This window comes from Pseudophryne corroboree, chromosome 4 (genome assembly GCF_028390025.1).
Source record: "Pseudophryne corroboree isolate aPseCor3 chromosome 4, aPseCor3.hap2, whole genome shotgun sequence".
In the NCBI taxonomy this organism is placed as follows: Eukaryota; Metazoa; Chordata; class Amphibia; order Anura; family Myobatrachidae; genus Pseudophryne; species Pseudophryne corroboree.
The window spans coordinates 66,454,403-66,598,581 of NC_086447.1; the positions used below are offsets into that span (position 1 = coordinate 66,454,403).

At 45.8% G+C, this 144,179-nt stretch overlaps 1 protein-coding gene across 1 annotated transcript; it reads right to left on the reverse strand.

Moving 5' to 3' along the window:
- Positions 1 to 3,226: 3,226 nt before the first annotated feature.
- Positions 3,227 to 103,125, reverse strand: LOC134908896 (cytochrome P450 2K4-like). Its single transcript, XM_063915122.1, has 9 exons — positions 102,909 to 103,125; positions 41,663 to 41,825; positions 35,137 to 35,286; positions 27,739 to 27,899; positions 22,536 to 22,709; positions 20,373 to 20,514; positions 16,636 to 16,820; positions 11,037 to 11,178; positions 3,227 to 5,829 (listed from the first exon to the last, which is right to left on the reverse strand). Exons 1-9 carry the CDS (start codon positions 103,083 to 103,085, stop codon positions 5,648 to 5,650), a joined length of 1,476 nt encoding a protein of 491 aa, XP_063771192.1. The 5' UTR covers positions 103,086 to 103,125; the 3' UTR covers positions 3,227 to 5,647.
- Between the last annotated feature and the right edge of the window lie 41,054 nt (positions 103,126 to 144,179).

Below are 144,179 nucleotides of genomic sequence, written 5' to 3' on the forward strand. Positions count from 1 at the left end.
CGGCTACAAAAAAATTTGTAGTTTCAGAGTAGCTCAAAACCTACTCAGCGCTTGCGATCACTTCAGACTATTCAGTTCCGGATTTGACGTCACAAACACACCCTGCCACGCCTGCGTTTTTCCTGGCATGCCTGCGTTTTTCCGCACACTCCCTGAAAACGGTCAGTTGCCACCCAGAAACGCCCCCTTCATGTCAATGACTCTGCGGCAACCAGTGCAACTGATATGCATCGCTAGATCCTGTGCAAAACTTCATCGTTCTTTGTACCCGTACGTCGCGCGTGCACATTGCGCCGCATACGCTTGCACAGAACTGCCGATTTTTAGCCTGATTGCTGCGCTGCAAACAAATTCAGCTAGCGATCAACTCAGAATGACCCCCTTCATACAGGCAGCTCACACCACAGCGCCAATACCTTATACATACAGCATGGGGTATATCTGTTGCAACAAGAGCGTAAGTTTCATGTATGATGTCCGTCTATTACTTGCTCTGTCTTTGCAAAAAATAAATAAAATGAAAGCACAAAATAAATGTTCAAAGGGGTCCATGTCCCTTGCCCTCAAATGATCATCATCCTACCAATGCTTCCACCTTTTGTATATTTAAAAATTTCCGAATTTCATAAAAATAAAAATAAAAATGAACTACAATTTTCTAGAGCCTGATTTGCTTTACCCCTAGTAGGTTTTTAAAAGAGGACAAAGTATTAGATAATCACATTTATTTAGTGTATGATATTGACTTACATACACATGTAACGTTAGTTACCATTTATAAGATAAGCTATTTTATTTAGTGGCCATCAATGGACATTGAAATATTGGTTAGATGTCCAGAATCACCATAAACATTATAGTATCTAAAAATTACACATCTTACAAAGCTGAAGGAAACATATTTATGTTTTGTAACTAACATTACATGATAGTTATAGTGATGTTCACTTTTAAAAGTCAGCTTCAAACACCTACAGGCAGAATCGCACCATGTTTATACCCCATAACAGGGCAGCCAGGTGACCTTTATGTAACCCTGTCTCCAGGGCCTTCACTGAGCACATGCAGGAGAGCCTGGCAACTTTCCTCAGCAGCCAGTTTCACAGATCCCCAGGAAAATCACCCTCAGAACTGCCACAGTGACAGAATCCTGGCTACATTGAGTCCGCGCTAAGGCCCACGGAAGTCCTGGGCAGTGAGTACCCCGGAAGATCCATGGTAAGGACCCCTACTGGAAGTCCTGGAGAGTGCAGGCAGTAAAAGTAAAGCTCATCTATTGCATAGACTGCTTAACTTAAACCGGTGCACTACAAATACTACAATGTCCTGCATGTGCTGAACTGTCTTCAGAGTGGTTTTCTTTTTTGCATAAACCTAAGCTGGTGCACCACAAGTACCAAAGTAACTTGCTTGTGCCAAACCCTTTTTACTAAAGTGGATTAATTACTTATACTGTTTTTATGGCTATACTACTACTCATTCATTCTAATTAATTGAGATTCTGTTCTCGAAGAACTGTTGTCGGTCATTGTGTCTGAGGGGAGAATTTACTTAATGGCCTGCTTCTCTGATCATACCCCAAACCTGGTCATTGTAAGTACCCCACATGCAATCTCAGGTTCCGGCACCTACTTAGGGGCATTACACTACAATTCAGTTTTGCGTAATCCTCCTTACCTCTCTGGCATATGTCGAGGATAGAGGAAACCGTAGCAGTGCACAAGAATCCATCCTTACCTGATAAGGTGCGAGTGAACCACAATACACTCTTACAACATCTATCGGAACCACAATACGCAAATAAAGGCCTTTGTATGCACCTTTCTTTGTCACTGCGTGTGGTATATGGCATATTGGCAATTCTCCATTTTTCGGGAGTAACTTTTCCTTTCATAGTAAGAGGTGATGTTTTCTTATAGATTGTCAGACACTGTTTATATTTGTAGTGCTCCTTCTTACACCGTCGTCTTACCCATTCACCTCCTTTAATAGTAGATGGTGAAGTACCGTGACTGCTAGGACTAGTACTTGGTTGCTACTGCTCGTCTAAAGATGGATTCATGATCGATTTACACCAGAACAGGAGTAACGCTGCTGTACTTCAACTTGTAACTGGCAGCACACCAAGTGGAAATGAGAAATGAGGAACTGTTGACTTTAACATGCAGTTTTATAGGGTGCAGCTGATGAGGACACAACACCTAGTAAGTACAGAGATATATGCTGCCTCTAGCACACACTTTTAAATATCTTAATTGAATTAATACTTGAGAATTATTTATTAACGCAGAAAAACATTCTTCTTTGTGGTGCAGCACAGTCAGACACAGCACAGTATTATTTGGTGGTCTATTCATAAAGCAAAGAAAAGCCCTGTTGCTTTTCTCCACTTTGGGTTATTCACGGAGTAGGTTACCATAGAGAATTTCCTGACTTCTCCAACTGCACCTCCGTTCCGTGCCTGAATCTCATCACCATACTTTAGTATGGTGAGTGCGATTCATGAAAGGACTGAAAGCCCAGCTACTGACCACAGCCACACCCCTTTCCAAGCACTCTCCTGCGTGAGATGGTGTCTCTAATGTTGAGGGAGGGACTTATTATCAATCTAAAACACGCAAGATTCTACATTTCTGGGAAAATTATGTTTTGCCTCATTTTGGGAACCAACCCTGGTGGGAAGACCTGAGCCTGCACTTGGTTCTACTTGGAACCCAAGATTCAGTTTTGTCAGATTCTCCATATTCCAAACCACTCATCTCTAAAAATACCTACATGTTTTATGAAATTGTAGATTTAACTGAGAATTTTTATCTTTTTCCTAATAATTTCCTATAGTCCAGCAAATAGAACCACATGGTCCCATTTCTTGGACCTCCTTTTCTGGAGGTGCTCAACATGAATAATCATTGGGAGAGTCCTAAGCTGGCTTCATAATAATGTTATTGTAGTACAACAAATGACAATTTTACAACGGGCACAATATTACATTTTTTTTTTAAAGTATTGCCCTGTTAGAATCGTCAGGTGCAGCACCAGAAGGAGAGACTATAAACCTCACCTTGCGCTCCTAGACCTGACAACACATTGGTTCCTGGTACTGTCCTTGTTGGTGGGCTTTATTATACCAGTCGTGTATGTAAAGTCCAAGAGGTCCTTTCATACTCCATATTCAGCAAACAAAAATGATAAACTGCACACGTCCTGAATACATAGATACAGCATGTAGAAGTCAATCTTTATTAACACACACTGCTCACCGGAAACGATCACCATAATTTATATTCATTTATCATATTTTATTTTTATGTATTTGACACTATTTATTTTTTTATTATTTATATTAATTTTATTTACTTTTTATACATATATTGATTCTTTTATATCCATTTATATACATTTATATTCATTACACAAAAAACATAGTTATACTGATCTTCTCATAGAGACAGGAACACACCTGTGTGTACATAGCACCTTAGTTAATGTTGAGTCACAAGTACACATAAGCCTTAGGAAAAATATAGCATAACAACATACAGATGGTAATACAGTATCTCCCTACACATGATGCCACTGATAACTCAGAATGCAATGCAGGCAAAATGTCAACAGTTATGATGTTGACATTGTTGAAATGTCAACATGCAACATGACCACATCTCCAGAATGTCGACATGTGGAATGTCAACATTTTGCAAGGATCAGAGGGTTAGGCTGCGGCAGCAGAGGTAAGGGCTACGGGATCGGAGGGTCAGAATGGTAGATCCCAGCGCAAAACCTCTAGTAGTGGTAAAGTAAAAAATGCAAGGTATATACGCTTAATAACAATTGGCAGGAATTTATTAATATATAATAGAAATAATAAAATTAGTAAATAGGTATCTAAGGTAAAAAAACACCTAATACCGGTATACTAACAGAAACAACAAAAACAAAATCAGAAAGTGAAAAATAACAATATCCCCTGAAGAAGCTGGAAGATGAAACGCATTGGTGAGAGGAGCTTGGGAGTCCAGGAACTAGACATTTCTGGAGACCTCAGTTTTGCAGTCAAAATGGTCAACTTTATGCCCCCCCCAGGTTTTGGACCCTTTTACTTCAGCAGCACCTGCTTGGACACCAATTACTACTGTTACTACTTGCAGTAATATTTGTGGAGATACTCATGCTACTATGGACCCACTTTTTAGACAGTCTTTGAGACTGAACATTGCCATTGACATTATTGTATTAGATTGTTTTTTTTTTACAGGAGATACTACCGCTGTATTATTTTTTATATTTTCTTATTTTGATTATTTTTTTCTATTTATATTTCAATTCCTGATTTCTGTTTTATAAATTTTATAACTTACTTTTTGATTTTGTTTTTGTGGTGTCTCACAGTATACCGGTATTAGGCGTTTTATTATCTTAGATACCTATTTACTGCTTTTGTTACAGTATTATTATATGTTAATACATTCTTGCCAATTGTTATTAAACTGATCTAACTTCCCTTTTTAACTTTACCACTACTTAAGGTTTTGCTCTGGGATCTACCATTCTAATACTACTACTTTAGGTTCTGGGACTGGAGGATCTCTTGATTCCATCAGCTGAACACTTCTTTTAGTTATCACTGATTCCTCAACTAGCTGAGTCCTTTTTTTATTTTTCCGACGGGATCGGAGGGTTATGCTCTGGAAGGCAGGGCTAGAAGGGGTGGGTTGTGGTTAGGCCAGAGGTTCCCAAACTGTGTGCCGTGGCTCCCTGGGGTGCCTCGGGACACTTGCAGGGGTGCCCTGGGTTGGTGGTCCAGGACCAATTCAAATTATTCATGGTCAATATAATAGGCAAAACCAGTGCTGGTGGCTGCCAGTAATAAATTATGTGGCCAAACAGAAGCAAATCCTGTCCCTCACCACACAACTGACCCTAAGGATGACCTATAAACGCCATCTACTTAATGTAATATTTCTTTCTAAATTTCTCAATAAGAAATTTTTGGCCTAGGGGTGCCGTGAAAAAAATTCTGATATTCTAGGGCGCCGTGATTCAAAAAAGTTTGGAAACCACTGGGTTAGGCTGTGGTAGGGGAGGTGGTTAGCATTAGGCCGTGGCAGCAGAGGGACATGGCTAGGCTACAGGAGAGGAGGGTTAGGCAATGGGAAAGATGGGTTAGGGTTAGGCGCTGGGGAGAGGGTTATGGGTTAGAGATCCTCACTGCCAGAAGCAATGTAGGATCATCCAGAAGCTCTCATGCGCTGACAGCTAGACCTGGAAGACACCGCTGGACCACCAGGAATGTTGTGTCCACATTCAGATCATGTCAACATTTTAACTGTGTCAACATGATGAATGCGAAGCATACCAACATTATGACCATTTCAAAATGATCATACTGTCTAAATATATTGAACTCCACAGAATACAGAATTACTAATATTAGTACTATTAGAAGTATGTTATGAAACTGACTCAGTCAGGCATTGCATAGAGGATGGGGTGTGATTCTCTCGGAGATTAATAGAATTATTATACAACTAATGATGTAATAGTGAAGTGTCAGTGATCAGTGATGTCACTGTACTGTAACTTTTTATATCTGATGTCATGGAACATTTGACTTGATCTTAGTATTTGTCGGACTTGTAAATGTATTTCAGTAGCGAGGCACAGCGCATATCATCTGCTTCTTCGGTACTTTTGTAAATCCATCTCCAGGGGTCAGATCAACAGGACTGGCGCCAGGTGGTAAGCGGAATGTGAATTTCTGTAACAGGCTTGTAAAGAACATAAAGAGCTCCATCCTTGCGAGAGTCTCTCCAGCACAGGCTCTGCGGCCTAAAACACAGAAGACAAATAGCGATAGTTGTAATAAGGGGTGATTTAGGAACAGGGCCCCCGGAACCCATCTCCACCTGAACACAGCATAGCATTCTGCAGTCAACCTCCGAAAACTTTCAGTTTGGATAAAGGTCCCTTTACTAGTGTACGGGGACTGTGGACAACATCTGGGCTTCATGGTAAGTCGGAGATATTCATCTGCCTGAATCCTGTATGTATAGTGAATAGAATATTCCAACAACAGAAGGCAAAAAGATATATTTATTTTACCTAGGATGATTGGACCCGACAGTGCTTTATGTATCATAAGTGGTTTAGTGTTTGTGCTCTATTTCATAGTAGATCCCACCGATAGATAACACAATGCTTCAGTGAATACCACATTCCTATAGTATCTCCTATATAATAGCCCAGATCTGTGACTTTGTGACTCATTTGCTAACGCTGAGCGGAGTCACAACACTGGGCGGAGTTAGTCAAATGAGTCACAGATCTGGCCAAATCTATAGGAGACTAGGAGCAGAAGCAGATAGTATGGGCATGGCACAGGCAGGGGTGCATACCTCCCAGCTTTCTTCAGGAGCTTTCTTTAGGCAGAAGGAGGGACACACACACGCGGCAAAAAGGGGGCGTGACCAACGAAAAGGGGGCGTGGCTTCACGGGAGGGCACCCATTTTCGTCAGTGAGGGGGCATGCCCAGCGCTCTGTGAGCTGCTGGCATGCCCCCAGGGGCTGATTATGAGTCCGGGGGGCCCAGGGCACTTGAGACAGAGGAGCCCTATCTCATTTCTGTACATGCTGTGGGGTTGGGGGCGTGGACTAATTGCGGGACGCGAGGCCACGCCCCCTTATGCAAATTCCGGGATTTTTTTTTTAAATGGAATTTTGGCGCCCCTCAGCTAGGGCTAAATCCAGAGGAGGTGGTCGTTCCCCCCTAGACACCCGCACAGGCAGTAGAAAGCAGGGAGACTGCTGCCTCCCTGCAACACCACAGACCTGCCAATACGCAGCAGCGTGTGCTGACTGTAGCACAATGCTGTTGCTGGCAGGACGGGGAAGCTTCAGAGCTGGGACAGAGCTACTCCAGCCGGGGGGCCCCCTAAAACTGTGGGGCCAACGGTATGTACCCCCTGCCCCCCCCCTAATCCGGCTCTGCTGCTGGAACCCCCCCTTAATCTTTACCCCCTGATGCCCCCTCTCCCTCTGTCTCCTCTATTCACCGCTGCTCCAGGAGCTTTCCAACTGCCCCCCCCCCCACCGCGGGACACTGCGACCCACGGGTGGGACAGCGGGACAGACCCCAAAAAATGGGGGTGTATGAGGGGGTATGCCGTACAGACAGACGGGCACCGGCTCACTGTGTGCTTGACCCCTCACATCAGCATACTCAGCAGGGTCTCTCTGGCGCGGAGGAACGTCACTTTCTGGCACACTCCGCGCTTTTTAGCTGCAGTTTTGTGGGGCACCTGCCGCTGTGCAGGTTCCATACTGCCTCTGTTATCTCCAGTCCCGGCAACCCCACCGCTAGTTGCAGCGCTGCCACCCGCAGTGAGGTGCGCCCAGCTCCTTCACACACTTTAGCCGGCGGGTAGCGCTGCAGAAGTCCGAGCAGCTTGCAGGCTCTGACCCCCTCCTCCCTCCAGCCGCAGCATCTCCTGGGAGCTAACCAGTCACTCCCAGTCTCCCCTTACCACAGTGCCCAGCAGCCGCGAGGTCCGCGCCGCGTGCATGCTATGACCCCCTCCTCCCTCCAGCCGCAGCGTCTCCTGGGGGCTAACCAGTCACTCCCAGTCTCCCCTTACCACAGAGCCTGGCAGCTGCGCGAGGTCTGCGGTGTGTGACTGAGGAGGGGGGGAGGGATGCGGACGGGCAGAGGAAGCAGGACTCCAACCTAAGAGAGTCAGCCATGCCAAGTCTCCACCAGCAGCAGATCCCAACAGGTTGGAGAGGAACAGCAGCAGCCAGCAGCAGTGACTCCGGTAAGACACATCTGTCTGTCACCACTGTTTTGGCCCTAATACCAATCTCTCCCGTGCTCTGTGTTCTGTCATGTCCCTGTCACCCCTGGCCTTGCCCTGTCACCCTTATCCTGGCCCTTTCACCCTTATCCTGGCCCTGTCACCCTTATGCTGGCCCTGTCACCCTTATGCTGGCCCTGTTACCCCTATCCTGGCCCTGTCAACCCTATACTGGCCCTGTCACCCCTGCCCTGGTCCTGCCGCCCCTACCCTGGCCCTGTCACCCCTGTTCTGGTCTTGCCGCTCCTACCCTGGCCCTGTCACCCCTATCCTGTCCCTGTCATTTCTGTCCTGGCCCCGTCGCCCCTGTCCTGGCCCCGTCACCCCTGTCCTGGCCCTGTCACCCCTGTTCTGACCCTGTCACCCCTGTCCTGGCCCCGTCACCCCTGTTCTGACCCTGTCACCCCTGTCCTGGCCCTGTTACTGCATACCCTCCAACTACCTTTTTGGCAGGTACAGTACCCACAGCGCCTCCGGACCCCTCCCCAATGCACCACACCTCCGCACCTTCCCCTTCACCACATGCGGCACTCCACCCCTCCCCCACACGCTGTGCCTCCAGACCCCCTACACCACCCGTGGCTCCCACTCCTCCGCCACTTCACCACCCACAGCACCTCCAGACCCCCTCCACCATCCACCCCCCATATATGTCTCCCCCACACCTACCCCCCTCCACCAGCAGCATCTGCAGACACCGTCCTCCATCCGCGGTCCCCCTTTCACCCCCTTCCCACCCATGGCACCCCCGCACCTGCCCCTCCACCACCTGCAGCACCTCCGGACCTCATTCCCCATCCGCGCACCACCCGTACCTGCCTCTCCCCTACCCACGATGCCTCCGGACCCCCTACCCCACCCCCGGCACCGCCGCCCCTTCCAATCCCCCAGCACCTCCGGAACCCTTCACCCATCCGCAACATCCCTGCACCTGCCCCTCTCCCACCCGTGGCACCCCTGCCACTCCCCCAACTGCAGTGCCTCCGGACCCCTCCCCCATCTGCAGCCCCCACTCCTCTGCCCCTCCCCCACCCGCAGCACCTCCTATCCCTTCCCCATCCGCCCCCCCCCGCTTCCGCCACCCCTCCAGCATCTACTGACACCCTCCCCCATCCGCAGTCCCCCCCGCACCCACTACATTCTGTACATCGTGCCCTGCAGGTGCTGTTCACGCCGTCGCAAGGGGCTGCGCCTCCTTCACCATCGCACGCCCTTTCATTGGGCAACATTTAACCATTAACAAAGGAATGCAGGTAATACTCCATATAATACAAATATTGAACCCCAGAAAGGCATGCAAGGGTTAAGGGGGCGTAGCCCCTTGCGACGGTGTGAAGAGCGCCCGTAGGGCGCGATGAAGCACCTAGTATTAGATTATTTGCAATAAAAATATTCAAACAAAACATGTAACATGTGTAGAACAGTCCTGATGACCCTTAACTCTGTGGGCAACATTTAAGAATGAACCACTGAAGAATGGTGGACCATTGATGGTTATGGATTTGCAATTATGGCATCTGTTCTCTAAGCAGTGCTTACCACTCTATGGGGGGTATTCAATTCTTGTCGGAAACTGCCGTCTTATCGGAAAGACGGCAGTTTCTGACAGGTTTCAGTCAGAAGAGGTTCTGACATGTTCAATGCCGGCTGTTTTTTTCCAACAAGTCGGGAATTCCCAAATTTGTCGGAATACACGTGGATTGTCGGAATACACGTGTTCTGTTGGAAGCGCGGTCAAACCTGACAGGTTTTAGCCCAGTTTCCCACAATGTCAATCCGACTTTAAAAAAAAGTTGGATTGGCAATGTCGGGAACGGGCAAAAGCTGTCGGGTTTCACCACGGCATTGAATACTGACCTGTCGGATCCTTTCTATCGGAAAAGATCCGACAGGAATTGAATACACCCCTAAGTGTCAGTAACACACCATCTATCAATGGTATTAGCGGCACAATCCCCATTGCGGGCAGTGGTGACCCAGAAAAAGCCTTTCTGGCTTTTCTAGAAGTACAATACGCATGCGCAGATGTCCAACGTGTATTATCCATCAACCCATTATCATCAGCAGTAGGCTGCCGGTGACATAGGAGAGGACACCATTGGAATTGGGGCACTGTGGTACTTCACAAAACAGATACGTTTTGGTAAATACTTGCCACACATTCATCAGTATGACTGCGATACAGGCAGGGCCGGTTTTACGCATACGCTGGGTAGGGCGCAGCATAGAGAAGGGCGCCCTGACTTAGCTGCAGCAGTGACATGCGTGAAACCTGGCACTGGTAATCAGTCCTGTGCAGTGCCTGCCCGGAGACTCACCGAGCAGGCAGTGGTGAGGCGCCACTTCGCCATGTACGCCAGCGCACCCCACTACAATACTGTGAAGAAATGCCAAAGAAACTACTGTTCCCAGAAGCCCTTGCTGCCGGACAGCAAGGGCTGCTGGGAGTGGTAGTTTACTTTGAAATTCTTCACAGTACTGTGGTCTGTGCGGTGCAGAGTGGCACGGCACTGAGGCTCTAACAACATGCCGGGGGATGTACCCTGGGCAGAGAGTGCAACCCGGGCAGTGCTGGAAACTATGGAGCCTGGGACGGAGGTGGCAGAAGAGCCACAGCAAAGAGGTGAGATCCTGCCCGCTATCCCTATCCCTTCCACTGTGCACTGTGCGCGTTGGGGACATGGGTAGTGGGCTGTTAGGCTCCCCTGTTGGTACTGTTACCCATTGGCAGGCTAGCTAGGTAGCGTCTAGATCCCATTCATGCAGAGGACCTTTCTCTTATCACAACCCCTACACTAAAGCCTGCTAAAGCATAAGGTAATACTTTTTTTTTTAATGTGTAAGGGGCACTAGAATAGTGGGCATAATGTGTACGGGGCACTAGAACAGTGGGCATAACATATAAGGGGCACTACACCTGGGCTTACCCCATGAGACCACTCCCCCTTCATTTATTCAGCACGCACAAATGTACTATGTGGGGAGGGGGGGGGGCTCATCAGAAATGCTTTAGTGTGGCATTCTATTACTTACAGTACAGTGCAACAGCTAATATACAGCCTTATGCCTCAGTACCGCTAATCTGGTAATCTGTCCATGCCACCAGGAGACACAACATACTGTGGTGCCAGTGTTGTAGTAACAGTTATATAATACATCACAAAGGCCGGGCACACAGTACATACCTGCAGAGAATGGCATAAACGCATCTTTCTTGATAAAATTTCCTTTGTCGTCAAGAAAATGATTTGGGTAAAACTCATGAGGTTTCTCAAATTGGGTCTTGTCTTTCAGCACAGATGTGAGAAGTGGGATTACGAAGGTTCCCTAGGATGAGAGACACTTGTATATAAAGGCTGCACATCTGGGGGAGTCAGAGATCAGCCAGTAACTATCCTGAAAGCTTCTCGTTATTAGCTGGACTATTTCCTGCAAGTCACATGACAGATGATATTATTGTGTATTTATATAGCACCACCATATTACACAGCGCTGTACAGAGACTGACTAATCAGTCACATCAGTCCCTGCTCCACTGGTGCTTACAGCTTATATTACCTACTACATAAACATACATATATGTGGGTAGAATATAAAAAATCTACACAGATAGTGTCCTGGAATTGAATCCATCACCACCCTGGCTTTGGTTATGGCATAATAAGTTGACAGTCAAAAGGTTAAAAGTGTCTAAGGCAACACAAAATGGTCAACTGGCACAAGGTCAAAGTGTGAAAAAGGCCGACACAATGAAGAGGTCAACACAGAAATGGTCAACACATGAAAAGTTCGACATGAGTTTTTCATGCTTTTTTGGTGTCAAATTTTAGCTTCCAACATGTGGAACCCCAATTAGTATACTACATCCCCTCATATGGCTCGCTTCACTCGCCATGCTTCGGGCAAGGTGCCTTGCTCCACCATCGCTTGCTCGGCACAGGTTACTGTTCCCAACTGTAGTCCACATTGATGGTAAAGTATGAAAAAGTTGAAAAAATTAAAAATAAAAATCCAAAAAGCTCATGTCGACCATTTGACCTTGCTGACCTTTTGGCCATGTTCACCATCTGCATGTCCACAATTTGGTGTCAAGATATTGGCTGTCGACCTTTTGCTTGTCAACCTATCATACGGATACCATTGTCCTTAATAAACTCAGGGGCACTATCATTTCTAAGAGGAGAGCGAGGGACCCACAAAGTACTGGCTATGCCCCTGGGCACTGCGGAACCTTTGTAGCACCATATAAATAAAGGATAATAATAATAATAACAATAATAATAATAATGATGATAATATTAGTCTGCTTATATTATTCTGATATATTTTATGCGTCTCAGTCAAGACCGTGCCAACTATAAAAACAAAATGCACATTTTCAAGTTCAAATATTATTATAGAAACCTGTTTGTAGAATACAACTTTTTTTCTCTTTTTGGAAAGGTGAATTGATGCACAAAAAAATGAATTTATTAAAGCATATAACTTTGACCGAACATGTAGAGATAGATTTTTGGCGCTTGTTTACTCGAGAATTTTTAATACAAATTTTGACAACAGATAATCAGTTTTAATGTTTTTCACAAAAATAATTGTGAGAATTTTTTTGAAATGTGCACAGTTTTGCCAACTCTTACGGAACCTCACTGTCTAAATTTTTTTTTTATTCCGACAACCTGGTCAATTTTCTACAAAACTGAAAGCCCCAATATCTGAGCTATACGCTAAACGTTTTTTTTCTTTCATTTTTTTAAGTAAGTTATTTTATGCCACACCACTCTACACTGAATTTACATTTGTCTTCCACACGGAGGATGACGTACTATAGTCACAAAAAAACATGGGAAATTTGTTCAGATTATCGAGAATTCCCACACACTGACTACACGAAACCTGGAGATTGAAGACAAGATATTCTGTCTTGACTGATCGATCTGATAAGAGTGGTTAACAAAAAAAAATGTCTTAGTCTTTGTCACAAGGATGAATATAGGTGAATCCGTCAGAATTTTCTGTGATGAATTTAAACATTGTTTTAGAATGTTCTTATCTATTACGTAACGATTTTGAATGACATCCGATTGAAGTTACCAATATTTTTTATAAAAAATATGTACATAATAAACTATTAACTCACTTAAAGTGTAAAAGTATTGGATTTTGTGTTGTATTTTGCCTCAGGAGCATCCCTTTTAAGGGAATGTTTTTTTATTAAAAAATTGCAACCACATATTTAGATTTTTACAATTTCAAATAAATAATAAGGTAACAACATATTTCATATATAGTTCTGAACAAAGAAATAAACCAAACCAAAACTTTTACATATACCACATAATCATACACTTATAATCAAGCAGGAAAATAACGAAATCAACCTCTATATTCCCTCCCTTTCCACCCAAAACCTTCCCTCCTGAATCCTCCTCGATTCTAAATTCTAAGCAAACTTTATTTTAAACCTCCTTTCTCCTGTCCCTTTCCGTCTCCAGGAGCACATACATAACTCCAAACTCACACTCAGTCATTCACCCTCCACCATCATACATTCATACCCTTTCAGCCCCCTTTTATCCACCCATACATCCCCCCTCACTCTCCTCTAAAACCAAGACTACCAACAGTAAACAAAGAAAGAATAGAGCATGTGTATAGCCCATCCAATACATGCAAACCCTTTCCACAAAAATACAGTTGTACAATATCTAAAACAGATTTGAAAGTGCAAAAACAGTATCAGCCAATAGACCGGAAAGAGGGAAGTCATATACCACCCACTAAAGGGGCTTCAACTGGCGCCACAAGCACGATTGGTCCAATCGACAATGTCTAGCCCCCCCTCTCCAGCTCCATCATCCTCCTCACCTCGTGCACAATTAAAGCTACCACCTACTGACAGAAGTTTGACCCTCAGAGATACTTGACTCCATGCATTCCATACGTGATACCTAACTGCTAACTAACTAGAAAAATATTGCTCAACTCAAAAGCCTCATACCTTTTGAATGTCCCATAGACCCATTCCGGGTAACTTGGCCCCGATAGCCAAGGAATACCTAAGGTTCTTGAAACTTCCTTATGAATTTCTATGTTAAAGGGACACCGCAGAAAAAATGGGTCCATGGTCTCTTCTTCTTCCAGACATTACTCACGCATGTACACTCATGATCCTTGGGACTTCTAATTCTAACCTCCCCACTAACATAGAGCTTACCTTGAAAGGAGAGCCAGGCAATGTCCCTAAATTTTGATGGAATTCTTTTAAAATTGATTAGAGAGATTCCCTCTGAACCAACATCCCCTGGACAATCCCTCAAGGCCAGTGGAACATGAAAATGGTATGCAAGATCTTCTTTTCCAAATCTCTCCTCCCAACGTTTCTTAGCTCTCCCACTCCCAAGCCCCACTGCCCTATTACTTTCAGGCACTGAATCACGTAGATTGGGAGGTATCCTTTCCTTGACCAAATTTTTTTCAAATGATGACCATCTAGCCATGCTCCACAGAAAGGGGACCCCCATTTCCTGAAAGCAGCTACCCACCAAGGGAGGTCTCTAAAAGGAGACCTCCAAAATGTATTTACAAAAAAGTTGTTATGAAGAAGACCACATGATTTGTCATCCCTCAGTTTGTAGGTTATGCCTCTCTTTATTATGTTCCTCTTGTTCCCCCATCCCTTTTAAGGGTCCAACAATAGTCAGCAAGCATTGGACTCCACTTCCCCTGATATTGCTTTTCCATTACAGAAATATCTGGTGGAACCGTTTGCCATGTTCATCGCTGATTGCTGCAAGATTGCTGGGAAGAAATCCAGGTGTGCATCCAAGAATGACTTTTCAAAGACATGTTACATCCCATAGTCTTGTAAGATTTTGAAAGGTTGTCCACAATTTCTTTGTAGTTGTCTGCTTTATGTTCCCCTAAGAAGTTCTGGCAAATACCTTTGAAATTTTCATATTTTTCACTTGATTCAACTGTCCATCGAAGCTCTCATCTTTAAACCGTTCTCTTATTTGAGGTCCTACAAAATTCCCCTCTTTGATATTTGCGTCACTGATCCTCTGGAATTTTTTTTCTTAAGTATGTACTGTAATTCCAAGTCCACTTTGATCCATTGCTTTAATAAAGAGAGTGAATTGCTGACAGCATACTGATTGGTAGATGGCTGGAGCTATTCACCAATCAGAGCGCATCATTCTCTGTCTGCGTTCCAGCCTGCAGCCAGAGAGTGACTTGCTGTCAGCGTGCTGATTGGTGGATTGCTGGAGCTATCCACAAATCAGAGTGCTGACAGCGATCCACTGTATGGAAGCATGTGTAGAGAAGCTGCGGGACTGCAGGAAGGGTAAGTTATGAATTAAAAAATATATATATTCCTGTGACTGGGTGTGTAGTGGCCTCAGTACATTGCTTTGCCTGGGACCTACAATGCTGTTAAGATGGCCCTGATTCTTCATACCGCACTTGTTTTTTTTTACCAGTACAGAACAATTAAAGAAAGCAATGACATTTTAGTGAAGAGAAAAACCTCCCTAAACAGTCTAGAACTGGGTTATATATATCGTAATGTGTATTCTTAAAGAGGGTATAACTTTACATCTATGGGTGATATATAGATTCTAAGATAATTTTTGAAATTAGTGTAGATGATACATATATAATACCACCTGAGCTGCCCTCTGAACAAATCTTTGTTTACCAGTGTAATCAAAGGAACGTGTTTGTTACCATGAATTCCCTGATTTATTGGCGAAATGCAGAAATGATCACTCATACTCATTATACAACAAAACAGACCGAGCACCTGATTATTGCTCCAATAATTGTACAGTGTGGACCTAGTTTAACAGCAACGCACTGCCACTGGCAGTTTAATCTTAATAAGCATAAGAAATCTACATTCCATAAACTATACTGACAATAATAACTTCTATATTATGACAGTTAATAGAAAAGCAATACTAGACTTGCCACACAATGAAAAATTATTAATAGATTTAGTTATTTCTATGTAGTTTCAAGTGTTACATAAAAATAAATGAATAATACTCTACAATTTATCATTTTCTTTTGTTTATGTATTTCTGGTTATTTTAGAATTTTCCTTTTCTGGAACACATTTTCCTTAAAATTTAAATTTTTATTATATATCAGGAAATTTCCCCTTAAATAAATTGTTTAAATTATTTAACCATTTCTCACTGAAATCAGATTTGCCATTAGTAACAATAAGCTGTAGAATTTGGAAAATAAAGTTTTCCTCACATTATTAGCTATCAATGAAATGCACTAAAGGTCCCCATACATTGGTCCGATTTGGCCTGTTTTCATCCGATTCCGACGGATCGGTCCAACAGATCGGATGAAAAGTGGCCAAATCGTCTGTGTTTTGACACGAGGTCGGATCCGATGCCCGTTCCCGTGCGCATCGGCTCGGAGTTGAAGATCGGACGTGCTGCACGTCCTATCACCGACTTGGGGTGGGCTTCGGCAGCGGGGAACGGGATCGCATGCGACATGTCACATGCAAAAGGGCCGCAAGCAATATATTGCATGCGATCCTGCCACCACGGAACCTCCCAGGCGGTTCAGGAGGCATCAGCTGTGATTTCTCCCATAGGAGAAATCGCACCTGATCGCACCTGTGTATGGCGGCTTTAAGATAAATAATTTGGGTAATTGAACAGTGCAACAGTTTTGACGTAAAAGGCTGTTACGTTAAATAAAATAATAGCTCTGCAGATGATGCAAACGTTAACATTACAGATCATATAAAATACTCACTTTTGGAATAAAATATCCCTTATAGGTTATATCTCTAGTTGTTTCACGAGCCACACCTTGAGGGAGAATGTCAGAATACCTCTGGATCTCGTGTACGACTGCATTGGTAAAGGGCATTTGTACCCGGTGACTGTACAATGGTTGTGCGGATCCAACAACTCTGGAGATCTCTTCTTGGACCTTTTCTGATTAGGATAAATGATAAACAGACATGTTTGAAATAATGTGTATTTTTGATATTGTCATAACCAATGATCACTGACATGTTCCTGGGAAAGTAATGTCTTCATGTGCGTGGTGAGAGCGAGGGTATGCGGTTAGCATACCGATAGATGGGATCCCGGCTGTCACAATACCGACGCCGGGATCCCGACAGGACCACCATAAGGCCTTCGGTATACCGGCGAGTTAGGTGTTTCCCTCTTTATGGGTGTCCACGACACCCATAGAGGGAGAACAGAACCTGTGGCGAGCATAGCTCGCCACCGAGCCCATAGCGTGGCAAGTGCAGCAAGCCCACAGGGGGCTTCTTTGCGCTCGCACCCCTGCTGGCATTCCACCGCTTAGGATGCCGATGTTGGGATCCAGACGTTCGGCATCACGGCCGGCAGATCTCATACCGATCCCGGGTAGAGTGTTTGCAGGATCTGAGATTTTTCCCTAGGGAAGAATAATATTTCTAGCCCAGTCGAAGAGACTCTGAGAGAGATAACTGAGAGTGTAATCAAAGGTTCTGACTGACCTTTATCTGTTCGTAAGATTTTGAGAGAGTCAAAAGTCAAGAGAGGTCAGCTTGTGTCACAGTGTATGTTAGCACTGCTGGGGCTGAGTATGCCAGATGAAGAGATAGGCCACCAGAAGTAAAAACAGACCAACCTAAGGATAAGATGGAGTGAAGAGTTGGAGCAGTTGAGTAGAGTGTTGCGAGCCTGAGTGCTTGCTCAGACAGGTTTGGTGACTGCATTCAGTTGAACCTTTAGTGTGATTGTTAACAACGCTATGAGAGGAACAGCAACTGTAAAGTAACTGTAAAGTCTGTGTGTGAAACATGACAGGACTCCAGAGTACTGCAAAAGTGTGTCTTTACTCTCTGAATGCATAAGGAACAAGACCACAGTACACTTCTGGGTGGCATGATGCAACTTCAGCACAGTTGGTGTATTGGTTAACATTACTGCCTCACAGCATGGAAGTGTTGGCTTTGATTTCCACCACAACATGTGTGGAGTTTTGGTTATTCTCCCCATGTTTTTTGCATGGGATTCCTCTTAGTGCTCCAGTTTCCTCCCACAATCCATGTATACAGCTATGTTAGTTGGCTTCCAACAAAAATTAACCCTAGTCTGAATGCAGATTAACCAGATTAACAATGGGGTGGATGGAGCCGCAGCTCCAGGCCTCCCATGAAAATAGGCATACTGCATGTGCTGCATGTTATGCCTCTAGACTGCAAATATAGCAGGACCTTAATTTGGCACTGTGTAAATGTGTGTATCTGTACATATACATGTTCTATATAGTGTATCTTGGGCCATATGTATCAACTCTTGGAGAGAGATAAAGTACCGACCAATCAGCTCATAACTGTCATTTTACAGGCTGTGTTTGAAAAATGACAGTTGGGAGCTGATTCATTGTTATTTTAGCTCTCTCCACTTTATTTTTCTCCAAACTTTGATACTTTTCTTGAACTGACACGTGTTTGTGCTGCCGCACTGTCTCTTATTTAAGCCAGCTAGATCACTGAAGCATTTGGACAATATTGGTGAAAATAATGACAGCTGGGAGTGGTCGTTAGAAATGTCACTAGTGTATAAATGAATGGTAATTGTATTAATACTTATGTAGGAATAGAAATAGATCCAAATTCCATGATTTTATTTCTTTTTGGCCATTTTTAATGACATCCAAACCCAAAAGAAGAGGGAAAATGCTAAGATATGAGGAAGGGGCGTGCAATAAGTTTCTGGATGCGCAGTGCATACAGTAGGTAGAGTAGACACAATCTGACTGTAATCTCTGACATATAGGGGTCTATTTACTAAGCCTTGGATGGAGATGAAGTTGCTGGAGATAAAGTACCAGCCAATCGGCTCCTAACTGTCATTTTTCAAACACAGCCTTTGGCATGGCAGGTAGGAGCTGATTGGCTGGTATTTTATCTCCAGCAACTTTATCTCCATCCAAGGCTTAGTAAATAGACTACTAAAGTTCTTGTGAAATGTCGCAACACAAACTGTATATAAGCAGCTCTGCACACAGAAGAAGTCAGCATGTTCACTTCCTTCATGAACTCATTATGGAGATCAACAGAGGCCACTGTAAAGTCATGATCTTCTACCACTACAAGTGGTCTATGACAACAGGAGAGTATTGACCGACTGTAAACTGCTTATGGGGAGGAAGTACAGTACAGAACCACTGTGTTTGAGAATTTCGGCATGGGAGACGGTCCCTGGAAGACGAGGAACGATGCGGGCGACCTGTGTGCTGCCATGCGACCCATAGTGAGGTGGATGTCATGGTGATCATGGCCAAGTTAGAGAAGGAAATAGGCATCTCATTGGGATCCATCCACTTGATACTCTACGAATAGCTTGGCCCATTAGCTGACTCGAGAGCAGAAGGAGGCTTGGGGTGACTTGGTGCTGGCCAGGTTTGATGGCGATCACTCAAATTCTTTCTGGGAGATCATCAGTGGTGATGAATTCTGGATCTACAGTTTCATCACAGAGGCCAAGCAACAGTCGGCCAGTGGACCCCAGTTGGAGGTGCACAGACACAGAAGTTTCCGACGTGAGCGCAGCATGGCCAAGCAGATGGTGGCTGTTTTTTTGGCCAAGACTGGTCTTGTAGCTACCATACCACTCGTGCACCAGTGCACCGTCACTGGGGACTGTTACGCCAGCCAAGGTCTGTCGCAAGTGCTAAAAGCCATTTCAAGGCAATACTTCTTAATAATTTTTTGGTGCCTTTCTCCACCACAACTGTGCTCCTACCCACAAGTTCAGAAAAGTGGTGGATTTTCTGACCCATGAATGCATTCGGGAGCTTGGCCATCCCCCCTACAGACCTGGTCCCTTGCGACTTCTTCTTGTTTCCACAAATCAAGTGCAAGATGCATGGAATTTGTATTGAGTCACCAGAAGCTGCAGTGGAGACCTTCAGCCAGCATGTAGAAGACATACCTTCTTCAGACTGGTCCAGCTGCTTCACCAAGTGGTTTGAGTGCATGCAACTTTACATACAGATGAAGCCTTCCTTATCTTGGCTCCCCGAGGTGCAGGCGTGCACTCTCGGCGTGACTAGGCGATCTGTCCACCTAGTCATGCCATGAGTGCACAACCTGCTCCCATTGTAAGCGTCTCTGTCCGGGCGAGCGCGCCCATCCAGACGGAGACGCTCACAGTGACTAGATGCGCCCAGGTGGGCACGCCTAGTCACAAATGGAGCCTGAATAACGGAGGCTCTATCTGTAGACACCTCTGGTGAATACTTTGAAAAAAATGTAATGTAAATAAAATATTTTTTGTGCAACCAGAAACTTATTGCACGCCCCTCGTATATCTTGTGTTTGCAGTGAATGAGATATGCATTGATTCTCAGACTGGCCAAAGCATTACCCAAAAATAATGTAATAATCATGTGCATGCAAATCTTACTTCATATAGCGCATGCAAAGATCGTGGCTAGAAAATATCTTTAATTGTGTTAAGGGTAATAATGAATTGCTGTACCTTGGATTTGTGGATATTTTACCATCAGCATCAGACCCCAGGAAAGAGTAGTCGATGTTGTCTCCATTCCTGCAGCAAACAGTGATCTCATCAGTCTTGTTAGATTGTCATCATGGAAATATCTCTGTGATTTCTCTGCCTCCTGCAAATTACAGTCATAGCACAGGGTGAGCTCTTAGTACCTAATAGCAATATAGCGCATGCAGTGCAATGGAGCTAATTTTTTTTGAAAGCGTCATAAAAAAGGAAAAAACAATACTGCAATCAATGGTGGGGAGGGGTACGTCGCACAATAATGTATGTTCGCTAGGTGGTTTCACAAGCTGCTGACATAATGAAATCTGTTACCATGGTCAGACTGGCACACTGAGGCAAGGGGGAAATGCCCAATGGGCCCCACTAGCATTTTGTACAATGGTATGTTAGACAATCGGTCCGTGTGTTAGACCTTCGGTGTGTGTGTGACCCTCATTGTGTGTGTAACCCTCAATGTGTGTGTGACTCCCTGTGTGCGTGTGACCACCAGATGTGTGTGTGTGTGTGTGTGAGACCTCCGGTGTGTATGACCCTCATTGTGTGTGTAACCTGCATCCTGGTGTGTGACTCACGGGGTGTGTGTGACCCCCCAGTGTGTGTGACTCCTGTTGTTTGTATGACTGTAGGTGTGTGTGACCCCTGGTGTGTGTGACTCCCGATGTGTGTGACCCCCTGTTGTGGGAGAGATGCGATCGATTTGCGATTGCATTCACAGTGAGGATTCAGTCACAAAGTGATTGACAGGAAGTGACCGTTTGTGTGTGGTCCTTTATGTGTAAGGGGTACTACTAATATGGGCACTTCTGTAGGCTGCAGAAGCTGGGTAGGCTTTGTATATTATATATAAGATGTGCATATTTATCAAAGTGTGATCAAATTGAAGCATAACTGCAGAGTTATACCGGAATTAACCCGAAGTAAAACTGAAGGCGACCACTCTATAGAAATCGGAAAACTGAAGGACTACTTAAAAAAAATAAAAAAATACTTCACTTTCTCTTCACATTGAGTGAGAGTCCCTGTGTGCGTGTGACCGCTGGTGTGTGTACATCCTGGTGTGTGACATCCGGTGTGTGTGTGAGACTCCCAGTATGCATGACTACTGTTGTGTGTATGACTGTAGATGTGTATGTGACCCCTGGTGTGTGTGACTCCTGGTGTTGGTGACCCCCAGTGTTGGAGAGATGCCATCAGTCAATGTAAGAGTGTGTGTGTGTCCAAGTCTACAGTGTGGAGCATGCGGCAGCTGGGCACAGGATCAGCTTTTTCTCCCCTGCAGGATTTTGTCCGCAAAAAATGTTGTGGCTTTTTTTTTTTAAATGAATACCACTGACACCGCAAGTGTGCAAACCTGCAGCAATGAAAAAATTGGTCATTATGTCCACAAAATTTTTGCAGAAAAATTCCTTTGCACAGTTAAATATACAGGGGGTAATTCCAAGTTGATCGCAGCAGGATTTTTGTTAGCAATTGGGCAAAACCATGTGCACTGCAGGGGAGGCAAAAATAACATGTGCAGAGAGAGTTAGATTTGGGTGGGGTGTGTTCAATCTGCAATCTAATTTGCAGTGTAAAAATAAAGCAGCCAGTATTTACCCTGCACAGAAATAAAATAACCCACCCAAATCTAACTCTCTCTGCATATGTTATATCTGCCCCCCCCCTGCAGTGCACATGGTTTTGCCCAATTGCTATCAAAAATCATGCTGCGATCAACTTGGAATTACCCCCACAGTACCACTAATTTATCAATTCTCCACAGCATAACAACAATGTTGTATTAACAGAGCAAAACCCCCCAAAAATAAAATAACGAAGTCGCATTGACATGGTGATTGTGTTTAGATGAAATGCGTTGAGTTGAAGTTTATGCCTGGGCAACTGGATGTTTTGAGTGGTTTTGTATATGAAAATGTAATCTACTATATCTCAGTTGGACATTGAAAGTAGCTTCAGTTTGGAAGACGCCCCAGATTTTATTCATATAAACTTAATCATCACTTATTTTTGGTACAGGTCCACATGAACGTGAAGTTGTTTCTCGGTTATAAGTTTATATATGTAAAGACACATTGTTTGGAGTACAAAAAAAAAAAAAAAAAAAAAAAGCAATGAGTGTTTCCCTACATCTTTTTGTCGTACGAAGAATACATCAATAAAACTTCTCTGATCATTCTCGTCCAAGTCATTTAGATGCTTCAAAAAAGTTTTTCTTATAAATGCCAGAAACTCATCCACATTTCTTCGAATAGTTTTATGACTGCCGGGGAGGAATCTCAGGAATGGAAACATATTATATATCTGTAAAAACAAAGTACAGACAGCATTAGAATACTCATTTAGCCAGGGTCGCGCAACATGCTCAGTGAAGTCTGCAAGGCAGGGAGGCACTAGGCTGGAGAGGCATTCTCCCCACTCTGCTACCCTGCTGGTGTCCACTGTTGCTGCTGGCTGCCTCTGTACCTATCGAACTGTATGACCGGCAGAGGTGTCGGCAGGGTGAAGAGTGGCTCCCCCTCTCTGCCTCCTACTTGCTGGCAGGTCCCATGGTCTCCTCAGTGGCCCTCACCCACCCCTCTGCCAGGCCAGCTAGGATTGGAGCTCGGCTACCATCGCCAGCGCCTGGGGTGGCGCACAACCAGGACAGGCGCACGGCAGTGGGAAGCGGCTGCTAGAGAGAGGGAGACACCGAAGAGTGCTGGGATCAGCCCGTTACTCCACTCTTTCATGCATGTATTTTCTGACTGATGGATCCCACTCAGCGCCTACCCCCAGCCAGCAGCAACCATGCCCAGTAGAAGAGCAGAGCAACCACCGTCAGTGATTCCATACCTGGTGGCGCTGAACACAGGTGAGCACGGTGGGGAGTGGCAAGCAGGGCTTTGTCTTGGCATGCTCCTGTGTGCATATGTGCCTGGGTCCCCAACTCATTGAACACTCTCCCCTCGGGGCCCTAGCCAACTTCCCATATCCCTCTCTCTGACCTCTCCCCTCTATTGTCCCCAATCCCACTGAGTAATATCACACGCTGTCCCGGTTTTTACCGTTTAACCTCATTTATATGCTCTGCCTTATTTGTAAACTTGCCTGTATTTGTATACTGTAGCTCTGATCATCTGGCTCCTTCTCCCCCTCTCCTTGTACTTTAGTTCCCTGCATATGTGTGTACTTCCCTCCTGTGCTCTTTGTTTCCCTTCTGCTTCTGACCCATGGGGAAGAGTGTTCTCTGTGCTGTAGGTGCAGGCTTTGAGGTTACCGTCATATAGCCTTAATAGGAGGATACTCTCCTCAGTTCAGTGTAACATGCAAGAAGATAAACTTTAACTCACCCAGCAGACATTAGGCCTAATTAAGAGTTATACGCTATGCCAATCTTTCATAATTGAGCTATTATCGTCAGACTGCTCATGCACTGTGATCGCAATGCACATTCGCAATGTACCTTTGCGATTGCATACATAATGAGGATTCAGTCGCAAAGTGATTGACAGGAAGTGACCGTTTGGGGGTGGAAACATGGTGTTAGCGGGGAGGGGTTGTAAAAATTACAGCGTGCCATTGTCGTTTATGGGGTGTGTACAGTATGTGATGTCAGCTGTGAGCTCCTGTGTACAAAAACATAGATCCTGAGTGCCTTCTGCCACGTCTAGGTCTGCATAGCCATAGACCTACTTGAGCAGTCGATGTTTAATGTTTTTTCCTACAGGCTACTTATGTGTATGCAAATTGCAAATGGTCTGATGTATGCTAGTCTTTACAAAAAGCCTACAGATCAAAATACGGTACTCAGACACGACAGCTTTCATCCCGCAGCCACCATCACAGGACTACCATACTCGCAATTCTTGATAGTATGTAGGACCTGTGATGAAGAACAGGTACTGATTCAACAATTAGACAAAATGAAATTGAGATTAAGTGAGAGAGGCTACCCACAGCAATTGTTACGGACAGCCCGGAAAAAAGCATTAGGTCATAAACGGGAGGATTTGCTTAGGTCCCGCACTGGCAAGGACATGACTAACGTAATCCCATGGGTCAGCGAGTTTGACGTGAAAAGCGAATCCATGAAAAAAATCATGAGATCTTTGTGGCCGATTGTCTCCACAGACCCTGAGTTGCAAATGTTTAAACACAAATGAATTTTACCAAGCTATGCGAGGGGGAGAAGCCTTAAGTGCATTTTAGTAAAAACTGATATGGCCAAGTTCAAAGACAACCCCAAAAATTTAATGACAAGAAAGAACGGTTGCTTTAAGTGCACCGGGTGTACAACGTGTTCACACATGTCACCCGCTGATTTCATCTCACATCCCTATTCGGGTAAGAAATTCCCCATCAGATGGCCCCTCACGTGCACTACAAAATTTGTGGTCTATGTGATAATTTGGCCCTGTGGTAGGCTCTATGTGGGAAAGACAGAGTGCCAATTTAAAACCAGGATGGCCCAACATAGGCAGACCATCAGAAGCGCACTTCTGACGGGAAGTGGCGATCAGCCGGTGGCCCGCCATTTCCTGGTAGCCAAACACACCATGGCCACTTTAAAACATCGAATCATAGACCATGTCCCGGAATCAGGGAGGGGGGGCAACAGGGGAAAACAACTGTTACAGCTGGAGTCCAGATGGATTCACAAACTGAACACCCTTAGACCAGGTGGGTTCAATGATTACTTGGGACTGATAAATTTCCTATAATGACCCTCTATATATAGAGGATGGTAAGGAAACGGTTTGGAAATATCGCCAGGATTAAGGGAGCAATTGTTCAAACCCTGTATAGAATAGATAATTAAGTTATAGAGTAAAAAGGTGGCTGGGCATGTTCAGGATATAAAAGGTTGGTATAAGAACCCAATCCAAAGCACAACTAAATAGATAGATCATGCTCAAAGTGACAGAATTAATAAAAAGCTATGAGTGAGCACTGAGTCAGGTCATAGTTGTATAATCTTATGGAGGTGGCAGGACCAGACTTTTCATCGGGCATGGTAGAGCACGGGGAGATCACTAGGTAGAAGCAGCTAAGAGCTTATGGTCACAGAAATAATATTAACAACACACTTCGGAACTCCTGTATAGATTCCGATTTTATAGTAAAGGAGTAAGCAAATATTTTAGGATTGTTCATTTTTATGTATAAGTTTTATATTTGATAGTCACATACTGAAATGTTTCAGGTTGTCCACTTTAAATAAGTGTGTTAGAGATTGAATCTGCTATGTTGATTACACTGTTTGTTTTGCACATGACATTGGTTTTTTTTCATGCTAATCCGCAGTCTGATTGTTTACAGCCAGTTCTAACAGTGTCATGATTGGCGTAGCGCACCTCATGTTGCCTACTTACCTTTCCCTGCAAAGGGCACCCAGGCTATTGTGAAATGTTAGTGGATGTGCCAGGCACACATGTATACTGTATATATAACTGATGTGTGTATAAAAAAAGATACATATATGTATGTCACAACTACATAACACACACATTGCACACAAACACACACACACATACATAACATACTACTGTACGTACGTACGTACGTACGTACGTACGTACGTACGTACGTACGTACATACATACATACATACAAACAATACATACATATCTGCATTCTACACCACACATATATTTTATGGTACAAACAAACATACTGTGTACAAATATACCAGGGACCCAGAGGAGGAGACTGATGGCGGCCACGACACTGAAGTGCATACTGATTGTGAGGGAAGGAGCCGCTTTGATGGAGACAAATCATGAACTGCAACTGCATGCTGCAAAGACTGAGCCCTGCTATCAGAGCTCCCAGCAGCTGTGGTCGCGATGGCGATCATGGTACGTGTTCAGACGGAGACACTGCTGTCTCCGTCTCAGAAAACAGGTTTCCAGCTGCCCAGGAGAGGGAGAGGGTTAGAGTAATATGGAAAGAGACACACTGATAGATAGAGAACAATAGTGTCATTTGGAGAGAGACAAAGTCAGGGGAGAGAGACAGAGAGATAGTTAAGGGAAGAGAGATAGAGTTAGAGGGAGAGAGACAAAGTCAGAGGGAGTAAGACAGTGAGGCAGAGTCATGTGAGAGAGATAGTCAGGGGGAGAGTCAGGAGAGAAACTAAATCAGGGCGAGAGAGACACTGAGATAGAGAGTCAGGGGAGATAGATAGTCAGGAGTAGAAAGATACAGTAGAGTCAGATGGAGAGAGATAGAGTCAGGGAAGAGTGATAGAGGCAGGGGGAGAGACAAAATCAGAAGGAGAGACACAGAGTCAGGGGAGAGAAACAGAGACAGGGGAGAGCAATAGAGTCGGAGAGAGAGACAAAATTAGAGTGCGAAAGACAATAAGAGACAGAGTCAAGGGAGAGAGAGTCAGGAGGAGAGAGATACAGTAGAGTCAAAGGGAGAGAGACAAAGTTAGAGGGAGAGAGACACTGAGAGACAGAGTCAGGAGAGAAACAGATCAGAGTTGGCTGGTTGGAACAATATCATTCAATGTACAGTATGGACAGCTTTAGCAATGATTTCAAAGAAAGTCTCTTCCTCCACACCCCCTCCCTTATCACAGCCAGCAGTGGCTCTGTGTGCCCCTCCCCCACCATAAGCAGAGTGAAAGTAATCACAATACCCTGTTTGCCATTCCTGAAAAACATAAATTTCCTTTGAACAAAGCAGCTAATATTTAAACTCAATTTTTAAGAATTAAAATGTATATAAAAGAAAGTTGCTTTCCTGGGGTTCGAACCTGAGTACTTGGTTTATTTAATCAAAGCATTAGTCCACTAGACTACCTTGGTGTCTAGTAACCATTCTTCATTTGTCTTCTTTCTGTACTTGGAAAAAAATCTGTTCTACAACAATTGTAGGTAGAAAGCTATGTTACTTTATGTACTTGCCACCCATTGGTGAAACTATGAATTGTCATGGCACAACATCATAGCACAACAACAACACAGGGAATTTATGTCCTGCTAAATTGAGTGCCATGGCACTGTTTCAGAAAGGTAATGGTGGACACATCTGTATAAGGGGCACTACTACTGTGGGCATTATGTGTATAAGCGCATGTACTGTAATGCCGATATCCAAGCAGTTGGCCGATGTAAGTAATGTGCATGCCTCCAAGTAGCACTGCACATGCTTCCTGATGGTGAATACACTAAGACGCAGAATGAAGTCAGACACAATGAGTGTGGACGTTCCTAGGGGGTAACAGGGGGGTTAGGCTATATATGGCCATGTTTTCTGTAAGGCCATTTTTCTCACTGTCCCATGTATGCAGAGCACTGAGGTTCCTTCCTATTAATAATAATAATAATAATAATAATATTACCAAAACCATCGGAGCTCCTAAAAGTCGAACATTCTCATTTGCCAGACGTAATAGTCTCTGAAATTGTGGATCTTCGTAGTTCATACGATATCCCAGTAATATCGCCACAATGATATTGGCCACGGCACCATTCAGAATCATTAGGTCACTAAATTGCTTTCCTAATTGGAACATTAATGAACAAAAATAAAAACAATTACACAAAGCATGCATACAGTGTAACACGTCAGATGACAGAAGAGGACCGTGATCCATTATGAATAATTATCATTTAGGATCTATTTCCCAGTTGTAAATAAGCAGTGGGCATTGCATAGCTGACATCATTCTGGACACTCCCAGAACAGTGTGCTACTGCACCTAAGCAGATTTAGTCATTCAACCACTTATGCCTGTTTCCAACAGCCTACGCCGGCATTGGCAGAACAGGGCCAAATAAGCTGGAAATTACAAAACTCCTTTGCTAGATGTTTGGGCTAGTGCAGTGTAATGGATGTAATGCATTTGTTTGGAAAGAGGCATTGCGGAGACTCAGCTGCTGTCCAATCTGTGAGCAATTTTCTCTGCTGAAGGAGGAGATAGCAAAACTGCATGCTGAGATATAGAAACATAGAAACATAGAATTTGTCGGCAGATAAGAACCACTTGGCCCATCTAGTCTGCCCCTTATTTTTTTTTTTTATATTATTTTTTATCACTAACCTTATTTGATCCTTATTTATTTGTAAGGATATCCTTATGTCTATCCCATGCATGTTTAAATTGCTCTACTGTCTTAGCCGCTACCACCTCTGATGGGAGGCTATTCCACTTGTCCACTACCCTTTCTGTGAAATAATTTTTCCGCAAATTTCCCCTGAACCTCCCCCCCTCCAGTCTCAGTGCATGTCCTCGTGTCCTATTGCTTCTCTTCATTTGGAGAATGTTTCCCTCCTGGACTTTGTTAAAACCCTTCATATATTTGAAAGTTTCTATCATGTCTCCCCTTTCCCTTCTCTGCTCCAAACTATACATATTGAGATTTCTTAGTCTTTCTGGGTATGTTTTGTGATGTAGGCCATGCACCATTTTAGTTGCCCTCCTTTGTACAGTTTCTAATGTATTAATATCCTTTAGAAGATATGGCCTCCAGAACTGAATACAGTATTCTAGATGAGGCCGTACCAATGACCTATACAGTGGCATTATTACTTCTTTCTTTCTGCTGCTGATTCCTCTCCCAATGCAGCCAAGCATCTGACTAGCCTTCCTCATTGCCTTGTTACATTGCTTACCTGCTTTTAAGTCATCTGAAATAGTGACTCCTAGATCCCTTTCCTCCTCAGTAGTTTCCAGTATAGTGTCATTAATACTGTATTTAGCTTTAGGATTTTTGAGACCCAAGTGCATGATTTTGCATTTTTTGGCATTAAACTGTAATTGCCAGACTCTTGACCATTCCTCTAGTCTACCTAGATCCTCAATCATTTGTTTTACCCCACCTGGTGTGTCTACCCTGTTGCATACCTTTGTGTCATCTGCAAAAAGGCATACTTTCCCTTTAATGCCATTTGCAATGTCACCAATAAAGATATTAAAAAGCACTGGTCCAAGTACAGATCCCTGGGGTACTCCACTGGTAACATTTCCCTCCTGTGAATGCACTCCATTTACCACAACTCTCTGTTTTCTATCCTTCAACCAAGATCTTATCCATTCAATAATCCTAATATCCAATCCCAAACTTTCAAGTTTATTTAGCAGTCTGCGATGTGGAACTGTGTCAAAAGCCTTACTAAAGTCTAGATAAGCTATATCCATGGCTCCACCTTTATCCATCACTTTAGTCACACAATCAAAAAAGTCAATAAGATTTGTTTGACATGATCTCCCCCCAGTGAATCCATGCTGTTTGGGATCCTGTAAATTGCCGGATTTGAGATAATCTACAACTCTTTCTTTTAAGAGTGTTTCCATCAATTTCCCTACTACTGATGTAAGACTCACTGGTCTGTAGTTGTTTGCCTCTTCCTTGCTTCCACTTTTGTGCAGTGGGACTACGTTTGCTCTTTTCCAGTCCCCTGGAATTTCTCCTGTAGCTATGTACTGCCTCAGAGTGCCACCAGAAGACATTCTGCCTGGACTACTGTGGACTCTCAAGGGCAGAGATTTCCAGAGGGACACAGATACCTCCCGCAAGCTGACACTGCAAAACTCATATGCTACTCTTGCAGGGCTGGAAGATACAACTAATAGAGGCACTACAGAACAGGTAGATATGGGGAATTCTACTAACTATAGGAACAGAAAAAGGAACAGGAAAATTGCATCTCCAAAAAGAACTGCACTTCTCTTGGGAGATTCCATTAGTAGAGGAATACATCTGGGAAATGCAAATGAAGTAGAGAAACAAGTAAGGTGCTTACCTGGAGCCAAAGCACCAAGGGATAAAGAGCGCATGCTAAGAATTGTGAAGGCAGCAAGAAAAGATGGGGAGGTTGATGTCATTGTCCACCTAGGGACAAATGACCTGGCAAATATTGAACTTATGGCCAAAAAATATGAATTTAGGAAGTTAGGGACTGCTCTGAAGCAGGTGGCAACCACTGTAACTTTTTCAGAAGTATTGCCAGTACACAGAGGGTAAGACAGAACTCACTGCATCAGAAACTTCAATGTTTAGCTAAGGACATTGTGCAGTGAGGAGATATTTGGATTTATAGGCCATATTCACACCCTCTGGCAAGATAGGAGCTTATGAACAAAGAAATATTTCATGTGTACATAGGCGCCTTATGTGACAAAGATGACAAATAACATGTGTTTATAAGTAAAAACACACTTTATTACAGAAATATCATAAAAACATATACACACATATATGAAATATATTGCACTGATCCCAAAGTGAAAATGATCCGTTTTCTATTAAGATCACTACCATATGACGATCTACAATGGAATGCATGCCCACTTCCTGATTAAACTTGAAGACTTTTCTAAAATGGCCGCGATATGGAACGCAGCGGTGGAACGCATACGTCACTTCCGGTCAGCGAAAACGGAAGTATAGCGCGTATCCATTAATCGTGGAGCATCGATAAAAGTATTCTTCTTTCCAGCACGAATAGCCTCTGATATGTTTGATAATCCATACAAGGGGTAATATGCACCATGCACTTTAAAAGGAAATTAGTAAATGGAATCACCGGAAGTTTAGAATGAAACGCACACGTCACTTCCGGTCGACAAGTCCGGAAACGGAAATGGCCCCAATTATACTGATTATGTCAATTGATAAGGGTATATATATCTGGTTTATATGATCCATGCCATCCAAGCTTGAAAAAGGAGATTGCACTCCGAAACGCGTCGTTTGGACGGTATGGATATCTGCCTGTGATTCTTTCGCTGAACTCCCTACTCTGCCTCTTAAGGAAAAAAAGCTTTTTGCGGTGGTGCCATCTGAATTCCACCGGGACTGGATTGCTTTTTTGCTATAAAAGCCATCTGCCCACCGCAAATCCAAAAGAGGGTGAGAACTATATTTGGGATCAGTGCAATATATTTCATATATGTGTGTATATGTTTTTATGATATTTCTGTAATAAAGTGTGTTTTTACTTATAAACACATGTCATTTGTCATCTTTGTCACATAAGGCGCCTATGTACACATGAAATATTTCTTTGTTCTAGTACTTTTAGGGATGTGGTGTTCCCTTTTGATTGTGTAACGGCTGCCTACTGTGACATTTATTGCGCACTTTTTGGTTAAAAACTTCTTTTCTGGTCCAAGATAGGAGCTTATACAAAAATGAGGGCCTTCACCCATCTTCAAGGGGAACGAGAATACTAACTGAACAATTTGGATGCTTTATCAAGAACTATTTAAACTAATAAAGTGGAGCAGTGAACCAAATAGGAATAAAGCAATCTGCTGCCCCAAGACAGAGGTATTGTTTCTGCAGGCAAAGGGAATAGGAAGAATATCCACAGCAACAGAAGATAATTCAGATCAAAACCAAATTAACATAGGCAGAGAGAAGAACATAGCTAGGACCAGGAAAAGCACAAACAAAACTCTAAAAGCTATGTGTGCAAATGCTAGGAGCTTAGGGAAAAAAATCCCAGAACTAACTGTAATAATGACAAGGGATGATCTAGATATTATAGCAATTACAGAGTCATGGTGCAATGAAAATCATGACTGGACTTAGCTATATCGGGATATACTTTATTTAGGAATTACAGAATTGGGAAAAATCGGAGGAGGGGTAGCAATGTATGTAAAAAAAAAAAAAGCATAAATACTACCTTAATACAAAGTACTGAAGAAAAAACTGAGGCCCTTTGGGTGACCATAGAAACAGGGGAGAAATCGATTAGATGTATTGGCATGATATATGGGTCAGGAAGAGGAACTCGACAAGAACCTATTGCAGGACATAACTAAAATGGCATTAAAAGGAGATGTAATAATCATGGGAGACTTTAATTTTCCTGATGTAAACTGGGAGGTGTCTGTTGCTAGTTCCACTAGAAGTAGGGATATTCAAAATTCCCCTCAGGGAGCATACCTCCACCAATTAGTGAGGGAGCCCACTCAGAAAGACGCTATATTAGATCTAATACTTACAAATGGAGACAGAATATTTGACGTAAAAATGGGTGAAAACCTGGATCCAGTGATCATCAAGCAGTATGGTTCAGAATAAAGACAGAGACTGACTCATCCCATACAAATACAAAGGTGTTGGTTTTTAGGAAGGCCGATTTAGTAGGGATGGGAAAATGTGTAAGTGATTCTTTGGCAGAGTGGAGGAACTTGGAAGCCATGCAGGAGAGGTGGGAAACATTACAAAGTGCAATATTAAAGGCAACAGACCTTTGTATCAAAAGTGTTAGGAAAAACACAAGGAAAAGGAAGCCAGTGTGGTTTGTGAAATAAGTATCAAATATTGTGAAAGCAAAAAAGATGGCTTTTAGGAAATATAAGCAGACACAAAATAATGAAGACAAAGAGATATATCTCGTTAGAAGGACACTAAGAAGGTAATCAGACGTGAAAAGGCACAAGCTGAGGAGAAAATGGCCCAGTCAGTGGGTAAAGGAGGCAAAACAGTTTTTTAGGTATATAAGCGAGAGGAGAAAAACAAAAGGCGGAATAATAAAGCTAAAGACAGACTGGGAGGGAGACAATGTAATAGCAGATCATCTTGATATTTATTTTTGCTTAGTATTTACTACTGAAAGAGAGGGGAAGGGGCCACAGTTAAGTTGCAGGGATATTCAGGAAATTGAAACAAGTACATTTACAGAGGGGAAGGTCCTAACAGAACTCTCAAAGCTAAAAGTGGACAAATCTATGGGGCCAGGTGGGATACATCCAAGGATACTAAAAGAACTTAAAGATGTGCTGGTAACACCATTGACAGAATTATTCAGTCATTAGCTATACGAGTAATTCCAGAGGACTGGAAAGAGTGAACGTAGTCCCACTGCACAAAAGTGGAAGCAAGGAAGAGGCAAACAACTACAGACCAGTGAGTCTTACATCAGGAGTAGAGAAATTCAATTGACGGAAACACTCTTAAAAGATAGAGCTGTAGACTCTCAAATCCAGCAATTTACAGCATCGCAAACAGTATGGATTCACTGGGGGGAGATCATGTCAAACATATCGTATTGACTTTTTTGACTGTGTGACTAAAGTGATGGATAAAGGTGGAGCCGTGGATATAGCTTATCTAGACTTTAGTAAGAATTTTAACACTGTCCCACATCGTAGACTGCTAAATAAACTTGAAAGCTTGGGATTGGATACTAGGATTATTGAATGGATAAGATCTTGGTTGCAGGATAGAAAACAGAGTTGTGGTAAATGGAGTGCATGCACAGGAGGGAAATGTTACCAGTGGAGTACCCCAGGGATCTGTACTTGGACCAGTGATTTTTTATTTCTTTATTGGTGACATTGCAAATGGCCTTATAGGGAAAGTATGCATTTTTGCAGATGACACAAATGTATGCAATAGGGTAGACACACCAGGAGGGGTAAAACAAATGATTGAGGATCTAGGTAGACTGGAGGAATAGTCAAGAGTGTGGCAATTACATTACAGGGAAGATGGTGCTAGTCGAGGAGGAGAGACCCACTTCCAGATCAAGTAAGGTAGGAAGCGGGTTCCCTCCCCCCTGCATGTTAAAAAGGCGCCCCCTTATGTTAAAATGGCATCCCCCCTTGTGGAGCACGCTCGGCAGCCCTGCAATTATTTTATTATTCACTTATTTTTATACTAAAAGGCATATTCACGCCCACTTAATAACCCACACCCCTAGGCATTTACTGCGGCCTGGCGTGGCTCTCAACGGCTCTGGGCAGAGAAACGGGGGGCATGGGTGTGATCAGGGTGGCCACGTGATGACACACACAGCCGCTCCTATCAGAAAGATGGCGACGGCCCTCCTGCGCTGGCAGGAGGCTACCCTACTTTCTGCGATCACGCTGAAATTGCAGAGGGGCGCTGGGATCACTGGGCCTGCATATGTTTGACATACTGTATTACATACACTGCACTTTGCTTGGGGCAGACTTCATGAGCTGGCGACAATTGCTCTTCAAACATACATGGGCAAGCATATCCAATTACTCGCAGGATTTTGCCCGCAAAAACTTTTAAAAAATCAAATTTGAATTACCATGGGTATGCACACTCCTGATACCTGTGGCATTCAATTATTAAAAAGTGGTTGTTTGTTTTTTTATGGGATTCTCACACACACTTGACAATGGGGTCACAGGAAAGACAACACTGCAGAAGGTGAGTAATTAAAGACTAATTAAGTGAATTGGAAACTGACAATTGCTCAGTTAGCTTTTAGGTGGGGTGTCTTAGGGGTCCTGTATCAAATCCTCCTAATTTTTCCTAAAACAATGATTTGTTTTTAGGAAAATTTGTTATACTCAGGAGGACATACAAATTGAGCAGCCCCTCAAAAAACAGATCCTTGCAGCTAATTGAATACCAATGATCTTGCATCTGTGGGGAAAACCCTGCGGTGCGGGATTTAAAAAAAACAAAACTCGTTTGTAATTGGATATGCTTGTTGGAAACCCCTGTTCAGGAATCCTGCGTTTGCCCCTGAGCGCCTAATAGCAAATGCATTTGTTACATGTAAAAGAATGGTTTACAACATGGGCGCAAGTGGGGTATAGGTATCTGCGACGTGTACCTGGCATAAAGCAGGTGCATACTTGCATGCTGCAGTCGCAGAGCGGAACGCGTCCTGTACTCTGTATGTGTATAGCATTGTTTTAGCTAGCGCTGTTGTCAGGTATAATGTACATTAACCCCATTTTGCTGATTACTCTGCATCTGTTTTCATACATGGGGGCTCTATAACGATCATACTGTACCTTTATAGGACGCAATATGGTCAATCAGGTAGGCACTCTCTTCGACAATCTTATCTTCAATCGAACTTTTCCCCATCCCGAAGTCCCGTAACGTGGTTATTGTAAATCTTCTCATTACTTTCCAGTTTTCACCATATGACAAAGTAAGTCCTGAAATGTTCACAGGTTTCAGTGTCTTTATTCTTACAGAAATTCACACCAACTGTATGCCGTTCTAAGCAGAGACGTGTTTTTATATATCAGCCAGGTTGATGCTTCCAGCACCTGCCTACCTGAGACAGTCAAGTGCTGGCGCGCTGTCTCACCTCACTACACCCTTTCCCAGTGTAACAGTGAGTACGGCTGTACAATCACCTATCCAATAAACCACACTACCTGGTTATGGGGTCTATTCATGTAGCAGTGAAAAGAGTGGAGAAAAGGACCAGTGGAGAAGGACCAGTGGAGATGTTGCCTATGGCAACCAATCAGCTTTAAAGAAATCCTTTATCAAGTACATTTTCTAAAATGTAAGTGAGATGCTGATTGGTTACCATGGGCAACTTCTCCACTGGTCTGTTTCCCCACAGTTCCTAGACAGATCATTTAATAACCCCAGGCTTTTGCCATTGTTCTCACCCAGGGCACAGACTCCTGTCTCAGGCCGCCCCCACCCCACCCCAGTCCACAGCCAAGTCCTAGGCCCCATATACTAAAGGGGGGTACTCACGGAGCGATCGCTGCTTAAAATCTAAGCAATCTGACTAGATTGCTTAGATTTTAAGCACGATCGCTCCGTGTGTAGCCCCCTCAGCGATAGCGATGCGCAGCCCCGCGCATCGCTATCGCTGCTGCTAGATTGGCCTGCATGCAGGCCAATCTAGCGGGTCGCTCACTTCACCCGCTGGGTGAAGTGAGCGGCCCCCCCGTCTCCCCTCGCACGCTCAGCACAGATCGCACTGTGCTGAGCGCCGGGAGAGATGTGTGCTGAGCGGTTCGCTCAGCACACATCTCTCTGCCATCGGCCAGTGAGTACTGGCCTTTAGCCTCCTGAATCACTTGCTTAAACACCTGCCATGCCTAACTGTGCCTTCACCCTAGCTCAGCTGGCCTCAGCCCCTATGGGCACAAGCCACAAGCCTTATTCCTCAGCCACAGGCCTCAGCCCCCAGGCCCCAGCCTCAGGCCTCTGGCCCCCAGCTACAATTCAGATGACAATGTTCCAACAGACACCATTAGAATAATAACCTCATGAATGAACATTGATGAAAAAAAGGACATCAAATAGCGGTGCTGCATGTATTAAAACTATTGCTGTGAATAATAAGCGCAATCATTTGCGCGGCCCACACACTGCGCAGCTGCTTCATCACAAAGGCTTACTTTGATATTGAGTGAGTCGTGGGGAAATCAGGGCCTGGGGGCGTGGCTTTGTGGGTGTCATGGGGCGGAGCTACGCTCCATGTCACTGACACCCTGGAGAAAAAAAAATGTTTGAAAGCTCTTTATCATCGATGGCGGGAAACCGTCTGGTTCTCCCTCATCGATGGTAAAAATCGTTACCATCGGTCATGGTCGATGGCCATCCCTAGCATATATAGACATGGTTGGAGACAGCGGAAGCACAATACTAGGGGTACTTACAGCACTGTCTCCTGGTTACTGTATTAATGGGACTTTCACTGTTATCACTGTACAGTAGTCTTAGCAGTGCTGCAAGTATGGCGGTACGGCGTACCGGTAATAAATTCCCAGTCGATACGCCATACCGCGGGGCCGTCCACCATACTGCATCCCACTGGCTTCGTTCTGTGTGACCGCAGGAGAGCCTCTCCTGCCCCTCAATTCTCTGTGATGCCTCCAGCGGCTCACTCTCTAGCGGCGGCGGCGGGGTCATTTTGCATACGGCACCGGTTTGTTAGCCAATCAGAGCTCACGAACCTGCAGCCACGGCTCCTGATTGGCTGCTAGTCCGCAAGCTCTGATTGGCTGACAAACCGGCGCCTCATTTGAGATACCTGCCGCCGAGACCTCACCAGATTTCTGGAGCATTGAGGGGCAGGAGAGGCACTGCACTGTGCTCTCCTCCCCTCACATAGAAGAAACAGAGCCAGAGGTGAGTAGGGGGCAATGTTCTGTATATCTGGCACTGTGGGGGCAATGAGTGCACAGTGGGGCAATGTATATCTGGCACTGTGGGGGCAATGAGTGCACAGTGGGGCAATGTATATTAGTGATGAGCGGATTCGGTTTTACTCGGTTTTACTCGGTTTCATCACTAATGTATATCTGGCACTGTGAGGGCAATGAGCGCACAGTGGGGCAATGTATATCTGGCACTGTGGGGGCAATGTATATCTGGCACTATGGGGCAATGTATATCTGGCACTGTGGGGGCATTGTATATCTGGCACAGTGAGGCAATGTATATCTGGCACTCTGGGAGCAATGTATATCTGGCACTGTGGGGGCAATGAGCGCACGGTGGGGCATTGTATATCTGGCACTGTGGGGACATTATACATCTGGCACTGTGGGGACATTGTATATCTGGCACAGTGGGGCATTGTATATCTGGCACTGTGGGTGCATTGTATATCTGGCACTGTGGGGACATTATACATCTGGCACAGTGGGGAAATGTATATCTGGCACTGTGGAGGCAATGTATATCTGGCACTGTGGGGACATTGTATATCTGGCACTGTGAGGGCATTGTATATCTGGCACTGTGGGGCAATGTATATCTGGCACAGTGGGGAAATGTATATCTGGCACTGTGGAGGCAATGTATATCTGGCACTGTGGGGACATTGTATATCTGTCAATGTGAGGGCATTGTATATCTGGCACAGTGGGGGCAGTGTATATCTGGCACTGTGGGGACATTGTATATCTGGCACTGTGGGGACATTGTATATCTGGCACTGTGGGGTCATTGTATATCTGGCACAGTGGGGCAATGTATATCTGGCACAGTGGGGCAATGTATATCTGGCACAGTGGGGCAATGTATATCTGGCACGGGGGGGGGGGGCAATGAGCGCACAGTGGGGCAATGTATATCTGGCACAGGGGAGCAATGTATATCTGCCACTGTGGGGGCAATGAGCGCACAGTGGGGCATTGTATATCTGGCACTGTGGGTGCATTGTATATCTGGCACTGTGGGGACATTGTATATCTGGCAATGTGGGGGCATTGTATATCTGGCACAGTGGGGCAATGTATATCTAGCATAGGAGGGCAATGTATATCTGGCACAGGGGGGCAATGAGCCCATAGTGGGGCAATGTATATCTGGCACTGTGGGGGCAATGTATATCTGGCACTGTGGGGACATTGTATATCTGGCACAGTGGGGGCATTTGTGTATCTGGCACTCTGGGGGCATTTGTGTATCTGGCACTCTGGGGGCATTTGTGTATCTGGCACTCTGGGGGCATTTGTGTATCTGGCACTCTGGGGGCATTTGTGTATCTGGCACTCTGGGGGCATTTGTGTATCTGGCACAGGGGGCAATGTATATCTGGCACAGGGGGGGCAATGAGCACACAGTGGGGCAATGTATATCTGGCACTGTGGGGGCAATGTATATCTGGCACTATGGGCATTGTATATCTGGCACTGTGGGGACATTGTATATTTGGCAATGTGGGGGCATTGTATATCTGGCACAGTGGGGCAATGTATAACTGACACAGGGGGGCAATGTATATCTGGCACAGGGGGGGCAATGTATATCAGGCACAGGGCAATGTATATCTGGCACTGTGGGGGCAATGAGCGCACAGTGGGGAAATGTATATCTGGCACTGTGGGGGCAATGTATATCTGGCACTCTGGGGGCATTGTATATCTGGCACAGGGGGGCAATGTATATCTGGCACTGTGGGGGCATTGTATATCTGGGACTGTGGGGGCAATGAGCGCACAGTGGGGCAATGTATATCTGGCACTGTGGGGGCAATGTATATCTGGCACTGAGGGGGCATTGTAGAGCTGACACTGTGGGGGCAATGAGCACACAGTGGGGCATTGTATATCTGGCACTGTGGGGGCATTGTATATCTGGCACTGTGGGGGCAATGTATATCTAGCACTGTGGGGGCAATGAGCGCACAGTGGGGCATTGTATATCTGACACTGTGGGGGCATTGTATATCTGGCACTGTGGGGGCAATGTATATCTAGCACAGTGGGGCAATGTATATCTGGTACAGTGGGGCATTGTATATCTGGCACAGTGGGGGCATTGTATATCTGGCACAGTGGGGGCATTTGTGTATCTGGCACTGTGGGGGCAATGTATATCAGGCACTGTGGGGGCAATGCATATCTGGCACTGGGGCAACGTGTACCTGGCACTGTTGGGGTCATATGTGTATCTGGCCCCCCATATGTGTATCACACCCCCATTGTCATTGGCCATGCCCCATGTGGCATTTGGCCACGCCCTTTTTTTTGGGCGTGCACGCAGTACCTATAAGACATTTTTTATACTTGCACCACTGAGTCTCAGGATCCTGCTTCTGTCCACAAGAGTCTGATCATAGGTGTGAGAGCAAATGTCAGGACTGTGGGGTACATGTATCAAACCTGGACTGATAAACTGAAAAAGCTGCCCATACAAACCAATCATCTTACTGTCATTTCATAGGCTGTCTAGATACATGATAGTTGAAAGCTGATTGGTTGCCATGGGCAACTTCTACACTTCAGCAGTCTCAAGGCTTTGCGACATCTCCCCCCATAGATCATCTATGCCAGTGGAAGTTCTGGTGATCGTAATGTGATTGACAGGAAGTGGGTGTTTCTGGGCGGAAACTGGCCGTTTTATGGGTGTGTGCGAAAAAACGCTACCGTTTCTGAGAAAAACGCGGGAGTGGCTGGAGAAACGGAGGAGTGTCTGGCCGAACGCTGGGAGTGTTTGTGACGTCAAACCAGGAACGAAACTGACTGAACTGATCGCAGTTGCCGAGTAAGTGTGGAGCTACTCAGAAACTGCTAAGAAGTGTCTATTCGCAATTTTGCTAATCTTTCGTTCGCAATTTTGATAAGCTAAGATTCACTCCCAGTAGGCGGCGGCTTAGCGTGTGCAAAGCTGCTAAAAGCAGCTTGCGAGCAAACAACTCGGAATGAGGGCCCTTATTCAGGTTAGTTAGCAAACCATAAAAGCACACTAACGGGCAAAACCATGTGCACTGCAGGGAAGCCAGATATAACATGTGCAGAGAGAGTTAGAGTTTGGTGGGTTATATTGTTTCTGTGCAGGGTAAATACTGCTTTATTTTTACACTGCAACGTAGATTTCAATTTGAACAGACCCCACCCAAATCTAACTCTCTCTGCACATGTTACATCTGCCCCACCTGCAGTGCAGAATGGTTTTACCCATTTGCTTGCTTTTTTGGCTTGCTAACAAACCTGAATAAACTCCAAAGTTCATTATAGTTTGGTTTATCATACAAAACAGCACATCTGTTCTCTCGTGTAGATTATCCCATGTCAGGTCCCCCAATTGGCTTACAGGAGCTGCAAAATTGGAGTAATTGAAAATTGTCTGCAATTTGATGAGTGATTCTTATGGCTTTGGGCATGCGGATTTCAAATATGACCATCACATTTCTCTATCAATCGAGACTTTTTCGCAAAGTGAATGCGAAAATATGGAGAAATAGAATAACAATACGTATACTTGTTGAAACATATTTATTTATATAAAAAACATAAAAAATAGTTTTGCACAAAATTACTAATTTAAATCCATTCTGGTGTAAAAAAACCCCCAAAAAACAACAGACCACAAGCACTAAAATAAAAGCATCACAATAAGAGTAGGGTCTTGTCTCTTATGGTGTAGGGCAACATGATATATTATATAATAAGAGGGAAAAGCAATGGGCCTACTTTATACAAGAACATCCTTGGTGATCCAACACTCTTCTTAAAATTTGCTTAATTGTGCATTGAGGAATCATTTTGACTAAGGTGGTCATTCCGAGTTGTTCGCTCGCTAGCAGTTTTTAGCAGCCGTGCACACGCTATGCCGCCGCCCACTGGGAGTGTATTTTAGCTTAGCAGAACTGCAAACGAAAGAATCGCACAGCGCTACAAAGTTTTTTTGTGCAGTTTCAGAGTAGCTCAAAACCTACTCAGCACCTGCGATCACTTCAGACTATTCAGTTCCTGTTTGGGCGTCACAAACATGCCCTGCGTTCGCCCAGCCACGCCTGCGTTTTTTCTGGCACGCCTGCGTTTTTCCGCACTCCCTGAAAACGATCAGTTGCCACCTAGAGACGCCCACTTCCTGTCAATCACTCTGCGGCAGCCAGTGCGACTGAAAAGCATTGCTAGACCCTGTGTGAAACTACATAGTTCAATGTAATAGTACGTCGCGCGTGCGCATACGTCGCGCGCCGCATACGCATGCGCAGAAGTGCCTTTTTTTGCCTCATCGCTGCACAGCGAACGAATGCAGCTAGCGATCAACTCGGTATGACCACCTAAATCCCCAAAAATTTTAAATAACTCCAAACTGACTCACCCAGCCCCTTGTCCATGTCCTTGAATATTTCAGTTTTCGCCCTCTCTCCAAACTCTTCAGCATGATTGACAAGAGCATCTTTTACGGTCTCATATCCGACTAGGACCACCGTCTTTTTCATGCCATTCTGAACGCTAAACACCGAGCCGTAGGTCTTTGCCAGCTGTAATACAATGCATTTAACAAAATTAAACCCAAATCTAAAAATAAAGAACTTTCTGTGAAAAAATTCAGCAACAATTTTTTTTAAGCTAGTGATACATCAATGGGTTCTCCTTCCTGAAGAACTGTGAACAATTAAAACAGATGACAAAATTATTTCCAGAGAAAGTTTGCATATAAGGAATGGTGATTTTTAGTTTATCCTTGTTAATGTTCCTGTGATTTAATATTTGTTAGGTTCACCATAATAATTGAATTCATCACAGAAACCAAATTTTATGGCGGACAATACCCTACAAGTTCCTCTAGTTTTCCTTTAATGTGTTTTTTTTTATTTATTTTACTTTAAAGGTGAGAGGTTTATTTGTGTTTTTATTTATGGCAGCAATAACTATTTTTTTCAAATGAAACTAAGGAACATTTTTATCATTTTTTTTTTACAATTTTTTTTTTTTTATGATCACAGAAATGTATCAAAGGGCAATTGGTGGAAAATTTAGCAAATTTAGCAAATTCTCCTCCAAGCCCTTAATATCATATATTTTTAATAAGCAATCACATTTTCCATAATGAGAACTATGATCTTCACAAATTTACTAGAATCTAATTGTGACAAAATACCGGAGGGAGCCTTGTGATAATAACACCATCTTCTTATGGCATTATTAGGGCTTCGCCTTGTTTCACCTACTCTAGCTCAGCCTTCCCAGCCTGCTGGCAGAGAAAGCAGAGTACAAAGTAGGTTTCTGTGACAAGCCATGATCAGCCATGTGTGCCTTATAGACTACAGGATGATAACAGATAAAAAAAAACAACCAAAACACCTGCACCCAGGGATTGGTGATCAGTGATTGGTGAGCCACCCTGGTCATCTGATCTGTAAAGGAAGCGGAGATGCTCCCTCCTGGCCAGCATCTCAATTTACTGCATGGATCAGATGAGGTCACAGATCAGGAGGACAGAATGAGATGACTGGAGGTCACCAATCTCCAGTCCTGTGTGCAGGTAAAGGGGGGTACACACGGAGAGACCCATGCTTAAAATCTAAGCAATCTGACACATCGCACTGAGTGCTGAGCGGGGGAAAAGATGTGTGATGAGCGGTCTGTGATAGATCGCTCAGCACACATCTCTAGGTGTGTACCCCCTTATGTGTGTTAGCTTATGTTAACAGAGCGGAGTGGGGTGGGGTGGGGTGAGAGAGGGATGAGGTGAGGGGTGGGGGTAGCCACAATATATGCACAGACATAGGGGATAATTCCAAGTTGATCGCAGCAGGAAATTTTTTAGCAGTTGGGCAAAACCATGTGCACTGCAGGGGGGGCAGATATAACATTTGCAGACAGAGTTAGATTTGGGTGGGTTATTTTGTTGGGTTCAGTATGATATGCCGGCGGCCGGGCTACCGGCGACCAGCATACCGGCGCCGGGAGCCCGACCGCCGGCTTACCGACAGTGTGGCGAGCGCAAATTAGCCCCTTGCACGCTACGGGCACGGCGGCCCGCTACGCGCGCCACGTTATTTTATTCTCCCTCCAGGGGAGGAGAGAATAAGTGTCGGTATGCTGGCTGTCGGGATTCCGGCGCCGGTATACTGTGCGCCGGAATCCCGTCAGTCGGCATACTGAAGACCACCCATTTTGTTTCTGTGCAGGGTAAATACTGGCTGCTTTATTTTTACACTGCAATTTAGATTGCAGATTGAACTCACCACACCCAAATCTAACTCTCTCTGCACATGTTATATCTGCCTCCCCTGCAGTGCACATGGGGGGTCATTCCGAGTTGTTCGCTCGCAAGTGAATTTTAGCAGATTTGCTCATGCTAAGCCGCCGCCTACTGGGAGTGAATCTTAGCATCTTAAAATTGCGAACGATGTATTCGCAATATTGCGATTACACACCTCATAGCAGTTTCTGAGTAGCTTCTGTCAAAGTCAGAAAAATATCTCTATGCACACTGCCATATTTGCACCTCACACTGGTCCGCGCTGCGCATGCGTGCGCTCTCCCGTGAAGGCGCATACCCGCAGTTGCGTGCACCCGCTGGTGCATGGTATGCGTATTTACGGTAAAGTTTGTGTAGTCGTAGCGTGCGACTCAATCGTTACATATTTTCAGTAATAATGTATTTTGTAGATCATGGTCCCTTTGATAGATTCTGAAAGTTTGGTTAATATAGCATGTTCCTGAACAGAGAGATTCCTCTTTGTATTGTGCGAAGGGTCTAACAGGGGTCATACAGTGGTGTTTGGTACCCATCGGAAGAGTATTTAAATAGCAATATTCCGGTGTTGGTTTGGAGCGGATTAATCGCTCGTGCGAATAGTTATGGACAAAAGAAGTTATGTCCATTTACTATTATTTGTTCTTACTTAGTAACAGTTGGAAACAGGTATCAGTGGGTCTCAAATGGCTCTTTGACCTTAGAGATCCCCCAAACAATAGTTTGCATGTTGGGAGGGCCTCACATCTTCACATGCATAAGGTAAGCACAGGAATAGTAATTGAAGATTAATTGTACTCCAAATCAGTATCTTTCCCGCAGACGGAGTACAATAGCCTTTAATTACACTGAGCTTTGAGACTCAATGAGGAGGGCCAACACCTGTGTTTACGAATGGGTTAGGGTTTGTATCCAGGAGAATGATGGCTGAGATGTCATTGTCTCAACTGAAAGTGGACATCATGAATATTGAACAAAACCCAGAGACAGGGTTTTGTTTTGTATTCGCCAAACAATAGCTCTCCAGAAGACAGGAATGTGTTAGTCATCACCCTTTGTTTTGCATAACCAAGGCCACTGAAACAAGACAGCCCACCTGTATGAATCAACCTATGACCTTTTGTTATAATGCGAAGCCGAATTCCTGTGTCTAATGAACAATGAGATTGTAGGGACCATTGAATTGTATTGTGTGTGGGGCATAAATAGCGGGCCGACCATATCCAACTTCACTCTCTCATCAACGGTTCTCATTGCTGATAACCGGGAGCTGGATATCGAGGCGCTTGCGATCGTTTCCCCTTGTGCGTAAGTTTTCTCCGTAATCATATTGTCTTACCTGTGAGCCATCTCTCTCTCTCTCTCCCTTCTCTTTTCTCCCGTATTTTCCATTGATTAGATTGTATTGAATAGTATTGTATGTTATTTCCTGTGTAGTTATCTGGTTAGTTGGTTTATGTTATATTGTAGTGTATCATTTGTACTGTGATTCCTTTTTGCAAGTATAATAGTCATAATACATATAATAGGTTTCGGACCCTAAGCCCAGGTATCTGTGTATTTCTTATAGTATTAAGTATTCTCTGAGCGTCGGTGACGCTCAAGCAGCTTTGTAGTTAATCAGGTTACACAAGGTTGCACTTACACTTTGTCTCTACACTAAGGTTTACTGTGTATTTCATTGTTAGAGGTATAGATATAAAGGTTTAACGTTGTGAGCGTCTGCATCGCTGGTGATCTCCTCGTGGTCCCGAGCGCCGCTACGCTATAGCGAATCATTACGATAGTCAACAGCCAATAACGTGTCTGCCTGTGATCTCTTGGCCGTGAGTGAACGTGACGCTTGAGCGTCTAGATCACGGCTAAGCGATCGATACGCAACTAGCGTACCCTTACGGTACTACATACGTAAATAGCGTACATTGTTCTTAGACCTCATAAAGGGTTTTATATACGATAAATATTCAGCTTTATCAATTGGGGGCCGTCCAGTCCTTCACATATCTGCACTAGGTAGATCAGCAGACATTATCCCTCAGCAAAGGGCGGGAGGTTGTATCTCTCGTAGTGCTGACGGGATAAGCGTCTGCTTCGCTTAGGTAAAGAGTGCTGAAGGAATCCGGGAACCGGAGGTAAGAACAAAACGATAGTCTTTTTAAAACTGTTTATTTTTCTGTCTTGCAGACACACGCACACACATATATATCTGCATTTCTTTTTCATTTGTGTATTTTCGTATATCACTCTCCTGCTTGCCTTTTATAGTTGATCAAAGTGCTGAGAGAAATTTGCCGCTATTTCATAGTTTAAGAATAGATAACATAGTTAAAGTATAGACAAACACACAGTTTCTGCCTGGGAGATAAGGCGAAGTTAGTGTGATGCGCGGTAGATGATAAAGGATCATCTACATTGATAAAAGTATAAATTGTGTTACGGTGGATCTTTGCTTTGCGTACACGTGTCTCTAACAAAGTCTCGCGTACGCAAAGGCCGACGCACGCAGCGTAAATTACGCAACGGAGCGTCTGGGTACGCCCACGTAACTCAAACAACAGGCGATAAGTAGCGCAACGCGGTAAATAACGCAAGGCGATAAATAGCACAAATTGATTTCAGCTTTCCAAAACTTAGTTTAAATACCTTACTTTACTGTAACACCTCTGGGGAGAGCTATCAGACTACGGGAAATGATTTTTCTGATCAGAAAACTATAAGAATGATAGTGGGTTGAAAACGGTATGAGTGTATTGAATCCCGCTTTGTGGACTTTGTGATCTGTGTGATAAAACGGTATTGAACCCCGCTTTGTGGACTTTGTGAAGCTGTGTGATCTATGAGCACGGTCTGAAGTGAAAACGTGCAACAGAGTGTGATAAAGTTTTCGTTGTATTACGCTCTGGCTGTTTTGGAGCACAGTAGGGAGACTCCAATGATCCTACCATTTATGGGCAACAAGTGTCTATAAGTGGTACGATTGGACCGCACGGTTGTATGTGTGACCAATAACGCAACGTGATATGAGGTCGTATATCCATGCGTAAATTTTGCCCTCATACGTGTTGTAGGGAGCACATGCAAGCGTGATTTGTGTAAAAGAAAAAGGAAGGGAATTTTCTCAGGAAAATCTCTAGAGATAGGGCCTGCAACGGCTACACGTGTCTGCTAGAAGGCGGAACGGAGATACCCGGAGCAGAAGAAGTTCAGTGGAAGAGCTTTAAGGATTTCCAACGAAGTTCTGTGTTTGGTGCATTTTAGGAAGTTTTTCTGTGTTAAAAAGGTCCACAATGGCAGCCAAGTGCACAACACAGAGACGGTCGGAGGTCAGGATTCAGACTCCAGAGGCTTGCAGACCCCGAGGGTCTGCTCGGTTAGTAATGTGGGGGAAATATGGTCCCCACTCTGAGACCTTTTGTGATGAATGGACACGAATGACTGCGGGGGATAAGGTACCATTTCCCGGGATAGGTAGTTTTAACTCAGAAGTGTTGCATAATTTAAGGCGAAGGATATGTCTCATTAAATCAGCAAAGAGACGAATCAAGCATTATGATTGTTTACAGATATGGCAACAGGAGAGTGAAATGCAGAGAAATGTAACTTACTCACCTAACTTTCATCTTGAGAGGAGAGACATGACAATGGAGGGGATTGTGGTTGCGGAGAAAAGCACAAGGGTGAACAATAAAAACGCTCTTAGCAACTGTAGTATAGATGATAAGAATAAGTGTAATAAATGTAACAAAGATAATTGTAATACTGTTGAATGTACAACTATTAACCCATGCAAGTCGCACCCCATGTTAAACTTTCCTCAGGAACACCAACCAGAAAGTGAACCCAGAACGATGTCGGCACCTCTTCCAGAAGCCATCACACAAGACGTCCAGGTGGACGCGACCCAATCGGTAAAAACTGTAAACAAACCCCCTAATGGAGGGTCAGGTGAGGTCGTGTCCACAGGTATGTATGGTATTATACATCACGCACAAACAAATGTACCCTATATCGTAAAATCAATTCAGAATGACGTTACTGGACTTAATCCTGTTAGGGTAATTGCAGTACCAAATGGGAAAACTGACACTTCAGGATTCACTCCCGTCAGGAACATCGCCATGTACTGCCCCTTTTCCCGAACAGAATTAAGAGCAATTCTGTCTGAATTTCCTGATCCCAGGAAAGACTTAGTTGCTTGTCAAAGATACATTAGAGTGCTAGGACATACTGCAGAGCCAAGTAACAAAGATTGGAGGACAGTTTTGAGGGCATGTTTACCCCCCGATGTTGATTCATTGAAATTTATCGCTGATTGTAAGCTAGATGAGGAAGTGCCACTAACAAACGAGTATAACCAAGATAATGTAAAAAGAATCAATCTACAGTTGAAAGAATATTTTCCTACAGTAGTAAAGTGGAATAAAATCTTTACAATAAAACAAAAAGAAGGTGAATCCGCATCAGAGTATTTTCACCGGGCTCTGCAGGATATGGCTAGGTACACTGGTATAGATGACATTGAAACTAACGTACACCACAGAGAGGTAGCTGTGTCCGTATTAATGAACAACTTAAAAGACACACTAAAAATTAGGGTACAAACCTCAATACCTCATTGGAGAGGTATCTCGGTTGCGGCATTAAGAGAGTCCGCTATCGAGCATGACCGAAATATCCAAAGAACCAGGGAAGCGCAGGGAGAGCGGTTGATGACACTGAACATCCAAGCACTAGAGGATGCTTCAAGTCGACCAGAACCCCAGGCCCCTAGCACATGGAGAAAGCCAAGGATTTGTTACCATTGTAGAAAAGAAGGGCATTATGCCAGCAACTGTAATAACCCACATAAAGTTAGACCCCCTAGACCAAGAAATTAGCAAAATTACAACACACACCATTATAATCAGAGATCATATAGGAAGAATTTTGGGCCACACCCATGATAGGTAGTCAAGAAAGGTGATCATACGACGGATGGTAAGCCTGAGGTAACGGTTAATAAAATGGGAGGTCATTCACTGAAGACACAGGAATGACCAGGTGAAACGTTGTAAATGTATTTGTGAAAAATGTTTTTTTTCTCTCTCTCTATCCCCATCTCTGACGATTATTGGTAAGAATTCACACATTGCATATCCACTTGGTCCTTGCAGAAGTCTACCAAACCCCAGCATGACCTATCCGCCACAATGTATTTCTGGCCAGATACAGACAGTGGAGTAATGCAGGTGCTGGTGGGGAGGGACTGCTCAAGGAGACCATTAGACACGTAGATATGACAGCCTAATAAGTCTGACAATGTTTTTCTAATGCTAACAATGTTTTCTTAATGTTGACAATGTTTAAAAATGCTTTGTTTCTCTTCTCTTATTGATGGTTATTGTCGAGTTATGTAATGTATATATGCACATGAATTGTTCTCTATCTCTTTTTTTTTTTTTTTACTCTCTCTCTCTTCTCACTCATGTTTTCATGGTTTAAAGATGGTATGTCACCCCTCAGTTGGACCAATGGTAATGCCAGATTTTTGCTCCTTACAGAAAGATCGCTGAAGGAATATTGCATCACCAGAATGTTCATTTGGAAGACTGAAGAGACAGCACCTTTTGAGATGACAGCAGAACAAGAAGAACAACAAGACGAGAGAACTTATTATCGTAACAAGTTCTCTCCCCCACAAACTGTTTTCTTATACCCCCATTACAAATTTCTTCTTTTCTCCTCCTGTAAGATGGACTTGCCCCAAGAGACTGTGATATGGATTTTCCCGTTAACCATGATGTTGACCAGAGCAGTCTGTTTCGGTGAAAGTACCAGTGAGGTCGAGAAAGGATCCAGAAAGGTTCTAATGACTGAGACGGAGGTGTAAATTTCCAATAGCAACCCAATCACCAAGCAAAGGCGAGTACCGGGCACGATCTAACAACCTTGTTATTTGCAAACGTTTTGAAGGATTGTTAGTTTAAGAAAAAACTGTATCTGTAGGCTCTGTGACAATATCATTGAGGATGGGTGTATAAAGAAATGCCAATCCAGTTTTAATATCCATATGGACCGGCATCCATTGAGTGACTATCACTCCTTAGTGGGTAATGTATTAAACAAAACAGATTGTTGGGTATGCTCTCAAGTACCTCAGGGTCATAGCAAATCAGGGCTAGTACCATTTCCTTTAACGATAGGGGAGGTACTTGAGTTAAATGGTGGGAGACCGGTGGACCGGAGGTTTAATATCTCCAGCCCTCCTAGTTTGAAGCTCCACCAATACCACGTGGATAGGTCCCTATTATGTTTTAACATCTCCAATCCCAGAAAGCCGGGAAATTGGGAAGTGTCATGGAGTAACCACACCATGACCTTTTCGCATAGAGCAGATAGAATGCCTACAGATACAGAGCTTGTACGCCACATAGCCAGTAGAGGAAAATCTTTTCGGTATAAGTACACCTTAGGAATTAGGATTACTAGGAGTTGGAGAAGTATCACCAGGATACTGTGCACACATCGTACAACCTGATACGTGTATTAAGCAGATGGAAGAATTAGGGTCAGGAGATTTCACATGGAAGGTGTGTAATATGGTAATGTCTTTCTCCGTCCCATATGTTCTCCCCGATGATGCATATTTCATATGCGGGAGAAAGGCGTACAAGTGGCTTGCCCCAAACTCTGAAGGATTGTGTTATATTGGAAGAGTATTGCCTGAAGTAATGACTGTAACTCATGATAAAATGAAAGACATACACCGTGGTGCCCAAGCTCCTTATACTCACACTCATTACGAGCACCTCGTTAAAAGACAACTGTCAGAAAGGTTAGAGCATCCGGCCTCTGATCTGATCCATGAATCCACCGGGATTCAGGTTCTGGTGGCGTTAGATTTCACTCGCACCGCTCGAGGAGTGATGAATTATAGATACATTTCCGCACTCGCCAATTTGTTAGATAATATCACTGAAATGTATAATGACACGTTTAGATATACTGGAAGAGAACTTCAAGCTTATAAAACAGAACTGGTACAGCATAGAATGGTTCTTAATTACCTCACAGCAGTGACAGGCGGATATTGTGTTACATTGGCAACACAGTACGGCGTGAAGTGTTGCACGTATATCACAAATAGCACCGAGGATCCGGTAGAGGTCATAGACCAAAAGATGGACGATATTCTCCAATTAAAGTGGGAATTTCGCCGAAAACACAATCTCACTCTTGCTGCTGTAGGTAATGAGCTGACTGGTTGGGTGTCATGGTTAAACCCGCGAAATTGGTTCTCCGGTTTGGGAGACTGGGCTCAAGGAGTCATAATGGATGTTGGGAAGTTCTACTATGTATCTTAGGTGTCGTTATATCGATTGGATTGATATTTAGATGCGGGCAGGCTTTAATGAGGTGCAAACAAAGTACCAGAGTGATGAGTTTGAGGAGTGAGGAAACTGTAATTAACCTGGATTTGATTTACGACCCAACGATAGAAACAATGATGTGATGAAAATGCGATTTCGACGGTCCGTTTCTTTCACCTGTTTTTCTGGTTTTTCTCCAAGATAACAAGACCCCCTTGGACGAGGAAGTTGATGAGACGCTATACAGACAACGGATGGACCAAAGAAGGAGTTTTGACCACTTGAGATATGGACATTTGATGAACTTTGCCATGGATCCCCAGTTTCCCTAGAATTCTTAAAATTACGCTAGCCCAACATTTTTTGTAAATCTAATGGCATTGACAAAGCTTATTGCTCACGCCTAATGAGCAAAACAGCGCAAAGAAGACGACTTTCAACTAGAGATGAGCGGATTCGGTTTTACTCGGTTTTACTCGGTTCTCAAAACCGAATCTTATTGGCTATCCAAAACACGTGACACCCGTGAGCCAATAAGATTCGGTTTTGAGAACCGAGTAAAACCGAGTAAAACCGAATCCGCTCATCTCTACTTTCAACTGATACCGAACAAAACTTCAACCGACAGATGTACATTAACCTGACATAGAATACCACCGCATTTACCGTAATTATGTCTTTTCTTCATTTCTACAACCCTCAGGTAATGACACACATAGTATAGGGAATACAGGCACAGATATCAGCAATCACATATTCCCCCATTCATGTATCATCAACTAAAATGTGCTCCCCATTTTGTTCAAAATCCGAAAAGAGCTCGGTAAAGTTTGACAGCCCATCCACAGACCCGTACCACGGGATAAGAAGGAATTCAAATGTATACTTCGCAATACCTCGAAGCTTGATTTACAACACGTACGGCACGATGATACATGACCCCCCAAACATGGACTCATACACACATGCTTCTGCTATCTCACTAGGTCATACCCTCTTCCCACCTACTCCTCTCTCCTCCCTTACCCAACCATGGAAATGAATTAACCCCTGACATATATTTTTCTCCTTTTGAAATGTTTTAGAAGGTGGCAGTTATTATTGACTGCCAAAGGGTAGACTGTCAAAGTCAGAAAAATATCTCTATGCACACTGCCATATTTGCACCTCACACTGGTCCGCGCTGCGCATGCGTGCGCTCTCCCGTGAAGGCGCATACCCGCAGTTGCGTGCACCCGCTGGTGCACGGTATGCGTATTTACGGTAAAGTTTGTGTAGTCGTAGCGTGCGACTCAATCGTTACATATTTTCAGTAATAATGTATTTTGTAGATCATGGTCCCTTTGATAGATTCTGAAAGTTTGGTTAATATAGCATGTTCCTGAACAGAGAGATTCCTCTTTGTATTGTGCGAAGGGTCTAACAGGGGTCATACAGTGGTGTTTGGTACCCATCGGAAGAGTATTTAAATAGCAATATTCCGGTGTTGGTTTGGAGCGGATTAATCGCTCGTGCGAATAGTTATGGACATAAGAAGTTATGTCCATTTACTATTATTTGTTCTTACTTAGTAACAGTTGGAAACAGGTATCAGTGGGTCTCAAATGGCTCTTTGACCTTAGAGATCCCCCAAACAATAGTTTGCATGTTGGGAGGGCCTCACATCTTCACATGCATAAGGTAAGCACAGGAATAGTAATTGAAGATTAATTGTACTCCAAATCAGTATCTTTCCCGCAGACGGAGTACAATAGCCTTTAATTACACTGAGCTTTGAGACTCAATGAGGAGGGCCAACACCTGTGTTTACGAATGGGTTAGGGTTTGTATCCAGGAGAATGATGGCTGAGATGTCATTGTCTCAACTGAAAGTGGACATCATGAATATTGAACAAAACCCAGAGACAGGGTTTTGTTTTGTATTCGCCAAACAATAGCTCTCCAGAAGACAGGAATGTGTTAGTCATCACCCTTTGTTTTGCATAACCAAGGCCACTGATACAAGACAGCCCACCTGTATGAATCAACCTATGACCTTTTGTTATAATGCGAAGCCGAATTCCTGTGTCTAATGAACAATGAGATTGTAGGGACCATTGAATTGTATTGTGTGTGGGGCATAAATAGCGGGCCGACCATATCCAACTTCACTCTCTCATCAACGGTTCTCATTGCTGATAACCGGGAGCTGGATATCGAGGCGCTTGCGATCGTTTCCCCTTGTGCGTAAGTTTTCTCCGTAATCATATTGTCTTACCTGTGAGCCATCTCTCTCTCTCTCTCCCTTCTCTTTTCTCCCGTATTTTCCATTGATTAGATTGTATTGAATAGTATTGTATGTTATTTCCTGTGTAGTTATCTGGTTAGTTGGTTTATGTTATATTGTAGTGTATCATTTGTACTGTGATTCCTTTTTGCAAGTATAATAGTCATAATACATATAATAGGTTTCGGACCCTAAGCCCAGGTATCTGTGTATTTCTTATAGTATTAAGTATTCTCTGAGCGTCGGTGACGCTCAAGCAGCTTTGTAGTTAATCAGGTTACACAAGGTTGCACTTACACTTTGTCTCTACACTAAGGTTTACTGTGTATTTCATTGTTAGAGGTATAGATATAAAGGTTTAACGTTGTGAGCGTCTGCATCGCTAGTGATCTCCTCGTGGTCCCGAGCGCCGCTACGCTATAGCGAATCATTACGATAGTCAACAGCCAATAACGTGTCTGCCTGTGATCTCTTGGCCGTGAGTGAACGTGACGCTTGAGCGTCTAGATCACGGCTAAGCGATCGATACGCAACTAGCGTACCCTTACGGTACTACATACGTAAATAGCGTACATTGTTCTTAGACCTCATAAAGGGTTTTATATACGATAAATATTCAGCTTTATCACTTCAGACTTACTCGGCATCTGCGATCATTTCACTGCTTGTCGTTCCTGGTTTGACGTCACAAACACACCCAGCGTTCGCCCAGACACTTCCCCGTTTCTCCAGCCACTCCTGCGTTTTTTCCGGAAACGGTAGCGTTTTTCCCCACACGCCCATAAAACGGCCTGTTTCCGCCCAGTAACACCCATTTCCTGTCAATCACATTACGATCGCCAGAACGATGAAAATGCTGTGAGTAAAATTCCTAAGTGCATAGCAAATTTACTTGGCGCAGTCGCAGTGCGGACATTGCGCATGCGCATTAAGCGGAAAATCGCGGCGATGCGAAGATTTTTACCGAGCGAACAACTCGGAATGAGGGCCATAGTTTTGCCCAACTGCTAAAAAATTTCCTGCTGCGATCAACTTGGAATTACCCCCTTAGTCTCATCTATCTTTTTCTAAATTTAGCCTGAAAGGTATGGTAGAGGATTCGCAGCTCTGTCCCAATATCCTTGCAAAGTATTTAAATATTGTATTGTGAATGTGGGCGATTTTATCACATTCCGTCCGCATCTTAGATGCAGATTGTGATAAATATCCCTTTTATTGTGGCAGTAAAACATAACATTTTGTAACGTATGTCTCAAAACAGTTTTCTCTGACGTCCTAGTGGATGCTGGGAACTCCGTAAGGACCATGGGGAATAGACGGGCTCCGCAGGAGACTGGGCACTCTAAAAGAAAGATTAGGTACTATCTGGTGTGCACTGGCTCCTCCCTCTATGCCCCTCCTCCAGACCTCAGTTAGAATCTGTGCCCGGCCAGAGCTGGGTGCTCCTAGTGGGCTCTCCTGAGCTTGCTAGAAAAAAAAGTATTTGTTAGGTTTTTTATTTTCAGTGAGATCTGCTGGCAACAGACTCACTGCTACGTGGGACTGAGGGGAGAGAAGCAAACCTACCTGCTTGCAGCTAGCTTGTGCTTCTTAGGCTACTGGACACCATTAGCTCCAGAGGGTTCGAACACAGGGCCTGACCTCGATCGTCCGTTCCCGGAGCCGCGCCGCCGTCCCCCTTGCAGAGCCAGAAGACAGAAGAGAAGCGATGAAATCGGCGGCAGAAGACTCCTGTCTTCATTAAGGTAGCGCACAGCACCGCAGCTGTGCGCCATTGCTCCCACAGCACACCACACCCTCTGGTCACTGTAGGGTGCAGGGCGCTGGGGGGGGGGGGGGGGGGGGCGCCCTGGGCAGCAATTATAATACCTTTTGGCACTTAAAATACACATAATACAGTCTGAAAACTGTATATGTGTAAAAACCCCCGCCATTAAGTTACATAAAACGCGGGACAGAAGCCCGCCGCTGAGGGGGGCGGGGCCTTCTTCCTCAGCACACCAGCGCCATTTTCCCTTCACAGCTCCGCTGGAAGCAGCTCCCCAGGCTCTCCCCTGCAGTATCCTGATACAAGAAGGGTAAAAAAGAGAGGGGGGGCACATAAATTTAGGCGCAAATAAGATATTTAAGCAGCTATTGGGTAAATCACTTTTTATAGTGTAAATCCCTGTGTTATATAGCGCTGTGGTGTGTGCTGGCATACTCTCTCTCTGTCTCCCCAAAGGACTTTGTGGGGTCCTGTCCTCAGTCTGAGCATTCCCTGTCTGTGTGCGGTGTGTCGGTACGGCTGTGTCGACATGTTTGATGAGGAGGGTTACGTGGAGGCGGAGCAGGGGCAGATAAGTGTGGTGTCGCCCCCGACGGGGCCGGCACCTGATTGGATGGATATGTGGAAGGTCTTAACCGACAGTGTCAACTCCTTACATAAAAGGTTCGATGATGCAGCAGCCTTGGGACAGCCGGGGTCTCAGCCCGCGCCTGCCCAGGCGACTCAGAAGCCGTCAGGGGCTCATAAACGCCCGCTAGCTCAGATGGTAGACACAGATGTCGACACGGAGTCTGACTCCAGTGTAGATGAGGATGAGACAAATGTACAGTCTACAAAAGCCATCCGATGCATGATTACTGCAATGAAAGATGTATTGCACATTTTTTATATTAACCCGGTTACCACCAAGAGGGGTATTATGTTTGGGGAGAAAAAGCAGCCAGTGACTTTTCCCCCATCTGATGAATTAAATGATTTGTGTGAAGAAGCGTGGAGTTCCCCTGATAAGAAACTAGTGATTTCTAAGAGGTTACTGATGGCGTACCCTTTCCCGCCAACGGATAGGTTACGTTGGGAAACATCCCCTAGGGTGGACAAGGCGCTGACACGCTTATCTAAAAGGGTGGCACTGCCGTCTCAGGATACGGCCGCCCTAAAGGAGCCTGCGGATAGAAAGCAGGAAGCTATCCTGAAGTCTGTGTATACACACTCTGGTACTCTACTGGGACCTGCTATTGCTTCAGCCTGGATGTGTAGTGCTGCAGCAGCATGGACTGATACCCTGTCAGACAACATTGATTCCCTCGACAGGGATACTGTTTTGCTAACCATCGAACATATAAAAGACGTCGTCTTATATATGCGGGATGCCCAGAGGGACATTTGCCTGCTGGCATCTAGAATTAATGCAATGTCCATTTCTGCCAGGAGAGTATTATGGACTCGGCAGTGGACAGGTGATGCTGATTCTAAAAAACACATGGAGGTTTTGCCTTATAAGGGAGAGGAATTGTTTGGGGACGGTCTCTCGGACCTCGTATCCACAGCAACTGCTGGGAAGTCGACTTTTTTACCTCAAGTTCCCTCACAGCCTAAGAAAGCACCGTATTATCAAGTGCAGTCCTTTCGGCCTCAGAAAGGCAAGCGGGTCAGAGGAGCATCCTTTCTGGCCAGAGGCAAGGGTAGAGGAAAGTAGCTGCACCAGGCAGCCAGTTCCCAGGAACAAAAATCCTCCCCTGCTTCCACTAAGTCCACCGCATGACGTTGGGGCTCCACAGGCGGAGCCAGGTGCGGTGGGGGCGCGTCTCCGAAACTTCAGCAACCAGTGGGTTCGCTCACAAGTGGATCTCTGGGCTGTACAAATTGTATCTCAGGGATACAAGCTGGAGTTCGAGGCGACTCCCCCTCGCCGTTACCTCAAATCAGCCTTGCCAGCTGCTCCCAGGGAAAGGGAGGTAGTACTGGCGACAATTCACAAGCTGTACCTCCAGCAGGTGATAATCAAGGTCCCCCTCCTTCAACAGGGCAGGGGTTACTATTCCACAATGTTTGTGGTACCGAACCGAACGGTTCGGTGAGACCCATTCTGAATTTAAAATCCTTGAACACTTATATAAAGAATGTGGAGAGAGTTTTTTATAGGTCAGTGCGCTTAGTCTAACGTCCAAATGTTCCTTTGAAGGAAGGGGTCGTCAGAAAGTCCTGCTGTTTGGACTTAGTCGGTCGTGGATGCTCCGTCAATGAACACCTCCCAAGCTTCTTTGGTGGCTGCTCAGTTCTTCAAAATATGACTTGGGTATGTTCAGTCATGCAATTCTGTGAGGGCAGGGGAGAAGAACAAGCGCCATATGGTGTAGTATTTTAAATAAATAGGAGTAGTAAATACGTATATAAAATGTAAGTACCGGATGGATTCTTGAGATCAGGCCTGTCTGTCTCACTAAATTCTTTGTAGCTGTTCCACACCTATATGTTAGGAGACAAAGATCATCGCCATATAGAATCTTAGCCATCAAGAATCTTAGCTGAATGGTCTAGGCAGAGACTGACCTGCCTACTGCCTAGACCATTCAGCTAAGATTCTTGATTTATTTTATTTTTATTTGAATTTGTATATTATTTCTGTTGATTAAAATTTTTTTTGATATTGCTATATAAGGCAGTAGCAGGCGATTGATTTAGCCATTACATCATATTGGACCGACTTGATCTACCTGGATATAAGTATATCCTATATGCTATATTGAATCTTTTTTTTGGTACGCATGAAATATAGGGGAGGGTTCCCCAAGATATATCCGAGGTTACTACACTATATGGCGATGATCTTTGTCTCCTAACATATAGGTGTGGAACAGCTACAAAGAATTTAGTGAGACAGACAGGCCTGATCTCAAGAATCCATCCGGTACTTACATTTTATATACGTATTTACTACTCCTATTTATTTAAAATACTACACCATATGGCGCTTGTTCTTCTCCCCTGCCCTCACTTATATAAAGAAGTTCAAGTTCAAAATGGAATCGCTCAGGGCGGTTATTGCAAGCCTGGAAGAGGGGGATTTTATGGTGTCGCTGGACATCAAGGATGCTTACTTGCATGTCCCCATTTACCCACCTCACCAGGAATACCTCAGGTTTGTGGTACAGGACTGTCATTACCAATTCCAGACGTTGCCGTTTGGTCTCTCCACGGCACTGAGAATATTTACCAAGGTAATGGCCGAAATGATGATACTCCTTCGGAAGAAGGGAGTTATAATTATCCCGTACTTGGACGATCTCCTCATAAAGGCGAGGTCCAGAGAGCAGTTGTTAGTCAGCGTAGCACTCTCTCAGGAAGTGTTGCAACAGCACGGCTGGATTCTGAATATCCCAAAGTCGCAGCTGATTCCTGCGACGCGTCTGCTTTTCCTGGGCATGATTCTGGACACAGAACAGAAGAAGGTGTTTCTCCCGGTGGAGAAGGCCAAGGAATTGTCATCTCTGGTCAGGGATCTCCTGAAACCAAAACAGGTGTCGGTGCATCACTGCACGCGAGTCCTGGGAAAGATGGTGGCTTCTTACGAAGCAATTCCCTTCGGCAGGTTCCATGCAAGGATCTTTCAGTGGGATCTGTTGGACAAATGGTCCGGATCGCATCTTCAGATGCATCGGTTGATCACCCTGTCCCCAAGGGCCAGGGTGTCTCTGCTGTGGTGGCTGCAGAGTGCTCATCTTCTCGAGGGCCGCAGGTTCGGCATACAGGACTGGGTCCTGGTAACCACGGATGCAAGCCTCCGAGGATGGGGGGCAGTCACTCAGGGAAGAAACTTCCAAGGACAGTGGTCAAGTCTGGAGACTTCACTACACATAAATATACTGGAACTAAGGGCCATTTACAACGCCCTGAGTCAAGCAGAGCCCCTGCTTCAAAACCACCCAGTACTGATTCAATCAGACAACATCACGGCGGTCGCCCATGTAAACCGCCAGGGCGGCATGAGAAGCAGGATGGCAATGGCAGAAGCCACAAGGATTCTTCGATGGGCGGAGAATCACGTGCTAGCACTGTCAGCAGTGTTCATTCCAGGAGTGGACAACTGGGAAGCAGACTTTCTCAGCAGGCACGACCTCCACCCGGGAGAGTGGGGACTTCATCAAGAAGTCTTCACACAGATTGTAAAAGCTAGGAAGGATGTGACAGCAAAGCATTATCACCGCATATGGCGGAAATATGTCGCTTGGTGTGAGGCCAGGAAGGCCCCAACTGAGGAATTCCAGCTGGGTCGATTTCTGCACTTCCTACAGTCAGGGGTGACTATGGGCCTAAAATTGGGGTCCATAAAGGTCCAGATTTCGGCCCTATCTATTTTCTTTCAAAAAGAACTGGCTTCACTGCCTGAAGTTCAGACGTTTGTAAAGGGAGTGCTGCATATTCAGCCCCCTTTTGTGCCTCCAGTGGCACCTTGGGATCTTAACGTTGTGTTGGATTTCCTGAAATCACACTGGTTTGAGCCACTTAGGACCGTGGAGCTAAAGTATCTCACGTGGAAGGTAGTCATGCTGTTGGCCTTAGCTTCAGCTAGGCGTGTGTCAGAATTGGCGGCTTTGTCATGTAAAAGCCCGTATCTGATCTTCCATATGGACAGGGCAGAATTGAGGACTCGTCCCCAATTTCTCCCAAAGGTGGTATCAGCGTTTCATTTGAACCAACCTATTGTGGTGCCTGCGGCTACTCGGGACTTGGAGGATTCCAAGTTGCTGGACGTAGTCCGGGCTTTGAAAATTTATGTTTCCAGGACGGCTAGAGTCAGGAAAACTGACTCGCTATTTATCCTGCATGCACCCAACAAGCTGGGTGCTCCTGCTTCTAAGCAGACTATTGCTCGCTGGATCTGTTGCACGATTCAGCTGGCACATTCTGCGGCTGGACTGCCGCATCCTAAATCAGTGAAAGCCCATTCCACAAGGAAGGTGGGCTCTTCTTGGGCGGCTGCCCGAGGGGTCTCGGCTTTACAGCTTTGCCGAGCTGCTACTTGGTCGGGTTCAAACACATTTGCTAAATTCTACAAGTTTGATACCCTGGCTGAGGAGGACCTGGAGTTTGCTCATTCGGTGCTGCAGAGTCATCCGCACTCTCCCGCCCGTTTGGGAGCTTTGGTATAATCCCCATGGTCCTTACGGAGTTCTCAGCATCCACTAGGACGTCAGAGAAAATAAGAATTTACTCACCGGTAATTCTATTTCTCGTAGTCCGTAGTGGATGCTGGGCGCCCGTCCCAAGAGCGGACTCTCTGCAATACATGTATTTAGTTATTGCTTCACTAAAGGGTTATTGTTATGAGCCATCCGTAAAAGGAGGCTCAGTTGTTGTTCATACTGTTAACTGGGTATAGTTATCACAAGTTATACGGTGTGATTGGTGTGGCTGGTATGAGTCTTACCCTGGATTCTAAATCCTTTCCTTGTTGTGTCAGCTCTTCCGGGCACAGTTTCCCTAACTGAGGTCTGGAGGAAGGGCATAGAGGGAGGAGCCAGTGCACACCAGATATAGTACCTAATCTTTCTTTTAGAGTGCCCAGTCTCCTGCGGAGCCCGTCTATTCCCCATGGTCCTTACGGAGTTCCCAGCATCCACTACGGACTACGAGAAATAGATTTACAGGTGAGTAAATTCTTATTATTGCTATGGCAGCAAAGGTTTTAATCATCTGTCCTTATGACAGTGGAAAAGGCACACACATAGTATATATACAGTACAGTATAGAAGATGTGCGGGTTAGTTTTCTGAATTTGCTATTTCAGAGAAGTTCTGAGCCAGGGATTAGGTTTTCCCGCAGGCTCAGTGTCAAAACTAGGCTAAACATCATCTTCCACTACATTGGATCTTGCGTGTTTTAGATTCTATACAGATCCCTTTCTTGATACTTTGGATGCTACATAGGAGATTGGAGGGTTAAGTTGTTGGGCTGTGGCCTGCATCACTACTTTAACTGTGTCAGACAGTGAAGTTCTGTGGGGTGCAGCACTGCTGTGACTGTGTCAGTGAAGTTCTGTGGGGTGCAGCGCTGCTGTGACTGTGTCAGTCAGGGCTATGGGGTGCAGTACTGCTGTGACTGTGTCAGTAAAGGGCTGTGGGGTGCAGCGCTGCTGTGACTGTCAGTGAAGGGCTGTGGGGTGCAGTACTGCTGTGACTGTGTCAGTGAAGGGCTGTGGGGTGCAGTACTGCTGTGACTGTGTCAGTGAAGGGCTGTGGGGTGCAGCACTGCTGTGACTGTGTCAGTGAAGGGCTGTGGGGTGCAGTACTGCTGTGACTGTGTCAGTGAAGGGCTGTGGGGTGCAGCACTGCTGTGACTGTCAGTGAAGGGCTGTGGGGTGCAGCGCTGCTGTGACTGTGTCAGTGAAGGGCTGTGGGGTGCAGCGCTGCTGTGACTGTGTCAGTGAAGGGCTGTGGGGTGCAGTACTGCTGTGACTGTGTCAGTAAAGGGCTGTGGGGTGCAGCGCTGCTGTGACTGTGTCAGTCAAGGCTATGGGGTGCAGCACTGCTGTGACTGTGTCAGTGAAGGGCTGTGGGGTGCAGCGCTGCTGTGACTGTGTCAGTCAAGGCTATGGGGTGCAGCACTGCTGTGACTGTCAGTGAAGGGCTGTGGGGTGCAGCGCTGCTGTGACTGTGTCAGTGAAGGGCTGTGGGGTGCAGCGCTGCTGTGACTGTGTCAGTCAGGGCTGTGGGGTGCAGTACTGCTGTGACGGTCAGTGAAGGGCTGTGGGGTGCAGTACTGCTGTGACTGTGTCAGTGAAGGGCTGTGGGGTGCAGCGCTGCTGTGACTGTGTCAGTGAAGGGCTGTGGGGTGCAGCGCTGCTGTGACTGTGTCAGTCAGGGCTGTGGGGTGCAGTACTGCTGTGACTGTCAGTGAAGGGCTGTGGGGTGCAGTACTGCTGTGACTGTCAGTGAAGGGCTGTGGGGTGCAGCGCTGCTGTGACTGTGTCAGTGAAGGGCTGTGGGGTGCAGCGCTGCTGTGACTGTCAGTCAGGGCTGTGGGGTGCAGCACTGCTGTGACTGTGTCAGTAAAGGGCTGTGGGGTGCAGCGCTGCTGTGACTGTGTCAGTCAAGGCTATGGGGTGCAGCACTGCTGTGACTGTGTCAGTAAAGGGCTGTGGGGTGCAGCGCTGCTGTGACTGTGTCAGTCAAGGCTATGGGGTGCAGCACTGCTGTGACTGTCAGTGAAGGGCTGTGGGGTGCAGTACTGCTGTGACTGTGTCAGTCAGGGCTATGGGGTGCAGCACTGCTGTGACTGTGTCAGTAAAGGGCTGTGGGGTGCAGCGCTGCTGTGACTGTGTCAGTCAAGGCTATGGGGTGCAGCACTGCTGTGACTGTCAGTGAAGGGCTGTGGGGTGCAGTACTGCTGTGACTGTGTCAGTCAGGGCTGTGGGGTGCAGTACTGCTGTGACTGTGTCAGTGAAGGGCTGTGGGGTGCAAAACTGCTGTGACTGTGTCAGTGAAGGGCTGTGGGGTGCAGTACTGCTGTGACTGTCAGTGAAGGGCTATGGGGTGCAGTACTGCTGTGACTGTCAGTGAAGGGCTATGGGGTGCAGTACTGCTGTGACTGTGTCAGTGAAGGGCTGTGGGGTGCAGTACTGCTGTGACTGTGTCAGTGAAGGGCTGTGGGGTGCAGCACTGCTGTGACTGTCAGTGAAGGGCTGTGGGGTGCAGCGCTGCTGTGACTGTGTCAGTGAAGGGCTGTGGGGTGCAGTACTGCTGTGACTGTGTCAGTGAAGGGCTGTGGGGTGCAGCGCTGCTGTGACTGTGTCAGTGAAGGGCTGTGGGGTGCAGTACTGCTGTGACGGTCAGTGAAGGGCTGTGGGGTGCAGTACTGCTGTGACTGTGTCAGTGAAGGGCTGTGGGGTGCAGCGCTGCTGTGACTGTGTCAGTCAGGGCTGTGGGGTGCAGTACTGCTGTGACGGTCAGTGAAGGGCTGTGGGGTGCAGTACTGCTGTGACTGTGTCAGTGAAGGGCTGTGGGGTGCAGCGCTGCTGTGACTGTGTCAGTGAAGGGCTGTGGGGTGCAGCGCTGCTGTGACTGTGTCAGTCAGGGCTGTGGGGTGCAGTACTGCTGTGACTGTCAGTGAAGGGCTGTGGGGTGCAGTACTGCTGTGACTGTCAGTGAAGGGCTGTGGGGTGCAGCGCTGCTGTGACTGTGTCAGTGAAGGGCTGTGGGGTGCAGCGCTGCTGTGACTGTCAGTCAGGGCTGTGGGGTGCAGCACTGCTGTGACTGTGTCAGTAAAGGGCTGTGGGGTGCAGCGCTGCTGTGACTGTGTCAGTCAAGGCTATGGGGTGCAGCACTGCTGTGACTGTGTCAGTAAAGGGCTGTGGGGTGCAGCGCTGCTGTGACTGTGTCAGTCAAGGCTATGGGGTGCAGCACTGCTGTGACTGTCAGTGAAGGGCTGTGGGGTGCAGTACTGCTGTGACTGTGTCAGTCAGGGCTATGGGGTGCAGCACTGCTGTGACTGTGTCAGTAAAGGGCTGTGGGGTGCAGCGCTGCTGTGACTGTGTCAGTCAAGGCTATGGGGTGCAGCACTGCTGTGACTGTCAGTGAAGGGCTGTGGGGTGCAGTACTGCTGTGACTGTGTCAGTCAGGGCTGTGGGGTGCAGTACTGCTGTGACTGTGTCAGTGAAGGGCTGTGGGGTGCAAAACTGCTGTGACTGTGTCAGTGAAGGGCTGTGGGGTGCAGTACTGCTGTGACTGTCAGTGAAGGGCTATGGGGTGCAGTACTGCTGTGACTGTCAGTGAAGGGCTATGGGGTGCAGTACTGCTGTGACTGTGTCAGTGAAGGGCTGTGGGGTGCAGTACTGCTGTGACTGTGTCAGTGAAGGGCTGTGGGGTGCAGCACTGCTGTGACTGTCAGTGAAGGGCTGTGGGGTGCAGCGCTGCTGTGACTGTGTCAGTGAAGGGCTGTGGGGTGCAGTACTGCTGTGACTGTGTCAGTGAAGGGCTGTGGGGTGCAGCGCTGCTGTGACTGTGTCAGTGAAGGGCTGTGGGGTGCAGTACTGCTGTGACTGTGTCAGTGAAGGGCTGTGGGGTGCAGCACTGCTGTGACTGTGTCAGTCAGGGCTATGGGGTGCAGTACTGCTGTGACTGTGTCAGTGAAGGGCTATGGGGTGCAGTACTGCTGTGACTGTGTCAGTGAAGGGCTATGGGGTGCAGTACTGCTGTGACTGTGTCAGTGAAGGGCTATGGGGTGCAGCACTGCTGTGACTGTGTCAGTCAGGGCTGTGGGGTGCAGCACTGCTGTGACTGTGTCAGTGAAGGGTGTCGTCTGTGACTTATACTGGACTTCTGGACGGAAACTGAAAGGAAACACCAATCAAATGCAAAAAAACCTACACAAACCACCAATACTTGGACTGCAGCTACAAATGTTTTTTTTCACTCCTAATATTCTCCAATCCTCACTTACTCGGGAAACTATACATTCACTTTTGCAAAAACACCTGCAATGCAACTTCTACTCTGACCCTGCAAATACCTGGAAAACAAATGTTTCATTGAGAAGCATATTTAATGAAGTAACACTGACTTGCAGTTTGCCAACACTGTAATTTTCCATCTAACAACAAATATTTGTCTTACTGTTAACCTGTAGATACTAACGACATTTTAAATACTTGCAAATCGTATTTATTTCTGAAAACTTCACTGCTCTCTCAGCCACCACTCCTCCTCCTACTCTCATTTTGCTACCACTATTTACTAGTGATGAGCGGGTTCGGATCGACTCGGATCCTCCCGCCTTGCTCGGTTAACCCGAGCGCGCCCGAACGTCATCATCCCGCTGTCGGATTCTCGCGAGACTCGGATTCTATATAAGGAGCCGCGCATCGCCGCCATTTTCACACGTGCATTGAGATTGATAGGGAGAGGACGTGGCTGGCGTCCTCTCCGAGTCCGTTGTATTATATTAGAACTTAGTTAGTTATAATTGTGGGAGGATTGGGGACGGGGTGCAGCTGTTAGGGAGTACAGTGCAGGGTTTTGAGTTTAATCCGTTGTTTCTCTGCCTGAAAAAAAACGCTCCACCATATCTGTGCTCACTCAGTGTGCTGCACTGCTGCATGATATATCTGTGCTGAGTGCACTGCTCACACTGCCTAATTGTGGGGACTGGGGAGCAGTTATAGCAGGAGTACAGTGCAGAGTTTTGCTGACAGTGACCACCAGTCCAGTATACGTTTGTCTGCCTGAAAAACACTGTGGTGTTTTTTTTTTCTTTCTTCATGCTAGTTTGTTTAGCAGTCTGCTGACACTGCAGTGTCCACCAGGTCCGTTATACAGTATATTATATATATAATTAAGCACTAAGCAGCAGTACGGTAGGCCACGGCTGTACCTACCTCTGTGTCGACTCGTCACTCGTCGTCCATAAGTATAAGTAATACTATCCATCCATCTACATTGTATACCTGTGGTGTTTTTTTTTTCTTTCTTCATACTAGTTTAGCAGTCTGCTGCTGACACTGTCCACCAGGTCCGTTATACAGTATATTATATTTATATATAAGCACTAAGCAGCAGTACGGTAGGCCACGGCTGTACCTACCTCTGTGACGTCACTCGTCGTCCATAAGTATAAGTAATACTATACTATCCATCCATCTACATTGTATACCTGTGGTGGCTTTTTTTTCTTTCTTCATACTAGTTTAGCAGTCTGCTGCTGACACTGTCCACCAGGTCCGTTATACAGTATATTATATTTATATATAAGCACTAAGCAGCAGTACGGTAGGACACGGCTGTACCTACCTCTGTGTCGTCACACGTCGTCCATAAGTATAAGTAATACTATACTATCCATCCATCTACATTGTATACCTGTGGTGTTTTTTTTTTCTTTCTTCATACTAGTTTAGCAGTCTGCTGCTGACACTGTCCACCAGGTCCGTTATACAGTATATTATATTTATATATAAGCACTAAGCAGCAGTACGGTAGGCCACGGTTGTACCTACCTCTGTGTCGTCACTCGTCGTCCATAAGTATAAGTAATACTATACTATCCATCCATCTACATTGTATACCTGTGGTGTTTTTTTTTCTTTCTTCATACTAGTTTAGCAGTCTGCTGCTGACACTGCCCACCAGGTCCGTTATACAGTATATTATATTTATATATAAGCACTAAGCAGCAGTACGGTAGGCCACGGCTGTACCTACCTCTGTGTCGTCACTCGTCGTCCATAAGTATAAGTAATACTATACTATCCATCCATCTACATTGTATACCTGTGGTGGCTTTTTTTTCTTTCTTCATACTAGTTTAGCAGTCTGCTGCTGACACTGTCCACCAGGTCCGTTATACAGTATATTATATTTATATATAAGCACTAAGCAGCAGTACGGTAGGCCACGGCTGTACCTACCTCTGTGTCGTCACTCGTCGTCCATAAGTATAAGTAATACTATACTATCCATCCATCTACATTGTATACCTGTGGTGTTTTTTTTTTTCTTTCTTCATACTAGTTTAGCAGTCTGCTGCTGACACTGTCCACTAGGTCCGTTATACAGTATATTATATTTATATATAAGCACTAAGCAGCAGTACGGTAGGCCACGGCTGTACCTACCTCTGTGTCGTCACTCGTCGTCCATAAGTATAAGTAATACTATACTATCCATCCATCTACATTGTATACCTGTGGTGTTTTTTTTTTTTTTCTATCTTCATACTAGTTTAGCAGTCTGCTGCTGACACTGTCCACCAGGTCCGTTATACAGTATATTATATTTATATATAAGCACTAAGCAGCAGTACGGTAGGCCACGGCTGTACCTACCTCTGTGTCGTCACTCGTCGTCCATAAGTATAAGTAATACTATACTATCCATCCATCTACATTGTATACCTGTGGTGTTTTTTTTTCTTTCTTCATACTAGTTTAGCAGTCTGCTGCTGACACTGTCCACCAGGTCCGTTATACAGTATATTATATTTATATATAAGCACTAAGAAGCAGTACGGTAGGCCACGGCTGTACCTACCTCTGTGTCGTCACTCGTCGTCCATAAGTATAAGTAATACTATACTATCCATCCATCTACATTGTATACCTGTGGTGGCTTTTTTTTCTTTCTTCATACTAGTTTAGCAGTCTGCTGCTGACACTGTCCACCAGGTCCGTTATACAGTATATTATATTTATATATAAGCACTAAGCAGCAGTACGGTAGGCCACGGCTGTACCTACCTCTGTGTCGTCACTCGTCGTCCATAAGTATAAGTAATACTATACTATCCATCCATCTACATTGTATACCTGTGGTGGCTTTTAGTTGTGCGCAAAATATGGAGAACAAAAATGTGGAGGTTAAAAAAATAGGGAAAGATCAAGATCCACTTCCACCTCGTGCTGAAGCTGCTGCCACTAGTCATGGCCGAGACGATGAAATGCCATCAACGTCGTCTGCCAAGGCCGATGCCCAATGTCATAGTACAGAGCATGTAAAATCCAAAACACAAAAGATCAGTAAAAAAATGACCCAAAAATCAAAATTAAAAGCGTCTGAGGAGAAGCGTAAACTTGCCAATATGCCATTTACGACACGGAGTGGCAAGGAACGGCTGAGGCCCTGGCCTATGTTCATGGCTAGTGGTTCAGCTTCACATGAGGATGGAAGCACTCATCCTCTCGCTAGAAAAAAGAAAAGACTTGCGGCAAAAGCACAGCAAAGAACTGTGCGTTCTTCGAAATCCCAAATCCCAAAGGAGAGTCCAATTGTGTCGGTTGCGATGCCTGACCTTCCCAACACTGGACGGGAAGAGCTTGCGCCTTCCACCATTTGCACGCCCCCTGCAAGTGTTGAAAGGAGCACCCGCAGTCCAGTTCCTGATAGTGAAATTGAAGATGTCAGTGTTGAAGTACACCAGGATGAGGATATGGGTGTTGCTGGCGCTGGGGAGGAAATTGACAAGGAGGATTCTGATGGTGAGGTGGTTTGTTTAAGTCAGGCACCCGGGGAGACACCTGTTGTCCGTGGGAGGAATATGGCCATTGACATGCCTGGTGAAAATACCAAAAAAATCAGCTCTTCAGTGTGGAAGTATTTCAACAGAAATGCGGACAACAGGTGTCAAGCCGTGTGTTGCCTTTGTCAAGCTGTAATAAGTAGGGGTAAGGACGTTAACCACCTCGGAACATCCTCCCTTATACGTCACCTGCAGCGCATTCATAATAAGTCAGTGACAAGTTCAAAAACTTTGGGCGACAGCGGAAGCAGTCCACTGACCAGTAAATCCCTTCCTCTTGTAACCAAGCTCGCGCAAACCACACCACCAACTCCCTCAGTGTCAATTTCCTCCTTACCCAGGAAAGCCAATAGTCCTGCAGGCCATGTCACTGGCAAGTCTGACGAGTCCTCTCCTGCCTGGGATTCCTCCGATGCATCCTTGAGTGTAACGCCTACTGCTGCTGGCGCTGCTGTTGTTGCTGCTGGGAGTCGATCGTAATCCCAGAGGGGAAGTCGGAAGACCACTTGTACTACTTCCAGTAAGCAATTGACTGTCCAACAGTCCTTTGCGAGGAAGATGAAATATCACAGCATTCATCCTGTTGCAAAGCGGATAACTGAGGCCTTGACAACTATGTTGGTGTTAGACGTGCGTCCGGTATCCGCCGTTAGTTCACAGGGAACTAGACAATTTCTTGAGGTAGTGTGCCCCCGTTACCAAATACCATCTAGGTTCCACTTCTCTAGGCAGGCGATACCGAGAATGTACACGGACGTCAGAAAAAGACTCACCAGTGTCCTAAAAAATGCAGTTGTACCCAATGTCCACTTAACCACGGACATGTGGACAAGTGGAGCAGGGCAGACTCAGGACTACATGACTGTGACAGCCCACTGGGTAGATGTATTGCCTCCCGCTGCAAGAACAGCAGCGGCGGCACCAGTAGCAGCATCTTGCAAACGCCAACTCGTTCCTAGGCAGGCTACGCTTTGTATCACCGCTTTCCAGAATAGGCACACAGATGAAAACCTCTTACGGCAACTGAGGAAGATCATCGCAGAATGGCTTACCCCAATTGGACTCTCCTGGGGATTTGTGACATCGGACAATGCCAGCAATATTGTGAGTGCATTACATCTGGGCAAATTCCAGCACGTCCCATGTTTTGCACATACCTTGAATTTGGTGGTGCAGAATTATTTAAAAAACAACAGGGGCGTGCAAGAGATGCTGTCGGTGGCCAGAAGAATTGCGGGCCACTTTCGGCGTACAGGCACCGCGTACAGAAGACTGGAGCACCACCAAAAACACCTGAACCTGCCCTGCCATCATCTGAAGCAAGAGGTGGTAACGAGGTGGAATTCAACCCTCTATATGCTTCAGAGGATGGAGGAGCAGCAAAAGGCCATTCAAGCCTATACATCTGGCCATGATATAGGCAAAGGAGGTGGAATGCACCTGTCTCAAGCGCAGTGGAGAATGATTTCAACGTTGTGCAAGGTTCTGCAACCTTTTGAACTTGCCACACGTGAAGTCAGTTCAGACACTGCCAGCCTGAGTCAGGTCATTCCCCTCATCAGGCTTTTGCAGAAGAAGCTGGAGGCATTGAAGGAGGAGCTAAAACAGAGCGATTCCGCTAGGCATGTGGGACTTGTGGATGGAGCCCTTCATTCGCTTAACCAGGATTCACGTGTGGTCAATCTGTTGAAATCAGAGCACTACATTTTGGCCACCGTGATCGATCCTAGATTTAAAACCTACCTTGGATCTCTCTTTACGGCAGACACAAGTCTGCAGAGGTTCAAAGACCTGCTGGTGACAAAATTGTCAAGTCAAGCGGAACGCGACCCGTCAACATCTCCTCCTTCACATTCTCCCGCAACTGGGGGTGCGAGGAAAAGGCTACGAATTCCGAGCCCACCCGCTGGCGGTGATGCAGGGCAGTCTGGAGCGACTGCTGATGCTGACATCTGGTCCGGACTGAAGGACCTGCCAACGATTACTGACAAGTCGTCTACTGTCACTGCATATGATTCTCTCACCATTGAAAGAATGGTGGAGGATTATATGAGTGACCGCATCCAAGTAGGCACGTCAGACAGTCCGTACGTATACTGGCAGGAAAAAGAGGCAATTTGGAGGCCCTTGCACAAACTGGCTTTATTCTACCTAAGTTGCCCTCCCTCCAGTGTGTACTCCGAAAGAGTGTTTAGTGCCGCCGCTCACCTTGTCAGCAATCGGCGTACGAGGTTACTTCCAGAAAATGTGGAGAAGATGATGTTCATTAAAATGAATTATAATCAATTCCTCCATGGAGACATTCACCAGCAGCAATTGCCTCCAGAAAGTACACGAGGACCTGAGATGGTGGATTCCAGTGGGGACGAATTAATAATCTGTGAGGAGGGGGATTTACTCAGTGAAAGGGGTGATGAATCGGACGATGATGATGAGGTGGACATCTTGCCTCCGTAGAGCCAGTTTGTGCAAGGAGAGATTGATTGCTTCTTTTTTGGTGGGGGCCCAAACCAACCAGTCATTTCAGTCACAGTCGTGTGGCAGACCCTGTCGCTGAAATGATGGGTTCGTTAAAGTGTGCATGTCCTGTTTTTACAACATAAGGGTGGGTGGGAGGGCCCAAGGACAATTCCATCTTGCACCTCTTTTTTCTTTCATTTTTCTTTGCGTCATGTGCTGTTTGTGGAGTATTTTTTTGAAGGGCCATCCTGCGTGACACTGCAGTGCCACTCCTAGATGGGCCAGGTGTTTGTGTCGGCCACTAGGGTCGCTTAGCTTAGTCACACAGCTACCTCATTGCGCCTCTTTTTTTCTTTGCGTCATGTGCTGTTTGGGGAGTATTTTTTTGAAGGGCCATCCTGCGTGACACTGCAGTGCCACTCCTAGATGGGCCAGGTGTTTGTGTCGGCCACTAGGGTCGCTTAGTTTAGCCATCCAGCGACCTCAGTGCAAATTTTAGGACTAAAAATAATATTGTGAGGTGTGAGGTGTTCAGAATAGACTGAAAATTAGTGGAAATTATGGTTATTGAGGTTAATAATACTATGGGATCAAAATGACCCCCAAATTCTATGATTTAAGCTGTTTTTTAGGGTCTTTTGAAAAAAACACCCGAATCCAAAACACACCCGAATCCGACAAAAAAAATTCGGTGAGGTTTTGCCAAAACGCGTCAGAACCCAAAACACGGCCACGGAACCGAACCCAAAACCAAAACCCAAAACCCGAAAAATTTCAGGTGCACATCACTACTATTTACCCCATCCACACTATGGCCAAGCTGGCAACATCCCCATTAATCCTGGTCTTCCTATTCCTTTTTTCTGTCCCCTGCTACCACCTCTATCCCTCTCTCCCAGTCTCCTACATCTCATCCTCTCTCCTCTCCTCTGTCTGCCTCCCTTCCCCTCCTCTTCTGTTTCCCCATTGCAATTCACTTCTGCCCTTTCACACCATTTATACCCCACCACTCAACCCTGCTCTCTCCCTCCTCTGCCTGTCACCTCACCTCTCCCCCACCAGTATCATACTGCACTCCCTCCCTGCCTCACTCCTGCAGTCTCCCTTCCTAGCCAAGGCCCCAGCACTATAATTACACCCTCTTTATCCCTTCCTTCCACATCAATCTTACCTCAATGCTACAGCAATCCTGATAATCTCATTCACATCTCTCCCACAAACTTCTACCCCCTACCCTGTGCCATAGGTGTGCGCAGGGGGGGTGCCTGGTGCGCACAGGCACCCCCTAATGTCTGGAACCCCGTTCTCACATGCCTGATGCAGCGATCGCCGAGCAGGCTGATTACTGTCCCCTCTGCGCTGCACCCTGTCAGGAAAGCATTACTGACTGGATGCCTGGGTTATTCAAGGGTGCCACTGACACCGGCTTTCAAATTCCCAGCTCCACCTCCATGTACAAAAACAGTGTGATGTGACGTGATTACGCCATGCTGCTTGCATGCCCACCCGTCACACCCGCCACATACACACCTCTCTCCTTCTATGCTATGCCAACGCCAGCCACTGATGAGGAGCAACATGCAGCCAGCGTTCCTCTTAGGAAGACAAATTCAATACTAGCAGACGGCCGGCAGCAGCATTGACACGTCACTCATTTTTCCAGCAGCATCAGTACTAGTCTGCGACAGTCAGTGTCAGTGAGTGACTGACTTGTAAGTAAGCTGGTGCAGCTTGCAGGGGAAAGAGAGGTGCAGCAAGACCAGGCTGAGGAGGAGCAGTGTAATTGCAGTGAGTGCCATCAGGGGTGTTTGTTTAATGCACACCACATCTGACAATGTATCTACTTTATTAGGATTGGTACAAAGATGGATATTTTATATGTGTTGACCATCAATAGATGGTACTAAACACGCCCAAAAGGCGGTGGCAGACACCCCCCCCCCCTCCCCTGACGGTGCACCCCCTAATAAAATGTGCTGCGCACGCCAGTGCCCTGTGCGCTCTGGAATGCCAGATCTGTTTGCAACAAACTGTCCCCCACTCACGACCTTTTCATTTCCAACTCCCTGCACCTCCTGGCCGTTACAGAAACCTAGATTACTCCCTATGACACCGCTTCTCCTGCTTCTCTCTCTGCTGGGGGCCTCACATTCTCACACACACCCCGACCTGGGGGTTGTCATGGGGGTGGTGTTGGGATCCTTTTACCCTCAAGCTACACATACCAACTTATGCCTCCAGAACCGTCCCTTACATTCTCTACATTTGAGGTCCATGCAATACGCCTCTACCAACCTACTAATCTTCGAGTTGCTGTCATTTACCGTCCACCTGGCATTTCCTCAAAATTCCTTGACAACTTTGCTTCCTGGCTACCTCACTTCCTCTCTTCTGACATTCCCTCCATTATTCTAGGTGATTTCAACATCCCTATCGATAACCCCACAAAATCACCTGCCTCTAAACTCCTTAACCTCTTCACTTGGTCTGTCCCAGTGGATCACCTCACCCTCCCATGTGAACGGGAGCTCACTGGATCTGGTTTTCACTCACCGCTGTGATATTTCTGATTTCTCCAATTCCCCTTTTCCCCTCTCTGACCACCACTTGCTCTCTTTCAACTTATCTATCTCAGCTTCCCCATCTCTCCCTCCTAAGGCTACCATAACTAAGCGTAACATTGAGGCTATTGACACCTCATCCCTATCCTCCCTGTTTGACTCACTTCTCTCTCCTGTTCTCTCTCTCTCATGCCCTGAACAAGCCAAATCCCTATACAATGCATCTCTTACTTCTGCCCTTGACTCTGTTGCTCCGCCAACCACTATTCACCCTCGCAGATCAACACCTCAACCCTGGCACACCAAATGCACCAGATATCTACAAAAATGCTCACGTACTTTACTGCCAAGTGACAGTGGAGGAAATCACGCTCTAAGGCAGACTTCCTCCATTTCAAATTCATGCTCTCATCTTTCAGTGCTGCCCTTTCTCTCGCTAAACAATCATACTTCAAAATCCTCATCTCTACCCAGTCTTCCAACCCCCGGCGCCTCTTTGCCACTGTTAACTCCCTCCTCTGCCCACCACCACCTCCTCTCCCTTCCTCATTGTCTGCTCTTGACTTTGCCACTTATTTCACATCCAAGATTGACTCCATACGTCAGGACATCGCATCCCACCAAACCAGCAACCAGCCACCACCCATCCCTTGCCACCCCTCCCCTTCCCTCTTACCAACTCTGACATCTTTCTCCCATGTATCTGGCAAGGAAGTCATGGCCCTCATACATTCCTCCCCACCCCCCACAACCTCCCCACTCGACCCTATCCCCTTCCACCTCCTCCGCTACCTCTCTCCTTCTGCCTGTTCCCATCTTGCCCACCTTCACAATCTCTCCCTCTCATCAGGCACTGTCCCCTCTGCCTTCAAGCATGCTCTTGTCTCCCCTATTCTTAAAAAACCTACCCTTAATCCTAACACTCTCTCCAACTATCGACCCATCTCTCTCCTCCCCTTTGCCTCCAAACTTCTTGAGCGTATTGTCTATAATCGTCTCACTGCTTTTCTTTCCTCTCACTCACTGCTTGACCCATTCCAGTCTGGTTTCCGTTCTCTCCACTCCACTGAAACTGCCCTCACAAAAGTCTGCAATGACCTCCATGCAGCCAAATCTAAGGGCCACTACTCTCTGCTTATTCTTCTTGACCTCTGTGCTGCTTTTGACACTGTGGACCACCCTCTCCTTCTGCAAATCCTTCACTCTCTTGGTCTACGCGATACTGCCCTCTCCTGGCTGTCTTCCTACCTCTCTGATCGTTCCTTCTCTGTCTCCTCTCATGATGCTATCCCCCCCACCCCACTTCCACTAACTGTTGGTGCTCCCCAAGGGTCTGTTCTTGGTCCTCTCCTTTTCTCTCTCTATACGTCCTCTTTAGGTGAACTCAATAGTTCTTTTAACTTCCAGTAACACCTCTATGCTGATGACACTCAAATCTACCTCTCCTCCCCTGATCTCTCCATGGCTCTCCTCAGTCGTACCTCTAACTGTCTTTCTGCTATATCTTCCTGGATGTCCCAGCGCTTTCTTAAACTCAACATGTCTAAGACTGAGCAGATCATCTTCCCACCATCCCGCACAACCTCACCTCCCACAATCACATTATCCATTGATGGCACGACTATCTCCTCTAGCCCCCAAGTACGCTGTCTTGGTGTAATCCTTGACTCCTCCCTCTCCTTCAAACCACACATTCAGCACCTCTCACAAACTTGTCATTTTCATCTCAAAAACATTTCCAGGATCAGACCCTTTCTGACCCAGGATGCCACTAAGATCATTATTCACTCACTGATTATTTCCAGACTGGACTACTGTAATCTCTCCTAACTGGCCTCCCTGACAATTACCTCTCTCCACTCTGATCTATCCCCAATGCTGCTGCCCGGCTCATTTTCCTCACCAAACGCACTACATCCACCTCCCCTCTCCTACAAGCCCTTCACTGGCTCCCCTTCCCTTTCAGAATCCAATTCAAACTTCTCACACTCACTTACAAAGCACTCACCCTCTCCTCTCCCATTTACATCTCTGACTTTATCTCCCTTTACTCTCTTATTCGTCCTCTTCGCTCTGCTAATGCATGCTGACTCTCCTGTCCTCTGATTACTCCTCCCACTCCTATCTCCAAGATTTTTCACGTGTTGCTCCCTTCCTCTGGAATTCTTTACCTCTCCCCCTCAGACTCTCCACCTCTCTACAAAACTTCAAACGGGCTCTTAAGACCCATTTCTTTACCAAACCCAGCCAAATCTCATCCTAACCCTCTGTTCCACGCTCTCTATGTACCCCATCTGTGTCACCCCTGTCTGTCTACCCCTCCCCTTAGAATGTAAGCTCTCACGAGCAGGGCCCTCTTTCCTCATGTTCTTATCCTTTTCTTACTTTAATAATCCTCAACTGCCCAAATCCTGCAGTTTTTTGCCCACCCGGAACTTATCTCTGTCATTTACTGGTGTAGTTATGCTTAGTTACCCTGTACTTGTCCTATATTGTCTTCAACTGTAAGTCACTGTTTTCCTGTTTTGATTATGTGCGTTGTGTTGTTCAGGTTCAGGCATTGCATTATAAAATAATAACATTCATTAGGTGCCAGTGTGCCACCATCAAAAGTAGTGCTGCTAGTCAAAGTGTGTAAAAAAAATAAAAATAAGGGTATGGATTAGTTGATAGAAGAGCAGGAGCAGCAACCCAGTACTAGTGCTGTGGCTACTGCCAGTCATGAGAGCACTTCAACATCTACTAAAGGTGGTCCAGGAGACACAAGGTTTAAGAAAGGGCACCTGAAATCTAAATATTTCACAATGTTAAAGAAAACATTTCCTCTAATAATAAAGGGAACGTTTACTGCCAAAAAATTTAAAATTGCAACATGATGCTCCAAACACAGTTGCAAGGAAAGGCTCAGGCCATGGCCTTTGTTTGTAAGTGGTGGTTTTGCTAGTGCTACTTCATGCACTAGAAGAATGCCTCTTGCAGAAGCAAGGGCCAGACAATGTCAGTTATCTTCTTCTGTAACCTCATAATGATGAAAATGAAACATTTTTTTGCTCTCAGTTTAGTATATGTGTCATCTTTCAAACAGACAAATCAATGCCACCCAAAAAAGAAAAACACTGAATAACAAACTGTGTGTTTCCAAAGTCTAGGAATGTCCATGTTAGTTATTTGTGAGTCTGACATTTCTGACATTGTACTCATTTCTGCACCCTCTGCAAATATTGGGATGAGCAGTACAAGTAAAGATGGTTACATAGAAATTGAGAATTCTAGGGTGGAAGTGCAACAAGATGAGGGGGATATTTGTGTATCTAATGCTAATTAGGATGTTGATGGTATGGATGTTGTTTGTGTAATTTAGCCACCAGTAGCAGCAGATCTTGCCTGTGATTAAAGAAGTCCATTGTCATGCCTGGGAAAGACCAAAAAAATCCACCTCTTGTGTGTAATTATTTTTACCCAAATCCTGTCAACATTTGTGAAGGCATCTGTACCATTTGTGAGGCCAAATTTAGTAGAGGTACGGACGTTAACCATCTAGACACCTCCTCCCTGTCACATCATTTGTAGCAAGTTCATGCAAGTTAGTATTTATCAAATTCTAAAAAATCCTGTAAAATAATAGCAAGCAGCCCAGTATCAGCTACCAACACTTTGGACCAGCACATGCAATCACCACCACCATACCCTCACCATCAACCTCCTAATTAATGATCAGAGGTAGTCCTTCAAAAAGAATTATTTGTGGGGGCCCAAACAAACCAAGCACTTCAGCCACAAAAGTGGCAGTCCCTGTTTCTGAAGTTCTTGATTTATTAAACATACTGCGTTGTCTGCATTGCCTGTATAGTTTGAAGATATTTGTCAGTTGACCAATTGTTGTTCATATATTAGTGGTGTTCTAAAGATATTAGATATTTTTGTTTGTAGATTGGTTTGTCTTACCATTTGGATAAATTGCCATTGTTATTATGAGCTACTAATTATATTACTTATCAAACATGTATTATTATGATTTAATATGCAGGCAGATAATGCCTACACTATGTTATGTGCCTCGTTAATTTTAAATGCATTTTTTTGTATTTTTTGTACTTTAAAATTATGTTGGTTAAGAGTGCATTGGGTATGACATCATCAACCTGCATCCCATTACCGGGATATGCCCCAGACATGTGGTCACAGTGGTGAAGGGGAGCACCTATATATGTGGGGAGTAGAGCATGTTCTCTGTATTGCCCTGATGAAAATGCACCATTGAAACGTTGGCTTTTGCTACCTGGTAGTCTTGTGTTTCTTTCAATCCCTGAGTGCCACCACTGATGTGACTATATATATATATATATATATATATATATATATATATATATATATACAAAATGTCCACAAAGTGGGGATGCACTCTCGCTATGTAGAAATCATTCAATTTTGAACAGTCGAATGTCACCGTAGTTTAATGTCGACGTTTCAGCCTGTTAACAGGCCTTTCTCAAGCCCAGTAAAACAGCAGATCAAGTATTCAGTTGCATTAACAAAGAAAAAAATCTGTAAGAACAACAGATTTTTTTCTTTGTTAATGCAACTGAATACTTGATCTGCTGTTCCACCGGTCTTGAGAAAGGCCTGTTAACAGGCCGAAACGTCGACATTAAACTACGGGGACATTCGACTGTTCAAAATTGAATGATTTCTACATAGCGAGAGTGCATCCCCACTTTGTGGACATTTTGTATAAATAGTGGACCTTATGGTCTGTTGGAAGCACCCGTCCATATGTCTTTTTTGGAGGATGTGAGTGCAGGAGCACCCTTGGATATATATATATATATATATATATATATATATATATATATATATATATATATATATATATAGATCAAAAAATGAGGCGGCACTCAGAGATTTGTTGAAAAGCAAACAGGTGTGTATTCAAATCATCACATCCCATCTTTGAATACACACCTGTTTGCTTTTCAACAAATCTCTGAGTGCCGCCTCATTTTTTGATCTACATATGGGGGTTGCCAAACCCAGATGGAGGGCACCAAAGTAAGCAAGCCCTAGGGGGCATCCAGAGTGCCGGCGTTACGCTGTATGGATATATATATATATATATATATATATATATATATATATATATATATAGAGAGAGAGAGAGAGAGAGAGAGAGAGAGAGGGGGGAGAAGCGGCACTCACGGCTGGATTCAAATGAAGACAATACCAAAGCAGTGCGTATATAGCAAAGTCCATGTCCACCTGAGACAAAGCAAAGTCCAGAAAAACACGGGTAGACAGCACACCAATTCCTTGTAAAGCAGCAATGCATAGACAGAGGGTGCCGGTTAATAAAGAATAACAGCAAAGTCCATGTCCACCTGAGACAAAGCAAAGTCCAGAAAAACACGTGTAGCCAGCACACCAATTAATATGCACTTAAAAAGGTTTTAATTCCTTGTAAAGCAGCAATGCACAGACATCATGATTGTAAGTAATCAGAAAAATGTAGTCAATATTTTGGGTATAGCATATTCACCCATTCCTTCAAAATGTGCAATTTAAAGCAAACATCAGTCAACGAATCCGTTTCGGTGGTAACAGCCACCTTCATCCAGGACTGCCTGTATGAAACTGCCAGCAAAGCCTTTATATACCTGCACCAAATACACTTCCAACCAATTAGAATCAAACAATTAATTATTTGACTTGTCTGCTCAATTAGCTGTCCATATATGGACTTCCACAACACACACCTTAACATCACGTGACATACTCACATAGTGTCATCGCCCATACATCGCTGTATCAGATACTCCATGTGAACACCACCTCTGTGTTACAGAGATGACGTGTCCACACTAAAAACGGAGCTCACAGAACTGGTCACTTGGTTGGCGGAAGTCCGCATGCTGCCAACCACTCGCATCACACAGACACAAACGGGAATAGCTATTCACAGCAACCCCGCTGTGTCCGCTACCATGAGTGGCGCAGCATGACGGCCAAATATATATAGCAAAAGTGTACAAACAGCAACAGAAAAATGTAAATAAGGACAATAACTATAAAGTTAATAAAACATGGATCCCGATGTTGGTGTAACCAATCTATACAAATCAAAAGACAAAACATTTTGAGAAAGGGTAAGTAAACTAGCGAACTGGCCGCAATGAATATGATCCACTGCAACCAATACCCCAGAGCCTAATCAACTCTCCTGCATAATTAGCCCCCATATATGGATTTTTTTTTTTTTTAAAGATGAAAATGTAAATTCCTCGTTGAGGCCAAATGGTGCCATACTGTTCAGTCTGTATATCCATTGGCATTTCTGTTGTAATAGAAGTTTATGTCTATCCCCACCCCTTGTGAATGGCGGAATGTGGTCCAATGGCATGAACCGAACGTCCCGGACGGTATGTTTTTCTTCAAAAAAATGCCTTGCTACAGATGGTATGCTGGCATCTATACCCATTTGTGCTTTTTTAGTGGCTGAACGGTGCATCCCAATTATCTCCTTAATCATTCTTATGGTTTTCCCCGCGTAAATCTTTTTACAGGGACATATGATGATATAAACCACAAATTTAGATTCACAGTTCAGTCTATGACGGATTGCATAGATTTTGCCAGTAATCGGATGAAGAAACTGGCCTCCAAATATCATATGTGAACAGTTTACACACTTCGAGCATTTGTAAGCTCCCTTTTGTAGTTTTAACCATCCTGAACTAGTCGCTGCTGTAGGACTAATGTCCGAGTATGTCAGACGTTCTTTCAGATTTCTGCTTTGTCTGTAACAAAATAGAGGCAATTGTTGACATGATGGTCCCAATACCAGATCCGATTGAATTATATGCCAATGCCTCAAAATTGCAGCTCTAGTTCTTCCTGAGGTTATAGGATATGTGCTGGAGAATGGTAATCTCATGGTTTCTGGTGCCTGCTCATCCTGTTTCATCAGGACATCTCAGTCCAATGTTAGACATTTCTTTACAGCTATAGACACCTTCCTTGGATGATAGCCTTGTTCAAGGAATTTTTTACCTATTACTCTCAGAGCTTCAGGTAATTGGTCTCTATCCGATGTAATTCTGACCACTCTGATAAGCTGAGAAAAGGGAAGGCCTCTTTTCAGAGGCTGAGGATGCAAGATTGATGACAACAATAGTGTATTTTTATCAGTACTTCTAAAAATATTGGTCTTGAATTGGTTATCTTCAACCCTTATTGTAACATCCAATAAATCAATTGTATGCAGGAGAATCTAATCAAACCTGGAATAGTATTGAGATAAGCAACAAATTGTAGAAGAAGGTCCTCACCTCCGGTCCAGACAAAAAATAGGTCATCTATATATCTTAAATACAATGCAACGTATCGTGAATACATTGCATTACCCATAATATGCTGACGTGCGTAATTGTACATATATAGATTGGCGTATGAAGGGGCCATGTTTGACCCCATCGCGGTACCGTTAAGCTGGAGAAAAAAGGTATTATTGAACAAAAAATGATTCTTCTGAAGTATCACCTCCATAGGTAATATCAAAAATTCAATAGGTGGACCAACATAGTCTGGACTGGCCATGAGGACCTCCCTAACCAAATTAACCTCTATACGATTTTCAATATTTGTGTATAGGCTACTAACATCGAGGGTAACCAAAAGACATTGAGATGGAGGCCGACCAAATTCTTTAACCTTATTCAAAAAATCGGTAGTATCTCTGACAAAATATGGAGTATTCTGTACAACTGGTTGAAGATAAAAATCTACAAACTGCGAAGGGGGTTGTCCCAGGCATCCCCTGGAGGAAATGATGGGTCTACTAGGGGGATTTACTAGTGACTTATGCACTTTGGCTAGAATATAGAGTAACGGTGTTATGGGAAACTCTTGTTCCAAAAATTTGTCCATCAGCTCCATCTACCCAACTGTTGGATAAACCTAAATGAATGATACTATCAATCTCTTTCTTAAATCCGTCAGTAGGATCAAACGTAAGTCGTTTATAACAAGCAGTATTGTTCAATTGTCGCATCACCATCATGTAATTGGTTTTGTTTAAAATAACAATGACACTGCCTTTATCGGCCGGGCGTATGATAATTGCCTGATTATCATGAAGTGAGTGAACAGACAAAGTTTCTTCCTTAGACAGATTAGAACGGTAATATTGTTTGCTTTTCATGAATGGTAATACTTCATTCTTAACCAGTCTAAAGAAAATTTATATAGCAGAATTGTTAGTGGGTGGGTCAAACTTGCTTTTAACTTTAAAATGGGACAGCTTCTCTTTTGTCCACCTTGTTTGGAAAAGAAATCTAACAAATTTAGTTGTCTTCGAAATTTATATAATTCCACCTTAAAATCGAGTGGTTGTTGTTTAAACGTCTGCATGAATGATAGGCCTTTAGAAAGAACCATCATTTCGGCTTCAGTAGGTGTATATTCCGATAAATTGAAAACAATTACCTCTGTACTACTCTCTGTGGTTTTCCTTGCTGTCCTCCTATGCTTGACCCCACCTCTGCGACAAGGTTTTTTGTAAATCGATTTCTGCTGTGGGTATATATACGCTCCCGGGAAAAAGAACCCCTGGTGGCAGAGGAATTATCTGAGGTACTTTGAGAAGTATGTGACTCTACATCAGTGAAGTGTCTATCAGACTTTCGTCTGCCACCCTGGTCTCTCCTCCAGGGACATCTATTCGTCTGACTGGTCCAAGCATAGACTTTGAGGTCCTTGTAATCGTCCCTCACCTTTCTATACTTGGTTCTTTTGAACCCCAACAATTCTTCTTTGAATTTAGAAATACTATCATCCAATTTAGTCAATCAGTTACCGGTTTCATAATTTTTTAGGATATCCAAACCCTCTTTCTCTCAGTCATTAATCTCTCTTTTTAGTCCTTCAATATCGACATTAACCTGTTGTACTGCAAGAATCATCAAGTCAAAGCTGCATTGATTAAGAATCATGCGCCATTGTCTGCAGAATTCCTTATTGCTGCGTCCAGTAGTGGGCTGATTCCTAATTCTAAACCCACTAGGAATTAATTTATCCTTATGCTATTGGGACAAGGTAAGACCATGCAGCTCTAGTTCTACCAATCTCTTTCGAAGTTTAACCAAACCAGAGAATACTTCTGTTGGACTATCAATGTCAAATGCCAATTGGTTAGTATCTGAAAAAAGAATCTTAGAGATATCTTTATCCAGGAATCGTTTTGTACCCAATAAATCACCAACATCAGGATCCATTAGAAAACAGGTGCAGATAAGACAGTTAAAATCACATACAAACAACACATAAAATTAAGGGGTATATGCAACTGCGGTCGAATTCCCGAAAATGTCGAAAAACGGGACATTTTCGCCCCCCCAAAAAATTTGACAATGCAATTCAGTACTTTTCGTCAAAAAAACGGACTTTCCAAATTCGACTTTTTGAAATTCGACATTTGTCAAATTCGACATTTCTGCAATGGTACAAATGCGGCAATTCGACAAAAGTATATTCAATTGAAGTTTGGAAATTCGACAACAGTGCTTTTAGACAGTAAATTCGTCATTTTCAATCCGCCACACTTTGGTGGCGGAATGTAATCAAAAAAATTTAAAACATGTTTTTTTTGGTGGTTTTTTTTATTGGTAATAGCATATCTATTTATATTAGAAGGGATTAGGTACTTAGTTTGTCTATTTTGGAGGCACAAGTATTATTTATATATTTTTCAAAATATTATTATTATTTTTTTTTTAATGGAATGGTAAAAATCAGAAAAAAAATTGCGTGGGGCCCCCCCCTCCTAAGCATAACCAGCCTCGGGCTCTTCGAGCCGGTCCTGGTTCTAAAAATCCGGGGGGGAAAATGACAGGGGATCCCCCGTATTTTTAAAACCAGCACCGGGCTCTGCGCCTGGTGCAAAAAATACGGGGAACAAAAAGAGTAGGGGTCCCCCGTATTTTTTACACCAGCATCGGGCTCCACTAGCTGGACAGATAATGCCACAGCCGGGGGTCACTTTTATACAGCGCCCTGCGGCCGTGGCATTAAATATCCAACTAGTCACCCCTGGCCGGGGTACCCTGGGGGAGTGGGGACGCCTTCAATCAAGGGCTGCGGATGGGGGGCTGATAGCCTTGAGAAAATTGAAAGAATATTGTTTTTTCCAGTAGAACTACAAGTCCCAGCAAGCCTCCTCGCAAGCTGGTACTTGGAGAACCACAAGTACCAGCATGCGGGAGAAAAACGGTCCCGCTGGTACCTGTAGTTCTACTGGAAAAAAAATACCCAAATAAAAACAGGACACGCACACCATGAGAGTAAAACTTTATTTCACACATGTCGACACACACACATACTTACCTATGTTCACACGCTGACCTCTGTCCACTTGTCCAAGTAGAATCCACGTGTACCTGTGAATAAAATTATACTCACCTCAATCCAGTGTCCGGATCTTTTAAAATAATCCTCGTACTTGGCAAAACAACAAAACGAACACCCGGACCAAACGGACTGAAAGGGGTCCCATGTTTACACATGGGACCCCTTTCCCCGAATGCAGAGACTCCCCCGTGACTGCTGTCACAGAAAGGTCCCTTCAGCCAATCAGCGAGCGCAACATCCTGGCACTCTGCTGATTGGCTATGCGCGTCTGAGCTGTCAGACAGCGCATCGCAAAGCCTCTCCATTATATTCAATGGTGGGAACTTTGCGGTCAGCGGTGAGGTCACCCGCGGTCAGCGGCTGACCGCGGGTAACCCCACCGCTGACCGCAAAGTTCCCACCATTGAAACTAATGGAGGGAGCTGTGCGATGCGCTGTCTGCCAGCAGACGCGCATACAGCCAATCAGGAGAGTGCCACGAAGTAGCGCTTCCTGATTGGCTTAAGAGACCTTTCTGTGGCAGCAGTCACGGGGGGTCTCTGCATTCGGGGAAAGGGGTCCCATGTGTAAACATGGGACCCCTTTCAGTCCGTTTGGTCCGGGTGTTCGTTTTGTTGTTTTGCCAAGTACGAGGATTATTTTAAAAGATCCGGACACTGGATTGAGGTGAGTATAATTTTATTCACAGGTACACGTGGATTCTACTTGGACAAGTGGACAGAGGTCGGCGTGTGAACATAGGTAAGTATGTGTGTGTGTCGACATGTGTGAAATAAAGTTTTACTCTCACGGTGTGCGTGTCCTGTTTTTATTTGGTTTTTTTTTTTCCAGTAGAACTACAGGTACCAGCGGGCCCGTTTTTCTCCCGCATGCTGGTACTTGTGGTACTCCAAGTATCAGCTTGCGGGGAGGCTTGCTGGGATTTGTAGTACTACTGGAAAAAACAATATTCTTTCAATTTTCTCAAGGCTATCAGCCCCCCATCCGCAGCCCTTGGATGGGGGGGACAGCCTCGGGCTTCACCCCTGGCCCTTGGGTGGCTGGGGGGGGGACCCCTTGATTGAAGGGGACCCCACTCCCCCAGGGTACCCCGGCCAGGGGTGACTAGTTGGATATTTAATGCCACGGCCGCAGGGCGCTGTATAAAAGTGACCCCCGGCTGTGGCATTATCTGTCCAGCTAGTGGAGCCCGATGCTGGTGTAAAAAATACGGGGGACCCCTACTCTTTTTGTCCCCCGTATTTTTTGCACCAGCACCAGGCGCAGAGCCCGGTGCTGGTTTTAAAAAATACGGGGGATCCCCTGTCAGTTTCCCCCCCGGATTTTTAGAACCAGGACCGGCTCGAAGAGCCCGAGGCTGGTTATGCTTTGGAGGGGGGACTCCTTGCAATTTTTTTTCGGGTTTTTTCCCGTTTCTTAAAAATCGGATCAAAATCCGTCAAATCGGCCGTTTTTCGACAGTGGAACTGTCGAATCCGTTTTTTATTGAATATGTTGAATTCCGGCACCCACTTGCCGGAATTCGCCGGTCGAATTGTGTCGAATTAAAAAACGGGTGAAAAATTGCCGCGATTCGCCGGTAATTGCATATACCCCTAAAACTGCATAGATGATCCTTTGAAAACACAGTGCAGTTAAAAAATCCAATTGCATAGAAAAACTTGTATGAGCCGCACTCGTTGTAAACTTTAAAGAGGGTGCCGGTTAATAAAGAATAACAACAAAGTCCATGTCCACCTGAGACAAAGCAAAGTCCAGAAAAACACGTGTAGCCAGCACACCAATTAATATGCACTTAAAAAGGTTTTAATTCCTTGTAAAGCAGCAATGCACAGACATCATGATTGTAAGTAATCAGAGAAATGCAGTCAATATTTTGGGCATAGCATATTCACCCATTCCTTCAAAATGTGCAATTTAAAGCAAACATCAATCAATGAATCCGTTTCGGTGGTAACAGTCACCTTCATCCAGGACTGACTATCTGAAACTGCCAGCAAAGCCTTTATATACCTGCACCAAATACACTTCCAACCAATTAGAATCAAACAATTAATTATTTCACTTGTCTGCTCAATTAGCTGTCCATATATGGACTTCCACAACACACACCTTAACATCACATGACCTACTCACATAGTGTCATCGCCCATACATCGCTGTATCAGATACTCCATGTGAACACCACCTCTGTGTTACAGAGATGACGTGTCCACACTAAAAACGGAGCTCACAGAATGCGACGCATGACGCGGCGTGCGTCACCGGAAATATTCTGTACAACTGGTTGAAGATAAAAATCTACAAACTGCGAAAGGGGTTGTCCCAGGGACCCCTTGGAGGAAATGATGGGTCTACCAGGGGGATTTACTAGTGACTTATGCACTTTGAGTATAATATAGAGTAACGGTGTTATGGGAAACTCTTGTTCCAAAAATTTGTCCGTCTGCTCATCTACCCAACTGTTGGATAAACCTAAATGAATGATACTATCAATCTCTTTCTTAAATCCGTCAGTAGGATCAAACGTAAGTCGTTTATAACAAGCAGTATTGTTCAATTGTCGCATCACCATCATGTAATCGGTTTTGTTTAAAACAACAATGCCACCGCCTTTATCGGCCGGGCGTATGATAATTGCCTGATTATCATGAAGTGAGTGAACAGACAAAGTTTCTTCCTTAGACAGATGAACGGTAATATTGTTTGCTTTTCATGAATGGTAATACTTCATTCTTAACCAGTCTAAAGAAAATTTCTATAGCAGAATTGTTAGTGGGTGGGTCAAACTTGCTTTTAACTCTAAAATGAGACAGCTTCTCTTTTCGTCCACCTTGTTTGGAAAAGAAATCTTAACAGATTTAGTAGTCTTCGAAATTGATATAATTCCACCTCAAAATCGAGTGGTTGTTGTTTAAATAGCTATTCCCGTTTGTGCCTGTGTGATGCGAGTGGTTGACAGCATGCGGACTTCCGCCAACCAAGTGACCACATGGACGCGCGTCACTTCCGGTGATGCGCGCCGCGTCATGCGTCCCAGTTCTGTGAGCTCCGTTTTTAGTGTGGACACGTCATCTCTGTAACACAGAGGTGGTGTTCACAGGGAGTACCACCGAAACGGATTCGTTGACTGATGTCTGCTTTAAATTGCACATTTTGAAGGAATGGGTGAATATGCTATGCCCAAAATATTGACTGCATTTTCCTGATTTCTTACAATCATGATGTCTATGCATTGCTGCTTTACAAGGAATTAAAACCTTTTTAAGTGCATATTTATTGGTGTGCTGGCTACACGTGTTTTTCTGGACTTTGCTTTGTCTCAGGTGGACATGGACTTTGCTGTTATTCTTTATTAACCGGCACCCTCTTTAAAGTTTACGAGTGCGGCTCATACAAGTTTATATAAATATATATATATATATATATACACATATTACATCTCATATATATATATAATTTTTTCATGTAAATAAATACACTTTGTTTTCTCTATTTTAATGGCTAACTTCAGATATACAGCACAGCTGGAAAAATAATGCTTTCGTTTGTGAAAGCTGGAAGCTGACCCTGTGACAGACCTGCAACTTGATCAAGTGTTGTTATCTTAAAATCATGTTTAGAGATTTTGGGGGTCATTCCGACCCGATCGCTTGCTGCAGTTTATCGCAGCGCAGCGATCGGGTCAGAACTGCGCATGCGTCGCACTGAGCCAGCACATGCCAGACGGCCGAAGGCTGTGGTTGCCTAGCGATCGCCTCTGTCCGATTGACAGGCAGAGGCGGTTGCTGGGCGGGAGGGGGCTGGATGGTGGTGTTAAGCCGCCGTTTAGGGGGCGTGGTCCGGTCAACGCAGGCGTGGCCGGAATGTGTGGGGAGGCAGGCCGCAGCGGCTGCGTGATGTCACACGCAGCCACTGCGAACCGGGCAGCAAAGAGGTTCTCCCGGCCAGTCGCAGGAGCTGCGCTGGCCGGGAGTTACTCCTCAAATGCAAAAGCATTGCCCCTGTGCGATGCTTTTGCATTTCTGTGGGGGGGGGGGGGGGGGGGGAGGGGCACTGACATGCTGGGCGGACTAGCCCTGTGCTGGGTGCCCCCCCGCATGTCTGAGTGCCTGATCGTAGCTGTGCTAAATTTAGCACAGCTACGATCAACTCGCAATGACCCCCTTTATGTCTCTGTGTCCAACAAAAAGACTTGATGCTTTAGGTATTTATTTTTACATCATAGATAGAGTCTGTGATTAGCCCAGAGATGTAAATAGGGAGGTACAACTGGTGTTTCTACCTAGGGGTCAAAGGCAAGTGGTGTCAGAACTTGATTGCTTCATTTGGACTAATTAACATTATCAAGATGTAAATATATACATATATTTTCCACTTAGACTGTGTGGGTGGCGGCAACCCACTCTGCTGTCAGATATCAACTCACTGTGAAACGCAATGCACACATATCAACAAGGTGACCCAACAAGGTGGTAAAGGGACAATACTGCCCTCTATGGGCTAGACATGTCTCCTCCGTGACATGGCTATTCAGCCTCCTCTCCCAAACAGGGCATTTAAACATCTAGTGAATCTTCTGGCTCTGCCTGTACTTACCACACGGAGCTACATGAATGAATAGCCCTAGGACAGGAGGAGAACCCCAGGAAGTTCATAAGTAGGGTGAAGGGACTGAACAAGGGTGGAGGGATAGTGGCAGGATGAGACGGAGCAGTGAGAAGGTCAGATACAGCAGTAGAGCTGTGGTCTGAGTGGTACAGGCCTGGTATGAGTGTGTGGGTGGGTCAGGGGAAGACTATATATATATATATATATACACACACACACTAGCTGAATACCCGTGCTTCGCTATGGAATATAAAGAATAATGCCAGACTTTGCAGAATATTGAGCCTGTATGATCCAAGGTAGTGCTAACCAAATGGGGCACCCTGTTCTAGATCCAATGTTCTGAAGGTTTTTTGGTCTAGCACCATCTATGATAACCTCTGTAGACTACTGAGATTTATGACATTTTTTATACTGTTTGGCCCAGTTTTAAGTTATATATAATGTGACCAATATTTTGCCAACTTTGGGGTATATTTACTAAGGTCCCGATTTGGTCCGAGATGCCGTTTTTTCTTCAAAGTGTCATCTCGGTAATTAACTAAGCAGAAATCACGGCAGTGATGAGGCCATTCGTATTTTTTTGCAAGTCCAACAAAAAAAATACGAATGAATACACCATCGGTCAAAACGCGGCTGTTTAAGTATGAATCTCGGTCATTTACTAAGAAGTGCAAAGCCAAAAAAAAAAAAAACACTGCCGTGAAAAAATACAACTCGTAAAAAAGTGCTAAAAAAAACTAGAGATGAGCGCCGGAAATTTTTCGGGTTTTGTGTTTTGGTTTTGGGTTCGGTTCCGCGGCCGTGTTTTGGGTTCGACCGCGTTTTGGCAAAACCTCACCGAATTTTTTTTGTCGGATTCGGGTGTGTTTTGGATTCGGGTGTTTTTTTCAAAAAACACTAAAAAACAGCTTAAATCATAGAATTTGGGGGTCATTTTGATCCCAAAGTATTATTAACCTCAAAAACCATAATTTACACTCATTTTCAGTCTATTCTGAATACCTCACACCTCACAATATTATTTTTAGTCCTAAAATTTGCACCTAGGTCGCTGGATGACTAAGCTAAGCGACCCTAGTGGCCGACACAAACACCGGGCCCATCTAGGAGTGTCACTGCAGTGTCACGCAGGATGTCCCTTCCAAAAAACCCTCCCCAAACAGCACATGACGCAAAGAAAAAAAGAGGCGCAATGAGGTAGCTGTGTGAGTAAGATAAGCGACCCTAGTGGCCGACACAAACACCGGGCCCATCTAGGAGTGTCACTGCAGTGTCACGCAGGATGTCCCTTCCAAAAAACCCTCCCCAAACAGCACATGACGCAAAGAAAAAAAGAGGCGCAATGAGGTAGCTGTGTGAGTAAGATAAGCGACCCTAGTGGCCGACACAAACACCGGGCCCATCTAGGAGTGTCACTGCAGTGTCACGCAGGATGTCCCTTCCAAAAAACCCTCCCCAAACAGCACATGACGCAAAGAAAAAAAGAGGCGCAATGAGGTAGCTGTGTGAGTAAGATAAGCGACCCTAGTGGCCGACACAAACACCGGGCCCATCTAGGAGTGTCACTGCAGTGTCACGCAGGATGTCCCTTCCAAAAAACCCTCCCCAAACAGCACATGACGCAAAGAAAAAAAGAGGCGCAATGAGGTAGCTGTGTGGTAAATGGCATATTGGCAAGTTTACGCTTCTCCTCCGACAATTTTATTTTAGGTTTTGGAGTCCTTTTTTTACTGATATTTGGTGTTTTGGATTTGACATGCTCTGTACTATGACATTGGGCATCGGCCTTGGCAGACGACGTTGCTGGCATTTCATCGTCTCGGCCATGACTAGTGGCAGCAGCTTCAGCACGAGGTGGAAGTGGATCTTGATCTTTCCCTAATTTTGGAACCTCAACATTTTTGTTCTCCATATTTTAATAGGCACAACTAAAAGGCACCTCAGGTAAACAATGGAGATGGATGGATACTAGTATACTTATGGATGGACTGCCGAGTGCCGACACAGAGGTAGCTACAGCCGTGGACTACCGTACTGTACTGTGTCTGCTGCTAATATAGATTGGTTGATAATGAGATGTAGTATGTATAAAGAAGAAAGAAAAAAAAAACCACGGGTAGGTGGTATACAATTATGGATGGACTGCCGAGTGCCGACACAGAGGTAGCTACAGCCGTGGACTACCGTACTGTACTGTGTCTGCTGCTAATATAGACTGGTTGATAATGAGATGTAGTATGTATAAAGAAGAAAGAAAAAAAAACCACGGGTAGGTGGTATACAATTATGGATGGACTGCCGAGTGCCGACACAGAGGTAGCTACAGCCGTGGACTACCGTACTGTACTGTGTCTGCTGCTAATATAGACTGGTTGATAATGAGATGTAGTATGTATAAAGAAGAAAGAAAAAAAAAAACCACGGGTAGGTGGTATACAATTATGGATGGACTGCCGAGTGCCGAGTGCCGACACAGAGGTAGCTACAGCCGTGGACTACCGTACTGTACTGTGTCTGCTGCTAATATTGACTGGTTGATAATGAGATGTAGTATGTATAAAGAAGAAAGAAAAAAAAAACCACGGGTAGGTGGTATACAATTATGGATGGACTGCCGAGTGCCGACACAGAGGTAGCTACAGCCGTGGACTACCGTACTGTACTGTGTCTGCTGCTAATATAGACTGGTTGATAATGAGATGTAGTATGTATAAAGAAGAAAGAAAAAAAAAACCACGGGTAGGTGGTATACAATTATGGATGGACTGCCGAGTGCCGACACAGAGGTAGCTACAGCCGTGGACTACCGTACTGTACTGTGTCTGCTGCTAATATAGACTGGATGATAATGAGATGTAGTATGTATAAAGAAGAAAGAAAAAAAAAACCACGGGTAGGTGGTATACAATTATGGATGGACTGCCGAGTGCCGACACAGAGGTAGCTACAGCCGTGGACTACCGTACTGTACTGTGTCTGCTGCTAATATAGACTGGTTGATAATGAGATGTAGTATGTATAAAGAAGAAAGAAAAAAAAAACACGGGTAGGTGGTATACAATTATGGATGGACTGCCGAGTGCCGAGTGCCGACACAGAGGTAGCTACAGCCGTGGACTACCGTACTGTACTGTGTCTGCTGCTAATATAGACTGGATGATAATGAGATGTAGTATGTATAAAGAAGAAAGAAAAAAAAAACCACGGGTAGGTGGTATACAATTATGGATGGACTGCCGAGTGCCGACACAGAGGTAGCTACAGCCGTGGACTACCGTACTGTACTGTGTCTGCTGCTAATATAGACTGGTTGATAATGAGATGTAGTATGTATAAAGAAGAAAGAAAAAAAAACCACGGGTAGGTGGTATACAATTATGGATGGACTGCCGAATGCCGACACAGAGGTAGCTACAGCCGTGGACTACCGTACTGTACTGTGTCTGCTGCTAATATAGACTGGTTGATAATGAGATGTAGTATGTATAAAGAAGAAAGAAAAAAAAAACCACGGGTAGGTGGTATACAATTATGGATGGACTGCCGAGTGCCGACACAGAGGTAGCTACAGCCGTGGACTACCGTACTGTACTGTGTCTGCTGCTAATATAGACTGGATGATAATGAGATGTAGTATGTATAAAGAAGAAAGAAAAAAAAACCACGGGTAGGTGGTATACAATTATGGATGGACTGCCGAGTGCCGACACAGAGGTAGCTACAGCCGTGGACTACCGTACTGTACTGTGTCTGCTGCTAATATAGACTGGTTGATAATGAGATGTAGTATGTATAAAGAAGAAAGAAAAAAAAAACCACGGGTAGGTGGTATACAATTATGGATGGACTGCCGAGTGCCGAGTGCCGACACAGAGGTAGCTACAGCCGTGGACTACCGTACTGTACTGTGTCTGCTGCTAATATTGACTGGATGATAATGAGATGTAGTATGTATAAAGAAGAAAGAAAAAAAAAACCACGGGTAGGTGGTATACAATTATGGATGGACTGCCGAGTGCCGACACAGAGGTAGCTACAGCCGTGGACTACCGTACTGTACTGTGTCTGCTGCTAATATAGACTGGATGATAATGAGATGTAGTATGTATGTATAAAGAAGAAAGAAAAAAAAAACCACGGGTAGGTGGTATACAATTATGGATGGACTGCCGAGTGCCGACACAGAGGTAGCTACAGCCGTGAACTACCGTACTGTGTCTGCTGCTAATATAGACTGGTTGATAATGAGATGTAGTATGTATAAAGAAGAAAGAAAAAAAAAACCACGGGTAGGTGGTATACAATTATGGATGGACTGCCGAGTGCCGACACAGAGGTAGCTACAGCCGTGGACTACCGTACTGTACTGTGTCTGCTGCTAATATAGACTGGATGATAATGAGATGTAGTATGTATAAAGAAGAAAGAAAAAAAAAACCACGGGTAGGTGGTATACAATTATGGATGGACTGCCGAGTGCCGACGCAGAGGTAGCTACAGCCGTGAACTACCGTACTGTGTCTGCTGCTAGTAGACTGGATGATAAATAATGATATAAAAAATATATATATATCACTACTGCAGCCGGACAGGTATATATTATATAATGACGGACCTGCTGGAGTGGACACTGTCTGTCAGCAGAATGAGTTTTTTTATTTTTATAGAATAAAAAAACACCACACAAGTCACACGACGAGTGTACTTTTTCAGGCAGACATTCAATCACAATATACTATACTGGTGGTCAGTGTGGTCAGGTCACTGGTCACAGTGGTCAGTGGTCAGTCACACTGGCAGTGGCACTCTAGCAGCAAAAGTGTGCACTGTTTAATATGTACTCCTGGCTCCTGCTATAACCTATAACTGCTCCCCAGTCTCCCCCACAATTAAGCTGTGTGAGCACAGTCAGATATGGGCCCTCATTCCGAGTTGATCGCTCGGTAATTTTCTTCGCATCGCAGTGAAATTCCGCTTAGTACGCATGCGCAATATTCGCACTGCGACTGCGCCAAGTAATTTTACAATGAAGATAGTATTTTTACTCACGGCTTTTTCTTCGCTCCGGCGATCGTAATGTGATTGACAGGAAATGGGTGTTACTGGGCGGAAACACGGCGTTTTAGGGGCGTGTGGCTGAAAACGCTACCGTTTCCGGAAAAAACGCAGGAGTGGCCGGGGAAACGGTGGGAGTGCCTGGGCGAACGCTGGGTGTGTTTGTGACGTCAACCAGGAACGACAAGCACTGAACTGATCGCACAGGCAGAGTAAGTCTGGAGCTACTCTGAAACTGCTAAGTAGTTAGTAATTGCAATATTGCGAATACATCGGTCGCAATTTTAAGAAGCTAAGATTCACTCCCAGTAGGCGGCGGCTTAGCGTGTGTAACTCTGCTAAATTCGCCTTGCGACCGATCAACTCGGAATGAGGGCCATTATACATAGATGATGCAGCACACTGGGCTGAGCACAGATATGGTATGTGAGTGTGACTGAGTCACTGTGTATCATTTTTTTCAGGCAGAGAACAAGAACAGAACGGATTATTAAATAATAATAAATTATAAAACTGCACTGGTGGTCAGGTCACTGGTCATCAGTCACTAGTATAACTCCTCCTAAGCTCCAGTAAGTAGAGATGAGCGCCTGAAATTTTTCGGGTTTTGTGTTTTGGTTTTGGGTTCGGTTCCGCGGCCGTGTTTTGGGTTCGAACGCGTTTTGGCAAAACCTCACCGAATTATTTTTGTCGGATTCGGGTGTGTTTTGGATTCGGGTGTTTTTTTCCAAAAACACTAAAAAACAGCTTAAATCATAGAATTTGGGGGTCATTTTGATCCCAAAGTATTATTAACCTCAAAAACCATAATTTACACTCATTTTCAGTCTATTCTGAATACCTCACACCTCACAATATTATTTTTAGTCCTAAAATTTGCACCGAGGTCGCTGTGTGAGTAAGATAAGCGACCCTAGTGGCCGACACAAACACCGGGCCCATCTAGGAGTGGCACTGCAGTGTCACGCAGGATGTCCCTTCCAAAAAACCCTCCCCAAACAGCACATGACGCAAAGAAAAAAAGAGGCGCAATGAGGTAGCTGTGTGAGTAAGATTAGCGACCCTAGTGGCCGACACAAACACCGGGCCCATCTAGGAGTGGCACTGCAGTGTCACGCAGGATGGCCCTTCCAAAAAACCCTCCCCAAACAGCACATGACGCAAAGAAAAAAAGAGGCGCAATGAGGTAGCTGACTGTGTGAGTAAGATTAGCGACCCTAGTGGCCGACACAAACACCGGGCACATCTAGGAGTGGCACTGCAGTGTCACGCAGGATGTCCCTTCCAAAAAACCCTCCCCAAACAGCACATGACGCAAAGAAAAAAAGAGGCGCAATGAGGTAGCTGTGTGAGTAAGATTAGCGACCCTAGTGGCCGACACAAACACCGGGCCCATCTAGGAGTGGCACTGCAGTGTCACGCAGGATGTCCCTTCCAAAAAACCCTCCCCAATCAGCACATGATGCAAAGAAAAAGAAAAGAAAAAAGAGGTGCAAGATGGAATTATCCTTGGGCCCTCCCACCCACCCTTATGTTGTATAAACAAAACAGGACATGCACACTTTAACCAACCCATCATTTCAGTGACAGGGTCTGCCACACGACTGTGACTGATATGACGGGTTGGTTTGGACCCCCCCCAAAAAAGAAGCAATTAATCTCTCCTTGCACAAACTGGCTCTACAGAGGCAAGATGTCCACCTCATCTTCACCCTCCGATATATCACCGTGTACATCCCCCTCCTCACAGATTATCAATTCGTCCCCACTGGAATCCACCATCTCAGCTCCCTGTGTACTTTGTGGAGGCAATTGCTGCTGGTCAATGTCTCCGCGGAGGAATTGATTATAATTCATTTTAATGAACATCATCTTCTCCACATTTTCTGGATGTAACCTCGTACGCCGATTGCTGACAAGGTGAGCGGCGGCACTAAACACTCTTTCGGAGTACACACTTGTGGGAGGGCAACTTAGGTAGAATAAAGCCAGTTTGTGCAAGGGCCTCCAAATTGCCTCTTTTTCCTGCCAGTATAAGTACGGACTGTGTGACGTGCCTACTTGGATGCGGTCACTCATATAATCCTCCACCATTCTATCAATGTTGAGAGAATCATATGCAGTGACAGTAGACGACATGTCCGTAATCGTTGTCAGGTCCTTCAGTCCGGACCAGATGTCAGCATCAGCAGTCGCTCCAGACTGCCCTGCATCACCGCCAGCGGGTGGGCTCGGAATTCTGAGCCTTTTCCTCGCACCCCCAGTTGCGGGAGAATGTGAAGGAGGAGATGTTGACAGGTCGCGTTCCGCTTGACTTGACAATTTTGTCACCAGCAGGTCTTTCAACCCCAGCAGACCTGTGTCTGCCGGAAAGAGAGATCCAAGGTAGGCTTTAAATCTAGGATCGAGCACGGTGGCCAAAATGTAGTGCTCTGATTTCAACAGATTGACCACCCGTGAATCCTTGTTAAGCGAATTAAGGGCTGCATCCACAAGTCCCACATGCCTAGCGGAATCGCTCCGTGTTAGCTCCTCCTTCAATGCCTCCAGCTTCTTCTGCAAAAGCCTGATGAGGGGAATGACCTGACTCAGGCTGGCAGTGTCTGAACTGACTTCACGTGTGGCAAGTTCAAAGGGCATCAGAACCTTGCACAACGTTGAAATCATTCTCCACTGCACTTGAGACAGGTGCATTCCACCTACTATATCGTGCTCAATTGTATAGGCTTGAATGGCCTTTTGCTGCTCCTCCAACCTCTGAAGCATATAGAGGGTTGAATTCCACCTCGTTACCACTTCTTGCTTCAGATGATGGCAGGGCAGGTTCAGTAGTTTTTGGTGGTGCTCCAGTTTTCTGTACGTGGTGCCTGTACGCCGAAAGTGTCCCGCAATTCTTCTGGCCACCGACAGCATCTCTTGCACGCCCCTGTCGTTTTTTAAAAAATTCTGCACCACCAAATTCAAGGTATGTGCAAAACATGGGACGTGCTGGAATTGGCCCAGATTTAATGCACACACAATATTGCTGGCGTTGTCCGATGCCACAAATCCACAGGAGAGTCCAATTGGGGTAAGCCATTCCGCGATGATCTTCCTCAGTTGCCGTAAGAGGTTTTCAGCTGTGTGCGTATTCTGGAAAGCGGTGATACAAAGCGTAGCCTGCCTAGGAAAGAGTTGGCGTTTGCGAGATGCTGCTACTGGTGCCGCCGCTGCTGTTCTTGCGGCGGGAGTCCATACATCTACCCAGTGGGCTGTCACAGTCATATAGTCCTGACCCTGCCCTGCTCCACTTGTCCACATGTCCGTGGTTAAGTGGACATTGGGTACAGCTGCATTTTTTAGGACACTGGTGACTCTTTTTCTGAGGTCTGTGTACATTTTCGGTATCGCCTGCCTAGAGAAATGGAACCTAGATGGTATTTGGTACCGGGGACACAGTACCTCCAACAAGTCTCTAGTTGGCTCTGCAGTAATGATGGATACCGGAACCACGTTTCTCACCACCCAGGATGCCAAGGCCTCAGTTATCCGCTTTGCAGTAGGATGACTGCTGTGATATTTCATCTTCCTCGCAAAGGACTGTTGAACAGTCAATTGCTTACTGGAAGTAGTACAAGTGGGCTTACGACTTCCCCTCTGGGATGACCATCGACTCCCAGCGGCAACAACAGCAGCGCCAGCAGCAGTAGGCGTTACACGCAAGGATGCATCGGAGGAATCCCAGGCAGGAGAGGACTCGTCAGACTTGCCAGTGACATGGCCTGCAGGACTATTGGCATTCCTGGGGAAGGAGGAAATTGACACTGAGGGAGTTGGTGGGGTGGTTTGCGTGAGCTTGGTTACAAGAGGAAGGGATTTACTGGTCAGTGGACTGCTTCCGCTGTCACCCAAAGTTTTTGAACTTGTCACTGACTTATTATGAATGCGCTGCAGGTGACGTATAAGGGAGGATGTTCCGAGGTGGTTAACGTCCTTACCCCTACTTATTACAGCTTGACAAAGGGAACACACGGCTTGACACCTGTTGTCCGCATTTCTGGTGAAATACCTCCACACCGAAGAGCTGATTTTTTTGGTATTTTCACCTGGCATGTCAACGGCCATATTCCTCCCACGGACAACAGGTGTCTCCCCGGGTGCCTGACTTAAACAAACCACCTCACCATCAGAATCCTTCTGGTCAATTTCCTCCCCAGCGCCAGCAACACCCATATCCTCCTCATCCTGGTGTACTTCAACACTGACATCTTCAATCTGACTATCAGGAACTGGACTGCGGGTGCTCCTTCCAGCACTTGCAGGGGGCATGCAAATAGTGGAAGGCGCATGCTCTTCACGTCCAGTGTTGGGAAGGTCAGGCATCGCAAACGACACAATTGGACTCTCCTTGTGGATTTGGGATTTCAAAGAACGCACAGTTCTTTGCGGTGCTTTTGCCAGCTTGAGTCTTTTCAGTTTTCTAGCGAGAGGCTGAGTGCTTCCATCCTCATGTGAAGCTGAACCACTAGCCATGAACATAGGCCAGGGCCTCAGCCGTTCCTTGCCACTCCGTGTGGTAAATGGCATATTGGCAAGTTTACGCTTCTCCTCCGACAATTTTATTTTAGGTTTTGGAGTCCTTTTTTTTCTGATATTTGGTGTTTTGGATTTGACATGCTCTGTACTATGACATTGGGCATCGGCCTTGGCAGACGACGTTGCTGGCATTTCATCGTCTCGGCCATGACTAGTGGCAGCAGCTTCAGCACGAGGTGGAAGTGGATCTTGATCTTTCCCTAATTTTGGAACCTCAACTTTTTTGTTCTCCATATTTTATAGGCAGAACTAAAAGGCACCTCAGGTAAACAATGGAGATGGATGGATTGGATACTAGTATACAATTATGGACGGACTGCCACGGTTAGGTGGTATAAAAAAACCACGGTTAGGTGGTATATATTGTAATACAATTATGGATGGACGGACTGCCTGCCGAGTGCCGACACAGAGGTAGCCACAGCCGTGAACTACCGCACTGTACACTGGTTGATAAAGAGATAGTAGTATACTCGTAACAACTAGTATGACTGACTATGACGGTATAAAGAATGAAAAAAAAACCACGGTTAGGTGGTATATATTGTAATACAATTATGGATGGACGGACTGCCTGCCGAGTTCCGACACAGAGGTAGCCACAGCCGTGAACTACCGCACTGTACACTGGTTGATAAAGAGATAGTAGTATACTCGTAACAACTAGTATGACTGACTATGACGGTATAAAGAATGAAAAAAAAACCACGGTTAGGTGGTATATATTATAATACAATTATGGATGGACGGACTGCCTGCCGACTGTCGACACAGAGGTAGCCACAGCCGTGAACTACCGCACTGTACACTGGTTGATAAAGAGATAGTAGTATACTCGTAACAACTAGTATGACACTATGACGGTATAAAGAATGAAAAAAAAACCACGGTTAGGTGGTATATATTATAATACAATTATGGATGGACGGACTGCCTGCCGAGTGCCGACACAGAGGTAGCCACAGCCGTGAACTACCGCACTGTACACTGGTTGATAAAGAGATAGTAGTATACTCGTAACAACTAGTATGACTGACTATGACGGTATAAAGAATGAAAAAAAAACCACGGTTAGGTGGTATATATTATAATACAATTATGGATGGACGGACTGCCTGCCGACTGCCGACACAGAGGTAGCCACAGCCGTGAACTACCGCACTGTACACTGGTTGATAAAGAGATAGTAGTATACTCGTAACAACTAGTATGACACTATGACGGTATAAAGAATGAAAAAAAAACCACGGTTAGGTGGTATATATTATAATACAATTATGGATGGACGGACTGCCTGCCGACTGCCGACACAGAGGTAGCCACAGCCGTGAACTACCGCACTGTACACTGGTTGATAAAGAGATAGTAGTATACTCGTAACAACTAGTATGACACTATGACGGTATAAAGAATGAAAAAAAAACCACGGTTAGGTGGTATATATTATAATACAATTATGGATGGACGGACTGCCTGCCGAGTGCCGACACAGAGGTAGCCACAGCCGTGAACTACCGCACTGTACACTGGTTGATAAAGAGATAGTAGTATACTCGTAACAACTAGTATGACTGACTATGACGGTATAAAGAATGAAAAAAAAACCACGGTTAGGTGGTATATATTATAATACAATTGTGGATGGACGGACTGCCTGCCGACTGCCGACACAGAGGTAGCCACAGCCGTGAACTACCGCACTGTACACTGGTTGATAAAGAGATAGTAGTATACTCGTAACAACTAGTATGACACTATGACGGTATAAAGAATGAAAAAAAAACCACGGTTAGGTGGTATATATTATAATACAATTATGGATGGACGGACTGCCTGCCGACTGCCGACACAGAGGTAGCCACAGCCGTGAACTACCGCACTGTACACTGGTTGATAAAGAGATAGTAGTATACTCGTAACAACTAGTATGACACTATGACGGTATAAAGAATGAAAAAAAAACCACGGTTAGGTGGTATATATTATAATAATACAATTATGGATGGACGGACTGCCTGCCGACTGCCGACACAGAGGTAGCCACAGCCGTGAACTACCGCACTGTACACTGGTTGATAAAGAGATAGTAGTATACTCGTAACAACTAGTATGACTATGACGACGGTATAAAGAAAGAAAAAAAAATACCACGGTTAGGTGGTATATAATTATACAATTATGGATGGACGGACTGCCTGCCGAGTGCCGACTGCCGACACAGAGGTAGCCACAGCCGTGAACTACCGCACTGTACTGTGTCTGCTGCTAATATAGACTGGTTGATAAAGAGATAGTATACAACAATATACTACTATACTGGTGGTCAGGCACTGGTCACCACTAGTCACACTGGCAGTGGCACTCCTGCAGCAAAAGTGTGCACTGTTTAATTTTAAATTAATATAATATTATGTACTCCTGGCTCCTGCTATAACAACCTGCAGTGCTCCCCAGTCTCCCCCACAATTATTATAAGCTTTTATACATTGATGTGCAGCACACTGGGCTGAGCTGAGTGCACACAGACTGAGTCACACTGTGTGACTGCTGTGTATCGTTTTTTTCAGGCAGAGAACGGATATAGCAGAGAACGGATATATTAAATAAAAGTTAACTTAACAACAACTGCACTGGTCACTGTGGTAAACTCTGTCTGCACAATCTCTCTCTCTCTCTCTTCTAATCTATTCTAATGGAGAGGACGCCAGCCACGTCCTCTCCCTATCAATCTCAATGCACGTGTGAAAATGGCGGCGACGCGCGGCTCCTTATATAGAATCCGAGTCTCGCGAGAATCCGACAGCGTCATGATGACGTTCGGGCGCGCTCGGGTTAACCGAGCAAGGCGGGAAGATCCGAGTCGCTCGGACCCGTGAAAAAAAAAGTGAAGTTCGTGCGGGTTCGGATTCAAAGAAACCGAACCCGCTCATCTCTACCAGTAAGTAAATGAAGTGTCTCACTCTCACTCTCCTATCTATTTTAATTTCTAAACGGAGAGGACGCCAGCCACGTCCTCTCCCTATCAATCTCAATGCACGTGTGAAAATGGCCGCGACGCGCGGCTCCTTATATAGAATCCGAGTCTCGCGATAGAATCCGAGCCTCGCGAGAATCCGACAGCGTGATGATGACGTTCGGGCGCGCTCGGGTTAACCGAGCAAGGCGGGAAGATCCGAGTCGCTCGGACCCGTGTAAAAAAACATGAAGTTCGGGCGGGTTCTGATTCAGAGAAACCGAACCCGCTCATCTCTAAAAAAACCCAGACCTGCTTTTTTGAGCCGTGATTGGATAGGCATGCACGGATCCATGAGATCCGTGCATGTATATCAGTGGGAAGGGGTGGGAAAGTGTTAATTTGTTGAAAAAAAATTGCGTGGGGTCCCCCCTCCTAAGCATAACCAGCCTCGGGCTCTTTGAGCCGATCCTGGTTGCAGAAATATGGGGAAAAAAATGACAGGGGTTCCCGCATATTTAAGCAACCAGCATCGGGCTCTGCGCCTGGTCCTGGTTCCAAAAATACGGGGGACAAAAAGCGTAGGGGTCCCCCGTATTTTTAAAACCAGCACCGGGCTCCACTAGCTGGACAGATAATGCCACAGCCGGGGGTCACTTTTATACAGTGCCCTGCGGCCGTGGCATCAAATATCCAACTAGTCACCCCTGGCCGGGGTACCCTGGGGGAGTGGGGACCCCTTCAATCAAGGGGTCCCCCCCCAGCCACCCAAGGGCCAGGGGTGAAGCCCGAGGCTGTCCCCCCCCATCCAATGGGCTGCGGATGGGGGGCTGATAGCCTTTTTGTCAAAGTGTAATATATTGTTTTTAGTAGCAGTACTACAAGGCCCAGCAAGCCTCCCCCACATGCTGGTACTTGGAGAACCACAAGTACCAACATGCGGCGGAAAAACGGGCCCGCTGGTACCTGTAGTACTACTACTAAAAAAATACCCAAAAAAAGGCAATACACACACACCTTGAAAGTAAAGTTTTATTACATCCATCCACACAAACATACATACATACTTACCTTATGTTCACACGAGGGTCGGTCCTCTTCTCCAGTAGAATCCATGGGGTACCTGTTGAATAAATTATACTCACCAGATCCTGGGTACCAGGCTCCTCGGATAATCCTTTTGTAATCCACGTACTTGATTAAAAAAATAAAACGGATACCCGAGCCACGCACTGAAAGGGGACCCATGTTTTCACATGGGTCCCCTTTCCCCGAATGCCAGAAACCCACTCTGACTGATGTCTAAGTGGGTTTCTTCAGCCAATCAGGGAGCGCCACGTTGTAGCACCCTCCTGATCGGCTGTGTGCTCCTGTACTGTCTGACAGGCGGCACACGGCAGTGTTACAATGTAGCGCCTATGCGCTCCATTGTAACCAATGGTGGGAACTTTGTGGTCAGCAGTGAGGTCACTTTCGGTCAACCGCTGAGCAGAAAGTTCCCACCATTGGTTACAATGGAGCGCATAGGCGCTACATTGTAACACTGCCGTGTGCCGCCTGTCAGACAGTACAGGAGCACACAGCCGATCAGGAGGGTGCTACAACGTGGCGCACCCTGATTGGCTGAAGAAACCCACTTAGACATCAGTCAGAGTGGGTTTCTGGCATTCGGGGAAAGGGGACCCATGTGAAAACATGGGTCCCCTTTCAGTGCGTGGCTCGGGTATCCGTTTTATTTTTTTAATCAAGTACGTGGATTACAAAAGGATTATCCGAGGAGCCTGGTAACCAGGATCGGCTCAAAGAGCCCGAGGCTGGTTTGCCTTAGGAGGGGGGACCCCACGCAATTTTTTTTTAACATTTAAACTTTTTTTTTTTTTTAAACAAAGTGCACAATGAAGCCCAGCACGGATCTCTCAGATCCGGCCGAGATTCATTGTATTAAAGTCGGCAGTGTTTTACAAGTCACTCACGTAAAACACTGCCTAAAAAAACGAATGACATCGACATCGGAAAACCCGAAAATGCAGAATACGGCAGTTTAGTAAATTAGTCATAATAAATTCAAAAAGTTGCAGTTTTACACTTTCGATGTCATTCGTGATTATTCTCCCACCAAATCGGGAGAATTACGAATGTTAGTAAATATACCCCTTTGAGTTTACTTGTATAGCACAAACAGGTGCTGCTATAGGTGAACTTCATTATCTATCAACTATAGCTCTGTACTGCACCCCTCTATATATAGATATTTTATTAACTCACAAAGATATTTTAGTATTACATTCTTATGGTGTGTATTGTAGCATTATATGTCACATGAGCACTTGCTATAGCATGACGTTCTCTTACCTCTAAATACGTCAGGTGCTGGTCTTTTAAATTCAGCATTTGTAAGTTCCCGATCAGCGGCCAACATTTTGGTCCTGGAGGAAAGTTTGCTGAGCTTGTTTTATTCCACCGGTGCAGAATATATAACAGCACTAATATCAGCACAAAGTACGTAGCAACAGAGAGCCCCAAATCCATTGTGTGATCAGCGTACCTGAGAGGGACTGGGTCTGGCACCTGTAAGGCAGCTGTATATAACCCTTGTGCTTCACCTTTGTCTCAGTGACTGTGTTTGTTTGATGCAGAGTGAGCCAAAAAAGTATTGAGAAACATCTCATTATCATAACTACTTACATAAGTTTTAAAGGGAAAGATATCAAGAGAAAACCCTCTAATGCAGAAATTAGCTCCTTGGAAATTCAGATTTGTCCCACAGTATTTAAAACACACATTTCTCAGCATGCCGTGCCCAGGACTTGAACTCACAACCTCATACACTGCAGTCAGATACCTAACACATTGAGATATTTGCTCTTGCATATGAAGCCTGGCAAGCTACTTGTATTGGTCAGTTTAAGGTATTGCAGCTAAGCAGACTTATAATCTGAGTACCTATAACATATACCTATTATATATGTAAGTGTGTTTCACACCTCATTAAATTGTAGCCAAAATATACTGACTTCAAAATACAACCGGTAATACAGGTGAAACTCGAAATATTAGAATATTGTGAAAAAGTTCATTTATTTCAGTAATTCAACTTAAAAGGTGAAACAAATATATTATATAGACTCATTACATGCAAAGTGAGATATTACAAGCCTTTATTTGTTATAATTTTGATGATTGTGGTTTACAGCTTAAGAAAACCCCAAATCCAAAATCTCTGAAAATTTGAATATTACATAAAATCAATAAAAAAAGGGTTTCAAATACAGAAATGGCGGCCCTCTGAAAAGTATAATCATGCATATGTACTCAGTACTTGGTTTGGGCCCCTTTTGCAGGAATGACTGCCTCAATGCGGTGTGGCATGGATTCTATCAGCCTGTGGCACTGCTGAGGTGTTATAGAAGACCAGGATGCTTCAATAGCGGCCTTCAGCTCTTCTGCATTGTTCCGTCTGGAAAATGAAGTCAGCATCTCCATAAAGCTTGTCTGCTGAAGGAAGCATAAAGTGCTCTAAAATGTCCTGGTAGACGGCTGCATTGACTCTGGACTTAATAAAGCACAGTGGACCAACACCAGCAGATGACATGGCTCCCCAAATCAACACAGACTGTGGAAACTTCACACTGGACCTCAAGCATCTTGGATTGTGTGCCTCTCCATACCCAGTGTGAATTTCCACAGTCTGTGTTGATTTGGGGTGATTTTTAGAGGGCCGACATTTCTGTATTTAAAATCCTTTTTTAATTGATTTTATGTTATATTCTAATTTTCAGAGATTTTGGATTTGGGGTTTTCCTAAGGTGTAAGATACAATAATCAAAATTATAACAAATAAAGGCTTGAAATATCTCAATTTGTAATAAGTCTATATAATATATTAGTTTTACCTTTTCGGTTGAATTACTGAAATAAATGAACATTTGCATGATAGTCTAATTTTCTGAGTTTCACCTGTATGTAGACAGGAGCTGGTTAGCGATCCACTCTCAAAAAGACCTTATATAGCCGCGATTGACCTCATACAATTTTTGCTATTTCATGTAGTATCGTGTATTGTACCTCTATATTTTTTGTTATATTCTGGTACCAGGTGTGATAAAGAAGATGTGTAGTGGAAGCACACACTGACAGAGAAAATGTTCGCAGCCCTCTCACTCACTAACACAGACCCACACCCTAGTCACTGACCAGTTTTCCGCCATCGGTCATACAGATAAATGGCCCAGACAGTCTTTTATACATTAGACTCCTCAGCCTCTTCCCAGACTGACAGGCAAAAAAACACTACCACCATGCCTTCTTAAGGAAGCTCCTCACAGCTGCTCTGTTTAGATCAGTTTACAACAATTATCTCACGGCGCTAATAGTAACTTATTTAAATAAACCTAAGAATAAAACACACGTATATTCTTCAGCTGCTGAGTGTTATTATGCTTGTGTAGGCATAAACTAACCGGGTCTCCTAGTCACATAGGAGAACCAAATGAACAAATATTGCAAGACACTCTGCGCCATACTTGCCTACCTGACCCTCTCCATGAGGGAGAAAATGCTCTGTTCCTGGACTTTCCTGGTAATGTATGATTGCCATCACCTGTGGTGAGCTAGTTAATTGATAAGAAAGGTGTTTCACCACAGGTGATGGCAATCATACATTACCAGGAAAGTCCAGGAACAGAACATTTTCTCCCTCATGGAGAGGGTCAGGTAGGGAAGTATGCTCTGCGCTAATCAGATCTAACAGGCTCAAGAAATTAGAGTGAATTCACATGTGTGTAATAAAAAACATTCATTCAATGAATTGATCATGTAAACCTTTAAATGAATATATATATACTAGGTGCTTCATCGCGCCCTACGGGCGCTCTTCACACCGTCGCAAGGGGCTACGCCCCCTTAACCCTTGCATGCCTTTCTGGGGTTTAATATTTGTATTATATGGAGTATTACCTGCATTCCTTTGTTAGTGGTTAAATATTGCACAATGAAAGGGCGTGCGATGGTGAAGGAGGCGCAGCCCCTTGCGACGGCGTGAACAGCACCTGCAGGGCACGATGTACAGAATGTAGCGGGTGCGGGGGGGACTGCGGATGGTGTCTGTAGATGCTGCGGGTGGAGGGGAGGCAGAAGTGGGGGTGGGGCCCGGATGGGGAAGGTTCGGGAGGTGCTGCGCGTGGGGGAGGGGCAGAGGAGTGGGGGATGCAGATGGGGGAGGGGTACGGAGGCACTGAAGGTGGGGGAGGGGCAGGGGTGCCACGGGTGGGAGAGGGGCAGGTGTGGGGATGTTGTGGATGGATGAAGGGTTCCGGAGGTGCTGTGGGATGGGAAGGGACGGGAGTGCCGGGGGTGGGGTAGGGGACCGCAGGCACCATGGGTAGGGTAGGGGCAGGTACGGGTGTTGCGGCGGATGGGAAAGGAGGTCCGGAGGTGCTGCAGGTGGTGGAGGGGCAGGTGCGGGGGTGCCATTGGTGGGGGAGGGGTGGGTGAGGGGGGGACCGCTGATGGAGGAGGGTGTCTGCAGATGCTGCGGGTGGAGGGGGGCAGGTGTGGGGGGAGACATATAAGGGGGGTGAATGGTGGAAGGGGCCTGGAGGTGCTGTGGGTGGTGAAGGGGTGGAGGAGTGGGAGCCACGGGTGGTGTAGGGGGTCTGGAGGCACAGCATGTGGGGGAGGGGTGGAGTGCCGCATGTGGTGGAGGGGAAGGTGCGGAGGTGTGGTGCATTGGGGAGAGGTCTGGAGGCGCTGCGGGTACTGTATATGCCATAAAAGGTAGTTGGAGGGTATGCAGTAACAGGGCCAGGACAGGGGTGACAGGGTCAGTACAGGGTTGACGGGGCCAGGACAGGGGTGACAGGGTCAGAACAGGGGTGACGGTGCCAGGACAGGGGTGACGGGGCCAGGACAGGGGTGACGGGGCCAGGACAGAAATGATAGGGACAGGATAAGGGTGACAGGGCCAGGATAAGGGTGAAAGTGCCAGGATAAGGGTGGCAGGGCAAGGCCAGGGGTAACAGGGACATGACAGAACACAGGGCACGGGAGAGATTGGTATTAGGGACAAAACAGTGGTGACAGACAGATGTGTCTTACCGGAGTCACTGCTGCTGGCTGCTGCTGTTCCACTCCAACCTGTTGGGATCTGCTGCTGCTGGAGACTTGGCATGGCTGACTCTCTCAGGCTGGATTCCTGCTTCCTCTGCCCGTCCGCATCCCTCCCCCCCTCCTCAGTCACACACCGCAGACCTCGCGCAGCTGCCGGGCACTGTGGTAAGGTGAGACTGGAAATGACTGGTTAGCCCCCAGGAGACGCTGCGGCTGGAGGGAGGAGGGGGTCATAGCATGCACGTGGCGCGGACCTCACGGCTTCCGGGCACTGTGGTAAGGGGAGACTGCGAGTGACTGGTTAGCTCCCAGGAGACGCTGCGGCTGGAGGGAGGAGTGGGTCAGAGCCTGCAAGCAGCTCGGATTTCTGTAGCGCTACCCGCCAGCTAAAGTGTGTGAAGGAGCTGGGCGCACCTCACTGCGGGTGGCAGTGCTGCAGCTAGCGGTGGGGTTGCCGGGGCTGGAGATAACAGAGGCAGTACGGAACCCGCACAGCGGCAGGTGCCCCACTAAACTGCAGCTAAGAAGTGTGGAGTGTGCTAGAAAGTGACGCTCCTCCGCACCAGAGAGACCCTGCTGAGTATGCCGAGGTCAAGCACACAGTGAGCCGGTGCCCGTCTGTCTGTATGACATACCCCTCACACACCCCCATACCTCCCAAATGTCCCGATTTTCGCGGGACAGTCCCATTTTTTGGGGTCTGTCCCGCTGTCCCACCCGCGGGTCGCAGTGTCCGGCGGTGGGGGGGGGGGCAGTTGGAAAGCTCCTGTACTCGCTGTTCTGCTTAGCAGAGCAGCGGTGAATAGTGGAGACAGAGGGAGAGGGGGCATCAGGGGGTACGGATTAATGGGGGGGTTCCAGCAGCAGAGCCGGATTAAGGTGGGGGGGGGGGCAGGGGATACGTACCGTTGGCCCCACAGTTTTAGGGGGCCCCCCGGCTGGAGTAGCTCTTTTCCAGCTCAGAAGCTCCCCCCCCCCCCCGTCCTGCCAGCAACAGCGGCAGCATTTGTGCTACAGTCAGCACACGCTGCTGCATATTGGCAGGTCTGTGGTGTTGCAGGGAGGCAGCAGTCTCCCTGCTTTCTTCTCCCTGTGCGGGTGTGTAGGGGGGAGCGACCACCTCCTCTGGATTTAGCCCTAGCTGAGGGACCAAAATCCCATAAAAAAAATAAAAATCGAAATTTGCATAAGGGGGCGTGGCCGCGCGGGCCGCGATTAGGCCACGCCCCTAACCCACAGCAGGCACAGCAATGAGATAGGGCTCCCCTGTCACAAGTGCCCTGGGCCCCCCGGACTCATAATCAGCCCCTGGGAGCATGCCAGCAGCTCACAGAGCGCTGGGCATGCTCCCTCACTGACGAAAACGGGGCCCTCCCGTGAAGCCACGCCCCCTTTTCGCCGAGTGTGTTTCCCTCCTTCTGCCTGGATAAAGCTCCTGCAGAAAGCTGGGAGGTCTGCACCCCTGCCTGTGCCATGCCCAATGCCCATGCTATCTGCTTCTGCTCCTAGTCTCCTGTAGATTTGGCCAGATCTCTGTGACTCATTTGACTAACTCCGCCCACTGTTGTAACTCCGCCCAGCGTTAGCAAATGAATCACAAGGTCACAGAATAGGGCTATTATATAGGAGATATATATATATATATATATATATAAAAATATAAATGGTTAAAAACTGTATACATGTACAAGTAACCATATAAATTAACCTAATTGGATCCTATTCCTAATAGCCGGCTATAGAAAAAATCCGTGTGCAGGAGGATCAGATATTAAATATACTGTAGATCATGTCCACAGTCTCTCATGTGAAAGATATCCTCATCACTGATGTATTTATTAAGACCATAGATAGTTCACTTATCAATTAGACAGAGACCATATATTGGGATAAAAAGTTCATCATTTGATATTTAAAAAGTCTCATCAAACTCCTTATGAATGACAACAGGCTCCAAATAGCCTAAACAGGCTAGCTGTAATGCGCTCACCCTCCGTCTCGCTTCAAACACGGATCCAGCGGGACACTCACTGTGTACGCCGTGCGGCTGCGGCTAGGAGGCTCCGGACGTCTCCAACCTCCAGCATGTGTTGTGCCGCTGCAGTCCCAGAGAAGCTCGCTGGTGAATTACTGCTGGTGTCCGGCGCTTGCACAGTGATAAATGGGGATATCCAAGATGAATGGTACTGTCATCAATTGTTTCTCTCTGTTTAGATCAGTCACATGTCTTCAGCTTTGCTAGGCTGTAAAGGAGAAATGTCCTGAAATCAAACAAGCAGATAAGACACACATTTTTTAATCCTTCAAATTCATGTCTCCCCTGGGAAAACCTCCCTGGTTCTTCTGTAGCACTCTGTTCCTATTGCCACATATCCCTCCCCGTTGCATCAAGTCAGGTGATACAGACCTTGTGAAGAGCACAAATTTCTGGGACAGGGCATCTACAGTTTTGTGTAGGATCCCAGGCATATACTCCACTGTAAACCAATAAGGTTGTAGCACCAAGAACCACCCAGTAACTTGTGCGTTCACCTCTTGGTTCCTTTGTATCCATTGTAATAGAGCATGGGCTCTTATTAAGGAGAATTCTCTCCCCAGCAAATAGTACTGAGGTGCCTGTATGACCCATTTTATGGCCACATACTCTTTCTCTACCATAGCGTATTTTTGTTCCCTCTGCAACACATTCCTGCTCAAGTACAATATGGGGTTCTTTTCCCCCTCACTTTCCTGAGAGAGGATGGCACCTAAGCCAACATTAGAGATGGTTGTCTGGAGGAAGAATATACGGGCAAAATAGGGTGCCTGAAGTACCGGAGAAGTACAAGGGGCCAGATAAAAATCTGCACATGCTGTTTCGGCAAAACTGGTTCACAACAGCTGATCAGGACAGCACTTTTTACCAAGTCTGTTAATGGAGCCGCTCTAGTTGCAAAGTGACTGATAAAGTGCCTATAGTTTCCTACCAAGACCAGGAAGGTTCTCAACTGTGACTTGGAGGTCTATTCATGAAGCAGTGAAAAGAGTGGAGAAGTGAGCCTGTGGAGAAGTTGCACATGGCAACCAATCAGATGCTCCGTACAATTGCATAGTATGCAAATTATAAATGTTACTTCAATGCTGATTGGTTGCCATGGGCAACATCTACACTAGCTCACTTCTCCACACTTTTCACTGCTTCGTGAATAGCCCCCTTGGTCTTAGGCTTTGACTAATTTTTAACGGCCTCAACTTTTCATATTTGAGGTTTCACCTGACACTGTTCAACTATGTAATCCAAATCCCTAGCTTCTCTTAGGGCTACTGCACAGTTCTCAGCAATAGCAGTGAAACCTGTGGATATGAATGAGGCCAGTACTGCTCAACCATAGGAAGATGGGATTATTTATCTTGAGAGTATATAACTATATAGTCTATATAGGCTGCATAGGCATTATGGTTTTTCAGTACTTTGTTCATCATTCTTAAGAAAGTGGCCTGCACCCATTGCAAGCCAAAGGATAGGATATTGGACTGGAAAAGGCCTTCGGGGGAAGAAAAAGCTGTATTTTCCTTGGCTGTGGGTGTAAGAGGAATCTGCCAGTAGCCCCTTGTGTGATAAAGGCTGGTTAAATATATGCTGCCAGCCAAACTTTCCACCAGTTCAGCACCTCGCTTGTTTTGAATGGGACTCCAGGTTTTGGGATGTACAGTAGCAGTGGCGGTGTTGAACTTGGGGGCCTGATTTGGGTTGTACCCTCAGGGCCAGTCCTGTACTAAAGGGGATGGTACTGTGGTGCCCCATTGTTAATTACTAAAGCGGGGAAATTGTAGCTAAATCTGCTAGACTGAGTGATTGCCGCCCAGAGATTCAAGTCTGCAATACTCTGTGTTAAGTGAATGCGTGCAGATCCCCTCCCCCTCTGTCAGTCAGGAGTAGAGGCAGGCTGTTCCAGCAGACATTCAGCTATGACTTGACTTGTAACCACAAACGCAGCTCAGAGGAGGCCGTCCATAAGTTAATGCTCCTGTATACTTTATAGTCATGACTGAACGCTAGTGGAGGAAAAAGCAAGTATAAGTACTTTACCAGAGTTAAGGGATAGATGAACCAGGGGGATCCGGTCTGAAGATCGACAGTGTCTAGGTCGACAATGTTTAGGTCGACCACTATAGGTCGACAGTCACTAGGTCGACATGGATGGAAGGTCGACAGGGTTTCTAGGTCGACATGTGCTAGGTCGATAGGTCTAAAGGTCGACATGAGTTTTTCACTTTTTTTTCCTTTTTTTTATTTTTTCATACTTAACGATCCACGTGGACTACGATTGGAACGGTAAAGTGTGCCAAGCGAAGCGAAGGCACCATGCCCGAAGCATGGCGAGTGAAGCGAGCCATGCGAGGGGACGCGGTGCACTAATTTGGGATCCCGGTCACTCTACGAAGAAAACGACACCAAAAAAAATTAAAAATCCTCATGTCGACCTTTAGACCTGTCGACCTAGCACATGTCGACCTAGAAACCCTGTCGACCTTCCATCCATGTCAACCTAGTGACTGTCAACCTATAGTGGTCGACCTAAACATTGTCGACCTAGACACTGTCGATTTGATGAACCACACCCGAACCAGGGAGCATATTATGCACCTGACCTTTCCCCCTTCAGGGATTTATTTTAGACAGCCTGCTCCACCATCTAATGGACACCCGTGCATCGTAAACCCTGCCATTCTCAGGGAATTGGAAAGGAAGAGGCAGCGATTTAGGGAAAGTGTTCCCTTTAGCTCAGCAACCATTGCCTAATCCCACAATCCCCTTTTGGCAGCCAGGACAAGGAAGGTACACAACGTGCAACAACTATATACACTCAGCTGAACTTTGAGGGATGAACTTATTGGGGAAAGCTATGGTTTCGGGTGAGGTAATAGTGACTAAAAGGCTTAAATGTTATTTAACATGTGAGGTGGTTATTGTCATTGACCTGTTTGTACAAGCTTTGTTGCAAATTGACGCTGAATTGTAATTTTGTAAATGTCAAATCCTGTTATATTCTGCAAATTGAAGTGTTACATCCCAGTCATTGCTAATACGTTAAACTGGAGGTAGTACAGTCAAACCATTTGTATTTAGGTAATTGCAGCAAAGACAGCTACCAAGTACACCTGTTCCAGTATAATAAATGACGTTTATTATTTACCGTTGTAAAATTTATTGTCATTGTCAAAAATTGTAAATTGTCTTTAATAAATTGAAGAAAGTTTGGAAAGAAGCAGTAGGTTTCCCGGTGTAGACTTCTCCTTCTCATCTGTCTGGGGAAGAACGAAGAGACCTGTGGTAAAGAATAAAGAACCTAACCTGCAGGTAAAAGTAAAGGGATCTATCACCACACATCATTACATTACCTACCTCTGTATTACATTTTCATGATCCTGGTGCTTGGGATGCCAGCGGTCAGAATACTGTCGGCAGCACCCGGACACGCAGAATCCCGATACCTGCTAGGTGAGTATTCTAAACCTCCCCCTCTATTCCCCTAACCCCGACCCTTCCTACCCACAGCCTAAATCTAACCCCCCCCCCGCTTAGTGCATAACACTAACCCCCCCGCTTAGTGCCTAACACTGACCCCCCCCCCGCTTAGTGCCTAACACTGACCCTCCCCGCTTAGTGCCTAACACTGACTCTCCCCGCTTAGTGCCTAACACTGACCCTCCCCGCTTAGTGCCTAACACTGACCCCCCCCGCTTAGTGCCTAACACTGACCCTCCCCGCTTAGTGCCTAACACTAACCCTCCCCGCTTAGTGCCCAACACTAACCCTCCCCACTTTGTGCCTAACACTAACCCTCCCCACTTTGTGCCTAACACTAACCCTCCCCGCTTAGTGCCTAACACTGACCCCCCCGCTTAGTGCCCAACACTAACCCTCCCCACTTAGTGCCTAACACTGACCCTCCCCGCTTAGTGCCTAACACTAACCCTCCCCGCTTAGTGCCCAACACTAACCCTCCCCACTTTGTGCCTAACACTAACCCTCCCCACTTTGTGCCTAACACTAACCCTCCCCACTTTGTGCCTAACACTAACCCTCCCCGCTTAGTGCCTAACACTGACCCCCCCGCTTAGTGCCCAACACTAACCCTCCCCACTTAGTGCCTAACACTAACCCTCCCCACTTTGCGCATAACACTAACCCTCCCCACTTTGTGCCTAACACTAACCCTCCCCACTTTGTGCCTAACACTAACCCTCCCCGCTTAGTGCCTAACACTGACCCCCCCGCTTAGTGCCCAACACTAACCCTCCCCACTTAGTGCCTAACACTAACCCTCCCCACTTAGGGGGTCATTCCGAATTGATCGCTAGCTGCCGTTGTTCGCAGCGCAGCGATCAGGCTAAAAAGCGGCACTTCTGCGCATGCGTATGGTGCGCATTGCGCACGCGCGACGTACTTTCACAAAAGCCGATGCAGTTTCACACAAGGTCTAGCGACGCTTTTCAGTCGCACTGCTGATCGTTGAGTGATTGACAGGAAGTGGGTGTTTCTGGGTGGTAACTGACCGTTTTCGGGGAGTGTGTGTAAAAACACAGGCGTGCCAGGTAAAAACGCAGGAGTGGTTGGGGAAACGGGGGAGTGGCTGGCCGAACGTGGGGCGTGTTTGTGACGTCAAAACAGGAACTAAACAGACTGAAGTGATCGCTAGCTAGGAGAAAGTCTCGAGCTACTCTGAAACTGCACAATCCTTTTTTGTAGCAATGCTGCGATCCTTTCATTCGCACTTCTGCTAAGCTAAGATACACTCCCAGAGGGCGGCGGCCTAGCTTTGCACTGCTGCTAAAAACTGTTAGCGAGCAAACAACTCGGAATGAAGGCCCTAGTGCCTAACACTAATCCTTCCAACTTAGTGCCTAACACTAACCCTCCCCACTTAATGCTTAACCCTAAACTCCCCTACGACATGCAGTTTAACCCTAATCTCCCCTATGCTACCTATTCCCCCCCCCCTCCCCAGTCCTGCGGCCTAACCCTATCCAGCACCAGCACCCAGCACACTTACGTTAGAGTTGCTGACAGTCGGGATAATTGCGCCGGCTTGGTGATCGATGTCAGGATCCGGGCGTCGTCCTTCTGACCAGTGTCGGGATTCTATTACTACTGATTGTATTACTACTGATGGCATCCAGAACTGTGGTATCTTGACCGGATCCCTACTAAAATGGCCAGCCCCTACCAGCATTGTGATTCCCCTCCCCTACTACCTTCCGTCCTCCAGTCTCCTCCTACTTTCAAATGCAATCCATAGCACCTTCTTCCTGCATTTGCGATAGCAATACTGCGATTTTTATCTGCGACGGCAGGCTGAGTAAGTCTGAGCTTAATCAGATAACTTGTGGCAGGGTGGCTTGCGACGCCATGGAAACTGCGTACGTGATGCAGTCCTTGGCCTAGCTGCTCCTGGAAAACAGGGGCACCCCACCTCCGTCATTCCCCCCAAATGCCTCTGCCTTTCAATCAGGCAGAGGTGTTCGCATTACTGCAATGTAATTGCAGGACCCGTTCTGCGCATGTGCAGTTCCGACTATTGGGAAACTGCTTGTTGGATCGTTTATGCGATCCAACCTGAATTAGGGCCTGTATACTGTGTTGTTTTTGGTACAGTAACAATTATATAATACTGTACAGATGGGTCCATGTTTATCTTGACCTTAAATAGCATTAATTGAGACAGGGCAGTCAGACTTAATCCCCTGCTGTATTGTTCTCTCTGTATTGTATTGCAGCTGAGAACAATAGATGAAGGGTTTATGCTAATACACCCTGTTGTGCCTAGGCGCAGCAAACTAGCCAAGATAACTGTGGACCCATCTGTATATCACAGATGTTAGGAATACAGTACATACCTGCAGAGAATAGCACAAATGTGTCCTTTATAACGAGAAAGTGCTTTGGATAAAACTCATCAGGTTTCTCAAACTGAAAGTACAGATGTAGCCATGCACAGGGGCATCTTAACAGCAGTGTAGGCCCCTGGGCACAGCAATGCACTGGGGCCCCTACCCATCCTCCAGCGGTAGGGGTGGGGGGTGCTATCAGTGGCAGCTTTGATGTCCCGCGGGTGGAAGGGGGTGTTCTATCTTCTACTCAGCATGTAGGACCTGGAGCAGTAATTTCTGCTAGCTGGTGGGAGATGGGGCAGGAGGGAGAGCACTAAACTGTAGAAGCGGGCATTGGGCTGAATGATGGGGCCCCGGTACATGACTTCCAGGGTGGTAGGGGGTGTTCTATCTTCTACTCAGCATGTAGGACCTGGAGCAGTAATTTCTGCTAGCTGGTGGGAGATGCGGCAGGAGGGAGAGCACTAAACTGTAAAAGGGGGCATTGGGCTGAATGATGGGGCCCCGGTACATGACTTCCAGGGTGGTAGGGGGTGTTGAATACGCAGGGAGGGGTGGATAGTGGAGTGGGCTTAACATTAATATTTTTTTGGTGGGAGGGCAGATTGCTTGATTGCAGATATCTCCAGTTCCTGGAAATAGATTTCTTAGCTTTTTAATGGGGAAAAAAAAACTAGTGCGTTCCGCCTGTCAGGAGGTTCTGGGGACTTGGGGATCAGAGTTCAGGAGCCAGAGCAATCCACCGACAAAAATATAAAACTGCATACCAGGCATGTGGAGCTGGAGCAGGGACCAGCTGCTGGAAGGCTGATATCTCTGGTTCTGGGCATAGTAGAAACAAGCTGCCAGTGCTTACTGAAAGGGGAGTGTCCCATCTTTTGGAGTATACCTTCAGAAAAACTCTAAATCAGACAGAACCAGAGATATCTGTCTGGGAAGAGCAATTAACAGGCTTGGATGGGGACCACTGCTTTGAAGTCGGATATCTCCGGTACCCCAGGGCCAATTTTAAAAAATCTGGTACCCCTGGAAAAGGGGGACCCTCAGCTATCAGCATAGGCCTCTTATACTTCTAGAACCCTTGGGTAACTGCCCATTGAGTCCATATGAAAAGATGGCCCTGGCCATGTTCATCTTTGCTGCGATGCAGCATGCTGCAGACCCTCTCCTTCTGCAAATCCTTCATTCCATTGGTCTGTGTGATACTGCCCTCTCCTGGCTGTCTTCCTACCTCTCTGATCGTTCCTTCTCTGTGTCCTTTTATGACACTACCTCCCCCCCCCCCACACACTTCCACTAACTGTTGGTGTCCCCCAAGGTTCTATTCTTGGTCCTCTCCTTTTCTCTCTCTATACGTCCTCTTTAGATGAACTCATTAGTTCTTTTAACTTCCAATATCACCTCTATGCTGATGACACTCAAATCTACCTTTCCTCCCCTGATCTCTCCTCGGCTCTCCTCACTCATACCTCCAACTGTCTCTCTGCTTTCTCTTCCTGAAACTCAACATGTCCTAGACTGAGCTGATCATCTTCCCTCCCTCCTGCACAACCTCACCTCCCACAATCTCATTATCCATTGATGGCATGACTATCTCCTCCAGCCCCCAAGTATGCTGTCTTGGTGTAATCCTTGACTCCTGCCTCACCTTCAAACCACACATTCAGCAGCTCTCACAAACTTTTTTCATCTTAAAAACATTTCCAGGATCAGACCCATTCTCACACAGGATACCACTAAGACCCTTATACACTCACTGATTATTTCCAGACTGGATTACTGTAATCTCCTTCTATCTGGCCTTCCTGACAATTACCTCGCTCCACTCCAATCTATTCTCAATGCTGCTGCCCGGCTCATCTTCCTCACCAAACGCACTACGTCCACCTCCCCTCTCCTACAAGCCCTTCACTGGCTCCTCTTCCCTTTCAGAATCCAATTCAAACTTCTCACACTCACAAAGCCCTCACCCACTCCTCTCCCAGTTACATCTCTGACCTTATCTCCCTTTACACTCCCATCCGTCCTCTGTTGTCTTTAATAATCTTCAACTGTACCACATCCAGCAGTCTTCTGCCACCTGATACTTATTCCAGTGTCATCTGCTGATGTAACTATGTTTATTTACCCTGTACTTGTCCTATACTGTCATCAACTGTAAGTTGCTGTTTTCCTGTTTGATTATTTATGTACTCTGTAATTGGGCGCTGCGGAACCCTTGTGGCGCCATATAAATAAAGGATAATAATAACAACAAGTTCTTCTAATCGTATGTCCTATTACTATAATCCAGCAAATAAGTCATTTAATATAGAGTATAACATTTATTAACTCACTAGTTAACAGAAAAAAACACATTTACTGTACTAACAAATGTTTCCATGGACCTCAAAGATTCTTAGGGCCAGATGTACTAAAGCCTTGGAAATTGATTACGTGGAGAGATATAAAGCACAGTGTAGGTTACAATGCAGATCGGATACAGTGTGGGTCGGATACAGTGTGGGTCGGATACAGTGCAGGTTGCAGACAGTGTGAGTCAGATACAGTGCAGGTCAGATACAGTGCAGGTCAGATACAGTGCGAGTCAGTTACAGTGCGGGTCAGATACAGTGCGGGTCATATACAGTGCGGGTCAGATACAGTGCAGGTCGGATATAGTGTGGGTTGGATACATTGCGGGTTGCATACAGTGCAGGTTGCAGACAGTGTGAGTTGGATACAGAGTGGGTTGGATATAGTGTGGGTCGGATACAGTGTTGGCCAGATACAGTGTGGGTGGAGCTGGAGCAGGGACCAGCTGCTGGAAAGCTGATATCTCTGGTTGTGGGTATAGTAGAATCAAGTTACCAGTGTCCACTGAAAGAGGAGAGTCCCAGCTTTTGGAGTATATCTTCAGAAAAACTCTAAGTCAGACAGAACCAGAGATATCTGGCAGGAAAGAGCAATTAACAGTCTTGGATGGGGACCACTTCTTTGAAGTCGGATATCTCCGGTTCCCCAGGGCCAATTTTCCAAAATCTGGTACCCCTGGAAAAAGGGGACCCTCAGCTATCAGCTTAGTACCCTTATACTCCTGGGGCCCTTGGGCAACTGGCCATTGAGCCCATATGAAAAGACGGCCCTGGCCATGTTCATCTTTGCTGCGATGCAGCATGCTGCAAAACAGCTTCCTGCATGGTGCGCCGTGCTGTGACTATTTGCAGCCGACGATCACTTTTCCATTACGAATAAAAGGAGCTAATGGAGCGATTGCCGGCTGCCAATAGTGAAATCCCAGCGCGCCATGCAGGAAGCCATATTGCAGCATGGCTACATCTGTAAATGCATTTTATAGACATTTGTTGATGGGGATCTGTGGGATATTAGTCAGTAAAACAAGGTGTAACCTTGTGATTTTGACTATATAGCCGTAAGGAACGTTAGTGCAAATTGCACCGTGTGTACACTGCTTTCGATACTGATGCGTGGCCCCGTGGGATCGGTATCGCAAAAAAAGATAGACTGTGCAGGCAAGTCAATCTTTACTATATTGTGTACTATCTAATACATAGTATAGTCAAAATTGGCACTTAGTCAAAATCTAATGTAAATATAGTCAGTATTGGTGGTTCAGGGCTCCGGGGAGTTCAGGGGAAATCGCAAAGTCAAAATCAAAATCGGAGATAGGCCCTCATCCCGAGTTGTTCGCTCGCTAGCTTCTTTTTGCACCCGTGCAAACGTATAGTCACCGCCCACGGGGGAGTGTATTTTCGCTCTGCAAGTGTGCGATCGCATGTGCAGCAGAGCAGTACGAAAAAGTTTTTTGCGGTTTCTGAGTAGGTCTGAACTTACTCAGCCGCTGCGATCACATCAGCCTGTCCGGTCCCGGAATTGAAGTCAGACACCCGCCCTGCAAACTCCTGGACACGCCTGCGTTTTCCCTACCACTCCCAGAAAACGGTCAGTTGACACCCACAAACGCCTTCTTCCTGTCAATCTCCTTGCGATCAGCTGTGCGAATGGATTCTTTGTAAAATCCATCGCCCAGCAATGATCCGCTTTGTACCCACACGACGCGTGTGCGCATTGTGGTGCATACGCATGCGCAGTAATAACCTGTTCGCTGCACTGCAAAAAACGCCAGCGAGCGATCAACTCGGAATGACCCCCATAGTCAATATCTCACCGCGTGTATGCACCTTTACTCTCCGGAACACTTCACGTTCTTAACTATTTTTGGTTCAAATGACCAATATTACACAGCGGCAATTATTAACCAAAGGTTACTTGTACAGCTGGGCCCAGCGCCTGGATGGTGAAATTTGAGCACTTCTGCCAAATGTATCACAGGATAATACAGTAGGTTGATCCGAGGTCTTCTGACCCTATGTCCTATTCATATCACAGGATAATACAGTAGCTTGATCCGAGGTCTTCTGATCCTATGTCCTATTCATATCACAGGATAATACAGTAGCTTGATCCGAGGTCTTCTGACCCTATGTCCTATTCATATCACAGGATAATACAGTAGCTTGATCCGAGGTCTTCTGATCCTATGTCCTATTCGTATCACAGGATAATACAGTAGCTTGATCCGAGGTCTTCTGATCCTATGTCCTATTCGTATCACAGGATAATACAGTAGGTTGATCCGAGGTCTTCTGATCCTATGTCCTATTCGTATCACAGGATAATACAGTAGGTTGATCCGAGGTCTTCTGATCCTATGTCCTATTCGTATCACAGGATAATACAGTAGGTTGATCCGAGGTCTTCTGATCCTATGTCCTATTCGTATCACAGGATAATACAGTAGGTTGATCCGAGGTCTTCTGATCCTATGTCCTATTCATATCACAGGATAATACAGTAGGTTGATCCGAGGTCTTCTGATCCTATGTCCTATTCATATCACAGGATAATACAGTAGGTTGATCCGAGGTCTTCTGATCCTATGTCCTATTCATATCACAGGATAATACAGTAGGTTGATCCGAGGTCTTCTGATCCTATGTCCTATTCATATCACAGGATAATACAGTAGGTTGATCCGAGGTCTTCTGATCCTATGTCCTATTCATATCACAGGATAATACAGTAGGTTGATCCGAGGTCTTCTGATCCTATGTCCTATTCATATCACAGGATAATACAGTAGGTTGATCCGAGGTCTTCTGATCCTATGTCCTATTCATATCACAGGATAATACAGTAGGTTGATCCGAGGTCTTCTGATCCTATGTCCTATTCATATCACAGGATAATACAGTAGGTTGATCCGAGGTCTTCTGATCCTATGTCCTATTCATATCACAGGATAATACAGTAGGTTGATCCGAGGTCTTCTGATCCTATGTCCTATTCATATCACAGGATAATACAGTAGGTTGATCCGAGGTCTTCTGATCCTATGTCCTATTCATATCACAGGATAATACAGTAGGTTGATCCGAGGTCTTCTGATCCTATGTCCTATTCATATCACAGGATAATACAGTAGGTTGATCCGAGGTCTTCTGATCCTATGTCCTATTCATATCACAGGATAATACAGTAGGTTGATCCGAGGTCTTCTGATCCTATGTCCTATTCATATCACAGGATAATACAGTAGGTTGATCCGAGGTCTTCTGATCCTATGTCCTATTCATATCACAGGATAATACAGTAGGTTGATCCGAGGTCTTCTGATCCTATGTCCTATTCATATCACAGGATAATACAGTAGGTTGATCCGAGGTCTTCTGATCCTATGTCCTATTCATATCACAGGATAATACAGTAGGTTGATCCGAGGTCTTCTGACCCTATGTCCTATTCATATCACAGGATAATACAGTAGGTTGATCCGAGGTCTTCTGATCCTATGTCCTATTCATATCACAGGATAATACAGTAGGTTGATCCGAGGTCTTCTGACCCTATGTCCTATTCATATCACTGGATAATACAGTAGGTTGATCCGAGGTCTTCTGACCCTATGTCCTATTCATATCACAGGATAATACAGTAGGTTGATCCGAGGTCTTCTGATCCTATGTCCTATTCATATCACAGGATAATACAGTAGGTTGATCCGAGTTCTTCTGATCCTATGTCCTATTCATATCACAGGATAATACAGTAGGTTGATCCGAGGTCTTCTGACCCTATGTCCTATTCATATCACAGGATAATACAGTAGGTTGATCCGAGGTCTTCTGATCCTATGTCCTATTCATATCACAGGATAATACAGTAGGTTGATCCGAGTTCTTCTGATCCTATGTCCTATTCATATCACAGGATAATACAGTAGGTTGATCCGAGGTCTTCTGACCCTATGTCCTATTCATATCACAGGATAATACAGTAGGTTGATCCGAGGTCTTCTGATCCTATGTCCTATTCATATCACAGGATAATACAGTAGGTTGATCCGAGGTCTTCTGATCCTATGTCCTATTCATATCACAGGATAATACAGTAGGTTGATCCGAGGTCTTCTGACCCTATGTCCTATTCATATCACAGGATAATACAGTAGGTTGATCCGAGGTCTTCTGATCCTATGTCCTATTCATATCACAGGATAATACAGTAGGTTGATCCGAGGTCTTCTGATCCTATGTCCTATTCATATCACAGGATAATACAGTAGGTTGATCCGAGGTCTTCTGATCCTATGTCCTATTCATATCACAGGATAATACAGTAGGTTGATCCGAGGTCTTCTGATCCTATGTCCTATTCATATCACAGGATAATACAGTAGCTTGATCCGAGGTCTTCTGATCCTATGTCCTATTTATATCACAGGATAATACAGTAGGTTGATCCGAGGTCTTCTGATCCTATGTTCTATTCATATCACAGGATAATACAGTAGGTTGATCCGAGGTCTTCTGATCCTATGTCCTATTCATATCACAGGATAATACAGTAGGTTGATCCGAGGTCTTCTGATCCTATGTCCTATTCATATCACAGGATAATACAGTAGCTTGATCCGAGGTCTTCTGATCCTATGTCCTATTCATATCACAGGATAATACAGTAGGTTGATCCGAGGTCTTCTGATCCTATGTCCTATTCATATCACAGGATAATACAGTAGGTTGATCCGAGGTCTTCTGATCCTATGTCCTATTCATATCACAGGATAATACAGTAGGTTGATCCGAGGTCTTCTGACCCTATGTCCTATTCATATCACAGGATAATACAGTAGGTTGATCCGAGGTCTTCTGACCCTATGTCCTATTCATATCACAGGATAATACAGTAGGTTGATCCGAGGTCTTCTGACCCTATGTCCTATTCATATCACAGGATAATACAGTAGGTTGATCCGAGGTCTTCTGACCCTATGTCCTATTCATATCACAGGATAATACAGTAGGTTGATCCGAGGTCTTCTGACCCTATGTCCTATTCATATCACAGGATAATACAGTAGGTTGATCCGAGGTCTTCTGACCCTATGTCCTATTCATATCACAGGATAATACAGTAGGTTGATCCGAGGTCTTCTGATCCTATGTCCTATTCATATAATCCAGCAAATAAGTCATTTAATATACAGTATAACATTTATTAACTCATTAACAGAAAAAAACACACATTTACTGTACTAACAAATGTTTCCATGGGCCTCAGAGATTCTTAGGGGCAGATGTACTAAGCCTTGGAAATTGATAAAGCGGAGAGAGATAAAGTACCAACCTACTCCTTACTGACATTTTTCAAACACACAGCCTGTAACATGGCAGTTAGGAGCTGATTGGTTGGTACTTTGGGGTCTGTTTACTAAGCCTTGTCTGGAGATAAAGTGGATGGAGATATAATACCAGCCATTCAGCTCCTAACTGTCATTTTTAAAACCCATCCTGGTAGTTAGGGGCTGATTGGCTGGTACTTTATCTCCGTCCACTTTATCTCCACCCAAGGCTTAGTAAATAGACCCAGTGGCGTTAGTTCGTCACAGTTTCCCGGAGGCAAGATAAATATTGGGGCCCCCCCCTAATTCCTATATGAAGATAAATATATGTATGTATGTGTGTGTGCGTGTGCGTGTGTGTATATATATATATTATATATGTGTGTGTGTGTGTGTTCTGAAAAAAATGTATATACTGTATTTATACATTTAATTGTCTTAATGTCTTTTATTTGAAATCACACATTTCTTAGCAGTCATACCCAGGATTAGAACCCATGACATGTTACACTGACAGCAGACACTTTACTGATGGAGCTATTTGCTTCTGTACGGGAAGCATGAGAATTCTAACTATATGAAGTTACGTGTAATTGTCAGAGAAGTAACTTCATATAGTTACAATTCTCATATTTTCTATACAGGAGCAAACAGCTTCATCAGTAAGGTGTCTGCTTCCAGTGTAATAGTTTGTGGTTTCTATTCTAATCCTGGGTATGTGCTTGTAAAATGTGTACCTACAGTATAATAAAAAGGGTGTGATTTGTAAGGTGCAGGGACCAGTGAGGAAGTTGGCCACTGAAAAGACAGCGACAGCTATCAATTAACTTAATTCAATGCTGTCACAGAATGGGAGGAGAGGTGCCCCCTTCAGAGCAGGAGCCCGGCGGCAGATGACTCCATTGCCTCCCAGAGTTCTGCCTCTGAATAGACCCCTAAATTTCTCTCCAAGGCTTAGAACATTGGGGGTCATTCCGAGCTGATCGCTCGCTGCCGATTTTTGCAGCGCAGAAATCAGTTAAAAAAATGGCAAAACTTCGCATGCGTATGCACCGCAATGCGCACGCGCGTTGTACAGGTACAAAGAGCATCGTTGCTGTGCAATGCTTCTAGCGACGAATCCATTCGCACAGCCGATCGCAAGGAGATTGACAGGAAGAGGGCGTTTATGGCATACTTGCCTACCTGACCCTCTCCATAAGGGAGAAAATGCTCTGTTCCTGGACTTTCCTGGTAATGTATGATTGCCATCACCTGTGGTGAGCTAGTTAATTGATAAGAAAGATGTTTCACCACAGGTGATGGCAATCATACATTACCAGGAAAGTCCAGGAACAGAGCATTTTCTCCCTCATGGAGAGGGTCAAGTAGGCAAGTATGGTTTATGGGTGTCAACTGACCGTTTTCTGGGAGTGGATGGGAAACGCTGGCGTGACCAGGCGTTTGCAGGGCAGGTATCTGACGTCAATTCCGGGACCTCCGTCGCTAGAATCATTGCGCAGGATAAGTAACTACAAAGCTGGTCTTGTTTTGCACAAAATGTTTTTGTACCTTTCGGCTTCACATGCGATTGCACACTTCAAAAGTGAAAATACACTCCCCCGTGGGCGGCGACAATGCGTTTGCACGGCTGCTAAAAGTAGCTAGCGAGCGATTAACTCGGAATGAGTGCCATAGACCCGTAAGTCCTCAGCACCCCAAACAGTGCATGTTTTCCAGGTCTCCTCACAGATTCACAAGTTAAATAATTATCTCCACCTGGGGATCTGTCAGTGAGTAATGAATAGATCTGTGTACCTCAGGTGACCAGGAAAATGTGAACTGTTTGTTGTCCTGATGACTGAGGGGGTCATTCCGAGTTGATTGCTAGCTGCATTCGTTCGCTGTGCAGCGATCAGGTAAAAAATCGGCACTTCTGCGCATGTGTATGCGGCACAATGCGCAGACACGTCGTACTATTACAACGAACGATGTAGTTTCACACAGAGTCTAGCGAAGCTTTTCAGTTGCACTGCTGGCCGCAGAGTGATTGACAGGAAGTGGGCGTTTCTGGGTGTCAACTGACCGTTTTCAGGGAGTGAGCGGAAAAACACAGGCGTGCCAGGAAAAACGCAGGCATGCCAGGAAAAACGCAGGCGTGCCAGGAAAAACGCAGGCGTGCCAGGAAAAACGCAGGCGTGCCAGGAAAAACGCAAGCGTGGCTGGGCGAACGCAGGGCGTGTTTGTGACGTCAAACCAGGAACTGAACAGTCTGAAGTGATCGCAAGCGCTGAGTAGGTCTGGAGCTACTCTGAAACTGCACAAAATGATTTTGCCGCCGCTCTGCGATCCTTTCGTTCGCACTTCTGCTAAGCTAAAATACACTCCCAGTGGGCGGCGGTATAGCGTTTGCACGGCTGCTAAAAACTGCTAGCGAGCGATCAACTCGGAATGAGGGCCTGAGTTTGATTACCTCTGCTACACACTAAAAATACTGCCAATTAGTGATGTGTGTCGGCCCCCGTCATGGGTTTTGGATCTGTATCTCCTTGGTGTTTTGGATCTATAGTTGGTGTTGTCAAAACTGCCCTTGCAGGTTTTGGTTTTTATATTTTTTTTTACAAATTTTTTTACAGATTTTTTTCTAACAAAAATGTAAAAACAGGTAAAATCACAGAATTTGGGGGTGTTTTAGTTCCTACAGTATTATTATTAACCTCAATAACATTCATTTCCAGTCATTTCCAGTCAATTTTGACCAACTCACAGCTCACAAAGGCCCTCATTCCAAGTTGTTCGCTCTGTAATTTTCTTCGCATTGCAGCGATTTTCCGCTAATTGCGCATGCGCAATGTTCGCACTGCGCCAAGTAAATTTGCTAAGAAGTTTGGTATTTTACTCACGGCATTACGAGGTTTTTCCTTCGTTCTGGTGATCGTTGTGTGATTGACAGGAAGTGGGTGTTTCTGGGCGGAAACTAGCCGTTTTATGGGAGTGTGTGAAAAAACGCTGCCGTTTCTGGGAAAAACGCGGGAGTGGCTGGAGAAACGGGGGAGTGTCTGGGCGTACGCTGGGTGTGTTTGTGAGTGACGTCAAACCAGCAACGAAACTGACTGAACTGATCGCAGTGCCAGAGTAAGTCTGGAGCTACTCAGAAACTGCTAAGAAGTGTCTATTCGCAATTTTGAGAATCTTTAGTTCGCAATTTTGCAAAGCTAAGATTCACTCCCAGTAGGCGGCGGCTTAGCGTGTGCAATGCTGCTAAAAGCAGCTTGCGAGCGAACAACTCGGAATGAGGGCCAATATTCTTCACCAACATAGGCCAGAGTGTTATGAGCCACGGCTGTGGCTCATTCCTGTTTTGCATTTTGGTTATGTATTTTATGTTATACTTCTGTTTATGTTCCCCGTGGGTGTCATGGGGTGTTCGGAGCTCACCCTTAAGGAGAGGGTACTGTTATGAACCACAGGTAGTGGTTCATTCCTGTTTTCCGTATTTTATGTTTATAGTTGTCTTGCAAGCAAGGATTTCTCGTTGCTCTGGTTTAAGAAGACTCTTGTTTGCTGCCGGTGGTGAGTCTGTGTAATTGCAGCTTGTTCCCATGTGTTCAGCCTCACCTGTCTGTTAATTGCACCTCTCAGTTGTGCAGCAGGGCAGCTGCACGACATAATTAATTAGGACTCTATGTTATATTCTGGCTCAGTGCAATTCACAGATGCTGGTGATAGTTCCAGAGTTCTTGAGTTCTGAGCTAGTCCCTGCCAGTTCCTGAGCTCCTGTCTAGCAGTGTCTGTCTAGCTGCTTCCAGTGTCGGTTCCAGTGTCGGTTCCAGTGTTGGTTCCAGTGTCGGTTCCAGTGTCAGTTCCAGTGTCTGATCCCGTGTCCTGCCGTGAAGCGTTCCTGTCCAGAAGTCCTGTGGCTTTGTCTGTGCCTGGTCGAGTATCTGGCTTCTTGGTGTCCACCGGTCTGTCGTTTGGGATTCTGCCTGTCCTCCGGTTCTGAGAGTCTGTGTCGGCTACATTGGGGGTTCCTGTCCGTTTGCCAGTATTTGTACCGGTTCTGTGAGTAGCGGCTTTGCCGCGTTCGTCGGCCTAGGCCGCAGTATTCTTTGGTTACATTTATTACTGGTGTTTTGCAGAGGGTTCTGCTTATGCTGTCACCGCCGGTACACAACAGTATTGTGTCGGCGTGTGGACAGCATTTCCTTTGTTGTTCTTTTCCTTTGGCGGCGTGCCGCACATATATTTAGTTTTAGGGTTGTTAGTAGCCCCATGCCTTCTGTTTGCTTTAGTTAGAGGTCCCCTTGTTATTATCCTGTCTCGGTTCACACCTTGTCTCACTCTAAGACCTGGGGGCATCGGAGTTGGGTAGACCTAATCCGCCCTTCAAACGCGGCTACCGTGGGCCCAAGAAACCATAGTCACTCAGGCGTGAACTGACCACACGGGTGAAACAATGGAGGTAGGGTGCTAGGGGCTATTTCCACACCACACCTTATTTCAGCGTCACGCTCTGGTGTTCTGGACTCACTACGTAACAGCTCCCTTTTTCTGAGCACCAGGAACCTAACATTATCACCAGCCATACAACAAAAAAGAAACAAAGCTAAATAGTAGTTTTTTCTTTTTTGGTCCAGTGTCTTGTCTAGAATTCAGTGTACAGAATCCAGTCCGGTGTTTAGAATCCAGTCCTGTCTAGAATTCAGTGTGCAGAATCCAGTCCGGTGTTTAGAATCCAGACCTGTCTAGAATTCAGTGTGCAGAATCCAGTCCGGTGTTTAGAATCCAGTCCTGTCTAGAATTCAGTGTGCAGAATCCAGTCCGGTGTGCAGAATCCAGTCCGGTGTGCAGAATCCAGTCTTGTCTTGTCTAGTTTAAAAAAAAAAAAATCCAGTCCAGTCTTGTCTAGTCTAGTTTAGTCTTGTCTTGTCTAGTTTAAAATCCTCCTATGCCAACTATGCAAGCCCTGCAGGCATCTCTCTCAGCCCTGAACTCTGCTTTCAGTGCTTTGAAACCTGAGCGACTGGAAGTTTTGCAGCAATCCTTAAAGCAACAAGCAAAATTTTAGTCAGAAGGTTTTGCAATCTTGCCAGAAGTCATAGAGAGTTCATCTACCTCTAAAGAGACTCTTGCTCACAATATAGTGACAAGAGAATCCTCAGGTTCAGTTGGAGAGAAAACGTTTAAAAGTTTTCTGCGGCCCAGGCTCTCAGAAGAGGAGCGTCTGCGTTGCAGAAACTTAGATTTATGCCTATATTGTGGGGGTTTAGGCCACTATCTGCAGACCTGTGAGTTGCGCAAGCCAAAGTGTGGTGACAAGTCCTGCCCTCTGGCCAAGTTGAGTCAGGATACAAGACCTACTCCTGTCTCTACTGTGGCAGAGGTACTTGTCACACAACCCACACTAAAAAGCACTCTGTCCTATAATTGGGGTCCTTGGGCTAGGGAGCCCCACTCTAGATTCAGGAACCAAAGGAAAATGTTTCTCTCCTCTCTTGATTTTCCTGTTGAAGCAGAGTTGCAAACCCCTGGAGCGGTACCCGATGCCCAGAGCCCTGGAGCGGTACCCGATGCCCAGAGCCCTGGAGCGGTACCCGATGCCCAGAGCCCTGGAGCGGTACCCGATGCCCAGAGCCCTGGAGCGGTACCCTATGCCCAGAGTCCTGGAGCGGTACCCGATGCCCAGAGTCCTGGAGCGGTACCCGATGCCCAGAGTCCTGGAGCGGTACCCGATGCCCAGAGTCCTGGAGCGGTACCCGATGCCCAGAGTCATAGAGGGACATCGAATATTATAGCTCAGGTGTCAATACCAGAAGGGGTCTAAAAAGCTGTTACCCCAGGTAGAGACTTGAAAAGCGCAACTCCAGAGAAGGTGTCTAAAACCATAGTTCTAGAAGGGAACTCGAGAAGCAAAACCCCAGAAGGGATCTTTGAAGTAATATCCCCAAGTGGGGTCTCGAGAGACACAGCCCCAAAGAAGGGTCTAGAAGTCGCTTCCCCAGGAAAGGACTCAAGAGGCATAGCGTTAGTGGAGGTTCTGAAGGTTTTAGCTTCAGCAAAAGTCCCGGAAGTCATTGTCCCGGGAGAAGTTTCGATAATTATCGACTCAGAGAGGGAGGCTGACGGCCCGGTCCCAGACAGGGAGGCTGACTGCCCGGTCCCAGTAAAAGAATCTGAGATGCTGCCCCCAGCAGGGTTCCCGAAGGCCACTGCCCCGGGTGGGGTTCCCGAAGGCCACTGCCCCGGGTGGGGTTCAGAAAGTCACTGCCCCAGATGGGGTTCAGAAAGTCACTGCCCCGGGTGGGGTTCAGAAAGTCACTGCCCCGGGTGGGGTTCAGAAAGTCACTGCGCTGGGTGGGGTTCCGAGGGCCACTGCCCCAGGTGGGGTTCCGAGGGCCACTGCCCCAGGTGGGGTTCAGAAAGTCACTGCCCCAGGTGGGGTTCAGAAAGTCTCTGCCTCGAGTAAGGTCAATAGTGACCAGGTCCTAGCAAAGCACTCTAGTCAGTCAGATGGGAAGAAAGCAGATCCTGACTCTGTTGATATCTCAACATCTATAATCTTTGAGGGCGACTTAGTCCAATTTCTGGCGCTTTACAAACACTATTACATCATTATGTTGTCTAGACCATTTCTGGGCATCACTTCAGAGAACCTTGTGCTCTATCTGATATATTCCTTTAGAGGGGAGCCTTTTGAGTGGGCATCCAATTTAATGAAAACTGAAGATCCCATTCTTCAGGATCCCCCAGCATTCAGTGATGCAGTTATTAAAAGATATGGTTCCAAAGAAATTGGTTCAGGTTCCTCTAGGTCACCCGTCTTATCTGCTGAGAGTTCACCGTATACTGTAAACTCGGCACAAGAGTCTCAGCCCGTTGTTTTGACTGCAGGATGTGCTTTTCTGTCTTCTTCTAATAGTAGTACTTTGCCTGAAAGTTCAGCTCCCAAGGTTAAGAAACCAATCTCTGATTTGAACCCAGCCTTGCTGGGAGGTACCATCAGTTCAGACAATGTTTGGGGAATTACCTTGGTCAGACCTCAAGAACTTTGTAAAAATAATAAGAAGAAAAAGAAATAATTATTGACTCTTGCCCTGATATATATAAAAAAAAAGATTTTTTTTTTCCTTGTCTTGTGTCCAGTGGCCACCATCAAGAGGGGAGCACTGTTACAAGCTGTTGCCACAGCTTGTTTCTGTTTCTTGTCTTTGTCTGTTTGTTCCAGTGTCAGGTTTATTAATGTATACCTTGTTTTGGAAAACCTGAATTTTGGGGTCCTTTGACCCCTCCTCAAGGGGGGGGGGGGAAATTTATGAGCCACGCCTGTGGCTCATTCCTGTTTTGCATTTTGGTTATGTATTTTATGTTATACTTCTGTTTATGTTCCCCGTGGGTGTCATGGGGTGTTCGGAGCTCACCTTTAAGGAGAGGGTACTGTTATGAACCACAGGTAGTGGTTCATTCCTGTTTTCCGTATTTTATGTTTATAGTTGTCTTGCAGGCCAGGATTTCTCATTGCTCTGGTTTAAGAAGACTCTTGTTTGCTGCCGGTGGTGAGTCTGTGTAATTGCAGCTTGTTCCCATGTGTTCAGCCTCACCTGTCTGTTAATTGCACCTCTCAGTTGTGCAGCAGGGCAGCTGCACGACATAATTAATTAGGACTCTATGTTATATTCTGGCTCAGTGCAATTCACAGACGCTGGTGATAGTTCCAGAGTTCTTGAGTTCTGAGCTAGTCCCTGCCAGTTCCTGAGCTCCTGTCTAGCAGTGTCTGTCTAGCTGCTTCCAGTGTCGGTTCCAGTGTCGGTTCCAGTGTCAGTTCCAGTGTCTGATCCCGTGTCCTGCCGTGAAGCGTTCCTGTCCAGAAGTCCTGTGGCTTTGTCTGTGCCTGGTCGAGTATCTGGCTTCTTGGTGTCCACCGGTCTGTCGTTTGGGATTCTGCCTGTCCTCCGGTTCTGAGAGTCTGTGTCTGCTACATTGGGGGTTCCTGTCCGTTTGCCAGTATTTGTACCGGTTCTGTGAGTAGCGGCTTTGCCGCGTTCGTTGGCCTAGGCCGCAGTATTCTTTGGTTACATTTATTACTGGTGTTTTGCAGAGGGTTCTGCTTATGCTGTCACCGCCGGTACACAACAGTATTGTGTCGGCGTGTGGACAGCATTTCCTTTGTTGTTCTTTTCCTTTGGCGGCGTGCCGCACATATATTTAGTTTTAGGGTTGTTAGTAGCCCCATGCCTTCTGTTTGCTTTAGTTAGAGGTCCCCTTGTTATTATCCTGTCTCGGTTCACACCTTGTCTCACTCTAAGACCTGGGGGCATCGGAGTTGGGCAGACCTAATCCGCCCTTCAAACGCGGCTACCGTGGGCCCAAGAAACCATAGTCACTCAGGCGTGAACTGACCACACGGGTGAAACAATGGAGGTAGGGTGCTAGGGGCTATTTCCACACCACACCTTATTTCAGCGTCACGCTCTGGTGTTCTGGACTCACTACGTAACAGCTCCCTTTTTCTGAGCACCAGGAACCTAACATTATCACCAGCCATACAACAAAAAAGAAACAAAGCTAAATAGTGGTTTTTTCTTTTTTGGTCCAGTGTCTTGTCTAGAATTCAGTGTACAGAATCCAGTCCGGTGTTTAGAATCCAGTCCTGTCTTGAATTCAGTGTGCAGAATCCAGTCCGGTGTTTAGAATCCAGACCTGTCTAGAATTCAGTGTGCAGAATCCAGTCCGGTGTTTAGAATCCAGTCCTGTCTAGAATTCAGTGTGCAGAATCCAGTCCGGTGTGCAGAATCCAGTCCGGTGTGCAGAATCCAGTCTTGTCTTGTCTAGTTTTAAAAAAAAAAATCCAGTCCAGTCTTGTCTAGTCTAGTTTAGTCTTGTCTTGTCTAGTTTAAAATCCTCCTATGCCAACTATGCAAGCCCTGCAGGCATCTCTCTCAGCCCTGAACTCTGCTTTCAGTGCTTTGAAACCTGAGCGACTGGAAGTTTTGCAGCAATCCTTAAAGCAACAAGCAAAATTTTAGTCAGAAGGTTTTGCAATCTTGCCAGAAGTCATTGAGAGTTCATCTAAATCTAAAGAGACTCTTGCTCACAATATGGTGACAAGAGAATCCTCAGGTTCAGTTGGAGAGAAAAAGTTTAAAAGTTTTCTGCGGCCCAGGCTCTCAGAAGAGGAGCGTCTGCGTCGCAGAAACTTAGATTTATGCCTATATAGTGGGGGTTTAGGCCACTATCTGCAGACCTGTGAGTTGCGCAAGCCAAAGTGTGGTGACAAGTCCTGCCCTCTGGCCAAGTTGAGTCAGGATACAAGACCTACTCCTGTCTCTACTGTGGCAGAGGTACTTGTCACACAACCCACACTAAAAAGCACTCTGTCCTATAATTGGGGTCCTTGGGCTAGGGAGCCCCATTCTAGATTCAGGAACCAAAGGAAAATGTTTCTCTCCTCTCTTGATTTTCCTGTTGAAGCAGAGTTGCAAACCCCTGGAGCGGTACCCGATGCCCAGAGCCCTGGAGCGGTACCTGATGCCCAGAGCCCTGGAGCGGTACCCGATGCCCAGAGCCCTGGAGCGGTACCCGATGCCCAGAGCCCTGGAGCGGTACCCGATGCCCAGAGCCCTGGAGCGGTACCCGATGCCCAGAGCCCTGGAGTGGTACCCGATGCCCAGAGTCCTGGAGCGGTACCCGATGCCCAGAGTCCTGGAGCGGTACCCGATGCCCAGAGTCCTGGAGCGGTACCCGATGCCCAGAGACCTGGAGCGGTACCCGATGCCAAGAGTCCTGGAGCGGTACCCGATGCCCAGAGCCCTGGAGCGGTACCCGATGCCCAGAGACCTGGAGCGGTACCCGATGCCCAGAGTCCTGGAGCGGTACCCGATGCCCAGAGTCCTGGAGCGGCACCCGATGCCCAGAGTCCTGGAGCGGTACCCGATGCCCAGAGTCCTGGAGCGGTACCCGATGCCCAGAGTCATAGAGGGACATCGAATATTATAGCTCAGGTGTCAATACCAGAAGGGGTCTCAGAAGCTGTAACCCCAGGTAGATACTTGAAAAGCGCAACTCCAGAGAAGGTGTCTAAAACCATAGTTCTAGAAGGGAACTCGAGAAGAAAAACCCCAGAAGGGATCTTTGAAGTAATATCCCCAAGTGGGGTCTCGAGAGACACAGCCCCAAAGAAGGGTCTAGAAGTCGCTTCCCCAGGAAAGGACTCAAGAGGCATAGCGTTAGTGGAGGTTCTGAAGGTTTTAGCTTCAGCAAAAGTCCCGGAAGTCATTGTCCCGGGAGAAGTTTCGATAATTATCGACTCAGAGAGGGAGGCTGACGGCCCGGTCCCAGACAGGGAGGCTGACTGCCCGGTCCCAGTAAAAGAATCCGAGATGCTGCCCCCAGCGGGGTTCCCGAAGGCCACTGCCCCGGGTGGGGTTCCCGAAGGCCACTGCCCCGGGTGGGGTTCAGAAAGTCACTGCCCCGGGTGGGGTTCAGAAAGTCACTGCCCCGAGTGGGGTTCAGAAAGTCACTGCCCCGGGTGGGGTTCCGAGGGCCACTGCCCCAGGTGGGGTTCCGAGGGTCACTGCCCCAGGGGGGGTTCAGAAAGTAACTGCCCCAGGTGGGGTTCAGAAAGTCTCTGCCTCGAGTAAGGTCAATAGTGACCAGGTCCTAGCAAAGCACTCTAGTCAGTCAGATGGGAAGGAAGCAGACCCTGACTCTGTTGATATCTCAACATCTATAATCTTTGATGGGGACTTAGTCCAATTTCTGGCGCTTTACAAACACTATTACATCATTATGTTGTCTAGACCATTTCTGGGCATCACTTCAGAGAACCTTGTGCTCTATCTGATATATTCCTTTAGAGGGGAGCCTTTTGAGTGGGCATCCAATTTAATGAAAACTGAATATCCCATTCTTCAGGATCCCCCAGCATTCAGTGATGCAGTTATTAAAAGATATGGTTCCAAAGAAATTGGTTCAGGTTCCTCTAGGTCACCCGTCTTATCTGCTGAGAGTTCACCGTATACTGTAAACTCGGCACAAGAGTCTCAGCCCGTTGTTTTGACTGCAGGATGTGCTTTTCTGTCTTCTTCTAATAGTAGTACTTTGCCTGAAAGTTCAGCTCCCAAGGTTAAGAAACCAATCTCTGATTTGAACCCAGCCTTGCTGGGAGGTACCATCAGTTCAGACAATGTTTGGGGAATTACCTTGGTCAGACCTCAAGAACTTTGTAAAAATAAGAAGAAGAAAAAGAAATAATTATTGACTCTTGCCTTGATATATATAAAAAAAAAGAAAGTTTTTTTTTCTTGTCTTGTGTCCAGTGGCCACCATCAAGAGGGGGGCACTGTTACAAGCTGTTGCCACAGCTTGTTTCTGTTTCTTGTCTTTGTCTGTTTGTTCCAGTGTCAGGTTTATTAATGTATACCTTGTTTTGGAAAACCTGAATTTTGGGGTCCTTTGACCCCTCCTCAAGGGGGGTTACTGTTATGAGCCACGCCTGTGGCTCATTCCTGTTTTGCATTTTGGTTATGTATTTTATGTTATACTTCTGTTTATGTTCCCCGTGGGTGTCATGGGGTGTTCGGAGCTCACCCTTAAGGAGAGGGTACTGTTATGAACCACAGGTAGTGGTTCATTCCTGTTTTCCGTATTTTATGTTTATAGTTGTCTTGCAGGCCAGGATTTCTCGTTGCTCTGGTTTAAGAAGACTCTTGTTTGCTGCCGGTGGTGAGTCTGTGTAATTGCAGCTTGTTCCCATGTGTTCAGCCTCACCTGTCTGTTAATTGCACCTCTCAGTTGTGCAGCAGGGCAGCTGCACGACATAATTAATTAGGACTCTCTGTTATATTCTGGCTCAGTGCAATTCACAGACGCTGGTGATAGTTCCAGATTTCTTGAGTTCTGAGCTAGTCCCTGCCAGTTCCTGAGCTCCTGTCTAGCAGTGTCTGTCTAGCTGCTTCCAGTGTCGGTTCCAGTGTCGGTTCCAGTGTCTGATCCCGTGTCCTGCCGTGAAGCGTTCCTGTCCAGAAGTCCTGTGGCTTTGTCTGTGCCTGGTCGAGTATCTGGCTTCTTGGTGTCCACCGGTCTGTCGTTTGGGATTCTGCCTGTCCTCCGGTTCTGAGAGTCTGTGTCGGCTACATTGGGGGTTCCTGTCCGTTTGCCAGTATTTGTACCGGTTCTGTGAGTAGCGGCTTTGCCGCGTCCGTTGGCCTAGGCCGCAGTATTCTTTGGTTACATTTATTACTGGTGTTTTGCAGAGGGTTCTGCTTATGCTGTCACCGCCGGTACACAACAGTATTGTGTCGGCGTGTGGACAGCATTTCCTTTGTTGTTCTTTTCCTTTGGCGGCGTGCCGCACATATATTTAGTTTTAGGGTTGTTAGTAGCCCCATGCCTTCTGTTTGCTTTAGTTAGAGGTCCCCTTGTTATTATACTGTCTCGGTTCACGCCTTGTCTCACTCTAAGACCTGGGGGCATCGGAGTTGGGTAGACCTAATCCGCCCTTCAAACGCGGCTACCGTGGGCCCAAGAAACCATAGTCACTCAGGCGTGAACTGACCACACGGGTGAAACAATGGAGGTAGGGTGCTAGGGGCTATTTCCACACCACACCTTATTTCAGCGTCACGCTCTGGTGCTCTGGACTCACTACGTAACATCTCCCTTGTTCTGAGCACCAGGAACCTAACACAGAGGTTGGCTGGCTAAACTAAGCAGCGGAGCAGCGGCACAAACACACGGCAGTTATTTCTGTTCAAAAATATTTTGCAAATAAGTAATCAATTAGCAATAACCTATCAAACCAAATGGCAAGTACTTTAAATGGAAAACAAGATAACACAGAAATTTACAAAGAATCGTATGTGGAATATCATTCATGTAAAGTAGTAGTAGTTAACAAACAGCAAAGAAAAAAACACTAAACTATGTGTAAAATAGCGCAGCACATGCCTATTCTCAGTGCCCAATCTGTACCTCCCTCCTGGGGGCCCTGGGCCACTGATGACTGGCACCCTGTGCCTATGAAAAGTCCCGATCAGTCAGCCTTTTTGTTGAGAAGTTCCCCAAAATCTCCCCAACCATAAAAACACTGTTCCATACCTGCAGGTTGGATAATGTGCGTGTCGGATACAGTGAGGGTCCCATTTAGAGGTAAGTCCTGAATAAATTTATATAATGTGATAGTATTAGGAATGTTAGGCACCCATGTGATGAAGTCACCTGGTCGCGGTACATGGGCCCGCATATTTGCGCAAATGTGTGCTAATAACTTCAATTATGCTCCATGTTAATTGTGAGGGTTTATTTAAATTATTTCGACAATCGGTGTTCTTAGTGCTAGGAGTGTGCATCTGCATCTCTCTTCTCCCAGCATAGTATTAGAAGCCTCAGCATGATAGCCCCTCTTGATATCTTTAGTAATAGGATGTGCAATCCAGGCCCCCACCTTTTTCCAGGGTCAGATACAGTGCAGGTTGGACACAGTGCAGGCTACATTGCAGATCGGATACAGTGTGGGTCGAATTAGAGATGAGCGGGTTCGGTTCCTCGGAAACCGAACCCCCCCGAACTTCACCCATTTTACACGGGTCCGAGGCATACTCGGATTCTCCCGTTTGGCTCGGTTAACCAGAGCGCGCCCGAACGTCATCATCCCGCTGTCGGATTCTCGCGAGATTCGGATTCTATATAAGCAGCCGCGCGTCGCCGCCATTTTCACTCGTGCATTGGAAATGTTAGGGAGAGGGCGTGGCTGGCGTCCTCTCCGTTATTGTTGAACTTGATTGTGCTTTATTGCTTAATTGTGGGGAGGACTGGGGAGCAGCTGTTAGGAGGAGTACAGTGCAGAGTTTTGCTGATCAGTGTCCACCAGTTATCCGTTCTCTGCCTGAAAAAAACGCTCCTTATCCGTTATTTGTGCTCAGTGTGCTGCATATATCTGTGCTCACACTGCTTAATTGTGGGGACTGGGGAGTAGCTGTATTATATAGCAGGAGTACAGTGCAGAGTTTTGCTGACAGTGACAACCAATATACGTTGTCTGCCTGAAAAACACTCAATATCTGTGCTCAGTGTGCTGCTTTATTGTGGGGACTGGGGACCACCAGTATAATATTATATAGGAGGAGTACAGTGCAGAGTTTTGCTGACCAGTGACCACCAGTATACGTTGTCTGCCTGAAAAACACTCCATATCTGTGCTGCATTGTAGACAGTATATAGTAGGAGTACAGTGCATAATTTTGCTGACCACCAGTATATAATATATAGGAGTACGGTACAGAAGGCCACTGCTGTACCTACCTCTGTGTCGTCAAGTATACTATCCATCCATACCTGTGGTGCATTTCAGTTTTGCACAGTTTGCTGACCACCAGTATATAATATATAGCATTACGGTACAGTAGGCCACTGCTGTACCTACCTCTGTGTCGTCAAGTATACTATCCATCCATACCTGTGGTGCATTTCATTTTTGCACAGTTTGCTGACCACCAGTATATAATATATATAGCAGTACGGTATAGTAGGCCACTGCTGTACCTACCTATGTGTCGTCAAGTATACTATCCATCCATACCTGTGGTGCATTTCAGTTTTGCACAGTTTGCTGACCACCATATATATATAGCATCACGGTACAGTAGGCCACTGCTGTACCTACCTCTGTGTCGTCAAGTATACTATCCATCCATACCTGTGGTGCATTTCAGTTATGCACAGTTTGCTGACCACCAGTATATAATATATAGCATTACGGTACAGTAGACCACTGCTGTACCTCCCTCTGTGTCGTCAAGTATACTATCCATCCATACCTGTGGTGCTTTCATTTTTGCACAGTTTGCTGACCACCAGTATATAATATATAGCAGTACGGTACAGTAGGCCACTGCTGTACCTACCTCTGTGTCGTCAAGTATACTATCCATCCATACCTGTGGTGCATTTCATTTTTGCACAGTTTGCTGACCACCAGTATATAATATATAGCAGTACGGTACAGTAGGCCACTGCTGTACCTACCTCTGTGTCGTCAAGTATACTATACATCCATACCTGTGGTGCATTTCAGTTGTGCGCAGTATATATAGTAGTAGACCATTGCTATTGATACTGGCATATAATTCCACACATTAAAAAATGGAGAACAAAAATGTGGAGGTTAAAATAGGGAAAGATCAAGATCCACTTCCACCTCGTGCTGAAGCTGCTGCCACTAGTCATGGCCGAGACGATGAAATGCCATCAACGTCATCTGCCAATGTCAAAGTAGAGAGCATGTAAAATCCAAAAAGCAAAAGTTCAGTAAAATGACCCAAAAATCAAAATTGAAAGCGTCTGATGAGAAGCGTAAACTTGCCAATATGCCATTTACGACACGGAGTGGCAAGGAACGGCTGAGGCCCTGGCCTATGTTCATGGCTAGTGGTTCAGCTTCACATGAGGATGGAAGCACTCATCCTCTCGCTAGAAAAATGAATAGACTTAAGCTGGCAAAAGCACAGCAAAGAACTGTGCGTTCTTCTAAATCACAAATCCCCAAGGAGAGTCCAATTGTGTCGGTTGCGATGCCTGACCTTCCCAACACTGGACAGGAAGAGCTTGCGCCTTCCACCATTTGCACGCCCCCTGCAAGTGCTGGAAGGAGCACCCGCAGTCCAGTTCCTGATAGTCAAATTGAAGATGTCACTGTTGAAGTACACCAGGATGAGGATATGGGTGTTGCTGGTGCTGGGGAGGAAATTGACCAGGAGGATTCTGATGGTGAGGTGGTTTGTTTAAGTCAGGCACCCGGGGAGACACCTGTTGTCCGTGGGACGAATATGGCCATTGACATGCCTGGTCAAAATACAAAAAAAATCAGCTCTTCGGTGTGGAATTATTTCAACACAAATGCGGACAACAGGTGTCAAGCCGTGTGTTGCCTTTGTCAAGCTGTAATAAGTAGGGGTAAGGACGTTAACCACCTCGGAACATCCTCCCTTATACGTCACCTGCATCATAAGTCAGTGACAAGTTCAAAAACTTTGGATGACAGTGGAAGCAGTCCACTGACCACTAAATCCCTTCCTCTTGTAACCAAGCTCCTGCAAACCACACCACCAACTCCCTCAGTGTCAATTTCCACCTTACACAGGAAAGCCAATAGTCCTGCAGGCCATGTCACTGGCAAGTATGACGAGTCCTCTCCTGCCTGGGATTCCTCCGATGCATCCTAGAGTGTAACGCCTACTGCTGCTGTTGTTGCTGCTGGGAGTCGATCGTCATCCCAGAGGGGAAGTCGGAAGACCACTTGTACTACTTCCAGTAAGCAATTGACTGTCCAACAGCCCTTTGCGAGGAAGATGAAATATCACAGCAGTCATCCTGCTGCAAAGGGGATAACTCAGGCCTTGGCAGCCTGGGCGGTGAGAAACGTGGTTCCGGCATCCACCGTTAATCCAGAGGCAACTAGAGACTTGATTGAGGTACTGTGTCCCCGGTACCAAATACCATCTAGGTTCCATTTCTCTAGGCAGGCGATACCGAAAATGTACACAGACGTCAGAAAAAGAGTCACCAGTGTCCTAAAAAATGCAGTTGTACCCAATGTCCACTTAACCACGGACATGTGGACAAGTGGAGCAGGGCAGACTCAGGACTATATGACTGTGACAGCCCACTGGGTAGATGTATTGCCTCCCGCAGCAAGAACAGCAGCGGCGGCACCAGTAGCAGCATCTCGCAAACGCCAACTCGTTCCTAGGCAGGCTACGCTTTGTATCACCGCTTTCCAGAATACGCACACAGCTGAAAACCTCTTACGGCAACTGAGGAAGATCATCGCAGAATGGCTTACCCCAATTGGACTCTCCTGTGGATTTGTGACATCGGACAACGCCAGCAATATTGTGCGTGCATTACATCTGGGCAAATTCCAGCACGTCCCATGTTTTGCACATACATTGAATTTGGTGGTGCAGAATTATTTAAAAAACGACAGGGGCGTGCAAGAGATGCTGTCGGTGGCCCGAAGAATTGCCACCGCGTACCGAAGACTGGAGCACCACTAAACATTCCTGAACCTGCCCTGCCATCATCTGAAGCAAGAGGTGGTAACAAGGTGGAATTCAACCCTCTATATGCTTCAGAGGATGGAGGAGCAGCAAAAGGCCATTCAAGCCTATACATCTGCCCACAATATAGGCAAAAGAGGGGGAATGCACCTGACTCAAGCGCAGTGGAGAATGATTTCAACGTTGTGCAAGGTTCTGCAACCCTTTGAACTTGCCACACGTGAAGTCAGTTCAGACACTGCCAGCCTGAGTCAGGTCATTCCCCTCATCAGGCTTTTGCAGAAGAAGCTGGAGACATTGAAGGAGGAGCTAAAATAGAGTGATTCCGCTAGGCATGTGGGACTTGTGGATGGAGCCCTTAATTCGCTTAACCAGGATTCACGGGTGGTCAATCTGTTGAAATCAGAGCACTACATTTTGGCCACCGCGCTCGATCCTAGATTTAAAACCTACGTTGTATCTCTCTTTCCGGCAGACACAAGTCTGCAGAGGTTCAAAGACCTGCTGATGAGAAAACTGTCAAGTCAACGTGACCAGTCAACATCTCCTCCTTCACATTCTCCCGCAACTGGGGGTGCGAGGAAAAGGCTAAGAATTCCGAGCCCACCCGCTGGTGGTGATGCAGGGCAGTCTGGAGCGAGTGCTGACATCTGGTCCGGACTGAAGGACCTGCCAACGATTACTGACATGTCGTCTACTGTCACTGCATATGATTCTCTCACCATTGAAAGAATGGTGGAGGATTATATGAGTGACTGCATCCAAGTAGGCACGTCAGACAGTCCGTACGTATACTGGCAGGAAAAAGAGGCAATTTGGAGGCCCTTGCACAAACTGGCTTTATTCTACCTAAGTTGCCCTCCCTCCAGTGTGTACTCCGAAAGAGTGTTTAGTGCAGCCGCTCACCTTGTCGGCAATCGGTGTACGAGGTTACTTCCAGAAAATGTGGAGAAGCTGATGTTCATCAAAATGAATTATAATCAATTCCTCCGTGGAGACATTCACCAGCAGCAATTGCCTCCAGAAAGTACACAGGGACGAATTAATAATCTGTGAGGAGGGGGATGTATACAGTGAAAGGGGTGAGGAATCGGAGGATGATGATGAGGTGGACATCTTGCCTCTGTAGAGCCAGTTTGTGCAAGGAGAGATTGATTGCTTCTTTTTTTGGTGGGGGCCCAAACCAACCAGTCATTTCAGTCACAGTCGTGTGGCAGACCCTGTCGCTGAAATGATGGGTTCGTTAAAGTGTGCATGTCCTGTTTATACAACATAAGGGTGGGTGGGAGGGCCCAAGGACAATTCCATCTTGCACCTCTTTTTTCTTTCATTTTTCTTTGCATCATGTGCTGTTTGGGGACAATTTTTTTAAGTGCCATCCTGTCTGACACTGCAGTGCCACTCCTAGATGGGCCAGGTGTTTGAGTCGGCCACTTGGGTCGCTTAGCTTAGTCACACAGCGACCTTGGTGTGCCTCTTTTTTTCTTTGCATCATGTGCTGTTTGGGGACAATTTTTTTGAAGTGCCATCCTGCCTGACACTGCAGTGCCACTCCTAGATGGGCCAGGTGTTTGTGTCGGCCACTTGTGTCGCTTAGCTTAGCCATCCAGCGACCTCGGTGCAAATTTTAGGACTAAATATAATATTGTGAGGTGTGAGGTGTACAGAATAGACTGAAAATGAGTGTAAATTATGGTTATTGAGGTTAATAATACTATGGGATCAAAATGACCCCCAAATTCTGTGATTTAAGCTGTTTTTGAGGGTTTTTTGGAGAAAAAAAAAACGAATCCAAAACACACCCGAATCCGACAAAAAAATTTCAGGGAGGTTTTGCCAAAACGCGTCCGAATCCAAAACACGGCCGCGGAACCGAATCCAAAACCAAAACACAAAACCCGAAAAATTTCCAGTGCACATCACTAGGTCGAATACAGTGTGGGTCGCATACAGTGCAGGTTGCAGACAGTATGACTCAGATACAGTGCAGGTCAGATACAGTGCAGGTCAGATACAGTGCAGGTCAGGCAGATACAGTGCAGGTCAGGCAGATACAGTGCAGGTCAGACAGATACAGTGCAGGTCAGACAGATACAGTGCAGGTCAGATACAGTGCAGGTCAGATACAGTGCAGGTCAGATACAGTGCAGGTCAGATACAGTGCAGGTCAGACAGATACAGTGCAGGTCAGATACAGTGCAGGTCAGATACAGTGCAGGTCAGATACAGTGCAGGTCAGACAGATACAGTGCAGGTCAGACAGATACAGTGCAGGTCAGATACAGTGCAGGTCAGATACAGTGCAGGTCAGACAGATACAGTGCAGGTCAGATACAGTGCAGGTCAGATACAGTGCAGGTCAGATACAGTGCAGGTCAGACAGATACAGTGCAGGTCAGATACAGTGCAGGTCAGATACAGTGCGGGTCAGATACAGTGCAGGTCAGATACAGTGCGGGTCAGATACAGTGCAGGTCAGACAGATACAGTACAGGTCAGATACAGTGCGGGTCAGATACAATGCAGGTCGGCTATAGTGTGGGTTGGATACAGTGCAGGTTGCAGACAGCATATCTCCCAACATGACCCTCTCCATGAGGGAGAAAATGCTCTGCTCCTGGACTTTCCTGGTAATGTATGATTGCCATCACCTGTGGTGAAACGCCTTTCTTATCAATTAACTAGCTCACCACAGGTGATGGCAATCATACATTACCAGGAAAGTCCAGGAACAGAGCATTTTCTCCCTCATGGAGAGGGTCAGGTAGGCAAGTATGCCATAAACGCCCTCTTCCTGTCAATCTCCTTGCGATCGGCTGCGCGAATGGATTCGTCGCTAGAAGCATTGCACAGCAGGTAGGCAAGTATGCAAGTTTGCTGCGATGCACCATGCTACAAAATGGCTTCCTGCATGGTGCACCGGGCTGTGACTATTTGTAGCCAGTGATAACTATTCAATTAGAAATTAAAGGAGCTAATGGAGCGATTGCCGGCTGCCAATAGTCAAATCCCAGCGCGCAATGCAGGAGGCCATATTGCAGCATGCTGCATCGCAGCAAAGGTGAGCATGGCTACATCTGTAAATGCATTTTATAGACATTTGTGTATAACAGAAGTTGATGGGGATCTGTGAGATATTAGTCAGTAAAGGGGCATACTCACGGTGCGATGTAACCTTATGATTTTGACTATGTAGTCAAAATCGTATGGAAAGTTAGTGCAAATTTGCAAATTGCACAGTGTGTACACAGCTTGCGATGCCTATGCGTGCTCCCGTGGGATCGGTATCGCAGGAAAGATAGTCTGTGCAGGCAAGTCAATCTTAACTATGGGGGTAATTCCAAGTTGATTGCAGCAGGATTTTTGTTAGCAATTGGGCAAAACCATGTGCACTGCAGGGGAGGCAGATATAACATGTGTAGAGAGAGTTAGATTTGGGTGTGGTGTGTTCAATCTGCAATCTAATTTGCAGTGTAAAAATAAAGCAGCCAGTATTTACCCTGCACAGAAATAAAATAACCCACCCAAATCTAACTCTTTCTGCACATGTTATATCTGCCTCCCCTGCAGTGCACATGGTTTTGCCCAACTGCTAACAAAATTCCTGCTGCGATCAACTTGGAATTACCCCCTATATTGTGTACTATCTAGTTCTCAGTATAGTCAAAATCTCACACAGGGCCCAATTCAGACCTGATCGTAGATATGCTAAATTCAGCACGTCTGCGATCAGCTTCCCTGACATGTGGGGAGACGCCCAGCACAGGGCTAGTCCGCCCCACATGTCTGGACCTGCCCCGCCGCACAAGTACAAAAGCATCGCACAGCGGCGATGCTTTTGTACTTGATGAGTAGCTCCCTACCAGCGCAGCTTCTGCGCGCTGGTAGGGAGCTACTCTTCGCTGTCCGGGTCGCAGCGGCTGCATGTGATATCACGCAGCCGCCGGGGCCCGCCCCCCCCCATGGTCCGGGCACGCCTGCATTGCCTGGACCACGCCAAACGCTGCCGGCCCGCCCCCTCTTGCCCAGCGAATGCCTCTGCCTGTCAATCAGGCAGAATAGATTGCAGGGCTGAGACGACCGTCAGCTGTCTGGCATGCAATCGGCGGCGGTGCATGCGCAGTTCAGACCTGATTGGCTGCTGTGCAAAAACACACAGCAGAGGTCAGGTCTGAATTAGGCCCATAGTCAAAATCTCATGTAAATATAGTCAGTATGGGGGGGTCAGGGGTCCGGGGAGTTCAGGGGAAATCGCAAAGTCAAAATTGGAGATAGTCAAAAATATGCACCTTTACTCTCCGGAACACTTCATGTTCTTAACTATTTTTTGTATACATGACCAATATTAAACAGCGGCACTTATTAATCAAAGGTTACTTGTACAGCTGGGCCCAGCGCATGGATGGTGAAATTTGAGCACTTCTGCCAAATGTATCACAGGATAATACATTAGGTTGATCCGAGTTCTTCTGATCCTATGTCCTATTCATATAATCCAGCAAATAAGTCATTTAATATAGAGTATAACATTTATTAACTCATTAACAGAAAAAAACACATTTACTATACTAACAAATGGGCCTCAGAGATTCTTAGGGGCAGATGTACTAAGCCTTGGAATTAAAGGGGGTCATTACGACCCGATCGCATGCTGCACTTCTTCGCAGCCGTGCGATCAGGTCGGAAATGCGCATGCGTGGCGGACACATTGCGCAGGTGCGTCGTTGCCCACAGCGACGCCGTGAACGAAGAAAGCGGTCGCAGAGGCGACCGCAAGAAGATTGACAGGAGGAAGGCATTCTGGGGCGTCAACTGATTCAACTCATTTTCTGGGAGTGGTGCGGCGAAAGCAGGCGTGTCCAGGCGTTTGGAGGGCGGATGTCTAACGTTAATTCCGGGACTTGCATCACTGGATCGATCGCA

Bases quoted from the DNA above. Each gene is read 5' to 3' on its own strand.
- LOC134908896 (XM_063915122.1), bottom strand. From the start codon at position 103,085: ATGGATTTGGGGCTCTCTGTTGCTACGTACTTTGTGCTGATATTAGTG. The intron at 20,515-22,535 runs GTAGGGAAACAC...TGTAATTTGCAG, and splicing joins TCTTCGTACGACAAAAAGAT to GAGGCAGAGAAATCACAGAG. The intron at 5,830-11,036 runs GTATGTACTGTG...TCTGTGTTTTAG, and splicing joins GTTTATGCCATTCTCTGCAG to GCCGCAGAGCCTGTGCTGGA.